This window comes from Amblyomma mixtum, chromosome 1 (assembly GCF_055824585.1).
Source record: "Amblyomma mixtum isolate Tamu chromosome 1, ASM5582458v1, whole genome shotgun sequence".
Taxonomy (NCBI): Eukaryota; Metazoa; Arthropoda; class Arachnida; order Ixodida; family Ixodidae; genus Amblyomma; species Amblyomma mixtum.
This window is the reverse complement of record NC_143012.1, coordinates 32,379,241-32,523,419: the sequence shown is the minus strand read 5'-3', so window position 1 is coordinate 32,523,419 and position 144,179 is coordinate 32,379,241. Positions and strand designations below refer to the sequence as shown.

The following is a 144,179-nucleotide window of genomic DNA, read 5'->3' as shown; positions in this document are numbered from 1 at the left end:
GACAGTAAAAACATTAATTAGAAAAAAAAAGTGAGATTACCGCCTTGTGACCTGCGGATATATTGATTGTTTTTGTGAAATCTTACATTGCATGAAAAAAGTGTTCATAAACGATTTCCCGTTCAAAAATACGTTTCTCCAGAGTTTTTCGGTAGTGGACGGGGTCAGGCTGATGACGATGATGACCGGCTGTTTTCAGAAACTTCTCTTCTAAACGCATTAGGAGAGAACCAACTACTTTCTAAGTATACAGACAGTTTTCTGCAGCTCGACTGATTTTCCTAACAGTATTCAATTACTTAGACATAACATTCGGTTTACAACACAAGTGGCTTAAGCACAATTAGCACTTCTTGCATATTCCAAGACGGACATCGTTGGGGGTTTCCTTGTGCTTTGCGTGTGCGTGCTAAGTATAGGTGGGGGTTGGAGTTTTCGGCGTTAACCGAAAAAAAAAAAAGATGCCGACAAACGTACGCCTAATTCATTGTTTGAAATTCAGTTTTAACCGAAAGGGGTCAGTATGCTTAAGATGTCTACCACGGCTTGCTGTCTATCGGTTTCAGACGGTATCGAGAGAGGATTAAGAAAGTACGAAAGCCAGGAGTGTGACCAGACAGAGAGATTGTTGAATTAAGATGTGCGGGAACGCGTTCTAAGGCATTGTTCTGCTACTTGAAGACAAATGCGGGGCGCTGACAGAGACACCCTGCCTCGTCAAGCTTCGTCTACTAGCGTAGCACTTACTGCTGACAGACTATCGTCACCTTATCAGAGCCGTTAGTCGGTTAAGGAGTTTTCACACGGCATGTAAGCATACTAACAGCGTTTGCAACCGGGACAAGCCACTGTCAACTAGAAACCATTCACAAGCGTGGCAAAAAAAGTGTCATGTTCTAGCTTCTGCGGCGGCTCAGCCTCACTTTCATCGCTATCGCCATCACACGGACACCACGTGATCCGAGGCGCACTGGCTCGTCCGGGACATTTAACTCTGTCACTTTTTTGTTTCTTTCTAATCCGAAACTTTGTTCTTATGAAGCGTTTGCTGCTTTCACAGCTCGATGCGTGGCTGTAGAAGTGAGCAATGTGTCGTAACAACAAATGCCCATGCATTTACGCCGACCAAATAAAGCTATTCCGGCAGGATGGCGACTAGAAAGAAGGGGCCTGGGTGCACTTGGCTAAGCGTGGCCAGTGCACGTATAAGTATGGTGCTTTTTTGTTGATTTTGCCTTTTTTTTCGTTTTGGGGTTTTTTGCACTGCGCTGCTTTTAGAAAATTTTTATTTATATTGGTATTGTGCTGCCCAGTTACTTAAGTAACTGCTATTAACGCTATTATTATTTTTTTTCGCCGATGCTATTCATGTAGCGATCTCTTAGTCTAAATAAGAGCATTTGTGGGTCAATTACTTGTACGTAAACTACTATAGCTAACAAGTAAGCCAGAATGAGAATGAACAGTACAGTCGCGATAAAAAGTAACTAACATGCCCCCCCCACCTCCCCCCCCCCCTTCCTCTCTAAGTTCTGTACACCGCTGGTCCCGACACCAAGAGTACATCGTTACGTGGCTCCCGCATGCAGTGCGTCACCGTTCGGAACTTAGAGGGTGGTCAGAGACTTCTGACCCCGACTGTACATGACTTTTGATGGTATAAGAGTGCGACATATATCACCGAGAAAAAATAAACGGTAATTTTTTCTTAGGAAATAATATTCGCCGAAAAAAACAACGAAAATTGCGTTGTGAAATAAACGCCGAAAGAAGTCCGCTTAATCTAAAACCGAAACGGCCAACATATAAGTAGAGGATACCCGTGCCTGTAGTTTTTTAAGGCATTTTTTTTAAGAAGTTTTTTAAGAAGCGCCTTTTGCGTGTAGATACGGTGGCCGCAACTGGCGGAGGACAGGGTTAATTGGAGAGACATGGGAGAGGCCTTTGCCCTGCAGTGGGCGTAGTCAGGCTGATGATGATGCATGTATGTATGTGGACTGGCATGCCACTACTGGCCTCACTCAATGAGCGTAACAGGGATTAAGTTACTTTTTTTTTTTGCTATAAATGATATATCAACCTTCGGCCCTCGATCTACAGTGGAAGAAGAAATTAACATGGGTGCGGCATCTGGTACGGATAACAAGCGACCGATGGCACCTTAGTATATAATGGGGTAGGTTCCTATTGGCGGTAATCGTAGCAGAGGCCGGCAGAGAATAAGGCAGGAGAATGAAGTTTGAAAGTTTCCGGGAACACTGGGAATTGGAGGTCATTGGTAGAGGCATTTGTACTACAGTGGATGTAAGTGGGCTGACGATAAAGGTTGTGATTATGACCATGAGTAATGCGAGTAATCACTTCTACTCGACTCAGTTATTTCTGTCATAAGCTACTCAACCTTTATTTCATAAGAATATAAAAAAATTGCTGGTAATTACTTTAGCTACATATCCATCGTGAGAAGTTCACGATGTTCTTAAACGCTGAAAAAAGTCATAGCGTATGAAACAGGGGACCCATCCGGCATCTAGTGTGAGGTAAATATGCTTATTATTTCAAAGTTAACGAATACTTACGTAATCAAGGCAATACTAAGATGTATCTTAACCACGCATTCAAAAACTAAACCTTCGGCAGTGGCGAGTGGTCATTTAATGCATTGGGAAACGAAGCTCCTCTATTCAGATCGGCGTTTCTTAAAATCTCGCTTTGGGCCTTAGGTATGCTAGCTTTTTTTTCCCACTTGCTATCAGTCGAACGGGAAATATCGCAGAGCTTCGGGCACACGTTGCTTCTCATACTGGGCCTTAGGCTCGCCGCGGCTTCCGGTAGGTGCTCGCCAGAGTTCTCCGAGAATGAAAGTTAAAGTAATTTCAAGCTTCAAACAAAAGGGGGTGGGGGCGGAAGGGGGGGGGGGGGTGTAAAAAATTTTCTACAATTTCAATTTCGCGTGTCGGCAGCTTCTGCGTCCTTGAAGTGACCTAGACTTGTATAGTATCTAGGCCGCGCACTTTCCGTAGTTCATTTCTGATAAATCCCGGTGGGTGTTTTTCGGCATTTATTTACGTATTTCTAAGATATCGGTGCTTTTCGGTTTTAACCGATTCCATAATTTTTTTACTGGCGGATGTTTTTCGATGTTTCTCGGCTAAAACCTGAAAGTATAGGGTCCAATTGTAACTAAGAAAAAAACTCAAGTTTTCGAACAGTACCTCAAAGGGACAGCCGTCCAAACGTTGCACAACGTGTACAATACACTTACCTCATTTCTGCGCATAGCTGGCCACACTTTGATTTTGCTTTTTTCTCAACCCTGAAGAACCTCGCCCATTGACGCAACTTTGCCGTCGCCGTTGTTGTTCTTGTTGCTACTTTTTCTTCTTTTTCCTCCTTTCTCTATTCTCCCCTCTCCTCTTCGCTCACGCACACTCGACGCCCGTCCAGCCCGGTTCCATCGTCGACGTCGTCAACAAGCGCGAAGTCAACCATCCGCACTCCCCCCCCACCCCTCAGCATTGTCTTAACCCCCGATCACGCCGCGCGCGCGCCGACCGATCGACGCCGCGAGCCAGACCGGAAGGAAACGTCTAGCCTGCCCTGTGTATCTGGTCATCGGAGTTGTCTTGCTTCTTAATGGCAGACCACGTTCCTTTAGAGAGCGCCCCCGAGCGCCCACGTTCAATACGACGACGCCGAGACGGGAAGGGGTCAGAGGTCACCGCCGCAGCAGCCTAGTCGGGTTACCTTTGCGGCGCGCCGCCCTTATAGGCCTGCGCGCGCGCGGGCAGTCCGTACCAGTCACTTGGACGCCAGCGCCGCTATGTCTCGGCCGCGGAGAACGGGGCAACCAAATTGCAATGCCGGCCACGGGGCCTGACTAAAGGATGCGAGCAGCAACTCCGACCATCTGTATGTGCTTTTTCCGCTTCCTTCCTCCCACTGGATAATCTTTATTACTTTTTTTTTCGTCGATGCCATTAGGGATACCCGCTGTGTTGGAGGTCTCTGGAACAGCCTAGTTTTTTTTTTTTTTTTCAGGCACCCAAATATACACGGGTTCTGTGCATGCATACAAGGCACCCCGCGGCTGTGCGTCCTGTTGGCGCCCGATTATACCGTTCTCACGAAAATTCCCCGTGGTCATCCGTTAGTGCGGATTAATAGATGTTGAAATAATGTTTGCATGTCGCACCGGGGTTAAGGAAATGTGTGGGAAGGGGTTTGCCCGGCCAGCGACGCTGGCCGTTTATTATCTTGCGAACCTGTAATACTTGCTCGGACTGCAGAGCACGCTTTTTTATTGCGGTCAGTGCGGGGTCCTATGGGGGAGTTAAACACAGAGCTGCCCGCCCACTCGAGTACGTTGATGTGAAATAGCTACACGTTTCCGCTTTGTTATCAGCCAAGCAGAAGCGAAGTAGGAGTTTTTGCCTATTTTTAAGATATACCGAGTTGTGCCTGCCAAGTTGCATAATGCCCCAGGTACTCTAAATTAACCCGAGCCCCTTACAGCAACGACCACAGGGACATTCAACACCCAATATTATACCACACCATACCGTACCATACCACTCCCCACCACACCACACCACACCACACCACACCAAACCAAACCACACCAAACCCCACCAAACCACACCAAACCACACCAAACCAAACCAAACCAAACCAAACCACACCACACCACACCACACCACACCACACCACACCACACCACACCAAACCAAACCAAACCAAACCAAACCAAACCAAACCAAACCAAACCACACCACACCACACCACACCACACCAGCTTGCCTGAAGAAAGCTAAAGACGCGTTAAAATCGTACAGTGTTATGCATTATTTCTATTAATGCAGCAGCATTTAGGCTGTCGTCTCACCAAAAAGATCCGGCTACATCATTCGTGGAATTCCGCCATTGGTCGAGAGAGGTCGCGTGATCTTGTGACGTCAACACAACCTGTCCACCATGGCAGGTGGGCAGCTGCCAACTGTGGCACGCAGCAATGAAATTAATTCAAAGGCATTTGCCACCTGCCCATCATTGGGCTGCGCATGAGCCTTACGGGAGTTCGGGAACAGCAGCCTTGGTTTAACAAAACCGTATACTGGCGGCTGTACTTGCAACAGCCACCTGCTGGTGGTGTGGCGCATCGCTTAACCGTCGTACCACTGCTCAAATCGTGGTGTGAGGACTCCCAGCGATTTATGAATATGATCTAAAGGGCTTTGACGTCATCAGTACACCCCGGGATTGTCATCAACACAATCTGATGACCTCCAAAGTTTAGGAGGTAGCCCCACCCCAGTAAATGGATTCATGTGAATTAGTGGGGTTAGTGGGTATATTATGGTACAGTGGTGGGTCAGATTAGCATAACCTCATATAATAATCATGATAATAAGATTATAACTCTTAACAAGGTGACAAGGTGATGATTAGTGCATATCATATAAGGGAAATGAAACCTGTTCCAACGGGAGTTTTGACGGGAAATTCGGAAGAACATTAGAAATTCATCGCAGATACCACAGCAGGCAACCTAAATTCTATCGCATTTTCTTTTTTAAAATCGCGGTTAAATGGCCCTCAAGTCTTTTTTTCTTTTTTTTTTTGTTACTTCAGACCGAGTGATACGCTGTGCGGCCACACAGAGCGACTCGGTTCCGATGGTGTAACGAACAAGGACACCAGTTTCTATTATTTATTTTCTCTCTCTCTCTAACGAGTCGCGATTGCGGTGGCTCAGTGGATTTGGCGTTTGCCGGCTGATTCCAAGGTCGCGGGTTCGATCCCGGCAGCAGCGGTCGTGTTTCGATGGAGGTTATACAGTAAAACTCACGCATGCTGTCCGATATCTGCGCATGTTAAAGATGGTCTAAAAAGGTGGTCTTCTGGTGGTCGAAATTAATCCTGAGCCCTCTACTATACGGCGTCCCTCATTGCACATGCGTCGCTTCGGCACGTTAAACACCGCAATTTCAATTTATAAATATTCTGATTTACAGTTCTTGCTAGTCTTTGCCCTCCTATTTCCACAGTTTGGGTACCCACGGTTAACGGTCAGTCAGCAGGAGCAGCACATATGCCTGCAATGAACTGTACAGTCTGCGCCATCCTTGTATACAGCGCTTGTGGACTGTGCCCAAGGAATAAAAAATTGCCGACGATTACGTTACTTCCTAATGCGAAATTTGAGCGCAGCTCATCAGCTGTTTCAGCTTTTCGATAGATTGAGGCAAAGAATTCGAGCAAGACATGCAAAATTATAGACAACTTGTTATTTTTCACATGTTTTCCTTATTCAAGAAACACTCCACAAACAGTTCTTGATCGTCATGAAGGAAGCTTTGTGGTTGGAGAAATAGATGGATATATGCTCGACTTGCTGCACCAATGCCTGGTTCTCAAAGACGAGGTCTATGCAAGTATTTCGCGTGGTTGTCACAGCTGTGGCAGGCGTTACGAGCAAGAGGAACGGGATGTTCTCACGCATAAGTGGTAAGAAATTCCTGTTTGTCTTTATATGTATATTAAAGTCCCCACCCACCCTGCCACCCTGGCAGGTGGCAGTTAATGGTTGATCGCGAGAGTTCGCTCACCGTTGTCAGCGCTAACGCATGCAACCCACATCTCTCTCTCTCTCTCATCACCCCACGTACTTAAAAGCGCGATTCAGGTGTCCACTGACCCTGAGAGCCAGTTATGCGCAACTTCCTTTCCTTAAAATGTTAAATGTCAACGCCAACGCCAATGAACACAATGAACACAGACGGCCTATGGCTTCAGCGCCGCGTTTCTGGCACAACGTTGTCAAAAGGAGCCGAGGGCTTCCTGACAAAGTCTTCGTTCCAACCTTGTTTACAGATATATGTAGCTCAACTCCTGCGCAACCATATCTAAAGTCTAGAAGATACGGCGATGTGTCAAGTTTATGCAAGAAAGTGCACCACTCGAGCTCTCTACACAGAAGGTAGGCGCAGACTGCACCAGGGAGGAATGGCCCGCATCATACTGAAACACTTGTTGCTCCTTGCTTTGCCCGTTCTAGACGGGTTCACGACCTATCAGTTCTTGCATCACTGTCTATGCACCACAGAAGTCACGGAAGCCCGCATGTTCTTACCTGTACACCAAACCTCAAACAAGCGCAGGCGCCGCTGAACGATCAACCAACCCTATTAGGGCACCTATCTCGGTCTCGAAATCAACCAACCGCGCCGGGCGAATCGGAGAACGGGTTACATAATCGCCCTCTAATCGACCGGATGTAGAGTCGTCCTACGTTTCAACGGTAGCGGCTCAGGCGTCGAAGCTCAGGCATCAAAAATGACGCAGGTACACATCATTCGTGGCCACCGAATAGCCCCTGTTCGGAACGGAGCAGCTAATTGTTTCCAGCACGTCAGCTGGCTGGCGGATGGAAGCCGCTACACCGCAACGTCGCTGAGCGAACGAGAGGGAGACTAACCTAGCACAGGAAGGTGCTTGATCTCGGGGTGTCTTCGAGAAGCAGCAACGCGGTCTCCGAGACAAGCCTTGTCGTGCGCAGGTTGATGACACCGAAGAAAGTGCTTGCGCCGGCGTATACACGGCTAGAGACACGAGAGGTCCGAGGAGGGTGAAGCAGCTCACTGCCTACACCCCAGAGAGCAAGATGGGGGCGGCGACAAAGGAGAGCTCGTTTACAAGCCTCGCCTGGCTTCGTCCATACAGGTCGCTGATTTCTCTTTCTTCTGACTGCGCAGAAAGCAACGACTTCTCCGCTACCGGTGCTCGCGCATGCCAGCTTGTCTGCCAGCTTGCCTCTTTTGGAGAAAGGAACGTCTCACGTTCTTCTCCGCGCACTGTTCTTCAGCGAGGAGCATCGGCCATCACTCTGCGCTGACTCCCGACAAAAGCGGCGGGCAAACGTTGCATGGCTTGAGACGGAAGAGTGACGACGCGGCTATGGTCTTCTACCTTCTTCACTCTCTTTTTTTCTTTTTCCTGTCTTCCGTCTTTCCTTTGATTCTGTTCTTTTTCTTCTTTTCGTCTCTCTCTCTTTCTTTGGCTATCTGCGGACTATCTGCGCAGAGCGAGGCGCTTTACTTTCGCTCCTGTTGTCCGGCCGTGCGGAGAGTCTTCCGTGCTAAGCCTAATGGTGTCCGCGCGACGAGACCGGACAGTATTGCGCCCTCAGGCGAAGGCAGTCCTGCGCTGGCCGAGCTAATGGCCCGCCGGTTACTCCGAGTGCGCTTCTGTTTGCGTGCAGCCAGCCCGTATAGGAGCAGGAAGGGAGAACGGTCACTCGACTGATGAACGGTCACTCCACTTTTCTTTATTTCCTCTTCCTTCACTCGTTCCCGCTCGTAGTGCAGGCACCCCAAAAAAAAAGAAGTAAAGAGAGAAGGGGTGAGGCTTCCAGTAACGATGTTTTCGCCTAGCCAAGAGGCGTGCCTTTGACTAGCTCGGGCGTGCAATGAGTTATGGCTCGAGAGGTATGATGTGCCGTTGAAAGGTTTGGGTGGGCCTCTACTCGGGGCGCTATACGGCTGACCACCCCGGAAAGCTGGGGTTCGCGGTTGTTGGTTCGGCGCATGACTGATGGAAAGCGACAGTGTTTCTACAGGGATCACGAAGCAGTATCGGGCCCTGCATCGCCTCACGTATGCTCTGTTTGACTCGATACATTCCTGCGCCTCTGTTCGATCAAGCCCTATCGGGGCATCATGTCCGGAGGGATACTCCGCGATTCTGACGCTAGTCCGATGCAGTAAGATTGAAGGAGCATTGCAAGCTCGTGGTTCTCAATTACCGGCCTCGAAGGTTTCGTATGTGCTTTGGCAACATTCCAGTGTTATATTTATTTCCAGGTCACGATTCTTGATAACCTGGAACTGGTTTAAACCTGCTCCTCACATCCCTTTCGTTTGCCTCTGAGCGTGTACAGCAGCATGAAATTATGCGTTCTTGAAGTTACAAGACCAACTAGAACCACCTACACTGATTGGGATGGCCAGCCAGGATTTCTATCTTAAATGCTTATAGTTTACTACCACGCGCTAACTAATTTTCATCTGTCGACGTCCACTGCCTTTGAGGAGAAAAGGCTTCGAATTGCACCGCTCACTTCCGGCAGAAGGGCGTACGGACAGGCCGATTGATCTCGGACAGCCTATCTTACCCAGGCAATCTATCATCAAGCCCCGTTTCCAACGCCTTATAGTTAGTTCCGAGCATGTATACAGGCGACCGCCAGAATATTCATAAGCCTGAGGAGCTAACTATAACGTGTTGGAAAAAGCGGCTGCCTATGATCGATCGGCCGGGTACTGGAAAGGCTTCCCGAAATAGTTAGCTTCGGAGGCACTTGAGCTGGCGAACCGCCACACCTACGTACCTAAATGCTCGCGCAAGAATTACCGCCGCCACTACAGCGGCAACAACAGTAATAAACAACGAAAAAGAAAGCGCTAAGTGAAGGGCGCGCAGGTTTTTCATTGGCGCATCTCGAACACCCTTCGGGCCCAGGAGAACGCGCACGCTCGCTCAAATACATGGGGCGCCAACTCTTCCGTAAGATGCCACGAAGCTTCCTGTACGCACACACCGTAGCACGCGAGCGAAAGAGCGGACGGACCGGCACGCAATCGAAACGCGTCTGGCCGCCGCCGCGCTACTGTTCGTGATTCATCGAACTTCGTGTAGGACGCCATTGCTGATTAGCGCACTTCCAACTGACTCCCCCTGTTCCCTTCCCCTTATATACCCTTCCTTAACCACGTAGACCCAGACATCGAAAACAACAACAATAGCGAAAAGAAGCCCCCGCGCTAACGGGCTAGGCGCAGAGTGTGCCCGTGCATATACATATGTACAGGGTGTGCGTATGTATATGTGCCGCCGGTTGTACTAAGGTACTGGGGCTTCCCGCTGTCGTTGCCGCCGCTACTGCGAGAGCGTTGCTGGCGCGCGCGGGACGTGTTTGACCGATCAGACGCCCCCCTCCTTCCGCATTCTCATCGAAGCCGGCACAAGCGCGGCGTGGTCTGGCGTGGTGTCAATGCGACCAATCTGACGCTACTTGGTGGAGGAGAGGCGAGTGGGGAGGGGAGCGTGGGGGAGAGTAGCCTCCGAGACCGGCACACAAAGGCCAGGGCACAGCGGAAGAATGGCTTCTTGTGCGAAGGCATGTTTCGCACGACCTCCGGGCGGAGGAGGGGACACCCACTGACGTAACAGCGCGCACCGGTCACCACATGGTGTGTGGTAGTGCCTGGTTGTTGATGGTTTTATTTCTACCAGCGCGTTCCGCAGTTGCCTGGGTCGCGGCCTCACGCGGTTACACGGTTGCTTCCCCAGGATAGATAACAATGATCTCACCTCACTTGAATGGACTGTCTGTTATCACAGCGGCGGTCCGCCTGTTTAAGAAACCGGCACAAACGACTGAGCGCGGTTCGCCGAGTACTTCGTACTACAGCTTGACTGGTGCCTCATTTGTTCAGTGTGAGGGCCGCAATTAGCAGTGTTTGCTCGCGGCTGCCCTGATTCTTCATTTTTGTTCTTTTTTGATATCTATCACAAAAGAGATCAGTTCTATTTTTAAGTTCAAGCGCAAACCATATTATTCGCATCTCTGTTACGCACTGCAGCGTAATAAAGATAGTGCACAGCGGCAAGCTTGTTTCCGCGCTTCAAAACTGCCGAATTGTCCTCCTACAAAGGCTGAGAAAAGTGGAAAAGAAAAACCATTGGAAAGGAATTTTTAGCTCTGTGGGTTCTCACATCGCCCGTTCCGGTAGTATTGCAGATTAACATATATACCTCTCTTTCGATACTCAACGGGCACTCGAACTCCCTTGAACGTCCTGTGGACGTCCTCAGGATGTCCGTAGGAGTTTAATATCCGCTGGGTATGAACAGCGCAACTGACAAGACGGAGTAAGGAGGACACTGCACAGCGCTGTGTCTACGTCGCGTCATTTCCGCTGTTGCTGTCAAATACAGGGACCAACTAGCCCAAGAAGTTGTCTCGGCATGACCTCTTGTTTAGGAAGGCACTGTTCACCGATAAACTTACCGGTGAGTTGTAGCGTAACGTTCGCAGAGAGGTTCTCAACTAGTTCACCAGCCTCGTGGTAGTTTCCGACGTTCGTTCAATGCGTAATCGCTTGAGCTATTAGTCCAAAGACTTCCTGACTTGCAGTTCATACAGGTGGACTTGCCGAGGGGCGAGCGCACTTATTCGAGAAGCTCCACTCAAACAAGGTAGAGCACTGGCACTGCTTCACTGCACTGCCTTTGTTGAAACATAATTGCATTCCTAAACGAGAAAGGTCCTCACAGTGACTGCCCCGCTGAATGGTTCAACCCGTTCCGCCACCTCCGCTGACCTGTCTGTGCTGTGTTGGTCTCCTATAAAAGGGCATTCTTCCCGACTACCAACAATAGGGCGCTTACACAGCGGCCGTTTACACCAACGGTCGCCGTCATAACCACCGCCGACCCAGTTTAAACAAGCAACGCCCGTTGTGCGCGCTCTGGAAATCGTTCCGAGCGCCATCTATGAGGCGCGCCGCCACCTCTCCGTAATGACTCGAGAGCAATCTCGTGCGTATGCCGACCTACCGCTGAAGAAGTGGCTCGCACCGACGCCACGACGTTGCTGGATTGCGATTCTCAATTAAAGGACAAGCACGTCTGCAGGAATGGCATAGCTGCCGGCGGTGAAAAGAAAATGAGTAAAGACCAAACGGGGGTTGAGAGAAAAAGAGGGTGGGGGGGTGGGGGGTGGGGGGGGGGGGGGGGCAGACGCAGACAGAGCGACCTAACGGGACCCGCTACATAGCGGGTCGCCCTGACAGCGTACACAAGGTGCAGAACACCGGAACCAATCTATCTGCCGGCGCCGCCGTCGATCCTGTTGCTGCTGCCTCTGGCGCTATGCAGCAGACGTATGGAAGTCCGCTGCTGCTCCGAAAATGAGTCCCAAAGCAAAAGAGGAAGTCGAGAAGGATTGCGAAGAAGGCTGGGTGTGTTCGCGTGTATACGCCGCGACGCGGCGAGGGGGAAGTAACACGTGCCGACTTTCCAACGCCAGGCATCCTCCCTCCCCCCTCGCTTTCCAATCTAACCCGCATTGGTGCTTCTGCTGACGCTTATATTCCTTCCCTTCCCCTCGTATAAGCCAGTCCCCCTTCTCCGCCCGCCAGCCATCCTTCTCCCTCTTGCCAGCGCTGGGTGCGTGGTCAACCGTGCATGGCCACGGCTGTGGAGCGCGACTTCGGCCTCCTTGTTTAAACACGACGGGGATGCTTTCTGGCCTCGGGGCCGGGCGCATACGCGTGCATACGCTTTGGTCGCTCTCGCGTTCTTTTCACTCAGTCGTCGTGGCCCCTGGCGATCGTTTCGCTGCGCATAGCCCGCTGCGCATCGGAGTGGAGGAAGAGAGAGAGACGGACGAAAATTAGCTTCCGCGCGGCACGCTTCAAGCCAAATGAAAACGCCCGTCGGGAGTTGCAGCGTGTATTATTATACAGTGCAGCGTTATGGCTGCTACATATGGCGCCTGCGCTAATCAAGGTCCCGGTTTTCAACGATTATCGACGCTTGAGGACTGTCTCTCCTCTGAGTCACGCCCTCCTGGATATCACGTCTCTGAGTAAGGTTTGCACTAGTGCGTGTTAATTCATTTACCGCGCTCTCAAGCACGAACATATTTCCGAACTTGCGTCCCTATTAGCACAGACCAGCTACGTAGCTTCCTCAACGATGCATACCTTTACCGAGGCAGCGCAAACGCGGAAGCAAGAGGAGATGATGACGTAGCACAGTTGGCTACCACGGCGTGCTCTATCTGAATTTGTGACGCACAAATAAATACAACCGAAAAGAAAAAAAAAGAAGCGAGCGAGCACACGTGGCCTTTTGATGGAGTGCGGAAAGAACTGCTGATGAAGTGAACCTTTATAGCTGAGAGTCGGGAAAGTTTCGACATATGCCTCGCCTCACGCATTCCAGTCCTCCACTCCCGCTATTCCTCCATCTCTTCTCCCATCATCTCTATAACGCTGAGTCGTCACTGTTTCAGTTTAGATGTTCAGAACGAGCTTCGCTTCTTTCAACGGCGCACATGTAGATCCGTCAAGAGTTTGGCAGCGTTACATACGTTCAACGAGAAGAGCGTGAAGTTGGAAGCGGCTCTTCCAAGTGCTGGTATAGCTGTATACTCTCCCTTCAGCCGCTTTGCTCTTCCTACAGATCGTGACTGCAGCTATAAAGCCGTACTTGAGGCTTCCCGCTACGCCGCTGCAGTGGACGTGCTCAGGGTCCCGTTCAGAGAAGGCTTGTGCCGAAGGAAACCGGCGTTGACTGCGATCGGGATGTAGAATAGTCTGTGAACCGTTCCAGTGGGTCTAAGAGCCGAACAGCGAAAAGCTTTGAAGATGTACCTTTCTTCCTGCCTAACTCTTTCTTTGTTCATCTGTATTGTGAAGATGCGAACAGTGGGTCACAACGAATGCGAAACACGTATCTCTACGTGTTCAAAACATAAATGCGTGTTGCGAGTTGTCGCGTTTATACAGGTTGTTTTTTTATGCTGTTAAGGACATGTACGCAAAGACAACGTTAAAAAAACTCGAGGACAACCTACTCCCGCGGCTCCTTAACTATTATCAGCCGGTCAGTTAGCGCCCCACTCAGTTGTCTGCTGGGTGGGTAACAACTATGCCGAGTGAGCTACACAGAACTTTCAGAAGGCCAGGCGTTAACGACTCTTGAGTTCGACTAGGCGTTAATATTAAAACTTCCTGATTCCCCTGCTGCGTATCTGCGATTACAAGCGTGGGAAAGGCGATATCGTCCGCCGGTTGACCATCTTAACGCGGTGTTTTAATATTCACCTATCGTTTCCCATGCTATTACTGGTTCGCCTTTTGCTAGTTCTATGGGAGCGGCAGCGTCGTTGGCTCTCACAGAGCTCCTTCCAGGGCAAAGACGTCGCCAAGGGTGTGGGATGTCCGCCGCAACTTCGTGACGATCCACTGTGCCGTTCACACAAGTTCTCCCTTCGAATTCGCACAGGTTGAAGTTTGTGCTACCTGTATGCCAAGTGGGCCCCTATAAATAGTCTGTACCTGTTTACTGCGCGTTTCTGAAGAACCACTGCACCGGGCGCAGGGGCAAGCCCGTACCAATAACTGAAACGTTTACACATTCACTTAAGGCGCTGGGGTCGCCACCAAAGAAAGCTTTTTGACTTAAGGCGCTGGGGTCGCCACCAAAGAAAGCTTTTTGATGATATCCATATTGTGAAACCCCGTATGGGATTCACGTGAGGTAATCAGGCTCATTGATTTGTACGGAATTGAAAATTAGGGAGACTGTGGCGCCATTTGCGGCATTCAGATGAACTAATCAGCTTTGCTCAAGATGTTGATGCGTTTGACAAAAATTCTGTAGACCATCACTTTAATAGTTGGCTATCTAGATATAGTACGTGGCGCTGCTCTCTGATAAATAAAGAGAGGGAGAAAGGGAAAATAGAACCTCGTGGCGCCCGCCACCACTCCACTTTAAAGGGACGTCTTTAGCATTCGTCCATCCTTCCATACTCGAAGAGCTGGCTACAGGTTATGCCTGGATATTGATTCCTATAGTTTCGCAATATGTGGGAAGAAATAATTCTTGGTTCCACATCAACAGCCACTATAGTAGGGACCGGTTCTCTTTTCCTTCAAACAATGATTGAAATCAGTCTAAATTGATACCTTACTTTCAGCTAGTTTCAAATGTGTTGATATCACTAAAAACAGAGCTTTAAAAAAAAAAAGAATTGCGTTAATGACAGGGACCCGTGGCGGCTCAACCTGCACTTTTGGGAACTAAGGCCTATCACGTTTTTCTCGCCAGCAAGCTGATCAACTACGCCTTCTCATTTTTTTTTTTCTGAAAAAGAAACAACATTCAGGGCTTGGAAAAGCAAGGTATACTGTACGGTTCCTTCCACCGAGGTGGCTTAGCTGCTATGGTGTTCGGCTGAGCTTACACCAAAGTCGTAGGACCAAATTCCGCTTTCGGGCACCGCATTTCTCTACATGAAAAATGAAAAAAATTCCAGTGTACGCGCCACGGCATATCAGCGCAGGTTAAACGTTTAAACCCCAGCGTCGCGAACTCATGCCATACCGTTTGCATGCCATGTACTCATTTCTATTTGGAGCTTGCGTATGAAATTTGAGGTCAACATGTTCTCAGTAACCAGCGATTTCCGCTGAAGGAGTTTGGCGTCACTGTTAGCAAACTTCGGGAAGAAAAAGATGGCGTGAATGCGCAACTTCCACACAGCGTCCAACAATTTCTCGTGCCTCATGTCCTGACGGCTGTTTCAGCAGCTATGGCAATACATTTGTACTGTACTGTAGCTATAGTAAAAAACTGCGTACTGTATCCTGCCCTTCCAGCTGGTTCGAGGCCTTTAGTTTCATCTTTTACACAACTCGGACTAGCTAAGAAAATGGACTAATATAATCGTTGCTAACTGGCGACCTAGTGAATTCTTTTAGAGGAACTACACAATTTCCGATATCGGCTCCTGAACGTGGGTACATATCAAGTATAATCTTGAGGTAATGATATTTATCTTCGATTCCTTCATAATTCGGGAATTGCTATCTGCGGCATTAGCTATGCCGCCGGTAAATAGCCTGGTGTTTTTAGTTTTCCAGCGGTATAGACCAATATGTCTATTTGTTGACCAATCGTTCACTCCGTACTGCGCACATCACGCCTATTTACAGCGCTCCAAGGTTAAGCATCAATGCGTTTGATTTTTGCACTGAAGCCACCCATCTTCACTGGTTCTTTAGCGTTGCAGGACACACCGGGACTTTCCACTACCTACAGGAATATCTTGAGGAACCCAACATACAGCCGATTCTGCGTTAAAAATAAAAAAAAATGCTCACTCCACGGCTTACAGTCGCGGGAAAAGTAAGAATGAACAAATGTTTTTCACAAAACTTCGAGATTCTTGGTTCTTTCGCTACTCAAGTTTGAGAGTAACATTTCTGTAGTATACTCGAGGAGGAAAACTAGTTTGAAAATAGATAAAACTGTGTCATACATAGTTTCGGAGACAGCCAATGAACGCTGGAACTGCTCCCTCTCATAGTTTTCGCGACTGTACCTTCTGAAGCCAGTAGCCTTGCATGGATGAGCTTCACCTTTTTTCTCCTCTTGACTGTTCAGCAGTCTGCACTGTACTGTCCATATGCGAAATCGCACAATTCAGTCTGGTCTACAGTCTATACAGAAAGAAGTAAAAAGGTAGCAAGCTCTCCTTTAATGCACTCCCTTTTATAAAAGGCAGTGCGCAAGAGAACAGCTTACTCCTTTTTTTACTCCCATATAGGCGTATTCAAGATTAGCGCGTAGGCCAGCATGCTGGCTGCTGCCTTTTTTCTATTTTTTTTTTCGTTTGACCCCGTGACGACCGGTGCCTGCTCCGGAATCACTGGGAAAGCGACTCACCTAACCGAAACCCTTTAATTCTCAGCGCTTACAAAGGAAGAAAAATAAGTGACCGCGAAGAGAAGCATAGAGGTCTCTTTAATATTCCTCCCGTCTCATATTTCGCGTATTCCTCGTTAAGACCACATACGCTGTCAACCACAGAATGCATTTCGTTACCAAAAGCCATACTCCATCCGGCTTATGCGAAACTTTGTTACGTATAAAGAAAACGAAAAGAGTGGAAATGAGCTACAGGGGAGTCGCTAACGTTTCGCTGTCTAGCCGAGCTCCCACCTTTCCCCACCGCTGCGCCTTCTTCTCGCCGGGAGGCTTTTGTGAGTTCGCCAGCGGCGCCGCGCGAAGGATCGCGGGCGCGCGTTGAGTTGACGGAGCGTGTGTTGGAGTGGCCGGCGTGCCCGCCGCGGTGTCTCTGAAAGAGCAGTGCTCGTCTCCGTCTTGGGCACTGCAGACTTCCGCGTGTCTGCAGCCGTGGATTGCTCGCTCGCAGTGCCAGAGCTTGCGAGGTCCGTTCTCTGGCATCGCTCTAAGGGGGGTGAAGGAGTAATAGAAAGGAATGGCGCCGAAAATATGGCGCCGAAAATGTGGCGCCGAAAATGTGGCGCCGAAAATGTGGCGCCGAAAATGTGGCGCCAAAAATGTGGCGCCAGAAATGAGGCGCCAGAAATGAGGCGCCAGAAATGAGGCGCCAAAAATGAAGCGCCAAAAATGTGGCGCCAAAAATGTGGCGCCAGAAATGAGGCGCCAGAAATGAGGCGCCAAAAATGAAGCGCCAAAAATGTGGCGCCAAAAATGTGGCGCCAAAAATGTGGCGCCAAAAATGTGGCGCCAAAAATGTTGCGCCAAATATGTGGCGCCAAATATGTGGCGCCAAAAATGTGGCGCCAAAAATGTGGCGCCAAAAATGTGGCGTGAAAGATGTGGCGCCAAAGGCAGCAAAAGTGGCAGCAAGAATGTAAGTTGCGGAACGCCGCTGCGGACGCTTTCAGACAGCCCGGATTACGAGAAGATTGCTTTGAAGGCAAGTCGAACCGTGTGATGACTGACCCTACACTTGTTTCGTGTTATGCAGAGTTGTGGAAGGCTCCACGAGATGCTTTAGGCAGTGGTTATGCGGCCAGAGAGGTGGGGTTGGAGAACAGGTTTGACGTCTATAGAAGTCTAAATGAGTAGCGAGGTTTTTTTTAACTTGTCGTTGATTGCTTGGGTCGTTAGAGATGCACGGCTTCGTCGACGGAGGAATATTGGTTGTTTTTGGTGTATAGTAGAGTTAAATGGTGTCTTCCGGATTCTGATTTGTTAATTGATCGGTTCCCAAAACATTAGAGCTGCTGTGGACAGCTTAAGAATTTAATTTACAGAAAAACCAGAACATATTTGTAAGTCTGATCACCGAGGATAACTGATTTTCTTTACATTCTCTCTCGTTATAAAGACAACTTCAAGACTGCAGGGAATATTTCAGTTCTGTCAGCCTACTTCAGGCTATCGTGATTAACCAATATCTAAATGTAAATTTAACATATGTGCGCCCAGTTATTTACCGACAGTGAACAGCGAAATCCATTTGACAGGCTTCTTCATATTTTTGGCATACCACCATGACGAATAATGCGCTACTTATGTTGTGGTTTAGGAACATATTTTCATTTCTCTTCTTTCGTGTTTCCGGTTGTAAGCCCACAAATAAGAATATAAAAAAACATTCCCGTATGGTCCTTCGTTACGTTGACTGCTGGCGTTTGCTATATGTATAATATATATAAAACGCGTCCGGTGCTTCGTTGGTCATGGGTTCGGTTCCCACCGGTGGCATGTGGCTGTTTTTTCTTTTGCTTTTCTAATCAATTATCTTTAAGCGGTAACATTTTCAGAAATATTCTTCGTTGATCAACAACACAAAATAAATAAATATAAATTTAAAAAACATTGTGTTTTTTGGTTTCTGTGGCTTCTCTCATATGTATAACGAGCCCCTCATTCCCCTTTCCTTGTATATATATATACAGAGGACAAAGGAAAGAGTGCACTAGAGTTTATCAGACGAAAAGACGAAAGTCTCAAACACCTATAGCAGACCCAAAAACTAAATAAAAACGCGCGCTCCCCTCGCAGTACGAGTGGATGCCCGGGACGTTTCGGCTACGTTACATTCGTTCCTGCAAAAGAGCTGAAATATTCCACTCTTCACGAAGCAGCACAGATGCTTATGGGGCGCTTTTCATTCAGCAGTGCAATCGTCTTGACCCCGCTTAGTCGCTCCTCAAGAATTCGGATGCACGTGATGAGGAAGACAACAGGCACGGAATAAAAAAAAGCCCGACACCGCATTTCCTTCGAAGTTGTGCGTATGTCGCGCTTTTGTTCTACAAAAGTTGTCTTGTCGTGCTTGAGAGCTTGCACGGAGCATCGTATTCCGAAGTCCGAAGTGGTACCAGCGGAGACGCTAGTGGTCATGTCTCTCTCGTCCGAAGTGGTATCAGCGGGTACGCTAGTGGTCATGTCTCTCTCGTCCGAAGTGGTACCAGCGGGGACGCTAGTGATCATGTCTCTCTCGTCCGAAGTGGTACCAGCGGGGATGCTACTAGTCACAGGGACTACTGCGCGCTGAAACAGAACGGACATTGAATTATGGATGGAGTTAAGTTCAAAAACTTTTCAGAAATCTTGCATAGCTGTCGTCATCGAGATGAATTGACGAGCAGATCCCCGCGTAAGATTATGGCACAGGCTACGCGGTATGCGGTAATTGAAAGTCACGATACACATTTCATTAAGACGCTATATGTACTCAAACAGATGACTAAAGAGCACAATAGTATGATTCTGTTGAAGCGTATTGGGAAGCACTGAATATATTATAGCAGCAGGGGATATGTCCCGTACTTATAACACGTTTCACAGCCAAATGATCTTCTAAACCTTTGATACTGGCTCCTAAAGTTTCAAGCATAGTAGCGCTGAGTGCAGGCACGACGGGGAGGCGTTACTTTAAACATTACCGTTGGCCGGGAATAAACAAAGTGTGCATTCCTGTCAGTATCTAACTTCGGGGAGCATGATCTCTGACTGCTCACATCCGTCGTCTCGACCGGGGGAGCAGGTTGTGAAGAAGAGAAAGGCTCAGTAAATCTGTCAGTCTCCGTGGACACCTGATCCACCTATGTCGACAGCCATGGCTCTCTCGAGTGCCTAGAGCACCGCGCCGTACAAAGACAACCACAAAAAGGCGCTTCTCCACATGTAGCAACAGCGTCAAACGAAACACGGACAAAATAACTCAAGCGCAAACACACACACACACACACACACACACACACACACACACACACACACACACACACACACACACACACACACACACACACACACACACACACACACACACACACACACACACACACACGCACACACGCACGCACACGCACACGCACACGAAAGCACAAACTTTCGAGAGGAGATACTGGCAGATTCCATTCACACATCCGAAGAGTTGTTTTATCGTCTTAGCAGTGACAGTCAACTGATTTAGAAGTCTGTCTCATTCTACTAAACCATTCTCATTTCGCTATTCCTGATTGATCTATTCGCATTTCATTTCATACTGATACTATACATGGAGCGCGGCGTGGACTATAAGGCATAAATAACACGACACCATGTTCACAACAGGCAGCACGAGCCGACGCCTTCCCTGCATAAACCGCGGAAGCGACCCTCACAGACACGCTACCCGCGGCCGAGCGCATCGGCGAACTAACCTTCCGCCCGGGGCGAAAGTTGTGTCGACGCGCACATCGAATCTCCCTCCTGTGGAACGGCCACGGCTGATGCTGCCGCTTCTCTCGAGATCAAAGCCCCTCGTGCATCGGCGGCGAGTGAGCGGGACTTTGCGGTTCCCCGTTGGCCGCGGACTCGCGAGCACGTTCCTTGAGGCGGCGCGTCTCCAAGATTGGCTCCATCACTCTTCCGCCAACGCCTCGGGACGAAGCCCCGCAGCTGGCGTGGATAATCCACGGAGAAAGAGGCGAGAGTGAAGAGAGAACCGTTCGTATGTCGAGAGTATGCCTCGCTCGTGCTGTTCGGGGATGCCCGATTTGCAATGGTTCCGGGGCTGTGCGCCCCGACGAGGTTTCACTTCGTGGACGCCGAGGTGCCTTCGCATATTTGTGTGTTACTTCCTCTAGCTGTTGTACCGGGAGGCTATTCTGTTCCGTTGGGTTTGACTGCCTCAGCTGCGGCTGCCCGAGGGCAGTTTTCAGTTTCTGCTGGCAACATCTACCTACCTATCTTAGGTAGTTAACTTTCTCTTTTTCCTTCGCAAGACCGGCCTGCATGATGTACAGTCTTTGTCAAAAGTAACCAGGCTGCACGTTTTTCTTCTCAGTCTTATATTACAGCTATTATGGGAGCCCTCAAGCTATAAATCTCTGTATGGGAAAGGAGAACCCCTGTTCTCACCTTCAAAGAACTTTTTGATCTTTAGGGAAGCCGTGAGGGCTCTGTTACGCGAATGAGAAGCAAACCATGGAGCCTGGTTACTTATGACAAAGACTGTACTGCGATGTACGTGTTTACATGGCTAGGCTATAGTATGCGGGCGGAACACAGTATCCACGAACGATTTCGCCCTTGTACCAAACCGAGACCGACCAGCCGATCTGACGTGTCACGCTGGTGAACGGCGAACAGCCCGCATACTTCACATGGGCGACGATGCTGTTTGTAGCTGAGCTTAACTTAAAACACTGGGTATATTAACCAATGTGCGCTAAATTTCGTGCACTTTTGTTCGTCTGATATCGATTAAAAATGATAAAAAGGAATCGAAACAAGAATCGACAGCTGTCTAGAATTCAAAACAAAAAAAGACAGATTTGAATGCAAGAAGCTCAAAAACCAACTGAGGGGAAATAAAAGTGGAGCTAGGGCAGGCCTCCCTCACCTAGACCCCCCCCCCCCCCCCCCAATCCCCGCACACACGCACACTCTCTCACACACACACACACGCAAAAGCAGACAGATGTGACGTGAAAAGCCGCTGAGCTCAGGCATTGTTCGGAGCAAATAAAGGTAAACCTGGCACCTGATTCAAACCTTCGACTCGTATTTCGTCACCCTCATCATCAGCCTAGTAACGCTCACTTCAGGACACCGGCCCTTGATTTCATCTTAACCCTGCACATACAGGCCACTAAATTATCCCAGATAAATGAACTGCTATTATTCCCTTGGCGTCAGCCGGAGTTCACTAAACGTCTTCTTCTAAAATTTATTTGAGACTGTGACCTGTATTCCAGCCGGTGACAGTTGCAGTTGATGACTGTTCTGGAGATGAATTGTGCTCAGGTCGACGCAGATCTATCAGGTCACAGATCTGTGCCGAAAATTTTACTTAACGCCTAAAGGCCGCTACGAGCTTGTAATTGCCTGCAGAACATTTGCAAACCTCATTCCACCAGTAGCTAACAACAACCTCCAACAAAACCTTCACTAAGCAACTTGTTGCAGGCTGTGACTGAGGAGGCTTCTCATCATGCATCACATCTGCAACTGCTTCTGTTCAGCAGTGTAATTAGCACACTAATTAAGATATCCACAGCAGTTTCACCCTGGCCATCTTTCGGTGCTTTAATTTTTTGTGTACCCTGATATTTCATGATTAGTAAACTCGAATCACCACAAGCCAGCAAGGAGAACTTCGACAAAGGAACGTCTTTGTATGTGAAAGCGCTGAGGCTGAGAGGGGAGCAAAGAATAGATAGCGCAGAACAGAATGAATAAAAAACGTACTTCAAAGCAGCCACTGAACAGAGAGGAAAACATTCAGGAGGTGTGGTTCTGCTGGCCGGGCCTGTGGAAATAACGACCGAGTCAAACAAGGGAGCCAGGAAGAAGAATACGCCCTGAATACATGTTCCATTCGCTTTCCATTTCTAAGCATCTAATAACAGACATGGATCCTTTTCAGTGCGTCTTACTCACTCGTCCGAAATTGGCTGGCTGAGTTTTTTTAGGCGGATGCGGTTACAGGCCAACAAATAAAACCATGCCATCTGATTGTTGTCTTCATGGACTTCATCCGTTTTTCCTTGTGTGTGTTTTAAGTCCGCCCTAGTAAATGAACGGGAAGAGATGGAAAGCCGAAGTCCGGCCGCATTTTCGGCGTTTAGGCTTCACGCTCTATTAAACCCGATCTCCTTTGATCCTTATTTGAAAAAGAAGAAATGGGCACAGCCTCTGCGTCTGCTCTCTGTACCCGTTCGAAGAATAAGCCGGATATCGAAGTGGTTGGCTTACGAGTATCCACAGTACCGAAATGCTGAGCCTACTAGTATGTCGATAAGGGCTACGTGTGTTGTGCTCTGTTGGGTCTTATGGAGCATACGTGGCCATGGCTGTCTTGCCTGAAATACTATATTAAATATAAATCTTACTGTCCTCGTATGCGCTGAAATTATTAATAGGTTTGGTTTGGTTTATGGGGTTTAACGTCCCAAAGCGACTAAGGCTATGAGAGACGCCGTAGTGGAGGGCTCCGGAAATTTCGACCACCTGGGGTTCTTTAACGTGCACTGACATCGCACAGTACACGGGCCTCTAGAATTTCTCCTCCAAAGAAATTCAACCGCCGCGGCCGGGATCGAACCCGCGTCTTTCGGGTCAGCAGCCGAGCACCATAACCACTGAACCACCACGGCAGGTCAAGGTGACCTATGCATCAATAACCTATATTGTTATAAATTATTCTTAATAATTTGCCGCCGCGGTGGCTCAGTGGTTATGGTGCTCGGCTGCTGACCCGAAAGACGCGGGTTCGATCCCGGCCGCGATGGCTGAATTTCGATGGAGGCGAAGTTCTAGAGGCTCGTGCACTGTGCGATGTCAGTGCATGTTAAAGAACCCCAGGCGGTCGAAATTTCCGGAGCCCTTCACTACGGCGTCTCTCATAGCCTGAGTCGCTTTGGGACGTTAAACCCCATAAACCAAACCAAACCATAGGTTACCTTGGATATATCCTCCCCGAATGGAATGCTTTAACACCAGGGTTGCGTGAATATTCGGAATTTCTTAATAGCGAATCGAATATGCTTATGATAATGAGGATGATGAGTTTTTATGGCTCAAGGCCATCTGTGGCCAAAGAGTATCATGGCACTAGGTGTTTTCGTCTACTGAAAGATGGGGTCAAAGACCGATTTCACCGGCAATTCATCCTAAAGAAGTGGGGCACCAGGACAGGGGAAAGCTTGTACCCATTGTATCACCGGTGGGTATCCGGTGGCACTGGGGATCGAACCCCACACCTCTCGCATGCGAGGCGGATGCTCAAACCACTAGGCCACCGCTGTGGTGTCGTACCGAATGTTTTAGTATTCGATTTAATAAGGGACACCACACAGCGCTGTGTGGTGTCCCTTCTTCATCTCTGTCCTGTCGTTTGCGCTGTAGTTATGGATCATTGAGTGAGCGAGTGGAGTGAGTGAGTGAGCGAGTGGAGTAAGTGAGTGAGCGAGTGGAGTGAGTGAGTGAGTGGAGTGAGTCAGCGAGTGAGTAAGTGAGTGAGTGAGTAAGTGAGCGAGTGGAGTGAGTAAGTGGAGTGAGTAAGTGGAGTGAGTCAGTGAGTGAGTCAGTGAGTGAGTCAGTGAGTGAGTAACTGAGTGAATGAGTGAGTAACTGAGTGAGTGAGTGTGAGTGAGTGTGAGTGAGTGTGAGTGAGGGAGTGAGTGAGGGAGTGAGTGAGTGAGTGAGTGGGTGAGTGAGTGAGTGAGTGGGTGAGTGAGTGAGTGAGTGAGTGAGTGAGTGAGTGAGTGAGTGAGTGAGTGAGTGAGTGAGTGAGTGAGTGAGTGAGTGAGTGAGTGAGTGAGTGAGTGAGTGAGTGAGTGAGTGAGTGAGTGAGTGAGTGAGTGAGTGAGTGAGTGAGTGAGTGAGTGAGTGAGTGAGTGAGTGAGTGAGTGAGTGAGTGAGTGAGTGAGCGAGCGAGCGAGCGAGCGGTGTGAGTCGATTTTATTATGCGACAGAAAAGGCCTCTTCCCTGCCCCAGGCCCTGCCCCCTAGAGAAGGAGCGCCTTAGGGCAGGTGGGAATCCGGATCCCTCCACTACGGCACCTCTTTCTCTCTTTCTTCTTACACTCTACCTTCCTCCCTTCCCTTACGACGCGATTCGGGTGTCCGCCGAGATATGCGAGACAGATACTGCGCCACTTCATTTCCTCAAAAACCAATTTACCATTTTATATTCAAGAATCAAGCAATGCACGTTATAAGTGACTCAAAACAAATGGACTATGCCTTCACCTGCTAGAACAGTTTTCGAATAATTGGCCGGAAAGTTAGAATAGTTTAGTTTACTTTATGGGGTTTAACGTCCCAAAGCAACTAAGGCTATGAGAGACGCTGTAGTGGAGGGCTCCGGAAATTTCGACCACCTGGGGTTCTTTAACGTGCACTGGCATCGCACAGTACACGGGCCTCTAGAATTTCTCCTCCAAAGAAATTCAACCGCCGCGGCCGGGATCGAACCCGCGTCTTTCGGGTCACCAGCCGAGCACCATAACCACTGAGCCACCGCGGTGGCGGAAAGTCAGAATAAAGCACGCCATAGATTTCTTCGACGATAAGGTTGCGCGCACTTCGAAACAAATGGCTGTACTTGCACCTCGCGAAACTGGGTTGCAGACACTGACGTCAGGAATCAGTATCAGTATCAGCGACAGTGATACACGCATGCCTTTGTGCCCTCATCTTATCGCCGTTCTCGCCATTTATGCCTTGTGCCATCTTTTGAACACAATGATTCACTCACTCGCGCATTTACATATTTTGTTTATTTATTGTCTCCGATGACTACAGTCATTACAGACAGGGTTGGTTGCGGCGTGAAACATAGACATGAGAAAAATTAAATCATACGTTATGCAAGGTCAAATGTTTTTAGGGGAATCCCCCAAGGTGGAGTAGATTTGTATTAAGGGAGTAATTACTCATTGGCATCCACCCGAGCGCAGCCATACGGCTACAAAGGAAAGCTATACAGCTTTCTCAGAAACTTCGTAGTTAAAGAAAAATTCGTCCTGGTCCGGGGTTCCGCTTCACCGGAGCAGTCGCTCTACCAATTGAGCTAACCAGGACGGCAAGCTTATGGTAGGGCGAGAGCGAATTGATCAATAACTCGAAGTGGGAACTGTGTTTGGTCAAATGTTTTAGGGGAATCCCCCAAGGTGGAGTAGATTTGTAAGATACCTTATGCAAGCAGGAAGTTTTTCCTGATTTCATAAAATTATCTGTAGATACCAGAATAAGTTAAGTTCGTTCCAGGCGCAGTTGTGACATAAATGTTATTTTATTCAAGAGAGGTCGAGAGAACAAATTACTTGGAAAAAGCTTTCGTGTGTGTCAGAGAGAGAAAAACTTTATTGTAAGAGGAATGCGGGGCACGTCCAGGGGCTCCGCACGACCCGTGTGTGCCGTTGCCCTGTTTTGCTATGAATTCCACCTGACCAACTCGCCCACCAGTTCATGCTGTATATTTTGCGAATGTGATGAGCGCCATGGTAAACGATAAGAGAGTCGAATAATTCGTTTTGTCCTGCACTGCAAGTTGGCGAAAAAGTTGATAATTTTGCGAATGTGATCAGCGCCATGGTAAACGATCAGAGAATCGGAATAATTCGTTTTGTCCTGCGCGGCAGGTTCGCGAAAAAGTTGATAAAATCTGACCCCGTATTCCTCCCCCGACAAAAAAAAGAATACACAGCAGAAAAAGACAGATGACCGGCTGGCTTAGCTACTTCAAGAGATTACACACTTTTAAGGTCGTGTTCTTCGACTTTATAATGCGCTTTTATTCGACGTGGGTAGACACGAAATCCGTGGAAGCCATCGCGGAAATGGCTTCCGTGTGGGCAAGAGCAAGCAACACAGGAGCGCATCCCTAACAAGAGAGGCCTCCCCGCATCATCTTTCTGCCCAACATGTCAGTAAAGGAGGCGGCGTGAGCTTAAGGCAGCAGGTAAGGACGTGTACCGTTTAGGGGAGGGCGCCTGATCGACAGCGTATAGTCGCCGGCAATTACCGGCAATTTTCGCGCTTCAGTTCTCAGCCCGCTTTTGTAACGGAGAAAAGAGGGGCGGGCATCACGATGCATTAATGAGGCCGACGTCGTTGTGAAACATGACGAACAAGCCAGCGCGCCAGGCCTTCCTCATTCGCGGGGTCTTGTTTTTGTGATATTGGCATTATAAAAAAAAATCACGTCGCTCCCGCTTCGACGAGTCTACAATGGATGCTCACTACGATGTTAGGCCCACCGGGAGGCGTTTTCCAGTTTGCACAATGTTGTGTGACGAACTTGATAAGAGAGCTCCCGCCAAATCATTTTCATACGTCGCGCTTTTTATTATTACCTTGAAAGTAAGAATTCTTACGAAATGAGACTCCGGTACGATCATCTCGTCGTTTATTTAACTCCTTAAGCATACAGCGTTTGCACGGCTCCACCAATTATTTCAATAAATCTTTCCTTCCCAGCGCGATAGAAAGCTGGAATAACCTCCCCGAACACATTGTCATTGAGACTAATCCTTCCAGATTCAGACAGCTCCTAATCGACCATCTCAACGACAAATAATTTTTTCCTGCACCCTATGCCAGCTTCCAAGCCCTGCAAACTGACCAGCCTGTTCTACTTCCAAAGTTGTAATTTTTTTTGTTTATATTTCTGCTACACTCTGTCGTTACGTGATTATTTGAATTTGTTACTTCTGTCTTTTTTCGTCTTGTTCTACTTTTTTTTCTATTCTATATTTCATATTTTCTATATTTTTCTGTATTTCTATATTCCTTCTATATTTATATATTCATGTATGACTGCTGAACGCCCCTGTACCACCTCCCCCCCCCCCTTATGTAATGTCCCTCACGGGACCCTTAAGGGTTAATAAATGATGATGATGATGATGATAATCAGGAACACCATTTTACCGATATGCTGAAACTATACTCGGATACAACTCAAGAATAAAGCAGCTATTAATCGTCAAAGGAACCCCTTTCCAGCCAATAGCGTCGGCCGATTCTCGTGAACCTGCTAGAGTGATAATGCAAGGAGAGGCGTCACAATGCAAGGAGGGGACTAACCACGACCATGGAAGGAAGGAGGGGATTACCCCCTTTCATCAGCCACTCCCTGCATCGTTGCGCTAGCAGGCTCATGAGAATCGGCCGACGCCATTGGCTGGAAGGGGACTCCTTTGACGGGGAAAAGCCGCTTCGTTCTTGAGTTGTATGTGACTATACTAAATCGTTTGGGATAAATGTTTGATGTTAAGAAAAATGCTAGGAATGAAGCTAACAACAACACAGAGAGCGAAGGTAAGAAAAATAACAGGTGTAAGATTAAGAGAGAAATAATTCGGCGTTTTTGGGAGAGAAAGCGAGAGTTGCCATTATTTTAGCTGAAGTAGAAAGATATCAACATGATGGGACACATAGTACACAGAATTGACAACCGGTGATTTTTTAGACTATGAGCTATGATGCCAAAAAAAACGAAAATAATCCCAGATGCCCGAGAGTCACATTGAGACAGATACTGAGATAACCTGAGCTTGCCTTGGGTTAACCAGGAGTAATTGGGGATATTCATATTAGGATGATGATGATGACGACGGCACCAAAGACGCCAGCTTTTCTGCTTCATGGCACCCTTAACGCTATTCCGTTAAGAAATACATAGCGAGGTCTCAGTACTTCGATCTTGATATGCAAAGAACATGCGGGCAGCTTACGAAGAGAGGTATTTTGCTACGTCTCTCGTCGGTATTGGACATAAAATAAAGTGATACTGTGTCTTAATCGATACCGTGAAGGTATTGTAATCAGACGTCGAAGGTTCAGCTGCCTTCTCGGACACCACGGTGCCTAGATTTTAGTCGCTTTATTGCCCGATGACCGCGATGACGCATCGCTTTCACGGGACAGGGCGAAACATCGGCTGAAAAGGGGCCACCGACACTCTGAACACAAAGGATTAAAAAAAGAGTAAGGTGTCCTATAGCGCACACCCTTTCATAAAAGGGTGTGCTATAGGTGTATATATAGGTGCGCTAGGTGTGCATATAGGTATATATAGGTGTGCATACAGGTATATATAGGTGTGCATATAGGTGTATTGGTGTTTACAGTTTAGAAGCATCTGCTCCTCAGAAAGATGCACTCCTTCCCACATATCTCAACTTTACCTTCATACCTGCGAGCGTCGTGAATGACAGAACAAGGAAGTCACCGCTAAGGTCCATTAGGGGTTGTTTCGTTTTGCAAGCCGACCCCTCCTTAAAGCAACGGTCAGCGGAGCTGTTCTTGAGCTACGTGCCTCTAGCGACTATACACACGGCATCCCAAGGCCTCGGCCAGCATCGATCAAGCGGCCGACACGACAGGAACAGCTTTGGGACGGCTCTCCCTTTTGTCGGCCCTTAAACGCCGGTGGTTCTCTGGCTTGCGAGAGCGAGATTAGGCCTCGACTTTTTGCTTCTCCGACTCGAAGCAGCCCTCATGGCCAGAAGTGGACACGGCAGGCACAGACACACATTCATCCCCCTCTCTCCAGCCACCGACTCTTAACACCTCGCCCGGCCGGTCATCCTTTAGAAAAGACCTGCAATTACCACGACATGTATGTGCTTCTTTCTTGCACAGCTGTAGTACCCTCTCTCCTATCTGGCGCTCACTTGACTCTCCCTATGGCAATCTTGTTCGACGCGTTTCTATTGCCCTGGCCTAAGGAACGTACTCGACTTGTGCTTCCGGAAAGACTGCCGAGAGTCCGCGCGACGCCAGCGCGCGAAGGCACGCGTGACGTAGGGCTTATGTAGTCTCCTCCAAAGAACCGGAGAAGAGCCCGTTATATACGTCGGTCGATATAAGAAGGGACGCGTTCCAATGGCATGCCCATTGTTGAATGCTTCGATCCTGTAAGAGCCATCATCTGGAGAGTGGGACCCGAGATGAACGGTTCGAGAGGCACTTGAGAAGGCGGCACTTGACATCGGCGTCTTCCAGAAGGTCGCATGTGTAAATGTGCGCCATTCATTGCGATCATCATTGAGGGATAAAAAAAAGAACACGAAATATTGACCATTGAATGTCTCCAGCTTCATTCGCTTGTATGTTCTAACATTTCACGCATAAATAAAGTCTTCAAAAGTAGTTTGTAATACCACATTATTGTGAAGATAATCGAACGACCCTTAGCCTTCTGTTGATCATTGCGTGTCGAAAAAAAAAAGAAGGGTCTTGGTTATAATGAGCGCCATGTCTGTTTATTCTCTGACTCCCTCCTTCACGATGTTTGCTAGAATCATTATTATAATACGGTTCAAGTCATGCTACTGCGATGCTATGTAATGTTTTTTTTTTTCTCGACAGTGTCCTTAAGTTATCGCCGCAAGCTCGCACGCAGAGTTATCATTTTTGGTTCGTCATGTGAGGCGAGTTATCCTGTGTACGCCGAGCAGGCGCTTCTTGATTGTTTGCCAATTGTCACGGTCAAGCGCTGGCAGCTGGCGTAGATGCATACATCCGTTACCAAGAAGTTGTTTTCATATACGAAGCTGATTACAATGAATTCCGGCGGTGCAAGTCTCTGTCGCCAGCAAGGAATTCCTTTCCTTCTTTCCAGGGCACAAGTTCGCCCAGTAAACAGTTTAGTTGGGAAGATGTCTTCCGCCTGTCTCTGCCTCTATTGCTTGCCTCCAGTGCTACGTGTCACAATTCACATCACTCCACCTTCCTACAAGGCCTCCTTCTCTACGAGCTTTTAAGCCATCCTCAATGATGTTTTTCAGTGAGCGAGTTGGAACGTCTTCTTACACGCAAGCAGTATGGAAGACAGGACGACACAATAATCAAAGCAAGACCCGATACAAGTTGTCAATGATTGAAGCTCGTCTTGCGTCAACATGTGTATTTCAACGACATTTTTGCGAAATATCGGGCATAAAGCTGTTAAGTTGAGTAAATTCAGCCAGCTGAAGCCAATACAGCGTTAAGCTGGCTATTTTAGAGCGCTGGCAGTTCTTATCTCGTTACTCATAAATGTAGCGTCGGTGGCATCATCCGCATGTCCCTCTGGGCAGTTTCCGGACCCGGAGGAAGCACCCCTCGGGGCAACAACCGGTACAAAAAAAAAAAACACTTTGGCAACTTAAGTGTTGAGAGGCGAAAGCCGAGGACACCATGCCGGGACGACTTCCGGTGGATGTGACCTCACACCGTTCCCGTGGCTATATCGACGTCCACGCTATTTCGACGCAATTTCGACATTTTTTGCCCATAATTAATTAATTAGCCTACAGTCACCAAATTTGGCTTCTAGGTTAATTTTTTTTCCCGATCTGAAGCAACCATTTGTTCTCTTCTATCTTTTTTTAGTTCCCGAGTTAACGCGTGCGACACGCTTTGTTAACCGACGACAATATGTGCCATAAAAGGCTGTCACTTTAAAATACATTCCCCCCCTACACTCCCACCTCCAAGCCCAGCACCTATCACCCAGCACCTCCAGAATGCAAGGCGAGTGCTCTGACCACAAGACCACAATGCCACCACTGCGTTGGAGTACTGGTTATACTGCTACCCTAATATATCACCGCTTTAATGTCCCATTTCTTCGCCATCTAACGCCGGATCCTTCCAGCTAACGCCGGATCCTTCGCGTTAAAACCTCGTAGCCGTGCTGTGATTTCTTCACTATACAGCGTGCAATTTAATTCGAAAAAATATTAGTGAGCAATATTATCTCAAACAGTATGTCTGCCTTCTGACAAGACCACTCAAAGGCGCTTATGAGAGGTCCTATTCCTCTTTTTTTTGTTTCCTGTAAATAGACATGCCCAAATTCGCAATGAATTTTTGGTTCAGAGCGCACTCCGACTGCAATACGAGAATTATGTTTCAATTCCATTTCATTCATTCGACACAGGGTGGACCGGTCCGCAACCTCATTGCATGACTCTCCTCTTCCTTTTCCTCTCGCATTTCCGCACTGGCATCGACATCGCTGAATGCCTCGCAAGCCTGAGTGTGCGCACTGAGCAAATGCACACCGAGACAGGCAAACCGCTGTCGATCGTCAGAGCTTCACTGCGAACCTCGCATTTACTTCCTTTCAGTGGAGCGCCAGCCTGCTACAACGTAGAGCAGGCACTAGGATGTAGAATACGCGTGATGCTATTCTCTAACGAAACGAGCCTGCACACAAAAGGCCTACCATATAGAACGGAAGTGTACACGAAGACTGCGATGGTCATTCTGGCATGGCAGAATCAGACGCCCTGCGACAAAATTAATTAGAAAATGTTGATCATGGGACGGTGCGTGTTTGTGGTTCTCTTGCACCAAAAGAATTCGAAACGATGTGTTTTGTCAAGTGCGCGACCCTAGACTAATAGCGGGAGATTAACCATCAGCTCGCGTTCGCAGGAGCCGTGATGAAAAATCTCATCGCTGAGCCCTACAGAGAGAGGTAACAGCGCACGGGGCCGACTTGAATGTACACTTTTCTTCATTTGAGGAGAGCGCGGAGTAAAACACGACGGGAGAAAAACACATTGAATTACTCAGCGCCCCCTAACTTTTAAGTGTTCAGTGATGACGCCTGTATATCTAGCTGACATGAGAAACCACATATATGTCTCGTGCAACAACTTCGTCCACTGATTGTTATCGGCCAAAATTTAAAAAAAGGTTCTTTGGCTCTTTCTGGCTACGTCGACTTATGTCCGGCAGGAAAAGGAGCCTTTACCTGCGAGATAATTGGATTTAGAATTCTCCCTTCCATTCCATTCGAGCTCGTGACGTGTTTACCGTAAAGGACGGGTTGCTGTCCACTGCTTTGAAGGGAATGGCGGTGTAGCGTAGCCTCCGGGATCCGCGAATAAATCGGTATTGACGTGCGCATTTTACTTGTAAAATTTGCCGGTGATGGCGCAACCTGTATTTCGTTTTTTTTTTTTTTTAATCTTCTCTAGCTTATAAAAGATGCGCATTCAGGAAGATTGCTCCCTTTGCGATTGGAACAACGTATCCGATCGATAGCTGCCATTTTTTTTTTGTCCCCACTGTCCTTACAGGCTGACGAGATTTTCTTTGCAGAGACAAAAAAAAAATTGCAGGATGAGCCTTGCTGAACAAGAAAGCGGTCGGAAAGGAGCGAAATTCTGCGCGCCACGTTTTAGAACGCAGCTCTTAGGCGCCGGTTCCTGCGTTCCGCGTCTGGTCGTCGTAGTCGTCGGCGTTTTTGGCGTAACCGGCTGTCCAAGTAGCAGAGCGCAGCGCCACCTGGAAGGTAGCTGCCACGCGAAGATCGCGGAGAGCGGCTAGCAGCGTAACACGCCACCTGTTAAGGGTGGCAGGGGGCGTGTTAAGAGCTGCGCTCTAATTGCGCATTACGGACTACCGTAATCGTCTGTCATTTTTTTTTTTGTGCAGCCTAGCCGAACAAGCGTCCTGTGTACAAGTGTTTCCTTATTAGAATTGGTTATTGACGTTATCGCATGCAAAGAACCTCGTGTTCTTACGAGGTAATTATTTTGCTGAACAGATGGGCATAACGCGACAATTAGGTGTTCTCTATAAGGCGCAATATAAAGATAATCGTTTTCTTCGTTGCTCCAACACTCTCACTGCACAAAAGGAAGGCGCTGATTCCTGAAAAGTCCAACATTCTTGTAAACAAATTTTGACTTCTGAGTATTGTAAGGTACTGTTATCGGAAAATAGAAGGTAATGGATCATTCTTCTGATATTAGCAAAATCTTTTAAATTTTTTTTCCATCGCTCGCATCGTGCAGTTAAGACTACCATAGAAAACCAATGGGGAACGTTTTTTGACGATAGCAAGAACGTTAATAGTAAAAAAAAAAGGCAACTTTCCCGAGGGGAGATCTATGGATATATCGATTGTTACAGTGGTATCTTACAGTATATGAAAGAATTGCGTTCATAAGCTCTTTCCCGTTGAAAAAAAATGGCTGGAGTTCAATGCGTATTCAACCTAGTTATACGAGCGTAAGCTTTGTTAAGCATGGTCTCCACTGTCTCAAATCTAATGTCAAGGTCAAGGGTGAAGGTCAGGTACCCTATGCTCATAGTCATATGATCACGTGGCCATACTACCATAGCTTGGGCCTTAACACCACGCAGTTAAGTTCGGTTTGACCTTGTGAGGCATTGAAGATCACTGTCGATGTAGTGCCCACTGTCTCAGATCAAACGCCAGGGGTCAAGGCCAAAGGTCAAAGTGAAGCGTCAAGGTCAGGTACCCAATGGTCACAGTCATGATCACGTGGTCGCACTACCACAGATTGAGCAATACCACCACGCAGTTAAGTTCGGTTAGACCTTGTGAGGCACAGGAGGTAAATGTCTCATTCACATCGAAATCGGAAGTTGTACCCCGAAGTGTAGAGTTATTATTTATTTCTGACGCTGAGTGTGCCGCGCGGCATAGGAAGTGGTGTTAGTCACGAAGGGTAGAATAAGTTACAGAAATGCATGAAGCCCGGTTGCGTGTAAAAAGTCACATAAGCTTCGGGCGTAAATGTTTTTAGCTACCCACACGTTCAAACTAGAGTCATTGTTTGCAGACAGTCCTGCCTCTTGAAGAACTCGAGCGCGCACCAGTGAAGTTCCGGGACATGTCCACAGTAGGTGGTGGACATTGGTGTCGGAAGCGGGTGCCTCGCAGTGAGGGCATTTTTGCGGCGCAGGAATCTTGTCACTTTTCCACTGGTTGCGAACAGCAGGCGTAAGGGCCACTCCGACACGCAGCCGCCTCAGAGAGACCTCCTCCACCCGTGATAGGTTGGGGGAAGGGGGTAGGTACACGGGGGAATAAGAGCACGTGTACGCTGCCTGAGGGAGGCTGAAGATGTTAGATGTGTCAGAAGTGGATCTGGTGGCAAAGAGGCAGGTGGAGTTTTTGGAGTGTCAGTGTCACGAGATATGTCAGGTGCGATGCTGTGGACATCTGTGCGAGCTGGAACCCACTGAATGCGTATAGGCACCGGGTAAGATTTACAAGCAGCATGTATGGCCTGGGAAACCCGAAGGGTACCGCGGACTTTCTTTAGATGCTTCACGGCTTCTTGGGAATGGGTACATAGGTGCACCTGGTTATAAGGAGGGTCGTCAGGTAAAGCTGCTATGGCATTTAATATTGCTTGCAGCTCCAAAGAAAGAAATGATGAAGTGTCAGTAGAGTAGGTTTGTCGGCCGTAGAGTTGAGGGTGTGTCGGGCTTATAAAAGCAGTTGATCCTCCTGTTGGGGTTATGGCGACCTCTGTGTAAAGAGTGCAGCTGTCATGTTGCGTAGAAAAACCTTGTGGTAACGGCGGTGAGAACTCCGACTTCTTATGACGGGCAGGCTTGTTTAACGTGATGTGACAGTAGTCCCGTGGAGGTGATTGAGGCGCGAACATCGGACGAAGAGAAACTTTCCGTGCTCTATTTGTTTGTCTCTGGGTGATTAAATCTTCCAGTGTGTTGAGCTGCGCATAGTCCTGCAGCAGACAAATAGGAGTTGCTCGAGGAAGGCCAGTAATGACTCGCATGGCTTCGTGGTTGAGTTTTTCAAGTGTGGACCACTGTCGTTTAGTAAGTTGTTGGAACTGAGCCTGGTATAGGAGCCGAGGTTGAAAGACAGTACGAACAAGTCGACGAGCTGTATCTGAACGGGCACCTCCAGAGCGATTGGCTATCCTGCGGATGAGGCCAAGTGTGTTTATAGCACTCTTGCGCATGGCTGACAACCAAGTCGTGCCCTTGCCTGAAGAATGAACGTGCAGGCCTAAAACATTGGTATGTTCCACCTCAGGAAGTGGGGCATTGTCAATAGTGAGCACGAACGGAGTGGATTTGAAAGTACGACGGCCAGCTTTATTGCCCACATGGACATAGCAAGACTTGGAGAGGTTGAGAGAGAGGCCAGTGTCGGCAAGAAAGTTGTGGAGGATATTGAGGGCATTTTGCAGGGAGTCTTGCTGCACCTGAGCTGAGCGATTTGTGGACCAGAGAGTGATATCGTCTGCATATGCCAGAACCTGAACATTAGGAAGGGTGGAGAGACTGTGTACCAGAGGAATGAATGCGATGTTAAATAGAACTGGGGCTAAAACTGAGCCCTGCGGTACACCCCGATTAGAAATGAAGTGGCCTGTGGGTTTACCATTGACGCGGATAGCAAATGTTCTTTGCGAAAGAAAGGCATGAGTTGCTCGGCAAAGCTGCAAGGGCATGCCAAGTGATGCCATAGTGTTGAGGATGGCTGCGTGGAGAATGTTATCGTAGGCCTTTGTGATGTCTGTTGCCAGGACTGTGCGAACGAGACGGCTGTGAGGTGAGCGACGTATCACATCGTTGGCAAAGCGGTCAAGACCATCCTCAGCGCCGTATCCTGGTCGGAAACCGATTTGAGCAGACGAATATTTCTGATGATGGTCGAGCCACCAAGAGATTCGAGTGGCAAGCAGTTTTTCATAGAGTTTACAAATTGTTGGGGTTAGAGAAATCGGTCGTAGGGCTCCAAGAGTTGTGGGTGGTTTTCCGGGCTTTGGTATCGGAACAACCACTGAATGTTTCCAATCGGATGGCATTTCACTGGATGTCCAGATTTGGTTAAAAATTTTGAGAAGTGCAGTCAATGCTTCACCTTCCAGGTTCCGGAATAAGGCATAAGGTACACCGTCATGACCAGGTGCAGTGTTAGGGCGGATGTCTTCAATGGCAGCTATAAGCTCAGCCATGGTGAACGGGCAGGTGATCTCATCCTCTGCCTCATGTTTGGGACTCACTGGAACAGGCGCAGGTGAGCAATCATAATTTGGAAAGAACTGAAGGGCAGCTTGCGAAGCGAATTCGTCTGGAGAAAGACGAAGGGCAAGGCGAATACTCTCGGCATAGTCTTTGACGGACGGAAGTGTAGAGTTCTCGCTCTAAAATGCTTTTGTCTAGAATTGTTGGGTATGAAACATTGGTATCAGGTTAAACTTCTCGCGTTTAACTCACTAATCAGGCCTAAGCTCGAATATGCATGCGTGGTGTGGGATCCTTATACTAATACTAATATTAAGAAAATTGAAAGAATCCAAAGAAAAGCCATAAGATTTATTTATTCTAAATTTTCACCTTTTGATTCTCCGTCTGAGCTAATGAAATCTAACCGTATCCAACCTCTTGAGGTAAGAAGAAAAAATATTCGACGAGAATTTCTTTCCTTGCTCATAAATAACAAACTGGCTCTTGATCCTGCACCCTATTTATCGTTTTTAGCTACACGCATCACACGTGACCATCATTCCGGTTCACTTACCCCGTACTTTGCTAGAACTGACACTTTTAAATTTTCCTTTTTCCCGCGTACCATCAGTGAGTGGAATTCTCTGACATGATAAAATGTAAGCGCATAGTCATCCTGCATGCCTTTTTTTATTTTTATTTTTAGTTTTTCTTTCTATTTTACTTGTTATTTCTTTTTAGTTTACTTGTTACCCGTGTATCTGTGTTATCTTGTTCTGCTTGGATCTGTAAGATGATCTGCAGTATGAAATAAATAATAAAAAATAATAAAGAAAGCATTGGAGAGCATCAAGTAACAAGGGCGCCACCAAGCATTTTGGTCCTCTAAAGATGACCAGCACAGAACAGTAAAGTGAGTGAGAGAATATGAGGGAAAGGAAATGCGCAAACTTTCTTTAGAGCCCGTGTATGCACTATTTTTTTCCCAGCGAGCAAGGACGGCTACTCGTATAGCACGTTGGCAAGAGAACAAGTTCGGTTCTGTCTGACCTACAATCACGCGTCCAAAAGGCCGTATTCAGGTTCTGCGAATTCAGCCAAATTGTCCGCATCGTCTCTGTCAAAAGTAACCAATCAACGGGGTTTGCTTCTTAGCTGTGTAGCGGGGAACTTATGCAAGCCCTAAAGCTCTAAATCTATGTAAGGTAAGGAGAACCCTTGTCCTGACCTTTCGGGACATTTTGTTCCGTAGGAGATGCGTAAGGGATACACAATACATTGTAAACAGAAATGAGTAAAACGTGACTAAGCTGTCGTCGTCATACGCGAGTGCGAAAGAGAAACAACCGAGGCACTAAAACAGAACAAGGCTGGGAAGAAGGCAGGAAAGTGAAGAGAGTCGTGCAGCAGCCGGTCTACACGCAAGCCTTCCTGTCTAGTTTGCGGAGGGTAATGGAGAAAAAAGAGTGCTGAGTTCTGTCTGAATGCAGCGTTTGTCTTGCCGACGTTGTCGTAAAGATTGTGTTGGATACCCGTGGAGTCAACTTTGGGTGAATTCATAACTTCGTAGCATCTTCGTTTTGGAAGAATGCCTCTCTTTGCCCCAACCCCTGGGGGGAAATGCGACATTTCGGGCTTTTCAATATCAAACAAAGCGTTGATTTGGAAATATCTGTTGTAGTTTGCCTCACTGTCCCCTAAGTTAGCAAAATTTAAGTATTTCGATTCTGAACTTCATTTCATTACCAGCAATATTTCTATACCCATGAACTGATGATGGAAGCGAGATAAGTTAGAAAATCGGGCAGAAGAAATGGTTTGCCTTCCTTCAGGTTCTTTGACCCATGAGCAAACGCAGTGTCGTGCCGGAACATGTGATCGCATCCATGGGTTTCAAACGTTGGTTTGCCCCTGTTTGTACTGGACGCACTCAATGCTAGAGCGTAAGCTTCCCGTTATACTGTTCATTTCCGAATCGCGTCAGTCCGTACCAAATAAGTTGAACAGTATTGCATGACCAATTAAGGCGCTCTGCTAACAATATAGATAAGTTTTCTAGGCTCCATCACGGAGACAGGCGCTTCCAGTGCGTGTCCGATAGATTGTATGTTTGCGATGGCAGAATTGATTAATTTTTTACTGATATATTGACGCAGTGTGAATGACAATGTAAATTATTCCTTCTCCGTTCAGCTTAATTAACAGTTATTTTATGTGCGATACCATAGCTTCAGCACTCCACTAGCAGCATCAAAGAAGTTTGCTCAGGATGTCAATACAAGTTTTATTGGGCAAATGGGAAAGTGGTGTGTTCATTCTTATGGATTCTACTCTGAATGACGTTGCTTAACGTTCTGGTAACTCAAAAAGCTGCGAAATCTCGTGCCTGTCGATACTGGCGGCGAACTTTAGCGACTCGCAATTACTGTAGCCTTCACATTCGACTATTAACAAAGGAACCTAGGACTGTGGTAATCCTGAAAGGGTGCGACAGTCTTGTCTGTTAGAGAATACCATGGCCTATCTTGAGTAGAATTCTATATACGGAACAGTTCAGCTGTCAACCTGGTCGTTCTAACTCTGAGTGACGTCCTTTTAACTATCTTCTTAGTTTTGGATCATCCTGTCACCTGGCACAAGCTCCAGTAAGAAGCTTAACGACGTCCTGGTCGTAATCGCGCTATACCCTCGTCGTAACTCGTGAAAGCCTGCTGTCATAGACTCAACTCGCCATGAAAAAAAAAAGCTGCTAACCGTCCTGTCTACCGCCGCCGCCATGATCCGCGTAGAACACGTGGACCACCGCGCAGCAGGACATGTACTAGGTGCTGTTACCCAGTCGAGGAACAAGGGCACTACGCCGCCGAGACGCCCCGCAGGGAGAACCAACCACGACAACGACATCGCACCGCTATAGCCAACCTGACGTACAAAACCAGCCCGACTTTTGTTGTCTTGTTACCGTTGGCTCGTCCCGAGAAGACGTGTTGTCACTAACGACGTCCCCACGTGGACAGGTCGGCGCGCGATTCAAGGGCGGACCGACTCCGCACGACGAACCAAAGCGTCTGCCCGCACGCCCGTGTCTTACCGGCCCTGCCCGCACGCCCTGCGACCCACCCCTTTTTTCTCCCTGGACCCCTACAGCCCGCTTCCCACCTGCGAGAAAAAAAAGAGCACTATAGCCGACACGAGTACGGCGGCGGGGTCCTGTCTGGCCATCACACGGCTGTCGGAAGCCGCGCGTGCTCGCCTTGATCCTTCCCGGCGACTTTTTGTTGCGTCACAGCTTGTTGTTTCCTTCCCAGGCCGTCGGAACGAAGTCGGTTTCTATTTCGTCTTCCGCTTTCTTGGTTTTTCTGAAAGTTCCTCTTCCCTTCTTAAGGAGGTGGGGGGCGTCGTTGTTGTGGCGAGGGTGGGACGATGACCCGACTGACTGCGGGCGAGCAGGGGAAGACCTCTCTGCTTTGGAGCCAAGTGCCACCCAGCCAGCCAGCCGGCCAGCCATCGCGAGGAAGAGAACCGCTCCGCTCTTGGCCGGCGCCCTGCAGGTTTTGGGAACAAGGCCCGCCGGCGACGGCGGAACTTGGCCCACCTTTCCACTTGTCCTTCTCCTCTTCTTCCGGTCCCCTCTCCTCCGGACGCTGTGCATCCAAAAACCGAAACCGACCGAAGAGAGGGGGTCACGTGGCTCATCTTCCCCCCTCCCTCTCCACTCTCCGTACCGACGTAACGCCGGGCACCCCCCCCCTGCTCCTCCTCTCCAGGCGCTGAATCAAGTTCAGGGTTGCGGCCGGAGCAGCAGACGATCTCTACCAGCTACCGCTACCAGGAGCGGCCAGTTCGTCGAGCACACTCGTAGCGGCGTGTGCGGCTGTGGTGGTGTTAGGCGGTGCGTCATCGAGCACGGGAGCAAGACCGTACTACGGCTCCGTCGGCCCGCTTCCTGTTGTGTCCCGCCGCGGCGTGACCGTTGAGGCCACGTTCCGTTCGCCAGGCCGTGTGAGCGCGCTGTTTGTTTTGCCGCGCCTCAGCGGGACGTCTTGTCGCTTGTCTTGTCGTCAACTCGTCGCTCCGCTGTCCGGAAGAAGAGTCCCGCTGCCCTCGTTCGCTCCCCTGATTGGGACGAGGAAGAGAAGATAGAGTAGGATCCACCCGCCGGCCAGTTGGTTCCGTCGCGAGCTTGCGCGTTGATAAGGAGGGGACACGTTCTCATCGCTGCCCCGTCAAGGAAGGAATGAGCCGGAGGTTATGAAAAGTTGAGCCGAGCTTTTGCAAGGCCTCCCGTCCAGTGCTGCTGCTTGAAGAATCTCAGTCATTAGGAAGAAGACCCTCGGGACTCTGCAGTTCACGTACTCCCAAGAACAACATGTGTGCCATTGTGCAAGTCACCAAAACCACTGCCAGTCGGTTACGGCTGGTTGGCATCGGACTGGTGCTCGTGTTTCTCTCCTGTGCACCACCTTCGGCTGCTCAACAAGAAAGTGAGTACGGCAATATGCTTGTGTAAAGTTTTCGATTCTTATCGTGCTGATCTTAAACAGCGGCTTTTGTAGGACTAAAAAGTCGCAGGCAATGTCTGAGGAGTCAAGTCGTAAGACGCTCACTGAGTTCTTCTCTAAGAACCATAGACTAATCGGTCTGTGCGTTTTGAGCCGAGAGGCTGCGTAATTTGCGACAATGCGAGTGAACCAGAGCGGCGCTCGATCTGGGCGCTAAGTAGAACTTGACAGCACAATGCAAGATCCTCGCTTGTGGGTACAATGTGTAGACAAAACTTGTCCCACTACTCCTGGTGCTCATCATTAGCGTCAACAAGGAGGTCGTCGGGACAATGGGAAACTTGCCAGATCCTTTTATGTGGTGCGTTATTTTGCTAGTGAAGAACCGTACTTTGGAGCAGGTACTCATCTTATTGAAGGAGACAATGCTCAATACAGAGTTTCAACCCCACTCCCATAGCACACAAAGCCCTAGAGCAGTTTAACATCTTATTTGAAGAGGCAGTGCTCAACAAAGAGCTTTAACCTCAGTCCCATAGTACAAGAAGGCAGAGAGCAGCTTAACATCTTATTTGAAGAGACAGTACTCATAACAGAGTTTTGACCACAGATCAATGGCATAAGAAGGCGCAGGGGCAACACGTTATTTGGGAAGACAATGGTAAACGCAGAGTTCTAACCACTGTTCAAGAGCACAGGAAGGCCTGCCAACACGTATTTGCGCTTTTTATTCCTTGGGCTATTTTGGGATGTACCGTTAACAGGCCATTGACGGAAGCAAGAGAAAACTCGAACTATAAGCTTAAAGCATCGACACGTTGCACTAACCAGCTGTCGTGCGACTGTTAGACTGGCTAAGGCAGGAGTGACGCTGACAGCGTACACGTGGTAGTTAGGTTGAACGGCTGTCACTGAGGAAAGAAGGAGGGCCTTAAACTTGACCGAACAAGGTCACGCATTACGACAGCTCCAAAATAAAACGCGCATCGCCAAGTCTGGCCCTGACCTCCTGGGCAGCGACGCAGAGCGCACGTCGCCGTTTCGAAAGTACGCCATGTGGAACAAGGGCTTTCCGTTCTTCGCGCAATGTTTGTTGCCGCCGCGTCCCTGATCTTGATCTTGCTCCCCCTCCTCACTTCTCTCTATCTCCTTTCACATTTGCGCGCGCCCCGAATCCCAGCCCTTTGTTGGCGCGTGCGAGTCCCCTTGTCTTGTCGCGAGATCCGCCAGTGCTTTGCGCCCGCATGTACTGTAGTACCGCCTTCTTGACCGCTTGCATTGGCGCGCGCGCGCCGCACAATGCAACATCCAGTAGCCTCCTTCATCCCCCCCCCCCCCCCCCCGCCCTCCACCCATTGTGCTCGCGTCTAATTTGCTCCGCACCGTCTGCCCTTTCTGGGGAGATGGGGCGGCCATTAGCGCATGGAGCCGCGGCGAGAATTCGGCCAGCGCTTCGCGCGCGACGATGTACGCAAACATACACACACAAACACGAAGCGCGCGAGCTTAGTGAAGTCTATAGAGCGCGCAATCTAGGTCGCGAGCTTTATCTACTCACAGTTTTTTTTTTTGTTAGCTTGTTTTTTTAGATGGCTTAGCCGGCTTGTGCGGCAAAGGGCGCCTTCTGTTTAAGCGAAGTCCCGTGCATTCCACTTACTCCCTCATTTGGAGCTGGGAGGCCGCCTATTAGGATCGCCCTGTCTTCGGGGAAAACAAAAGGGCCGTCATCAACTGTCCCGAACGAGGTTGTCTGAAGCGCTGTTGCTACCACGCGCTTTCCATGGCTCGTGTAGAACTGAGAAGTGGACGACGCAAGAACCGGATAAAGAAAACAAAAATACACAGAAGCTTCGTCTGGACGCTCGAACAGTGAGCGCTTGTATGCCGGTCAATCCGAACTGTAGGCGTGTCTATGGACGTTTGCTTTTGACTTGTGCGCGCATGTGTCACAATCAGGAGAGGTTAAATTATTTGCATTCAACACTGTTACAAGCTCAGCGTGATCTATTGAAAGTGATGATAGTGATTTGAGTAGCGATGATGATAGCGGTTTGAATAATAATGATACTTATCATCGAGATATTTCGACTGTACAACAGGCTGTCATTCCAGATTATTTCAAGTCCACACGACTATAGCTTGCCCCTCAATTGTTGTAGTTCAGTGATGAGATCGAAGGAAAATAAAAGCGAACGCATTACTAGCGCTCAGTGTATGATTACTGCCGAAGTACAAATTGCTAACACAGTTCTTTTTTCTTTAAGTATATTTCCACGAGTCACATCGCCCTTGGAATTCCTCGAATGCAAAAGAAAAAGTAAATGAGCTTTCCTTTCGTTTGGCTCGCATATGTACGAGTCAGAACTTCTCTCTGTAAGATATCCCGTGTGGTCGTATAAACTCATGGGATTATAGATGCGGTCACTTTCCAACATTTCACATCTAATGTTCAGAGAGTGTCGCATATTATTAGATGTCCCGTTTCAGAGCAATCTTAACGATGTGTGAATAGACTTTTTTGAATACAGTGATGTTGCAGCGCCAGAACAGTCAATGGGACGAGTGACTTAACATCCCTGTAAAATCTTATTACAGGTCATTTGGCATGCTTCAATACCTCAACACTTCACCAGGCACTGTGCGGCTTCTGCTCTTTGCGCTTTGATTCCTCTACTTCGGGCTATAGGCGCGTTTTCAAATTATAGAAGGAGGGACATCCGCTGTAGTAGCTCGAACTTGAGCTGGTATATCCAAGCTGTAATAAACGGGAGGTGTTTGATGTGTACAGGGTATGGAATGACCAGAACGGATAACCGTTAGTCTCTTAGCCTAACAGAATGGATGCCGCGGAAGAGAAACTTAACCGAAGGTGGTAAACAGTAAGGTGGGAAGATGAGGTCGGGAAATTCGTGAGAATAATGTAGTCGCGGCGTATGCAGGGAAGTGCTGATCAGAGATTATCAGGATAGATCCTTATCCGGCGACAGCTCTAAGCAGTCTCTATAGACAGTGTCCGAGCAAACATATAATGGTATGAGTGGTAGTTTACCAAGATCTCTCAAGATAAAAGTATACAACCGCTGTATCTTACCGGTACTCACTAATGGGCCAGAAACGTGGAGGCTAACGGAAGAGGGTTCAGCGTAAGTTAAGGACAACGCAGCGAGCTATGGAAAGAAAAATGATAGGTGTAACGTTAAATGATCGCAAGCGGGAGGAGTGGGTGGGAGAACAAACGCGGGTTAATGACATCCTAGTCGAAATCAAGAGGAAGAAATGGGCTCGGGAAGGGCATGTAATGCGAAGGCAAGATAACCGCTGGTCCTTAAGGGTAACGGAGTGGATTCCAAGAGAAGGCAAGCGCAGCAGGGGGCGGCAGAAAGTTAGGTGGGCGGATGAGATTAAGAAGTTTGCGGGGATACGGTGGCCGCAACTGGCAAAAAGGGTTAATTGGAGATACATTGGAGAGGCCTTTGCACCTCAGTGGGAGTAGTTTGGCTGATGATGATGATAATGGCACGCATGTCTCGCAGAGCGTAGCAGCGTTGCTGCACTGATGCTGTGGGCATTTTTGGAAGGAGTAAAAATCAAGGATGGGGAATACACGATCCGCCGCTTTCCGCACGAAAAACAACGAAAGAGCCGAAATACTGCCCTCCTTTTCAGAGACAAGGGCACAGCACAACCTGCATGCGAGAACACACCGTAGGAAACAAAAACACAAACAAGCAGAGCAAAGGGGGGAACGGGGGGGGGGGGGGGGGGGGGGTTGGAGCAAGGCAGTGGCTATAGGTTACGGGGTAAGTAAAGGGCCGGCGGGACCGATGAACACGAGAGCACACGGTCACACCGCGACGCATCGGCACGCTGTGACCCCGATTCCGCCGCACTGAGGTGCTCCCCCGCCGAATCCCCCAACACTGCACGCAGTAAAGAAACCGCGGGGATCGCGCGCGCGTGGTTCGGTTCTGCCACGATCCGTCCAAAACTGGTTCCTTACGGTTGTCGGCGGCGCGGTTTAGCACGCTCCTCGGTTGTTCTTGTTTTTATTTGCTTTTTGTTGCTCCCCCCCCCCCCCCCCCCCCTCCCGCCGTCGCGCACAAATCCGGCGAAGAGCAGCGATCGGAATGCCCAGTTCCGCGAAGAAAGAACCCTTCGCGTCGAAAACTGCTCCATTCAGAGGTGAGCGACGAGGGCTCGCGAGGAATAACGTCGGTCTTTTGTGCGGTCCAGCCAATCGTTCCCCCGCGTCCCTTTTTTTTTTCTTTTTGTATATGTGTATGTTTCTGTGCGTGCTGCTCGGTACTCTTGCCCTGGGCACGTATTGCTTGGCCTCTCTGTGTATGGCGGTCCGGGCGGCGTCGACATCACCGAGGTCCGTTTCGTGTCTGGGGGCGCGCCGTCAGTGGAATACGTTGGTCACGACTTCTGGAGCGTGAGACGCAAGACGAAGCCGAGCGCGTGTGTTTACGCTGTCTTCGCGTGTTGTAACTCAGACTGCAGTCTCGCTGGCCTGAGGTGATGGCGTGCTTCCTCTGCAATATCCTGTCATCGGATTTCCCGCGCGATCAGGTTAAAGCCGGACACGTGACAGACATGTCCCATGACTAAACGTAGGCTGTGTAGTCATTGCACATCCAAGCTTCTTTGCGACATCGCGTACAAAGACAGAGTTAAGGAAACAAAACAAAATAATGAAGGCATTCTGCAACGAAGCACGGGATAATTAGAAGCAGCGCGACCAGAGGAAATTCCAGAAGTCAGCACCTGCTGGAAAGTGGAGAAAAATTGCCCCTGTTTAAAAGTGAAGCAAATTCCTCCGAGCCACCAAGCATTCGACGCCCGAACTGCTGCCCTGGCAATCGGGGTTCCCCTTGCTCCATATAATACACAAAAGGAAGACGTTTATAAAGCGCCAAGGAAAGCTGAAGGAATCCTATTCTGTGGGGTTTTTTGTTTTTTTTTTTTTTTTCGTCCCTGTTTCCTTCATTCGTGCTTGTGGTATGTGCTGTTCCCGGAGCCGTGTACGGTGGCTCGTGTAAGGCAGTGTCAAGAAAGTAAATAACGAAACAAAAAAACACGTAACCATATAAAAGTAAAGCACGCGCGGGTGGCCTTGAACCTCTCTTCTCCAACATAGGAGCCCGCGCGCCGTCTCGGGTCGTAAATTCTGACCGACCACGCCCCCTCCCCGGCGGACTCGCGCTCGCCGTTGCAGCGCCGTCTGAATTCGCCTGTTGTGCCTCGCCTCCTTCGCCTTATATTACGTACTTTCCCCTGTTCAAGCCGAACCATCAGCCAAGCCAGAGCGCTGTGCGTTGCCGTAGCCGTAGCCAGTTGCACCGGAGTGTTTGTACGCGAAAAAAGAACAAAAAAGTGTTCGAAACGTCCACTTGTAGAAGCGCTTTATGGCTGAGAGAAGACGTTCGTCGCTGGTCTCAATGACCATGGGTGCAACGTCGTTTCGAAAAGCACAGTGTGTACGGCCACGCATGCGCCTAGCAGTCTCTGGTCCAGAAAAAGGGATGATCCAGTGAGGACGACACTTTAAAGCAAATTACGCTTCTCGTTTGTCGGCTTCTTTTCTTTCTTTCATTCTATCCCATACACGCGCCTCCTTTCGCTTGCTCCTCAGCGAACAGCCGTTGTCGTTATCGTCGTCATTTCCTTATCATTCTCCACAGGACCCCTGCACTACTTGACATTTGTGCAAGCAGCACTGCGCTCTCCAGGTCCTTACTCTTTATTGCGACGAAATACGAGGAATTGCAAGGCCTCCGAGATTCATGGCTTTTCAAGGTATAAAGACAATGCGGCGTCTATGAGATAGCCAGGACAGGGTTGTTGTACTGTAGCGTACTCGAAGATACTGAATACAGGCTGGACGTTACACCCTCCGTGTATTACAACGCATGGATCAAAACAGATCAAGAAAGTTCGTAAACAAGGCGCTAAGAATCGCGTCCCAGGCGTCTGCACTGACTGCCGGATATGCCCGCTTAGATGATATTAGCGAGAACTTATAGCAGTACAATCACTGCCATCATCGGCCACGGCGAGAACAAACGGTGGCATGGGCCAGCTCTGTATCCTCAGAAGCACCGCTCATGCTTGGGGCGTTTTGTTCGACAACGGCGTTCTGTTCGGGCAATGTCTGCCCTTGCCGCCTCACAGCTTTTCTTAGTTACAGTACAGCCTGTTTACTGTGGACATGAGTTCCTGATTAACTTATCGCGCACGCGACACCTCACGTCTACAAATTGGTGACCCCAAACTCTGGTAGCCATGGCGACGAGTTGCGAGACAAGGACTGATGTCCAATGTTTAAGGGAATCCCCCAAGGTGGAGTAGGTTTGTAAAAAGGGACTAATTACTAAACAACATCCACCGAGGCGCAGCCGTAGGGCTACAAAAGAAAGCTATACTGCTTTCACAGAAACACCGTAGTTGAAGAAAAATTCTTCCTGGTCCGGGGTTCGAACCCGGGACCGCCGCCTCACCGGGGCAGTCGCTCTACGAACTGAGCTAACCGGAACGGCTAGCAGCATTTTGGCACCTTGGCAATTTGTCCTAGGGACCACTTTCATGCAGAGCTTTTCAAACGTAACAGGTCGAAGCCACTGTGCGACGTTTCCTTACGTAGAATAGAAGGAACACATTGAGTGCCTGCGTGTTTCCACTGCTGCAAACATGCCTCACATTTAGGCAGAGGTTCAGCCAAATATCCTTAGCAGAGTCCCCATCAATTTCTTTAATCAGCAGTGTCACCGTCATCGCTTGAAGGCGGAGTTCGCAGAAGGCGAATGTTTTCTGCTGTTTCATTGGCCATCCAGGCGTGTAAGGCTAGCCCAAGAAAAAAGAAAAAAAGTGGAGAATGGTGTTATCTGGGACGCATTAACCGGAAAGATAAGATAAAACGTCGGCAAGTTTCCCGGCAAAAACAAAATATGAAGTTCGGGACACTTCGCGGTCTGGGGCTCCCACCGACGCCGGACAAACCGAGTTGTCGACGTGGCACGAAGTGCTAATGCTTCTCCTAACGACCCCAAAATGACACGCAGGGCAGTACCCGGTTATTCTTTTTTTGTGAGTCAACTCCCTTCTGGGTTATTGTGCCGACACCGTCGCCCGTCCTGCTGGCGCCGTATTCTGCAGGTGTTGATGAAGCACCGCTCAACTATTGTACTTCTTGTTTTTCGTCCCCTACTTTTGGTTTGCGGCGAACACGGACGTTGGGAACTCTCTCTGTTTCTTTTTTTTTTTGCGTGAGTCGACGGTTGCTGGTATGCTCTTAGTGGGGCACGAAGTCAACGTTATCACGAATTCTTTCTTGCCATCTTTCTTTTTTCTGGTTTCCCTTTCTCTTCACTTTCGCTTCTGTCTGCCTCAGCACGTTGCACCCGGACACATGGGTGTGTTCTTCTTATGGTCCGAATAGTCATTTTCTGCGTGCGGCCGAAAATTCTTGGTACGCTTACGCTTGGGGCATTCCAGCTACCCGCGGGTTATTCACTTCTGACGCGAGCTCGTCGTTGATTCGTTTTACTTGTTTTCGTTTCTCTTTTTTTGCCTGATGTCCTTCGCATGGTTTCGTAGTTTGAACGTGTGAATTCGCACGTGAGTACCAGAGAGCTGCGCCCAACGCAGACGCATTAACCTGGAGACACCATTGCGCCGCAGACAGAGAAAGTGAGGCGACATATTCTATGCGTGTCTGTAGCCTGTATTTGTTGGCGCGAAGATGCTATTTTATTGCTCGTTTCTGATCTCGCGGTCGAATACCATTCTTTTTTTTTTCCTTCTTATTTATTTCTTTGCCGACGACTCGCTTCTCTGTCTTCGTACTATGTTGCTTTTTCTGTACGTCCACCCTAAACGCACCGCTCAACCTAATAGTCTGATACAGCTCCAGAACTAAGTGGCAAATGCCCTTTAAAGAAGACCGTCCAAACGATGGCGTTGACCTACTCTCATGACGTCATGGTCAACCACTTTGCGCCTGTTGGCTGCCTGCGATGCAAGGTGCAAGACCGGTGGTTGGCCAGAGTAACCGCTAAGTCAACGCATTTGCTTTATGCGGCCTCCTTTGTCAGTGATCTGCAGCTTCGGTCTTCAGTTACATCGGATTATAATAGCAGGATAGCATTATATACACGAAGCATATAACATATAACCTACGCAGGACATCCATTCCTATATCCGGCTTGTGCCCATCCTATACTGTGGCACTGAGCAGTGCCGAAAGTTACTACTGCTATATAATACTGTCCACGAAGGACAAACTTACTACCACCTTCTTATGAACACTCCGTAGTCTAATACAACCACTCTGGGCATAGCGTCAGTAAATGATGGAACATTGTTTAACTATATTTACCGACGTCAGCGGCGAAAGCAGGTAGTTTAGTTTTCTCTGGTAGGGTTGAATAGTCTAAGCTTTCCTGGGGATAAACTTCCACAGATAACTACAAAATTTACTCTGAGCTTCTCTTAGGTAGGTTGGCGGCTCGTACTAGTTACCCACCGCAACGGCTGAATGGCTTTGTCGTTTTGCTAGTTTGAGCAGACGGTCGCCTTCCGATGGAGGCGGCACGCCAAAGCGCTCGTGCAGCAAGCTTTAAGTTAAGAAACTCCATAGGGGGTGGGAGAGAGGGGGGGGGGGGTAATTAATTTGGCGGTCTGCGCTACAGCGTGCGCCATAACAGTTCCTTCGGCATTGGATCATGTAAAACCTGCTAATTATTGCTTAGGCGAATTGGTTTGGTTTATTAGGGTTTAACGTCCCAAAGCGACTCAGGCTATGAGGTACGTGAACTAACTATCTTCTTCTAGCTGTGTTCTCCTCTTTGTTTCGGGGTGCAACTTTTAAATGGCCCCTCTTTGTGTTGTTGGTATAAAATATGGTCGTTGTGTTCTGGCTAGCTCAACACCCTCCGATCATGACGCCGACATCATTCCCGCATTATCTAGGGGATGGTGAGTCCTGCTTTAATGAAATACAATACCCCGTTCTAGAACTCGGCAACGATTGTATCTGGGAAGCGAAGGCTTCTGTTCGTAGCATATACAGGGTGTTTCATCTAAGATAAACTCATTTTAAAATAGGCTTTTTGACTTAGAGCACTTTTTTTGGCATAGCATTGTCAGCGGGGTAGTTCACCAAAAGCAGCTAAAAAGTGCTAACTAGCAGGTTGGTTGACCAATACTGAATCGTAAAATTTTTAACTATTACTGCTCGGATCCTTAATTACTGAGAGGCTTGTAGCCCATCGTAACCAATATCTACATCAGCTTTAACGCGGTTATCATAGGCTCTGTGGCCCAACGAATTTTGTCTATTTCGACGAGTTACGTAAACTGAAGACCATGGTAGAGAAAGGGTGTGGTAGATGGTCCTTGGCGATCACAAAATGAACAAGGGAGGGGAAAACCTCAGGTTGCTTGAGCCAACGTTTCGACAAGGGGACTTGTCTTCGTCTGGACAAAGCGTTCATCATTGGCAGGGATTAAATAGGGCCTTCGCTCCGAGGAGGAAGGCCCCGGGGGTGGGGAAGGAAAGTGGTGTGAGAGGGGATGCGTGTCAGGAAGGGGAGGGAGGTGAATCTTGATTCGTTAAGCTGCAATAGTGGAAAAACTTATATCCGGGGGGTGTGTAATGAACAAAGGCTTTGAAGGGGCTGCGATGGGGGGGAGGCGCTGTGTGGACCTGAAAAACTCAGATAAGAGGATTAGTCAGCGTGGTACAGGGAAATGAGAACAACTGAAGAGGTTGCTTTGCCTGCGAGCTTCTATAAAGCTCATGTATTTTGGCTCGATGTAGACATAATTTGCAAGGCCACAGCGCTGAGAACGACCGCGTTCTTGAAATTAAAAAAAGAAACTGATATGGATATTGGTTACGGTGGGCTTGGTGTCTCCCAGTAATTAAGGATCCGAACAGTAATAGTTAGAAAGATAACGATTCATTATTGGTTAACCAGTCTGCTTGTTAGCACGCCTTAGCTCTACTCCGATGTACTACACCGCTCTTGTAGCTCAAAAAGCCTATTTTTTTTTAAATTGTGTGAAGTCTTTGGTCCAACACCCTGTATATTGTCCCAGTTGGTACCTGGTCGCATGCGCTCTTTCAATAGGCTTCAAAAGTCGCATAAGCAGGCATCTAACCCTTTTGCAATTTTAACTTATTGCGCACTTTTTGAGCCAATTCGTGCAACAGTAAAACACGTTGTTGGGCTAGTTGGTGCATAACGTTGATGAAAAAAAAAAACAGCCAAAAAAATTACCGACGATTACGTTACTTCCTAATGCGAAATTTGAGCGCAGCAAATAAGCTGTTTCACCTTTTCGATAGATTGAGGCAAAGAAATCGAGCAACACATGTATGCGCTATCACAGAATTTTTTTTTATTTTTCACACGTATTCCTTTAAAAAGACTCCACTAACAGTTCTTGACAGTCATGAAGGAAGCTTTGTGGTCGGAGAAATAGACTGATATATGTTCGACTTGGTACATCAATGCTTGATTCTCAAAGACGAGATCTATACAAGTGCCTCGCGAGGTTGTCACAGCCGTGGGACGCGTTACGAGCGAGAGGAACGGGATGTTCTCCCGCATAAGTGTTAGGAAATTGCTGTTTGTCTTTATGTCAACATTAAAGTCCCCCACTACTAACATCGGTGTGGATCGATGGACGGTTAATGCGAGTTGCAGGAAGTGCACGACATCTTTCGTGAGTGCGGTAGGGGCGAAGTAGGCAGCTACTACCAGCAAGCCGTTGGGCAACTTTGCGGCGCACAGTTCGCCAACTTCATGTGACGTGCCAAACATTTCGACTGGTATTGCAGAGAGACCTGTGCGCAAGTAGATAGCGACTCCCACCGCTCTGTTGTGGTCTCTGCGAGCACCACAGCAGTATAGGAAATCTATGATTTCGAGAGGCTCTTCGGGATCCACCCAGGTTTCAGCAAAGCAAAGTGCAGAGGAATGGCGCAGAATGTGATCGTGGTGTACGTCCTTGGCATGTGCGGCAAGGGAGCGTACGTTAAGAATGTGGTTGTTAATGATGAATCAAGTGCTGCCAGCGAATGACGCGTCCATTGGCTGTCTGCGTGTGTTACTGATGTGTGGTTAACATGTTAAGCTTCGCCCGTAAGAGTGGAACGCGACAGCGTCTTGCAACGCTGCCAGGGAGTCCACAGAACGCCATCGCCAATTCGGCTGTACGCCTTGCTGGACGGTAAATTTATTTTTTGAGGAAAGGAAATGTATCTCTCTCGCATATCTGGGTGGACACCTGCACCTCGCCGTAAGGGAAAGGGGGAAGATGGGAGTGAACGAAGACGCCGTATTAGCTAGACGCGCCTTTGTTCATTCTAAACCATTCAGCTGGCATTACGGAGTGGCTAGCGTGCTCGTATCGCACTCCGGAGACCCTGGTTCGATTCCCCAACTCGACCAATTTCGTTCTCGGTTTTATTGATTTATGCGGTCTAACTAGAAAGGTTAATTAGGCTATTTCATATTTATATTCTTGTATTTCTATCCATCGTGTTCTGTCATTAACCTGTCAATTGTTGGAACTGTCTAGGATGTTCGACACAACGTATATGAAACGAGCAACGTCTTACTGAGTGGGGAAGTGCGTGGTGGTGGAGGGAACGCGGCTTTGTACTTATCTGTTTTTTTTTCAGCAGCGTCTCTTTCCGCGGACGCTGTTGCCGCTGCGGCGCGCGTCTTTCTTTTCTTTTCTTCTGACCTCTTCATTCTCCTTATATTAATTAGGCTAATTGATTAATTAAGCAATTAACTAAACTCAGTCCAACTTAGTTGCAGCATCACTATACGATCCCTTTGATTGGTTGCATGGTTACTAGCCAAAGTACAATTGGCCCCATTTGAAATTCGCGCACTGTGACGTCACGAGCATTTCGACCAATTGAAAAGCGTAACATTGGGGGCGGAGCTGGTTACGAGGCCGACGCCGACGCCGACGACGACGCGAAACCCAGGAACGGACGCCAAAGAGCTGCGCTCTAAAACAGACGAACACAGGAAAACGAGAAGAAGTTAGGAAAGAGACTGGAGAAATCGTGCAACAGAGACGGGAAAACGTGCATGGTCACGTATTGTAGGCAACGCGTAAAGGGAAGCTGTTCAGTTAATTACCGACCATGAAAAAAGAAAATAAAGGTGCAGACGGGGTTATGCAAGGTTCTCTGCGTCCTGCATAACGCCGGTAGCACAGTTATGCTGTAAATATAAGCGCACGTGTCTACTTGAGTAATTAGCCTATTACACGGCTAGCCCTTAACAGATGATGAAGAGGTTCGAAGAGGCAATTAGCACAGCAACCCTGTGAGGCATGGTCATACGTGAAGAGGGAAAGTTTATTCAGAGAACTAGAACTGCACGGCTTACTTTCAGCAGCTTTTTTTTTTTTTATGTTAGCAACACGTCGCTTCTTGCATACGTTGCTTAAACTCCACTAACCTTTCGAGTAGGTATGCGCTTGCGTAAAAGAACACCTACGCTCAGACGTCGGAGGAGCTGTTGAATTTTTTGCGCTTGAATGATGTGCGAGTAAAATACCTGTCAGATCACGTTGCCTTCTGTTTTTCGCTGAGAATAAAGAAACTGGGTTATATTTATTTGTTTACCTCTTTGCCGAGTATACCAGTTTTAAAGCAGAATTCTTACATTTGCTTCTGTCGACACGCGCAATAAAATATGACAGTGATTGTCATCGATGCTGTTTGCATGCTTCTTTTTTAATCTCATAATGTTGAGGGATGGAAATTTATAAACGATTCCAACTTGTTCAAAGCAAAAAGGAGTTCATTACTGCTGCGCTACATTCTCCTTTTCCAGGGGCTTCAAATGCGAATAATGAACAGTTGTTCTTTGAGATGCACTCTGAGAATTCTCAACATTGAGGTATGGTCGTTCTCAGTCGAGCAAAGCTCCAGCCCGGGCTGTTGTCAGAAATGCGGGACTTGACACTCGGACCAGGTTGCAACCTGATATGCCGTGGTCACGTGCATTACAGGCAACTGCACGACGCTACATTACAGTCGAATGACAAAGTAATGTGGGCAAAATAAAAAGAAATAAATATAACAATGCTGACAGCCCAAATTGAAGGCTTTGACGTGTTCTGTCCACTCATCTTAAGAGCAAGACTGTGCCTATAGGGAGGTCATAAAGCTTATGTCGCGATAGCGAGTGATCCTATAGCCATTCTTGCGAGATGGCTTCCGCCAAACTCTTCATCTACACCGAACTTAACTTCGACTCGTACTAATTCAACCCTACATCTCTTTCTTCAATCGCGTAGTGTCTTGCTAGAGTCCGTTCATCCTCTTCAGCAGCAGAGTGGTACTAATTCAACCCTACATCTCTTTCTTCAATCGCGCAGTGTCTTGCTAGAGTCCGTTCATCCTCTTCAGCAGCAGAGTAGTACTAATTCAACCCTACATCTCTTTCTTCAATCGCGCAGTGTCTTGCTAGAGTCCGTTCATCCTCTTCAGCAGCAGAGTAGTACTAATTCAACCCTACATCTCTTTCTTCAATCGCGCACTGTCTTGCTAGAGTCCGTTCATCCTCTTCAGCAGCAGAGTTAAGGCCTCTCCCAGTAACGCTGAGTTTTTCCGGTTCGGTGCAGGCCGCGTCGTTCCAGTGAACTTTTAACTCTCACAAGGTGGTCACTCCGCCCAGCCGTCCTTGATCGCGGCTCTCTTCCCTTGCTATGTATATTCCGACACTCTGGTTAGATCCCCTATGGTCAGTTTCGCTCATTACGTGTTCTTGCCACATCCATTTCTTGTTTTCTAATCTCACCTAAAATATTCACATCTCGGAGTCACTCTCTGTTCCTCTCCGCTCTCTATCTATATCTCTTAATGTTACACATCATTTTTCTTTCAGCAGCTTCTAGCCAAAGCTTTACGTCTTGCTTAACCAACGAATTTCGCTTCGACCGCAGTACTCGCCTCTGCCCGCTAGACAGGCGAGATGAGATATAATAATCTCCGCAAAATGGCACAAACGTCTTAATTGATTATGGTCAGCTGGAAGGGCCGCAAAAGAACTTCCCTGGATATGTACCGCTGGGGAAGGGGAAAGGGGGGGGGAGCACTAGAACAACTCCTCAAGAATGCTCGCTACGCCGCCTCGATCGAAGATCATTGGCTGCGTCCTCGGCGCAGTAGGCAAGACATATCTCCTGCGGCGAAAAGGGCAACAAACGATGCCCGTGTCTGAGTCGAAAGAAGTGAAAGGAGTTACCGACCGCCGTCCCGCCTACCCCTTCCCCCTCTGCCCCCTACCTCGCTATGCACAAATAAATTGCGCGAAAACCCACGTCGTATATTTCACTGGCGGCGACCGGCTGCGCGCCCTTTCGCTGCGTGTGTGCTACAAAACCGCATTAACTCTTTGCTGCCAGCCTCTCACTCTCTCCCCACGCATCCCCCTCACCCAGTCACCGAGTCCCCTCAGCCCGCCCCCCTTGTATGCCCCCCTTCCTCTCGGATCAATGACTCCTGCGGTGGTACAGAGACCCACGAACTCAGTCAGACGCCATGCGTTTTTTCTTTGTTTTTAGTTTTCCTTCCTGCATTTCGCCGTTCAGTCTCTATCTCTCTCCCTCTTCGTTGTTTCACCCGAATCGTGAAAAATGCTTTGCTTTCGCGGCCAGACCCCACGCGAGCACACGATCTGCGAGTTAGCTGCAATCTCTGCCGGGCAGCACCAGCAGGTCGTCAGTCCCGAGCGAGGATTCCGTTTTTCTTTTGTGTGCGCGCTTATTTGTTCTGTCTTACGATGAACGCCCAAAAAGCCTACTCTCCGGGTCTCTCTTCAGGCTTGTATTCTTTTGTTCTGAGCTCGCTCTTTCTCTCCTTCATTGTGCGAGGTACCACGCGACTGCGAATTGCGAAAGAAACGCTTAAGGGGTGAACTTGGCCAAGCAAATGAGACTTTGAAGAAGAGTGCCTAGACGGGGCCGACGGTGGCGGCGATGGGCTGAGTTGGGATTCTCTGACGACGTAGGCGTTCGCGAATCCTTTTCCTCTGTTTCCTTTTTTTTTTTTGCTTTTGTTCTTCCAGCCTTTGTCAGCTATTTTGGACTACGCTGAGGGCGAAGTGAAAGTTGCCGGTGGGTGTGGAGGCAGAAGTAGGGGGGGGGGGGGGGGGGGGGTCTTTGTGAACCAGGATACGAGGCTAGGGCGGCTACTCTCTTCTTTTGATATCACTCTTGTTACTCTTTCGCAGAGGAAGTAAAAAGGAAATTCGACCAAAAAAAATGCCGCCGGAAAGGAGTATAATTCGCGAGACAGCAAGGGGTGGAGGAGCGAGTCTGTAGGTAATATGGAGGGTTCGCGTTTCCAAGTAACAGGCGGAGCGGGCAAAAACAGGATGCGGTGTTGTAGCTGCGATTTTTCGGATATCTCAGTCGGGGTTAAAGCTAGAAGACTAGGGCGAGTAGAACTGGAAGAAAAAAACTAACCTCCGAAACTGCGAGAGAGCCAGACATATTACAGCGACGATTTAGTCCAAACCTTATAGGCAGAAAATCATTATTCAGAAACTTCATTAACAGTAGTAAGCCAAAAAAATGAATAAAAAAGAAATCCGGTTTGTGCTAACCTAGCCCCAGGTTTTTTGCGCTGTAACAGGAGACAAACAGTTAAATGCAAGCACTGCATGCTTTCCTTTACCTAACTACAATGGCAGGCTATTGACAGCAACACCGTATCAATAACCAAACCAGCTATCATGTTATCAGTAACCATTCTAGCCAGTCGGGGATTGGTCCATCGTTATTGACCAAGCAGCGCTTCGGATATTGAAGCGCGAAGAACTAGAGAACTTTCAAAGCAACAGTCGGATACAACTCAAGAAAGAAGCGGCTTTTCCCCGTCAAAGGATCCCCTTCCAGCCAATGGCGTCCGCCGATTCTCATGACCCTGCTAGAGTGACAATGCAGGGAGCGGCTCGACAATACAGGGAAGGGACTATCCACTACAATGGAGGCATCTACCACTCCCTGCATTGCCACGCTAGCAGGTTCATGAGAGTCGGCCAACGCCATTGGCTGGAACGGGGTCCTCTGACGGGGAGTAGCCGCTTCATTCTTGAGTGGTATCCTACTATAGCCTTCATGAATATATGGCAGGTAACGACCTCAAATGAACGGGTGTGTAGTTGAAGGAAGGACATTTATAGTTCACCAATAATTTTAAACCGGCTCGCGAATCCACCATTTCGAGACTCCGCCACAGAACAAGGAGGCCAAATTTCCGCCAAATTTCAAAAGCAACCTATAGGGCGGTTCCGTCAAAGGAAACACGAGCTGGCACGCATAATAATAACGGTGTCGTGACGCGCACTACATCTTCCGTTTCCTTCTAATGTAAACGCGCGAACTTCGTTCATTTTCGAACGCCCTCTATAGCTCTGTTCGCCGCGTTTCCTCGATTCGCTGGAAGGTCACTCATCGCTCGAGTATTCCTCCGTTCAGGCACACCCTCGCGCGTGCGTACACAACGAGTCGAAAAAGATTCAGATCGAAATGCATCATTTCGCCGAATTGCTGGGCGACCCTCCTGTCGCTCCATTATCCTGTTTTCTTTTTTTTTGTTTTGCTAACATTTTTGTTTGCTTGTCTTCTTTTAGTTTCGCGCGCTTGGGCTTCACAATTTTGCGCCCATCGAAATATTTTCGAGAAAAGCAAAAACAGTCACAGAACAGCGTTTGACGATGACTGCCGCGCGCGGCGACCGTGACGGAAGCCGTGCCGCATCGCTCGTTTCCGCTGCTGTCAGAGGCCAGCGTCACCGAAGGCTTGAAAGCACCGGCGTCGGTCTTTTCAGCTCGCTCCAACATTGAGACAGGAAGAAATGCCGTAAAAATGTTTTCTCTCTCTCTCTCTCTCTCTCCTACTCCCTCGCCTTCCTCTACAGCGGAAGTGTATATATGCGCGCTTCGTGGGTATTTTTTTTTTTCATCAAAGCCAGTCGTGCGACACGCGCCTCCATCTTCCCCCTCACCCTCAACAACCCTGTCCCCTTCTGCATGCATGGCTTGTGTTTGTAGTAATTCTTTTTCGTTCTAACCTCTCTCCCTCTCCCTTTCTCCTCCCCCCCCCTCTTCTACCGTGGGTAACACGGCGTAACATTACCCAATACAAAGTGCAAGTGTCTAACGCGAGCAGGTAGTGAATCTGTTAGGTAAGCTGTCACCAGGGAGCCGTATAGATATGGGTTATTAAGTCGGCTCTAAGGGAGACCTCCCGTCATCTCCTACCTCGTAACTAGGGCCGTGGTTTGAGTTTAGTTCTTGTTTCTTAACTCCTTCCCTGTTTGTCTTGTAAGTGATGCGCCTCTGTCTAATACAAAGTGTAAATGTCGAACTCGCGCAAGAAGCGAATTTGTTTGACTGTAGCTCGCAGCAGCCGCAAAGATATGCGTTATTAAGTCAGCGAGAAGTGAGGCAGTCCGCGCACGCGTGGACGAACGAACCGCCGAAAGGATGCACGCGTTTTGAGGAGTTAATTATATGGTTTGCGGAGCGCCAGTGGGGCGTATACAAAAAAATTGAAATTAGCTTTGGTTTTCTGCTTCGCCGTATGTGCGCAGTTAGGCCTAATGGCTTCTCCAGCGGCGATGACGCGGAAAGAAGATCCTAATGTGTAATGCCACTATAAACTTTGTGACAAGGAAGAAGGAGTAATGTCGACCACTGAAATATATTGACGGGCATGAGGAGCTCACGTCGCTGAAGTTCTTAAAATCTTGCCCTCTCCGAAACGCACATACCGCTGCCAGTTAATGAACGTTTCATTTCTTTAAAAACAAACGGCCCTCGCTGTACAGCCAATGCCGTAGAAGTAAATATTGGCCAGTGAGTGAATAATAAGCTGTACAAAAAATTGTGCTCCTTTTTTACCGCAATTTTTGAGTAAATAACATCTTTTGTACACAGCTGCATGTATCACTGCACCAGCTGTTTATCGCCAACCAAAACACTTTTATTACCTTCGCGCAATGGAGAAGAGACGATTATATTCATTCGTGGCCAGTAGAGGTGGCTGCTAGTTGGGGTGACGTCACTGACAGGCGTGGGATTGGTGACCTCGGTGACCTCCAGTACAATGTAACATGCTGCATCGCATCGTTGAAGAGTCATTAGTTTTTATTTTTGCTCTCCCCTTGTAAAAACTGGTTTATAGACAGTCTGTAGACTTCGTATAAACTCCATTGCCTTCCTATAGGCATTTGCTTTTGTCTATTAATAGTCTATACATTCTTTGTAGACAAAAGTCTTCTATAAGTACGGCCATAAATCTATAGATTGTCTACAGACTGTCTATTGGATTCGTATTGCCTATAGACTGGTTTAGGTTTATGGGGTTTAACGTCCCAAAGCGACTGAGGCTGTGAGAGACGCCGTAGTGGAGGGCTCCGGAAATTTCGACCACCTGGGGTTCTTTAACGTGCACTGACATCACACAGTACACGGGCCTCGAATTTCTCCTCCAAAGAAATTCAACCGCCGCGGCCGGGATCGAACCCACGTCTTTCGGGCCAGCAGCCGAGCACCATAGCCACTGAGCCGTTCTGTAGGATTTGTCTACAGACAGTCTATAGACCTTATAGTGAAAACTCTATGGATAGTCAATAGACTATGCAAAGAAATTTTTGCAAGGGCCCGCCGGCGCCGAAAACCGCGCAAAATACCTTCCTGATGAAACTTACTTTAGATACAAGAAAAATCCCATTCTGCGTTTCATCGCGGCCACTGCAACCGATCAGCAATGCATACAATATGAAGTTTCATCGTGAACGTGCGATTCGTCGGTCTTCGGAATTCCGCAATCGTCAGATCCCGTTTTTATCAACTCCGTATTCGTCAGTCGCGTATTTGTTCCATTCCCTGTACATCAACCCGACATCCATCAGTCGCTCTAGCGTTGCCATGTTTCCTCTTTTCTGCTTATCAACCAGAGTGCATCAGATTAAACGTAGGCTCCCAAAAGGCAAAGTGAAGCCATTACTTGCAACAGCTTTATTTGAGCTCTTGTCTCTTTTCCAAGTGACTGCCTTCGTTTGCACATCAGCTCATCAGCACGGCAAACCAGCTCGCCCAAAGTTTCACTTAATTCCTGTTTAAGTAAAATTCATTATTTTACCACATTTTCTTCAAAGCTGCTTCTTCGAACCTTAGTGTTAATCATAAGCGACAATGGACTTCGCGTTTGGCCCACTGTGCCCTCAGCTGCCGCAGCGACATCCACCACAACAACCCAGTGGTTGCCCGAGGTTCCCCCAACTCCTTGCTACCATCTCGTCCCTGACACGTGCCTTACAAGTGGGCGCCACTTTCCAAGAGCACGCCCTGACACCCACGAGCGAGAGCCGAACACAATGTCTAGCACGGCGCGGACAGGTCAACGCCACAGAGCCCATTAGGCTACCGAACAAGTGAGTGGGACGATGCCTATCTCCGGGATCCAGCCGTCGTCTAGCAGGCATCTTACGTGCATGCACCTGGCTAAGTGAAATGAAGAGTTAGTGTCTCAACCCTTCGGTCACGAGTCGTGTTCGCCCAAGCGTGCGCGTTCCTGCAGCAGCGACGCGAGCTCACGGGAGTCCAAGCGGAAGCCCCTTTTGGGAGGGGCGTTGTACCAGACCATCACGCCATAGCCATAAACGAAAGGCTTCCTCTGCTCCCTGAGCGTCAGCCGTCTGAACGTTATAGCGCCCGCGTGCACGGGCGAACTCGGTGGGAATTCCCGGTAGCGACGACAGAACGCATCGTGCGTCGAGACAGTGAAGGGAGGAGCTGTGGACGACGGTAGCAACACGCCGAGACCGTTTTCGGGCGCTTTGGAGGGCCGCTCGCCGTGTACCTCGCTGTTTTTCACTTGCCCTTCTCTGACTCTCTCTCTCTCACTTTCCCCGCCCATTCCGACACCCGGCTTCCAACACCATCTCTGCTTTTGTAGTTGCTGTCGATGAATTTCACTATAAAAGGTATCGGAGCACAGCCTTACCGCTACTGTTCTGCGATCGGTCGTTGGGCGAACGGTCAATGTCCAGGAATCGAAGTCCGGAGAGGAGATACCATCGGGAGATGCTGTATTGCCGTAGGTGTCCTTATTGCTTTTGCAGCTTTGCCTCATGCGTGAAATGTTTCCCGCGTGACCGATGCCAGTGAATAGAAAGCCTTCGTGGCGCGATCTATTGTGCAGAACCGCTTTTCACTGGCCTTACCTTTTTGCCAGTTGCTTTCGCGCGCTGACTGTGGACGTGGGAAGTTAGGGACCGTGGCACCTCCACATGAAGCGATGCCCCGTTTCAGAATGCAGGCGGCATGTTTAGTAAGGATTCTCTCCGAATCCCTTGAGACTCCTCGACATCTGCCGATTTCGCCTGTGATGTCATGGTAGCAAGAGTTATTCGCTGCCTGTGGTGCCATAAGCAGGCTCTGTCACCTCAACAGAAAGCGGAAAGGGGATCGGGCCGCCGCGGTGGCTCAGCGGCTATGGTGCTCGGCTGCTGACCCAAAAGACGCGGGTTCGATCCCGGCCGCGGCGGCTAGAATTTCTTTGGAGGAGAAATTCTAGAGGCCCGTGTACTGTGCGATGTCAGTGCACGTTAAAGAACCCCAGGTGGTCGAAATTTCCGGAGCCCTACACTACGGCGTCTCTCATAGCCTTAGTCGCTTTGGGACGTTAAACCCCATGAACCAAACCAAACCAGCGGAAAGGGGATCGGGGTTCGCAATCGCTTCCCGTATTTTGTTTGTTGTTGTTGTCCTCTAGACGAATGGCACATGCCCACAGTGTAGGATGATAACGCCGAATTTTAACTAAAGATGTTCTTCTTCTAAACGCTGGTATAATCATCCCTCTTTCTTGTTAGCCACAGCTAGTTCCCTGTGTAACGATACGTACAATTCTAGCGGCTCGGCGAACGTGGCTAATCCGCACACATGTTCTTACAAATGTCTTATTTTTGTCTTCTAAGCTTATATTGGTTTGGTTTGGTTTAGTTTATGGGGTTTAACGTCCCAAAGCGACTAAGGCTATGAGAGACGCCGTAGTGGAGGGCTCCGGAAATTTCGACCACCTGGGGTTCTTTAACGTGCACTGACATCGCACAGTACACGGGACTCTAGAATTTCTCCTCCAAAGAAATTCCAGCCGCCGCGGCCGGGATCGAACCCGCGTCTTTTGGGTCAGCAGCCGAGCACTATAACCGCTGAGCCACCGCGGCGGCTAAGCTTATATTGAAATAACTAGCGAAAGAATCTTGGCGGAAGTCTTTTCGTGGCCTATAAATGTTGGGCTGAAGAAGCTAGAATGTAAAGTGTCGCTCTAATTCTCAATCCCTTGAAAGTGTGAACGATGAAAAGACCTGCTTTTTAATATATCTACTTCCACGCATAGAAGGCGTCTTGTGTTGTTGTTGTCGTTGTTGTATCCAACGCATTTCACTCTATGCGTTCTCCGTTTCTGACGTTCGTGTCTCGTTATCACAGCGTCGGGATGTCCCAACGGCCGGCTGACGTTCGAGCTGGTCACGGGCTACGTGTACAGTGCCCCGTCGGACACGATCGAGCTGAAGCCCGGGACACTGCAGCTGACCGACTGCCTGGAACACTGCCGCCGAAACGCCTCCTGCCAGTCGGTCAACTTCGAGACGGGCCTCTGCGTCCTCTTCACTTCGAGTGCCACCGAGCGGCCCGCGTCGCTCGCAGTCTCCCAGTTCCCCGTGTTCACGCTCTACGCGCAGAAGATCTGCCTCTTTGGTGAGTCCCAATCAATCAATCAATCAATCAATCAATCAATCAATCAATCAATCAATCAATTAGGTTTGGTTTATGGGGTTGAACGTCCCAAAGCGACTGAGGCTATGAGGGACGCCGTAATGGAGGGCTCCGGAAATTTTGACCACCTGAGGTTCTTTAACGTGCACTAACATCAAACAGTACACGGGAATCAATCAATATCATCAACTGTGTTGAAATGAATACCTCAACCAACTAACTAGGCCCACTTCAATGGCGCGCTCTGACTCAACTAAAGCAACTCGCCGATCGAAACAGTGTTTTCGAAGTTACATAGCGTGCGCAGAGAGCCTGTGTTCATTGTAATTCGAAATCAAGAGGAAATTCGCACATTCGTCGATGGTTTGAAAGAAAAGCGCAGGGCTGCTCTAATAAGACTCCAATAAGACTGGCCTCTTCTCCCTTACCTTTTTTTTTTTTTTTGAGGTTCTACAAAAGTGCGCGAGTGACCTACACTGTACAAAACACATTGTAATCAGGGAGTAATTACTCTATGGAATCCAGTCGATTACCTCAAGCACATTGGATTAGAACACGTTTATCGAATCGGCCCAAACATCGGCTGTAGCCAGCCATGGCATAGAAAGCGAAATCCCTTAGTAAAGAAGAGTTGCTGCTGTTTTTGCGGTCCAACATGTCTCATTTAGAGGTCTTCGGGCGTTGAGGGGTTTCGCGACTGGCAGTTTAACTTCGTCGAAGCAAACACTGTAACGTAATCCACTTTGTCGTCAGAGTGCACATGCCAGGAATTATGAGTTTCCGGACTTTGTGTCGGCCGCACCTGAGGCAATTTAATGCAGGCGAAATGCTCAGCAGCACAAGACATTGGCCCAATATTGGAAGCGTGTTGACAAAATTGGGCCCTAAAGACAACCAGGGATGCCATTTTCTTCTGCTTTTCTAATCAATTAGCTTTAAGCGATAACATATTGAGTAATATTCTAAATCGAACAACAGCACAAAATAAATAAATTAATTAATTAAAAATCCCTCGTGTCCCTTGGTTTCTGTGGCTGTTGGCTTCTCTCATTGTTTGTTATTGTATGTTGTGTTTCACAATCCGAATGAGCGTTTATTAAGCTAGGGCAGTAGATTTTTAGAAATAATATGCCGAAGGAGGATCGTTAGTCGGTGGTGAAGATATAATTTTATTCAATAAATATTCTGTGCAAAAATAATTAAATAGTCGTCAACTGCTTTGAAAGTCATGTTATATGAATAGTCGAAAGCCTTGTTTAAGCTCGTTCAGAAAATATTAAAAGGTTTATTACCTAACATGCTCTACCAAACTTCACAACATCTTACCTTAAAGTCAAAATGACGTTTCCTAAAATGGCACACCCTGTACATGGCGAGCACAGCTAAAGAAACACTGCGCGATTTTCGCGTTTTCTTTCTTTTTTGTTTGTCATCGCTACCATGTCTGTTAAGTATTCTGCGATAGCGTGTAACATTACCTGAGAAGTTTTCGCAGAAACCATTGCACTTTTTGTGTTACGGCATGGGAAAATCCATCTTTATCACAGAAAGTAGTTATGTGGGGACACAAATGTTCGACGTCACGTCGGTTGCCTTCGCAGCCTTACAAATACTTCCTATATGTACAGTCACGCCAGAATCAAACGCAAACATGCGTATGCCGCACTTTTCTATTCTGCAGCGAGATATTCCGTTACAACTGGTTTGTGAATGTGTACTATCGGTATACCTTTTACTCAGAGACAAGGATCAGGTCGGTTGGGCACTAAAGTTGAAAGTACATAGATAAGATATTTTGTTTTCACAGGCGCTGTTCGCGTTTCGTCCTGGTCTGACGGCACATTCTTGCACTAGCTCTTGCAACCTCCAAGATTATCTCCATGGCTGAAAAAACAAACAAACAAGGTTTTCCATTTTGGGCGCATATTTTCGGCGCACGCTATAATACCAATAAAACGAAAAAGCAGACTGCTTTATTGGCAAAGCGTGTCCGCAAAGTTGTAGAGATATATACCTCCAGCACTAGCAGCCTCTCAGCTCTCCAAAGTTTGCCGCGTGACGCAAACTTCAGCCAAAAACGGCACAGCTGAACGCCCTACCCAGTAGCGGCCGCTGCTTTAGCTATTTTCAACCTCCCACGGCAATGGCGTCTATATGGTCGCCTACCGCTCTTGATAGAAAGCGAGCGTCTATGCAGCCTCCGCCGCCTCCTAGTGCTACGCCCTCTCAGGCCTCCAATTTTCGTTCTCTGCTTCGCCAGTGCACATTGAAAAGTTGGCCAACCATGGCTCGCTAAGTTCCCAAAATGCAGGGCCCTTCAGTAGCGGCGGTGTTGAAGCTACCGGCGCTCCTGTCACGTACAGAGACTTTCGTCACCGTCTCGCCTGAAGGCTCACGATATAGAAAGAGGGCGTTCTCCGTCTCTCCCCTGATAGCAGGTGTGAATGGCTTTTGTAAGCGGGAAGACCCCAGAGCGAAGCGTATCCGAATAGCAGGCCGGCAATCTTCTAGGCTTTTCAGGGAGCCGGTGAAAGAACCGAGTGGTTAAAGAGAAAGTATAATCGCTCGGTGAATCGTTGAGCCTGACTAGTGGGAAATTTAGAGGAGTCTCTCGCACTATAGAGGGACGGGTTAGTGGATCATTGAAACTGCTACGGTCTGTTTATATAGCTTTTTTTTATTGCTTCGCCCGAACTTGTGGAGAGGTCGCGAGAGCCATTCTGGCGACCGAGTGTTTAAACTTTCACTCAAGGAGGTTTTTAATAATGAAGTAGATTTCAGTGATGTACACAGGGGATTTTTTTTTTTTTTAGGTACACTCCACCATTTTACCTCCATCCTTTCGTGACAGTTCTGCAAGCAGAGTCTGTGCGCAGTTGTGTTGGTAATATGGTGTTCCCCACACCCTACGTTTTTAGTTGTCACTCGCAGAAAGGGCGAAGTTCACACAGACAAAAAGTTCGCATAAAGGCCGCGTACACGGCGAGCCACGCATTCAGCAAAGTGTCTAGTAACCACGAAAATGACGAGCTTTTATATCGCGTAAGAACAGCACGGTAAAGTAAGTGGCTTTTAAGAGATAGACCGCATATACTCCGGCCGGCTCTAAGTCCAGCTTTCTTTTACATTACTATTAATTGTGAGGCAATTGTGGAACATTATAGCTTAATGTTATCAACATAATGATGAGAATCGCCTAATTAATCTTCCAATGCAAAGCAAAATCTAGCTTCTAAAGTTTGTCCTACGTTCGCACTGGGCAGTTATAACTTCCGTACAAAATCAACGGTGTGAATTTCCAACAGTAGCAGAGAACTACAAACGTACCGGGGGGGGGGGGGGGGGGGGGGGGGGGGCGTTCTGAGGGCATATTTATTGATATGGTGCAATGGTACGGTATGCGAAAAAATTGCGTTCATAAACAACTTCCCGTTTAAAAATTGCGCTTCTCCAAAATTTCTAGATATAAAACAAAGGGACAGCTACGCGGCGAGCACAAACCGAATGGAAGTGGGGCAAAAAATTCACCCGGTCTCCTAGATCTACAGCGCGGGCTTTGTTTGGATATGTTAAGAAAATACTACACGCTCCTCTGTGCATTTCTTTCTGTCGTTACGTTACTTTGCGCTTGCTATTTGACAAGTAGAAGTCTGATAGCTCTTTTTACCGCAGCGGTGGCCTAGTGGCTTGACCATCCGCCTCGCATGCGGGAGGTATGGGGTTCGATCCCCAGCGCCGCTGGGTACCCGCATGTGATACAATGGGCACAAGCTTTCCCCTGGCCTGGTGCTCGGGTTCTTCAGGGTAACACTCTTGGGAAATGGGTCATTGACCCCATCTTGAGGACTTAACCCAAATCGGTCCAATATTTGAAGTGAATGGTGTCACTGAGGTCATTTCCAGGACCCGCTTTTGCCAATACATTTTCAATATCGGACCGATATTGGACCGATATTGGATCGATATTGAGTCGATATTGGGAGACGAAAGCCCCTTGTGCCATGGCTCTCTTTGGGCCCAGATGTCATTATGCCATACTTATGCATTATTTCCTCGATTCTCACACCATGCTGTTCTCCTTTCCCCGCAGGCAAGCGCCGCTGCAAGCGTGACTGGGCCTTCGAGCGGGTTACGGGATACGCGCTGCGCGACCTTGCGCGAAAGCGGCTCCATGCGGTGGCGCGCGAGGAGTGCATGGACCTGTGCCTGGACGAGACCGAGTTCCAGTGCCGCTCGGCCAACTTCGACCCGTCGACGGGAGAGTGCGCCATCAGCGACATGGACCGACACTCGGTGGTCGGCGACCGATACTTCGTGCCGGCCGGAGAGGGCAGCGAGTACCTGGAGAGCAACTGCGTCGACGGTGAGCCCTGCAAAGTTGTACTTTCTGTTTCGAGCTCTACTCACGTGGTTGCTATACTCTCGTTGACGCTGTACTTGGATTAGCACTGTGGGAACGTTGACGCTGTAATATACTATGCAATAACGTTCGGGTCCTGTTGACGTTGTATTAAGTCGTAGCAGCTTTCCGGCCAAGTCGATGCTATACTCACACTAGCGTTGTGAGCACGTTGAAGCTACGCTTGCACTAATGTTATGGGAACCAACTGTACCTAGTAGCAAAAGCGTTGCGGACAAGTTGACGCTATACTCGCATTAGCTTTGTGAGCACGTTGAAGCTATACTCACACTAACGTTGTGAGAACGTTGACGTTGTACCCAGTCACAGAAGTATTGCGGCTGAGTTGACGCTATCTGACACTAGCATTGTTAGCACGTTGAAGCTACGCTACCACTAACGTTGTGAGAACGTTGACGCTGTACATAGTCACACATGCGCTGCGGTCAAGTTGACCCTATACTCACACGAACTTTGTGGGCACGTTGAAGACATGCTCACACTAAAGTTGTGGGAACGTTGACGCTATGCTTACAGTAGCGTTGTGGTCACGTTGATGGTATACGCTCATACTAGCGTTGGGGTCACGTTGGCGCTATACTCAGAGTAGCGTTGAGCTCGCATTAACGCCATGCTCACACTGGCGTTGTGGGCACATTGAAGGTATACGCTCGCACTAACGTTGTGAGAACGTTGACGTTGAACTCACACTAAAGTTGTGTTCACGTTGACGCTGTAGCTCATTTACGCTATACTCACGTTGTCTTTATGCCGTCGTTGACGCTAAATGCAGTTTTCGACGCTATACTTACGTTGACGCTTAGAGCACGTTGATGTCATGCTCACGTTTGCGCTGTTGAGCGTTGCTGGCGCCCGATGTTCTCGACAAAATAGTTTATCATCGAGAGAGGCCTTTGTCGTTCGTTAAGCTCTGTTCGGTCGATGATTGTGATTAAAAACACATCGCAGTGGACAGACATATTTATTTTCTTAGTTTCCGGGCCCGGATACGCTAATAAAAAGAATGGCGTTACAGTCATCTCAAAATGTGCAAAAAACAAAATTATAAAAACGCTCACTTTACAACGGGTCTTAATTTAACAGCAGTCAGTGAGAACGCCGATGTTGTTCAAGTCAGTGCTTCGTATGCTCGTGTTTCGGGGGTAAGGCGTTCTATGGACGGTCCGCAGGCGGTCGCGAAGGCTTCAGAACGTAGCAGATCTGATGAGAAAAAAGACTGAATCTCGCCGCAGCTAGTGAATGCAGCGAGGATACTAATAATAATTAAAAAAAGGAAAGAACGACGCCGTGTGCCCAGCTACCCACTTTTCTTCTCGGTTACACAAATCTTATACCAGCTATGAGAAAGTGCAGATTTTCCTTTCCGGTACCCATGTTTCGGAAGCATATAAGCCGCCATATCTACGTCCGGTGTCTCGCATATGAAATCCGCTGGCTGCGTGAGTGGGTTGTTAAGGCGGCATCCGAACGCGTACGGCATACTAGCACAGTAGCATAAGCGCTCTACAGCCACTTACATAGGATAAAGGATTCATAATGTCCCCTTTCCCATTTTCTTTCACCGTTCGCGCTCCAGCATGTTGTTGTTTATCTCCTCTAGCATCACCAACACGCGACCGACACTCGGCACTTCATTAGAGAGCGACTTAAATCCTCATTCTATGGTATCGTTACAGAATCTTCTACGAGCCGATGACCCTTTCGTTACACACTAGGAGCCATATAGGCTGACGCACACAAAAACGGACGCCTGGATCGAAGCCGCGGCAGCGCCGCAGCACGTCCGACCTAGGTGGCGCTGCCTGACACGCCTACTAATTAGCTTCGCCACCACCAGGCAGCGCTCATTGCATGACAAAACAGCGGGGTAACTGCAGTGTTCATTTCCTTTGCAATACCCCTCGGTGTTTGATGTTGGCTTCCGTTTCTCACGCTTCCATGGGCGCGGAATCGTTGCCGAACATCTCCGTTCAGTGACTCCATCGGGTCCGCCGCTGCAACCGGAAAAGTGTCGCCGTCCGAAGTGCGATCGCGTGTGGCTGCGGCGTTCGTAAATTAAGCCCGACAGGAGCGTCGAAACCCGTCCCCGCCGGATCTGAGCGTCGGATCGCACCTTTAGAGCCTTTATATTTCTGTCTTCTTTTTTACTGTTTAGTGTATCGGAATCTCAAGGTATGTAGCTCGATCCGTGTGCCGAAGATTTCGTTAGTGACACGCGCTGTTATATACGCGGTAATGAGATCGAAAGGGCCTCTTTCTCTCTCTCTCTCTTTCGAAGTAAAACCGACATGCTGCACTTCGCTTTCAATGCATGCCAGCAAAGAGACCGCTGTGAGTGCAACCCCGCTGAATCCGGTTAGACCGTTGCCAGCGAAAAACGCACTCGCTATCTGAACCGCGCCGCTTTCTCTGGCAGTTTTATTGCCGACTTTCGCCGGGCGTCTAACGGACAGGGGACGACATTATCCAGGGAAAAGACAGCACCACGTGGAGGAGAAGTCACCGCGGCATAACGGCGGCGGCTAAGACGAAGGGCGCTAGAGATAAGGGCGCGGAGAGGGAAATAAAGAAGCGATATGCATGACGTACACGTAACTTCCGCGCCTCCTGAATTGGGCGCTGCTCTGTCTTTCCGCGCTTGCGCGGGTTCTTCGACCCGTTGCGGCTTTTCGCCGTAATAAAGTATAGCGAGCGAGGCGAAAAGCAAGAAGTGAAACTATGCAGTGCTTCCTGTAGTTGAAGCCGTTGCGATAACGGAGAAGCTCTGGGTGCCGACGAATCCTGGTGTCGTCGTTGCCACTCTTGATTCGTTTTGCTTCTTTTTTCTTTCTTCATTTTCTTTTCTTTTTCGAGTGCAGCGCGGTCACTTATCGGACAAGACGCGGGTGAAAGTTCTGAAACGCCCTCGTGCGCCGGACTGACTACCTCCGCGTCACCTAGGGGTCCCTGGTTCGGACGTAATCTCGAGGGCAGTTCACTCAACTTTCTCCCCTACGTAGACGAGTTGAGGAAGTCGGAAACTGAGCGGTCAACCTCTGCTTTTCGTGCTTTCTGTCTTTCTTCTCTCTCCCTCTCCTTTCACTTAGACGAGAGTCGCAGGAACGTACTTTCCCTCGACCAACGTACACGGCTTCTGATACGAAGGACGTCGTTATTTTATGTCTCTCATTATTTGAACAAGATTAAATGCCCTCACGCTTCGGTCCCGAGAGCCCGTTTTTCGGGCGGACGTGCGTTGCACCACCGGCATTTTTTTTATTTTTTTTTTTGCAGAAAAGCGGAAATACTTGCTGTCCTTATCAGTGCTTGCACATTTCTTTTCCCGCGCAAACGGTCTTCCCTCCTATTCTAACGTTCACCGCCGTTTAGGTTCCTTCTCTGCTCTGTTTCTAAAATGCATCTGCGTATTCAGTGAATGCATCTGCAATGCGTCTACAGTGCATCTGCAGTGCATCTGCGATGGCTACGGCGACGAGAACCGTTGTGGCCTATCTCAGTAGATGCCGTTCGTTTCGCTTGGGGAAAAGAAGGAAAAAAAGAAACTTAAGACACGGAGGAACGACAGCGAGAAAGTTTCTTGCACGTGCGTTATCGCCGAGTTCTACGGGCACGCAACATTGAAGTTTCCAGAATAAATGGACACACCTCTGCACGCAGTGTTTCCGAGCGTAGATTTAGAGTTTCAGTTTCTCTTCCTGTTATCTCCTCGCCGTTTATTCAGAGCTGTCTCTTGTTTTTTTCTTATCTTTTTTTGTTTTGCGGGGCAGGAATCGTGGTGTATCTGTTTTCGAGCTGCTTGCTGCCGGAAACGCGTGTGTGCAGGTTGTTGTCAGGGTTATTTTGTGGAGGAATGTTTCGGTGAAAAGTAACCGACCGGACGATATCTTCATCCTAACTGGAATTTAGAGATCGTAATACCAAAGGGCGCTTAAACCACCTGCTAGAATCCGTTATGCAGAAAGAAACCCTATATTGTATTGAAGTTCAGAATGGCGCAAAAGACACACACACAGAAAAAAAGGGGATGACGCAAAGAGCGCCTTGTAACATTAAATGGTGAAAGGCACAGTCCGACAAATGGGCTAACAAAGTTCACTGCGTGAGGAATGCATGAGAGTAACATGACTCCACTCTTCAATAAGCGTGCAGTTGCCCACATACCTGGCTACAGAGCTTGAAAGGGGCTCACAGGAGAGTGCACGTCTGTCATTTATAAGTGACCTAAGGCTCTAAGCCTAACGTCATCGTACATTAACATTCTCGTGGATTGTGTTTGTTTACTTCCTCGTGTGTAATCGAGTCCGGCTGGCAGCGGCACTTCTCAAAAATACACAAGAGAGCGCGCCACTCGAACAAGTCTGTGGACGACTGTGCGATTAGCCCAGAAGCGAATACATTAATGAGAAGAAATACACGCGAAAAAGAAAATAGCCCCTAGAAACTGCTGTATAGCATATAATATAAAACATGGAACATATAGCGCGAGCGGCCGACAGTTCTTAGACGCCACGAAATCAACCTGATCTGTTTGTCACAGCGCTCGTTACAATCTCTCTCGGGGCTGTACATGACAATCATTTTTCTGCTCTGTTTCGTTCGGACGCAAATTTTTCAATGTTTCAGACAGGGCTTCATGTTCGGCCCCGGGTTCACCGAGGTTTCCGTAGTTTGTTGGTCTTAGTTTGTCGACAATGGGAGTTAAAAGCATATCTTGTTTAAGGAACGTGTATGAACGCGCTCAGTTATTTTTGTTTATTTATTTTCTATTTATTTATAGCACTCGCCATGCGGCATAACATGCTGCTCTCAGTATACTATATAGAAGCATGCGGCGGCTATTGAGAGCTGAAAGCGTTCAGTTCCGTGCTCTTAAACTTGGTACCCTATGTCTATTATTTCTTTTTTATTTCTGCACTGTCAAAACAAAGCTGAAACACACACAAATGCGGCAAAACTATCAGGCGCGAGCGTCAACCGCAGTAGGCCGCGAACTACATAACACAAAGCTGGCGTTTGATACTCGCCCCCTTCATACCTCTCTGCCTTGCGCAACCCATTATGGGCTATCGCGGGCAGCTTACCGGTTCCGTGGCTTCCGCGTCAACGCAGCGCCAAAGCGTTCCCAAAGTAAGAACAGTGATAAGAGCAATGGGAATAGGAGAAAGAAACGCCAAGCAGCTACGGAGCGAATCTGGGACTGCACGATGTTCGATTGCACGCCGTGTCACTCAAGCTCTCGTCGCGCACCGCTGAAGATGGCGCGTAAGTGGTGTGGCCGTCTTGGCAGCGCCACCCATATAACGGGTGGTTGTCTAGGTGTTGTTGCTCGTGGGTGATCCGAGACCAACACCCATGCACGATGGGTGCTCTCTGGACACAGAATTCACGCTCTGCGGGCCAATGTTGATCCGCGCGACGCGCAAATGCTGCCTCCGCCGCTGTGCTATACATATACATATACATATACATATACATATACATATACATATACATATACATATACATATACATATACATATACATATACATATACATATACAATGCTCAACATTTGTGCCACAGCGGGGCGTAATCGATGCCCGGCCGACCGTTTTGTGCGTGAACTAGAAAATCGCTGGTGGCCTTGCTGGGTCACGTGACCTGGTACAAATCGCGCACGTGTGCCTTAAGCCTAATATTTACTTGTCGTTCTGCGCTTGTCCTTCCGATCTGGGACGCGTCAGCTGACCTGCACGATATTCGGCGCGCTTGAAATTGTGTGCGCACTGTTGTTGTATTTGGAGCTCGAAAGGGTGTCATTCCCTGCTATCCGTCTTTCCGCTTGTCGGACGCGCCCACACTTGGTCATAGCCGTTGTGGAAACCGGCATTGACACAAGAGATTTCCGCACTGGGAAGGGTTTATGGGGCGTTTAAAGTCCCAAAGCGACTCAGGCTATAATGGACGCCGTAGTGCAGGGCTCCGGAAATATCGACCACCTGGGATTCTTAAACGCGCACTGGCATCATCGAAATTCGACCGCCGCTGCCGGGATCGAACCCGCGTATTTCGGGTCAGCAGCCGAGCGCCATAACAACTGAGCCACCGCGGCGGCTTTTTCCGCATTGAAAATACTATGAACATTTAAAGAGTACAATTAGACCTGGACACACAAGTACAGGCCGTGACAAGAGCCCAAGAGCTCGCCGCCAGTTTCCACTGACAGCCACCTAGCGAGATCATCTAATCCACTTGTTACTCAAGCCGATAATAAACATTTTCCAATCCAATCCAATGGGCGGTACCATTCAACCTTTGTCATTTTCGCCCTTTTACACAACTATTACATTTCCGTCTAAATAGTGCATGCGTTCCTCAAGAAAGACAAGTATCCTCGTTTGCAACGGACAGAATCAACGCTAAATGTTTTGCGGGCATGTACAAAATTCGTTACCTGTCTTTTTGGGTAACAGTGCGAGTTGCAAGGAGGGGGAGAACCCCCCTCATAAAAATGTTCTGTAGACAGTCTGTAGACTTCTTATTGGCTGTACTGACTTCCTATAGATATTGCTTTCTGTCTATTCATAGTCTATAGACTGTCTATAGACAAAAGTCTACTAAAAGTGTATGACCATAAATATATAGACATTTGTATCGCTTATAGACTGTTCTCTAGGATTTGTCTATAGACAGTCTAAAGACTTTTTAGACAGAAGTCTATAGGCACTCTATAGACTGTCTAAAATTTTTTTCGTAAGTGCCATGTTCTGCAGTTAACTGTAGCCTGTAGGATGATGGTGATGATGGTAGTGATTCTCATATTGGTGATGACGGTGACGATTGCTTTTTTTTTTTTAACTTCCCTTCCGTTCTTGCTTTCTCTCGGACGCAGAGTCTGTGAGGCTGTGCGAGTTCCGCACGGTGAGCGGCAAGATCTTGAAGACGGTGGACGCCGTGTTCCAGAACGTGACGACGCTCGAGGACTGCCGCCGCGTGTGCCTGAGCGTGCCGTACCGGTGCCACTCGTTCGACATGGGCGACCCGGACAACAGCGTGTGCCGCATCAGCCACCACGCGAGGGCGTCGCTGTCGCACATCGAGAACCCCTACCTGGAGATCCCCGGCGCCGCGACCAACGAGCTGGCCGCCTGCTACAACGGTCCGTGCTTGTAAAGCTTTGGTCCTGCGCGCTTTGTTGCGGGTGTATATCCCTTATGGAAATGGCATATAGAGAGTCTATAGATCTCTTATAGACTCTATTGCCTTCCTATAGATATTTCTTTTTGTCTATTCATTGTCTATAAACTGTCTATCGACAGAAGTCTACTAAAAGTGTACGGCCATAATCCTATAGATTGTCTATAGAGTGTTTATAGCATTTGTATTGCCTATGGACTGTTCTCTAGGATTTATCTATAGAGAGTCTATAGGCTTTATAGAGAGAAGTCTATGGACAGTCTATAGAGTCTATAGAGTCTATAATTTATAAACTGTTTTAAAAAATTGTAAGGCTAGCATTGTGTGACTGCGCTCTGCACTGTACTAACAGAAATATAAACTAGGAATTTTATCTTTAAGGCGAACAGAAATTAACGCCCTAAAATTCAACAATTAGGGTTGCGCTCTAACCTATGATTTTGGTGGAAAGGCTGATACTGATGGAAATACTCATACTAGGGCTAATACACTTATAAAATAAAACGGCTAATAGTCCATTTTTGTGGGATAAAAATATTAGCGATAAAAATTGAATAATCACGCCACACGATTGCGTTAGTTTGTATTTTTGACCGTGTTGCTTGCGATCAGCTGTCGATACCTTTAATTACGGGCCTCTGCTAGCAGCATGGTACTTTACGAACAGTGTGTCTGACGTATTGTTCATTGATTTCAAGCGGCAAGCGGAAAAGAACTGAGCTTAATTGAACACATTCTTTACTTCCGAAATGGGTGACATAAGAGGTCGTTTATAACGTGGCGAAACACGGGTGTGCTAAAAACTGTGTGGACAACAAACTGGGCTCGTATAAATGCCAGTGATCGATCACCTGACTGCCTTCACGCCTTGTGGTAGTAGCGCGGAGGATTGTGACGTGAGAAATTAGATATTCTGGAACCAGTGTTGTCAAAGTACAGTTAGAAAATTCGCCGCATGAGAGTCGAAGTCCGCTGGAATGCTGTTGCCGTAATTACGGTTGGTACAACTGTATTTGGTCGTTGCGGAATCGCGTGTACTGATAACATGTAAGGCTGTGCTGAAACTTCAGATTCGGTTGTTTTCCTTTTTGCGCTTTCAACGTCTGCTCTCCTATATTTTATAAAAAGGTTCACCAACTCATATTAAAGCAAGAGCTGAACGTGAATTTATGTTTATTATGACTTAGCGCACAGGTGACTTGCTGCAATAAACAGCCAGGTTATGGTTAAGTTCGAACGTGTGTTCTTGGTTTATATAATTTTTCTGGCAATCTATGTGAAGAAACCATTCAGTGCCCCAAGCCTCTTCTTTTGAGTGTGGTAAGCATGGGGATATCGCGGTTCTCGAACTGTAGTGCAAATAAAATGGAGGAAACTCCACATCATAATGGACAGATGATAGCACAGCGGAAGGTGCCGCCTGGTACTCGGTATGTAGTTATGACAGGGCTCTTAGTGAAAAGCTCAGTGCAAGAAAGCAGAAGAAAAGAGAATTCCGTACGTTTTGTCGCAACGCTGCGCTAAATTAATTTTAATATTTGTATGCTGATCTTACATCCTTTGTCAAAAGTAAAGATTTCAGAGGCTCTGCTTCTGAACTATTCTGCATGTCTTGTTATGCATCCCCAGCATCCTAAACCTCTTGAAGGTTAGATGCCCCCTCCAAAAAGTTGGACTTCCAAGGGTGCTTAAAGGGGCTCACAACGCGGCTTACAAACAAAGCCTCTGGGCTCTTTAATATTAACAAGGACTGTTTCAACAGACTGCTTTAGTGTGCTATTCCCAAACAAACGAAGTTCTGCGCCTGCTATCTAGACATACCCGGAAATTTGGGACAAGCGCATTTCTTCAACGAGAAGTTGTTTATAAGTGAAATCTTTTCGCATTTCGTGAGATATCTCCGTAACTATAAATATATCCGCTGACCCCGCTCAGCACACTTGTAGTTTTCTTCTACTGTTTGTCCGAAACGCACCCAATTGGTTTTGTGTGACTGTCTTAACTACTGGATGCGAGCGCAGAACAAACTCTAAGCTCAGTATTTTGCTACGCATCGGAAAGGTTAGACCGTCTAGTATCTCACAATATTCCACATTTGCCTCACAATTAAAAGTGTCGTCCAAGAAAGCTGTAGTTCAGAAGCCCAGAGACACTGGACCAGAGCGATACGCAGTGGATGGCGTACGTAAATGCACCCGGAATTCCAGACAAGTCGACGTCCGGTTTCGTCAACCCTGAAGTCGGGTTCAGTTCGCCCGCGGCGCGCTGCTAATGGCGGCCCGAGCGAATAAATCACCCACGCTACCCCTTGCCAGAGAAAAAAGATTGGTCACTTTGTTTCTCACCGCTTCAATCGCGCCGACTCCTCGGCGGTTTCCGCTTTAAAACTTGGTTAACGCGAACACAGAGCAAGAAAGAACAAGACGAAGGAGTCGAACCATCAATTCAAAACCGCACCCCCCTTTGGTACGAGAGAACGCCGTCTTGGTCTCGGTCACAGTTTTTGTGATAAACGAGGACCCCGTGCGACCCCCCTTGCTCCATAACTCGGTTAGTGGAGGAGTCCACCCTGCGTCGGTCGGGTTCGCATGGAAATTGGATGTTGCGTTGCTGAGATTGGCATCGACTCGCCGACCCGCGCATGGCACGAGGTCGATAAGAGAGCCAATGGCGGCAATTTATTCAACTTGGACGGCCAAGGAAGCGACAGTTCGCAAGGGATTCTGGCGTGGTCGGCTTCTTATTTCGTCCGTGACAGAACGTATTGAGGTCAACGCCCCGGTGACGGGCGCGTCGGGCAACGTCTTTTGTTCTTGGCGTCGCTTCAGACGCTGTTCCCTGGCGCCCGACGGAGTAAAGCGTGAGTTTGTATGCAAAAATATTCGTGGAGGGAGTTATGTTCGGCCTGAGTCGCTAAGACCATGTTCAAGTGTTTTTAATACCTTGTATTGCCTTTGGGATCATCGCAAGCGCGCGTAAAATGAAAAAGAAGACAAAATGTTCTGTACTACGTTGCTTTTGAGAAACCCAAGGCTTGATCTCTGCCACTCATTAAGCGGCATCGCAAACGCGACGCATAATTGCATCGCTGGCTTTCCTCATTTGCCTTGACTCGCCTTCAAACCTGTACTGCACCCTGTACTGCAATCTGTGTGAATTTGAGTTTCATGTGACGCTCTGTAAAACAAACTCATGTATTAAGAGAAGGAACGCCGACCAAAGGTTGTTGTTAATACGAAGACGAAGACGTTTCGGCTTTCATACGAAAACCTTGATCTCTTAATACATGAATCACTTAATACATGAATAACTTAATGCATGAATCTTCTACCCAACCAGACCAGTTTTCGTCAAACGTTATATTTCAAATCAAATCAAATCAAATCAAATCAAATCAAATCAAATCAAATCAAATCAAATCAAATCTTTATTTCAGCACCGCAAAAATGCTGAGGGTCGTGGACAAAAAGCCTCCTTATGGGCTTGACTAGGCCCACGGCCCTTTTCTACATGGCAGCATGGCATACAGCAAGAGAAAATTGTTCTAAGTTAATTGTACACAGCTCTCAGAAAAAAGAGAAAAAAGAAAAAAAAGAAAGAAAACGAACACAAATGGAAGTTCACAGAAGGTAAGCGACTTGGTACAGTTGTTAGGAATATAAATAAATATAAATACAGGCATGTATGAAACAAATCTACTATGAAGGCAGTTCTTAATAGCATAGAAATATTGCATGAAATGTCAACAAGAGAATGACTGCAATAAAAACTAAACAATGACTAAAGAAATATAAAATTCGTAACAAAAAGAAAACCGAAAAAAAAAGGAAACTTCTACCTACATTTGTTTAAGTATGAGGGAAGGAGATGACGCAACATTTGAAGTCCATAATTTGTTCGTGAGTATGGAATTTCCCAGGTTTCAGCTTGTCGTGTAGTACGAATACTAGTTTTTAGCTTTAGGTTTGCAATCTTAACTAATGCGGTATTATTCTTTTTTATGCCAGCTTCATAGCGCCTGAACAAGTTAGCATCGTACATGTCCGGGATAGGAAGTAAGTTTAATTCAGTAAAAAGTGGTTGTGTGTGACTGTCAAATGGAGTGTTCATGATGGCGCGAATGGCTTTCTTTTGAGGAATGTAGAGTTTATTTTTATTTGAAACAGTAGTAGTGCCCCATACCAGGTGACAGTAGTTTAGACTTGATAGAAATAATGAATTATATATTAGAAGTTTAATTTCTGGAAAACAAATTGTGGCTCTTAACTGTTAATTGGTGTATTGTTTTTGTGCTGCCTGCAAGACTTTGTGTCCTAAAATAGAACAGCATGGTTTCCCGGCACTGTACCATTTGCCAAAGCTGAATTTCCTCCAGCATTTCTTTCTTTCTTTCTTTCTTTCTTTCTTTCTTTCTTTCTTTCTTTCTTTCTTTCTTTCTTTCTTTCTTTCTTTCTTTCTTTCTTTCTTTCTTTCTTTCTTTCTTTCTTTCCTTCTTTCTTTTTCTTTCTTTCTTTCTTTTTCTTCCTTTCTTTCTTCCTTTCTCTCTTTCTTTCTTCTTTCTTTCTTTCTCTCTCTCTCTCTTTCTTTCTCTCTTTCTTTCTTTCCTTCTTTCCTTCTTCCTTTCTTTCTTTCTTCCTTTCTTTCTTTCTTTCCTTCTCTCTCTCTCTTTCTTTCTTTCCTTCTTTTTTTCTTTCTTCCTTTCTTTCTCTTTCTTTCTTTCTTTCTTTCTTCCTTTCTTTCTTTCCTTTCTCTTTCTTTCTTCCATTCTTTCTTTGTTTGATATTCTTTCCTTAAGGTGTGTTCAGACGAGTGCACCGGATCACGGATGATTCGCGCGGGCCGCCTACCACGTGACGCAAACGTCACTCCTCTGAGTGACATTGATCGTTCTAGGCCCTATCAGACTTGGTGCAGGGCACTCACGACGTTTGCGCCACTCGGTAGGCGGTCGGCTCCGACCATTCGTGATTCGGTCGACTCGTTTAAACCCACCTTTAGACACAGCCTAAGAGGCGGCCGAGGCTAAAAGCGACCGAGGACCTGTCAAGGTCACCGACCCCCTTCAAGAATTAATTTTTCGCCAACGACAACATGACTGCATGCTATATGTGCATTTGTCCGCGACCAAACAAGCACCTTCGATGAAATGAAAAGAAAAAAAAAACTGCGTTTGGTGTGAGCTCAGTTTCGTGTCACGCGAAAAGTCCATTGCCTAAGCGAACACGTGTGTCACCCCGGCATCGTCTTGCCTCTTTCCCCCCCTCTCCCTCGGCCTCCACCCACCGCAGTGACCATCCAGTGCAAGGCCCGCGAGATGGTGGCCATGGTGAAGACGAGCAAGATCTTCAACGGCAAGGTGTACGCCAAGGCCAGGCCCAACTCGTGCGTCACGGACGTGGTCAACAGCCTCGACTTCCAGATACGCATGGCCTACCACGAGCTCGACTGCGACGTCAAGCAGGAGGTCAGTGCGGCCGCGTAATTCCTTCCTCTTCCGCCTTTCCGGCACATAAAATGGCGCCCTTGACCACTAACAGAAGCTGAAGGGCGAGGGCCTAATAGTGTTGAACGATTGCCTGGTAACGGTTAACTATATTTGCTTTTCCCTTAGCCACGAATGGGTATGAAGTACATGATTGCCACCGGCATCATTCAGCCCGCTTCATGAATTTTAATGCAAAGAACGCCGACCAAAGGTTGTTGTTAATACGAAGACGTTTCGGCTTCCATACGGAAGCCTTGATCACTGGGCGGAAAGCCCAAAGCACAAAGCTCTCCCGGCGGAGCTCTGTGCTTTGGGCTTTCCGCCCAGTTGTTGTTGTTGTTGTTGTTGTAGCCTACGACAGAATAGCACATACCCACTCTGGGGGATCGGCCAAGAATCGGGTGGTAAAGGTTGGTATTCACCTGTACGTAGTAAAGGCAAAAGGAAAGCACACGGGAGAGAGTGATCAAGGCTTTCGTATTGAAGCCGAAACGTCTTCGTCTTCGTATTAACAATAACCTTTGGTCAGCGTTCCTTCCAGAGAAATTCATGAATCTTCTACCCGATTTGACGAATTTTCGTCGAAAGTTAGATTTCAGCCCGCTTCAATTACTAATTTCATTTTATTTCATTTCATTTTATTCCAACATCAACATTACAGGTGTCGAGGACCGTGAACTAAGAGCCTTTAACAGGACAAAAAGTACCTAAGCATGGCATTGGCTTCAAACGAGGATACAAAAACAACGTGTAAACATGGAAGGATCTTGGGAAAAATCGAGACATAGGCAGGGATAATAATAAGATAAACAAAGAGTTTAGTGAAGTACACAGGGTGAGGTGAAATGCAGAAAAGAAAGCATAAAAGTGCAGGTATTATGGCTACGATACATTTTGCCTAAACAGCATTGTGGCTATGAAGCATTTCCCTTGTTTAGAAGCGATGGCAGCATAATGCGTAACACCCGGCAGCCATAGTTAGTGCGTGCTCGCGGTATTTCCCAGAGTTCAGGGAGTATTACAAGCGTTCGTTTTGCTATGTCACCTAAAATGTTTTTATGCCGCTTAATACCATAGTATATCGCTTAATGAGCACTGTTTTATGTGCGATAATGTTCATTTCCTTGAACGGGGCCCAGTGTGGCTATCGTATGCAGCGTTTGTAGCTGTACGAATTGCCTTTTTTATATGATGCAACGTTTAGTAATATTTGACAAAATAGTCACTGCTGAGCTAGCAACGACTAAACTGACTCGTCCGCTAAAGGTTAGAATCGCAGCTATGCAAACAAAACAGAAAGTGGTAAAAAAAAAGGACTTGTGACATGAAGGGTATTTCGAAACGGACGTCCGGAACACGGACAGGAGCTCAGCACGCAGTTGAAAGCCTGGCGTGGTCTCTCAAAGACGTCCCGCCTATTTCTTTGCTGGGCCCTCTACGGGCGCTTACGAGGGCGTTAATCAGTACTCTCATCATGAGAGGAGCAAATTGTTTCCATCCATCATGCCAGGCGATCCCATTTAATCCGACAGTTCGGCAGCACCCCCCCTCTTTGTGTTGTTGAGTCTGTGATTGCGAAAGGACCCTTGTCTGCGAGTCTTCGACGCGTGAACTCTACGGGGCCTCATTACCTTTTCATTACGGCCGGCCCGCGAATCACTTAGACTTTCGGTGTAGGGGCGTCCGTGCCAGCTTTTAATTGCCAGTTCCTGCCGGTATAGTTGTTCGCGTGTGTTTGCGCGTTTGGGTGAATAGACGAAAGCGTGGTTCCTTGCCGGCTCGCCTGCCTGATTTGTGGCCGTGAGAGTTCTCAATGAAAACGAAGCACCACACGGAACCGAAAACGCGCGTCTTAGCGTTATTGCATTTTAACAGCATGCCTATTTATCTAAAAGAGAATACGGCGTGCTTTCTTGCGGCTGCAGTCACTTCCTACCTCTCTTTGGCAGGCTTACTCAGAGCAAACTTTTGGCGTTCAGCGCAGGGACGCTCGGCAGCTCATGCTTGCCCATCCAATATCTTCTCGTAATCGGGCAGGGTTATGAACAGCTCATTCCCCGACGTGAGTCATAGGCTTTATATAGTTACCTTATTGAGCAAGTGGGCGCGGATACGATCCCATCCGTTTCTCTCAGTTTTTTGATAAAAACGAAACTATGCAAAAAGCGGCCATGTACTAAGGTTTAGGCGCGGTTTAAATAACCTAAGCACGTGATAGAAATCAGTTCGGATTCATCAGCGTCTGCCATTGCTTGCAGGTTTAGCTACGGCGGACCCCATGGCCGCTCCATGAGCTTGGTTGGGGAAAACTGGACTAATTATTTTATAGTCAGCAGTGGAAGGCTGCTAAACATAATTAGCACAGAACCACGCCTCAGAATAATTCCTTAGATTATGAGCTGAATAGTGTCCGTTTAACAGAAGCAAAACCATGCAGTTCGGTACATAAACCGGCACTTGAAAGGAAGACGTAGTATGTTCTCGTTTTGAACAATTCCTAAGAGAATCTTCACAGTACAAATAAATATGAGAGAGATGATAGTAGAAACAGTAATTTAAACACTTTGAATGGATGACGTCCAGCCCTGACTATCAACAGGGGTCCTCCTGTAATTTTCGTTTTCGCCTTTTCCTGGGAGATTAGCTGCTTTCCTAGCCTCTCTGAAGGCACCGGGCATGTCCGAATGATTCCGGACTACCAGCAGTGTAGCGGGTAGTGTTTTCGCCCAAGACCTCCCGCGGTTCACCTTGGCGCTACAGATCACAGTAGCCCAAAGCTAATAAAAGCGAGCAACTGATTTTCTTTTCTACTAATTGTAATGTTTAGCGTCGAGTGTTTTGTAACATTGAGAACTAGTTTCCGACAAAATAACGAATAAAACTTACATTCTAGGTTTTTTTATTCTCCTATTTTCCGGCTAACTTTATTTAATATGTTTGTGTAATTTTGTGGGAGTCTCTAAAATTTTGTCTCTCAAAGACTTCTTTGTAAGCAATACATATCCTGTTTTTTTTCTTTATGTCGTTAAAAAGAAAGCTCTATTAGGAACACCATCACACGCTGCAATAAAGCAGAATTGTTAAATTTATGGGTGAATAGATATTTTTGTCAAAAGTTTATTTGAATCCGCGAAGGAGGACTAGATTTGTAATAAGCGAGTAATTACTCATTGTAGCCGCATGGATGCGCTTGGGTGTGGACGCCAATGAGTAATTACTCCCTTATCATAATAACTTTTTTATGCACACCATCCTGAAGTTTCCTGTCTATCCGCGGTAAGAAAAAGAGTTAAGGGAAATGAAGAATAGGAAAGGAAAACGGAAGAGTATAAATATTATCGTGTATCCCTCAGCAGCTCCCTTCTTTACGCGTTCTTCGGCTTAACTGAAAAACAGAGAAAGAAACGACGATGCGCGGGCAGTTTCTCAAGCCGTGTTGCCAGCCTTGCTGCCCCCCCCCCCCCCCCCCCCTCCCGCGCCGTACCATGCAAGTGCAGCAGAGCGCGACGAAAGTTTACATAACGGCCGAGCGCGTCTCCTGAATTCCTAAAAATCTCCTCGGTTCATGGCGGAAGAGGAAGAAGAGACGCGACGCAGCGTCACCCGAGACGGCCGGCGCTGCGCCTGACGCAACGGTTTTGCGATGCTGCCGGTCCTCCTTCTTCCTCGACTGCCTGCACGCACACACTTGATGATGCTCGCTTTCTAGAGCTCTTGAGTCAACATATAACCCGCGCGCCAGGGGCTACTTTAGCGTGGAAAAGAAACCTCCGAATTGTTTATATTACATCTAACAACCTGCTCCTCCTTCGCCTGAGGATGGCGAGGCTCAGGAGCAGTGTGGGAGCCAGAGAGCAGCGATGTTTTTAAAGCGGAGTCGTCGCTGGGCGTACTGTATACACGCGAATTTAAGCATACTCTTTGTCTCTCTTGTTTTCTTGCTTTTTAAAGACGCTTATCCTAGAGTGCGGTGATTCACTTCGATAGAAAGGTTCCTTTCTATCCTTTTTGGAGACCCCCCGAAAACCTCCCTCCCCTGCAAGCGGTTAAAGAAACACTGTGGACAACTTCATGCAATTATTGTGTCGAGCAAAAACTGATTCTCGGGCATTTCCAGGCTGTGTTGGTGTTTGTCCGCTACCGAATTACGCATTTATCGGCCCGAAAGTTGGATTTAAAAATCTTCCCGCCAGTCGATTCAAACTTGTGACGTCATTACAGAAAAGGACGGGTTGGCACCGTTTTAACGTCATTGGCGGTGTAGAATATCCTCCGGGATTCTGGCTAGAAAATCAGTGTCGACGCACGCATTTTACTTACGAAATAGGCCGGTGATAGAGACACCTGTATTTTGTTGTTTCTTTTTCTTTTCTAGCTTATAATAGCTCCGTTTACGGTGAGAATAGAGAGGTTTAGCATACCGAAGACGTACTGGCGGAGACGTACACCGGTTTTACGTGCGAGAGGTGCGCATGAGCGGTGGCATGCATGCAGCCGTGTAGGACCACGGCGCGTGCGCAGCAGGCGTACGTAAAACCGGTATACGTCTCCGCTAGTAGGTTTCCAGTGTGCGGAATGTTCCTTATAGCACCTGTGATTTGAACGGGGTGCGCTATCGTCCCTTTAAGACATTTCTCTGGGCTCTGAACGAAAGAATCGGATGATTTAAACGACAAATTCAAAGATTTCTTCAAGGGCTACTGTTACAATCAACATAAACTGTTTTCGACAATTTATTTCATGCCTAAATTGCGAACCTGTAGCCCTATCGTTTTCTCTTTGTATACGTGTTCGGAGATCAAACATCAAGAAGGCAAGGTGGTTTCTTTAAAATCCGGGGGTGCTTAAATTCGCCGTAATACGGTACATATATACGTAGACGCCTGTTTCGTCATACTCGGCTTGGCCTCGCGTGAGCGTGCGTATCGCAACGTATACTCCTCGCCCGCATCCGCCGACGCAAGACTGCAGAGGGAGCTTATGGAGCCGAATCACGCGAGTCGTGGTCAAGCGCGATGCATTGTGTGAACTTTCGTGTCGCCGTCTCTGTCTCGGTCCATGTCCGGGGGCATCGTCCACGAGCTGCAGAGATTTAGTGTCGGTATGCTGTGTGTGTTCGGGTCGCTCGATGCCCATGTACCGATAGCAGATACGCGTTTTGTGGCAGGACGGGGGCCGGGAAATCTCGGATATGCGTTCGGAATTCTAGCACGGCAATATCTTAGGACCCTCCCTTCCCCACCCTCTCCCCTGCCCATGTTCCCCCTCCTGTGGTCGAATAAGGGATCGAAAGCTAAAAAATCCCAGAAGTTCAGTTTCGGACAGTTTGAAGAATTGATAAAGGTTCGAGTGAGACGCTTTTCTGTTTCTGCAAGCGTTTTTGCTATACATGTTCAAAATATTCAGAGAAAGAAATGAACTTTCGTATTGCTGCGAAAGCACTCATACGATCGTCAAAGACCGAGCAAAAATCTTGCCTGTGCATGTCGAATCTTGCTTGTGCATCGTGCTCGCGCATCGTTTGTTGTCTTAGCAACTGTGACGCCAAGCACCAAGAATTTGGCCCAGGCCGCCAGTCGAAATTTGACCTTAGAGGATTTGGACCAATATCGGTGTACAGTCATAATTGATTGTGCCCGATACAATGGCGAGCTTCAAATTTGGCTCGGGTAATTTCCAAAATTTGGCCGGAGCCACCCCCGAAATTTGACCTTGGCCGATTTGGACCAAATCGATGTCCAACCATAACTGAGTCTGCCAGAGACGATGGCGACCTCCAAATTTGGTCCGGTTCATTTGCAGAAATTTGGTCCTTGCCACCCCCGAAAAAAAATACAAGTTCACAGCTTTGAGATTTGCGCCATCTCGTTGCTATGGTGTCTCTTGTGGTGTCACCGTTTACGTCACCGCGCTTTCGCACCGTCACTTATCTGTTTCGGTGAGGTTAACTTCGGTAATCTTTTTTATTGTCGGATTCTACTCAAGAACTAAGCGGCTTTTTCCCGTGAAAAAGACTCCATTCCAGCCAATGGCGTCGGCCGTTTCTCATGAACCTGCTAGCGCGACAATGCACGGAGTCACGGATGAAAGGGGATAGTTCTCTTCTTCCTTGCTAGGAGATAGTCTTCTCTGCATTTCCACACCATTCCTTGCGTTATCACGCTAGCAGGTTCATGAGAATCAGCCGTCGCCATTGGCTGGAAGGGGATCCTTTGACAGGGAAAAGTCACTTCTATCTTGAGTTGTATCCGACTGTAGTGGCTCAGGCTTAGGCATGGCGTTGGTATGTTGACCTGGGTGGGACAGTTGCTTGAATTGTTTTTGTGTGGTAATGTTTTTTTTTTATTTTCCCCCTGTAAAAAACCTGCTACTCCTTCTCAGCTCGCTTCGAGCTGCACCAGCATTGTCATACCAATATTTTAATATTGATAGTTTACTCACTTTGGTACTAGCATTTCTATCTACCTAATCGAGACTGATGGCGGCATACGCCGACATTTCAAGAACGTATGCAAATTCATACACTCTAACAAGACCTGTTTCTGGGCTGGTTGGCTGATTCACTGAAGCTTACCTGCATCGTCTCATTTTTGTAGCTAAACAGCATAAAACGAGAGCAGGTTCAAGAAAGCACCTTTATTTTTTTTGTTAGCTTCGCATGACTAGATGAAAAACTCATAAATGGCTTTTTTTTCTTATGCTCCGAAAATACCACCGATGAAATTGGTCTGTCTGAAATGCTCATTTAATATCGAGAACTTGTAGCTTGTTTTTTCTATCAGCTTAGTAGCATAAAGAGGTCCTCATTACGCCCCCAGAACATCTTCAAGACGTTCATGACTCTGAACTTCTAGCCTCCAAGGGCTGAATCATCATCAAAGAATAAGATAAAGACTACGCAGTTGTCAACGTCCTAGAGCTTTTCAGTATTAACTATCGGTTAAGCAAAGTCATATTTACGGGTAGTTGGTAGTTATTCCACTCAAGATATATATTGGTGTCTGTTCAGTCATCCTGAGACAATGATGAATGGAGTCGTTTTTTTTTTTTTGTTACTTCTGTCCACACTTCTTATTCCTGCGTTAAGAGGCCTCTAATTACCTTGCGTGAATCGCCTGCCCGCCGCAGTGCTTCGTGTTCACATGACCAATGTGCTTTGTATTAGTTGTTGAAGTCTCGAGGAAATGGTAGGAACTCTTTGGAACAAGAACCCTGATAAAAGAGGGCCGATCATGCCAGCGCCGTGCTTTCCATACTATTCTTATGCGTTCGAAGAATTCGCGTTATTAAGTCTCTTTAATTGAATACGCATGTGGAACCTTCGTCATTCGCGTGACGTGCCTCCCTGTGTATACGGGGCCGTGTGAGCTGGTTCGGCGGCATTCATCAGCCGGCTAAGGGCAGGCCATTCTCACAGCCGGCGGCTCACACACGGTCTCGTTTCATTCACCCGTTCTTTCCGCGTGAGGAGTGAGTGACAGCGTGAGAAAGGACATGGCTCATCGACCGCCGAGTGCGAGAACCGACGACGGGAAGATTTTGCGGGGCTTTCTTGTCTCATCCTGCTGAAATAACTCAAACGAGCCGCCGCTTTTGGCAGTCGCCGTCTCCTTCGTCCGTTCACTGTGTTTATTTGTAATGCGAGAGCATTACAACCATCGTCGGGAAGAAAATGTGTCGTCAGAAGCGAAATTCGCTGATTGGCTGGAAGAACGTGACGTCACCAGACCGGAGCAATATAATTGGCTGGATCCTGTCGATATAGGCCAGCCTTTATTTGTACTGAAGTGTCCCTTTAAGCCCGAGGTACAAGGTGCAATGCGGCCACGCCACAACGACTATTACTCATCTCATTAACAGGACAGAGACAAAGCCCAGGCAATCAGTTAGGCGTTTACAGATTTCTTAGAACCAGGCAGGAACAGGCAGAAAATGTTCCACGATTGCTGACAGGAGCGTGTGTTAACCAGAGGGCGTTCAAGAAATTTTGCGAGTACAATTTCCTCAAAGGGAACAATCACTCAAGCGTACGCACATCAAGAATACGCAGCCAACAATATACGTAGAAAGAAATAATCTCCCCTTAAATCTTTGCTGTGGTGTTTAGCTTTCAGACCTCCTCCTGGATACGTATCTTTGAACAGCAAAATAATGTTGCCATCAACAATAGCTTTGAAACTTTGAGTGGCTTGCGCAGTAACGCGAAGACGCCAGTATATTACGCAATCAAGACGCGGCCTCGCTGACTGAGTTCCAGACACCTCAGTGTTCTGGTGTGGTTTCGTGTGTCAGGCGTGTGTAATATGCAGTGAAACACTCAAGGATGTAGTCAGACGCTGCAAGATGAAGGGGCTGTAAGATTCTGCAGCATGCTGTACGATGCGGTAACATGCAGTTACATGTACGATCCAGTAAGGTGCAATAAGGTGCTATAACATAATGATGCGCTCCTCCTGTGTTCATAGCGAAGATCTTCACAGCATTTCAAAAAATGAAACAACCGCACTGACAACTTCTTCCGGAGCCCTTCACTACGGCGTCTCTCACAGCCTGAGTCACTTTGGGACGTTAAAACCCACAAGCCGAGCCAAACCAACATCTTGCGCTAAAAAGAAATGATACAGAAAGATGCGGTAAGATGCAGCAAGATCCGGTGAGATAACTGAACACCCACTGCGTCTAGCTATGCGACTAAAGTAGTGATTGAGTTCGCGAACTATAGGGTACATGAATGTCCACCTAGGTCTTCTGATACTGAACGACTGTCGCCAACCTTCCCTCTCCCTATGTAGCCAAGCTGGCATTGCCTGCTTAATTTTCCCGTTTTTCATTTTTTATTTCCTCTCTCTCCACGAGTTGATTGAAACATCGGTTGTGTTAAAGCGTTATCCCAGTGTCGTTCTTTGCTTGTATGCGCGTTCCGTTCATGTTAGTTTTCTCTGTCTCCAATTGCGAATTAACCTAATTAACTGGCTCATCAAGCTATACTTCTTTAATCGTGCTCGAAATTGTCCGGACCCCTTCACTACGGCGCCCCTCAGAGCCTGCAGCGCTTTGGGACGTTAAACCCCAATAAACCGTAACACTGTCTACTTCGATACCATATCGCCGGCGCTCGAAAGCAGCAGCTGGCAGCTTTCGGAAGAACTTCCGGTCCCCGTGACGTAAGAGAAGTGAGGACAGCACCCTCTCGAGACACACGCACCCTCGTCCACGGCGCGGCGGCGTTTCCAAGGCGCGCTCGAAATTTGAATGTCACGGTCATGGGAGCGAGTCTGAATGCGGGTTTCCTTCTCCTTTTACCTCTCGAGCCGCATTGTGTGTGTTTGGGAAAAAGGCGTGCTTGAGGCGGCGTGCGAAGCACGGGTTTCGCCGGCCACTGCCCGGCACCCTCGGCTGATTTCGGTTTCGTGAGTCGGCTCCCCCCCGTGGATGCTCCGACGGAAGGCGGCAATCCGCCCGCGGTTGCTCGTGTATGCGAGAAGCCAAACAAGCCAGCGTCGGCGACGGCTGCGGGCGAAAAGGAAGTTCCTTGGTGGTCCGCTCGAGGGCGTGCGCTGCGAAGCTGAGAAGAGCGTAATTGCCGGCGAAAGCTCTGGCACATAACTGCCAGCTTTGTGGCATTTGTTTGTTTGTTTTGTTTATTTGCTTAGTCATTCCCGTATCTCCGTGGTCCAGGGAACGTTAGAGAAGCGCGTCTGCGTTCTTTTAGAGCGGCCCCACCAGATGACGATGACGAAAACCAAGTGAATATTTTAAGCGAAAGAAAAGAGATTAAACCCTATCATAAGCAGCACTCTTAAATACCTAAATACCAAGCTTAAAAGGTGCTGTGGAAGCCATAGCGACTGTAGAGGTGGTGCTTGCATTCGTTTCTGGTCTTTGGAATGAAATTATTAGATAACAGATCAGGGTAACAGTGTGGTGTTGGTGAGTGGGAGATGGCGCGTGTGCGGGGCGATTAAGCAGCGCATCATTTGGGTAATTATTACGAGGGTTGACTTCATGCAGTATCATCCTCCAGCGTTTTAAAAGGCGAGTGAGGTTAAGTGTGGACGTTATTAATTAAACCGCGGCAATCATCAATAATATCAGCAGTGTCCAGGTTCTTGTAAGGGGCGTGATACTTTCTACAAATTCGTGCATCTGGTATAATCACGTCAGTTATCCGGTATAGCCACTCCGGCAGACTGGAAACCGTTCGGTCAGGTGTCACCTAGCCCTGTATTCAGAAGCTGAAAGCCCCAATAATAGCTCCACTATTTATGTTGCATTAGGAGCTGAAGGTTTAGGATCAGGCTGAACACAGCACGATATTGGAGAGAGGTGACATGACGTGGAACGAGGGGTCTCGACAGTGACAAGTTTATGTGTCATCGTTTTTCACGTTTTATTGTTTTTGATGTCTTCTTATTACGCCACCCTCACCTCACATTTTCACTCTCCTAGTCTCTGTATTTTCCCCTTTACAAGTGTGCGCTAGGAGGCCAGAAACAAAACTTCGGCAAACAAAACTCGGCAAAACTTCGTTTTTATTTTTTTTTTCTTAACGTAGCGACATTGCCAGGTCAGTGACGCGTGTTTGTTTTAGAGCTCACTAGTCTGAATCTTCTCGGTACGCACCCAACTTCTTTCGGTCTAGTCAGCTTCTCATGCGGGCGCACATAACTCCAAATGCCTGCCAGTTTGTCTCGTCCACTCCTGGGACCTTGTTAAGGTGTTAAGGTCAGAGACTTCTTCTGGAGGTTACTAGTCGCCGCTTTTTCTTCTTTTTTTTTTGCGCCAAGCGTTATATCTATCCAACCTTGTCGGTGTGAAACGCTCGTACGACGGCAAAACTCAAATAGACTGATCACTTTCTCTTTTTAGTGACTTAGCGCAGGTCAGTGTCGTAGCTCTGTTTTAGAGGTTACTGGTCTCAGACTCACCCGCTGAGAACACATAACTCAGAACAATCAGGCCCGCGACAACATGCGGGTCCGGCTAACCAGAATTACTCACCGCGTTAGCCCCGCCTATTTCATTTATTTATTTGTTTGTTTTCTCACTTGTTTCTTCCTGTGTGTCCGCGTCAGCAGCAATAAATTCTCGATTCGTTCTCGTGCGCAGAACCTGGGCCAGTTCTCGACCGACATCGTGATTCAGCACCACGACATGATCGTGACCAACCAGGACCTGGGCCTGTCGGTCCACTGCCAGTACGACCTCGCCAACCGGAGCGTCTCGAACGGGGTGCAGCTGGAAGTCGACGGGTGAGCCCCGGAGTCGTTTGTCACCCACTCTAACGCACTCTTCCTCTCCGCCTCCTGGGAGAAGAGAGAGAGATAGCTTCTTCGCTCATACGTTCACGATGGCTCCCGGGCAGTCGCGCACTTCGTCTTTTTTGGCCCCCTACGCCGAAGACGCCGCGGTTGCCAGACTGTCGGACCAGGCACGGGACGTGTGTGCGGGACGTGAAGCTACGAGTCTGTGCGCTACGAGCTATGCGGGCAGTTGCTGACGACGTAAATTATCGATCACGTACTGCTTTCCCTTTCTTCCGTTCAAACACAGCTGAAGGGCTGCTGGCTTGCTTGCTTGCTTCTTCCTTCCTTTCTTCCTTTCTTTCTTCCTTTCTTTCTTTCTTTCTTTCTTTCTTTCCTTCTTTCTTTCTTTCTTTCTTTCTTTCTTTCTTTCTTTCTTTCTTTCTTTCTTTCTTTCTTTCTTTCTTTCTTCCTTTCTTTCTTTCTTTCTTTCTTTCTTTCTTTCTGTCCTTCTTTCTTTTTTCTTCTTTTCTTCCTTACTTCCTTCCTTCCCTTCTTTCTTCCTTTCTTTCTCTCTTTCTTTCCTTCTTTCTTTCCTTTTTTATTTATTTATTTATTATCAATACCTCAAATGCCCCAGGAATGGGGTATTACATGAGGGATGGGCTGAATGTTTCACTAATGAGAGATTGGATGGCAGCCTTGAAGTGCAGTGGATCGGAGTGGTGCACGGAGTCGATTGGCAGGCTGTTCCAGTCTCGAGCAGTTTGCTCGAGAAGGACTTTCTGTCCTTCTTCCTTTCCTTCTTTCTTTCTTCCTATCTTTCTTTCCATCTTTATTTTTTCTGTATAGACTATTACAACGCTAAACGCGCATCGTAAAATGCTTCCCTCGGTTAAATCGCGCTGAAATTTGGCGCAGAGATGGCATACGACAGTCTTGCTTTTTCAATACCACGTTTGGATGACGTACACTCCCCGTCAAAAGTATAGAACCCAAGGGGTTTTCTTGCAAGGCCTTCAGCGTGCCTGGATATGCCTACTCAGCGACCGTAATTTCTCGAACGATAAATAGCTTCGTGTCCTGAATCCTCCCATGCTTTGGATTGCCAGTTGTTCTAGGCAGCCCCGCTAAACAGCTTAGAAGCGAACCCCTTGGGCTGTATAATTTTTACGGGGGCTGCACTTACCTGATTTGACGAGAATTAGTTATAAATCCGCGTGGTCTGCGGCCTTGGTGACCCCCATAACAAGCAGCTTTCGCAAGGTGCGTGTTTAGCGTTGCAACAGTCTGTACATAAGAGCGATGCGAGTCAGGTCATCGAGTCGTTGAGGCAGCAACTCTCTGGTAGTGTGCACGTGCTGTATTGCCGCTACGAATAGACACTACAAAGATTCGCGGCAATATATACGGTCGCACTCTGAGGCGCGGCGGGGTGGCAATCCTTGAGAACCGGTGTAGAAAATCGGAGAAGTGCTTTGTTTTGCACCCTGAGATTCATTTGTTTCGGCTTGAGGAGGGCCTCCGGAGACAAAAGAAACTTAAGCGAGGCACTGAAGTCAGTCCGGAGCGTGAAAGGGAGAACGCCACCACGCGAGAGGGGGAACCGGACACGTTTTTTTTCTCTGATATTTTTCGAGTTGTCGTGATTTTAATTCGTTTAGTCAACATAGAAGTACAGTCGGGGACAAAAGTCTCCGGACCACGTGTTCCTCTAACGAAGCCGATAGCTCTGCTATTAGTCGGCGGCTGGGGACCACACTTGTGGAGGTAAAAGTTAATTTTTTGTTCTTTCATCTCCCCACGTGCGGTCTCCAGCCGCTGTCTCATAGTAGAGCTATAAGCTTCGTTTGAGGAACACGTGGTCCGGAGACTTTTGTCCCTGTCTGTACATTTGATTGCAGGAAGGCCGACAGGTTCATAGTGCTTTGCGAGAGGCAGGATGTATAAGCCGTGGGAACTTGCAAACAGTGGTGTCTACAGAGGAAAAAAAAAGCACTAAATGAAAAAAAAATAATGGAGGGTAGGAGCGAAGGCAAAGCATTCCTGTGCACGTCGCAAAACATCCGGCCTTTTTTTTGTTTGTTTGTTTGAAGAGAAAGAGGAATGGAGAAGGGCGGTGCGGACTAATTCGCAATGCACGTTCAGCCGTGGGAACGTGTCGGCTGCTGTATAAGAGCGATGTGCGTAAAGCCTCGTCGAAGAGCAGATCGCTGAAAACTAATGCATAACTAGGCGTGCCTCGATATGAGACTTGTTGACCCCAGAGCGCAGTGAAACACATGTCGTGGGCCAATGAGATGCGTCCTCGTGATTCTGGTATGCCAGTTTAGGCTGGTATGTACCGTGTTGCCTATAGACTGGGGTCGATATACTGTCGAACCTCGTTATAACGAAACGGTTGCTCACTGAAGTTTGGTTTGTCTCCGGTTCCCCTTGGAAGCGTGGTTAACACGGGCTATAACGAAGCTTCGGCTATATCGAAGTAATCGCTGGACCTCGTCAACTTCTTTATAACAAGGTGTGTTTTCATTTTAAGGCCGCCTTATATCACGTAATGCGGACAGAACCATAACACGGCTAGGCGACCGGTCTCTTCACAGTTTACTTCGCGGGATGCGGTACTGTTTAGTGGAGAAGAGGGGAAGATTGAAATATTCGTTGAGAAAGTGTAGAGGTCTGCTCAACCAGTGGAAAACGGTTGCGCCATCACCTTCGTGCTGGCACATCAGTGAAACAACTTTTAAATAAATTGACCGAGCCGAGCGTAGTAGCAAATCGTAGCATCAGATATCGTGCAACAAAAAGTAGACTTCTCTGCACTACAACTATGTTGTAAGGTTCCAGTACCCCCCAACCCAGTAGTCGATTCTTTTGTCGCTCAACGAGCAGTCGATAGCAGACGAGCAGCGTCGATAGTGTATATCGAGCTCAGTGGCAAATGAACGACTAAAAAAACCTCTATACGTCTTCTTGAATTCATGGTCAGCACTGCGTGGCCGATGTACATAATCAAAGCGACGGAAAACGGGACACGGAACGCAGGAGGCGACGGCAGATAGCTCCAATACAGGAGGGCTAGAAGCAATCGCAAGCTTATTTAATTCAGACGCATTGAATCCAGTTTAGTCAATCAATCAATAATTGATTGGTTTTATGGGGTTTAACGTCCCAAAGCGACTCAGGCTATGAGAGACGCCGTAGTGAAGGGCCCGGGAAATTTCGACCACCTGGGGTTCTTTAACATGCACTGACATCGCACAGTACACGGGCCTCTATAATCTCTCCTCCAAAGAAATTCGACCGCTGCGGCCAAGATCGAACCCGCGTCTTTTGGGTCAGCAGCCGAGCACCATAACCACTGTGCCACGGCGGCGGCCAACCAATAATTGAATCAAGAAATTGTTCAGACATTTTAAACGTGTGTCAATGGACCCGGTAATTATATTTTTCTCCCTTTTCTTTCGTTATGTGCGCTTTACTGCAATAGCGCATGCAGTTCGTGAGGGGTTGTCTCATTGTCGCGTTTGTGGAGAAAGAGCAAGGGGTTACACAGCGAACGAGGAAAGGTGGCAGCGACCAAGACGCTAAAAGGCAGGCAGAGAGAGAGGGGTGGGGGAGGGGGGGGGGGGGGGAGAGGTCGTCATGCCAGCAACGACGATGAAGCCCCTCGAGGCGTGGCGCCCGGCACGCCGCGACGGCATGCCTCGTCTCGGGAGAGGTCCCGCTGGCGCGAGCGGTCGGGTCGTGCGTCACAGGCTCCTGCACCCACGCCGCCTGCGGCGAGAGGGAAAGGGCGAAAGAAAGCAACGCGAAACAAAACGGAAAACGAAACTATAAACTCTTCCGCCGCGCAGCTGCGGGCAAGGGGAGGGACAGAGAAGGGGGCGACCGCTCAGAACTGTGCGGGCCGTGACCACGTGACCTTGCGTGCGGCACGCCCCCCCCCATACCAATCCCCCAGGTTTTCACGCGGCAAGAGATATCTCTCGCGCATCAAGCCAGTTCGGTGTATGAGGGACAGTGCCAGGCGTCGGGCTTCGCTGACTTGGTTCATCGGGTCTTTCTGAAGAACAGACAACATCGAATGAGTTGGATATCTCCCACTCGTCGCTGCTGCTTTGAAGGTCCATAAACTTCACTTTGTACATTTTTAAGAGCCGGTTTAACCATTTCCCGTGTTCCCTTTAAGTATATCACGTACTGTACATTGCATGCAGCCTCCTGGGATGGTATTCGATTTGCAGTCCGTTTTCATGCGATGGTGGTAAAGTCACCACACATAAAGAGAGCAACGTGGCTTACAGAACATCCCCGAGCTGACATAATGCAGCCGAAATTAAAAAGGAGGCATGTATATGTACTATGCAACGTAGAAGACTTGTTGGGTTGAGTAGCCGCTGGAGGTAGAAAGGTGGAGCGGTTAGGAGGCTTGTGAATATAGGATAGCTGCGGTGGCCTCGAGGCAGAGGTAAATGGAGCGAGATTTTAGAAGCCTTAGCTCAAAATCGGACTTGCGCATCGGCCGCAGTTTCTACGGCTCAGCTTCGGATCTTCGGCCCAGCTTCGGATCTTCGGCCCAGCTTCGGCCCAGCTTCGGATCGGATTCGCAAACCAATCCGATAGCTCTATTGTTAGCCCCTGGTTGGTGACTGCACTTTTGGAGGTGCAAATCGAAATCCACTTCTCTCATATCCACAAGTGTGGACTCCAGCCGGCGACTAATAATAGAGCTATCAGTTTGATTTGCGAATCACGCGGCCCAGAGACTTCTGGCCCCGACTCTACATCCAAAGACAAAAAATGGTAGGGTTTTAGCGTAGTTAAAGCTTGTAGATGTGCGAAAGGATGTGTTAGCCTGGTTCGCTCATGATTTCGCTTTGCTGGGTCGTCGGCATGTCTCACGACGATATTAGTTCGATGGTAGTATTAGTTTATGAAGACGCCGGCATGGTATGCACAGCGCGAGACTGTGTATATTAGTTGTGTAGTAGTATTAATTGATAAAGACGAAGATGTGCAATGCACAGCTAGAAAGTGCGTTGCAGTTTAGCACGAAGCGTGATCGGCTGCGGTGATAGCATAGTCAACAGACAATGAAGGAAAAAGAAAGCGGCGATAGCATAGTGGTCTCGTGCAGCAGCCAGCGAAGCTGATCGGGTCACGTCGTCGCGGGTTCGAATTCGCGTCGCAGCAATACTTATTTTATTTATTTATGGTTTGCCCAAGGTCATCTCAAGGTTAAGCATCGCATAAACCAGCTCTACCTCATACTTCCTTACACTGCCTCATAAAGCACTACCTCATGCTGTAGCGCTTTACCACTAAAAAAAAACTTCGTTCATTCAGCAAAATAAAATCAACCCCCAGCCCTCGCTCGACTACACTGCACTGGACGGCGTCTCCCGAGGTCCCGCCGGCCGCAAGCGGTGGGGTCGTGCGTCACAGGCGCGTGCGCCCACGCAACCGCTGCTCTTACGTCGCCAAAAAAATATACAAAAAAGAAGCGAAAGAAGGCAGAGAACCTGTCGCCACAACAATGCGCGGAAAAGACGAAGCAGGCGCACAGCGCTGTGGCGGCGGCAGTGGCCCGGACAACCAGCGGGCCTTCTCCTTTCGCGCGTTTAGCCGCCAGGAAAAACGCCGGGGATAATAGAAAGCGTGGAGGGTGCGTGCGTTCCTGCTCTCCTGTGTTCGTGCGTGCGTGCGTGCGTGCGTGCGTGCGTGCGTGCGTGCGTGCGTGCGATGCGACCCGACGAACGCGGCGTCGTCGGAAGGCGCTGGTATAGGAACGGCGGCAGCAGTGCGGCTGCTAGCTCCGCAGCAGGAAGCGCTGCTAGAGTTGGGGTGTGAATGGTAGAGTCACACGGAGGGCAGAAAGTATATATATATATATATATATATATATAATAAAGCGGCAGACAGGCCGTCACCCGTAGTGGCTGTGAATGACGGCGTGCACTGCAAGGCGAGCAGAAATTGAAAAAAAAATAAATAAGAAAGACAGAAGGGGATTGGACGAACTCTCAAAATGAAACTGTCGAGCGAGACTGACGAGTTCGTCACGAAACAGTGTGTCTGTGAAATTTTTAAAAAAGAATAAAGAAGGAAGGAGCGAAGGTAAAGGAGATGGAAAAAGCAGCGAGTAGACAGCGAATGATTGCGTCGTTCCGTCGACACCCCGAGGACGTGTACGTAGCACCGAGAAAAAGGTGACGTCTTGTACCAAAGAGCGAAACATGGTGCATGACAACGATCGTAAGCTGGAAATCTGTCGGGTTAGAAATAAAATAGATCTGAAAAAGTGAACTTCGACTCCTGGGAGATCTTACGCGAAAATGGCAGGAGGAATTTCGGGGTGATTTCGTTTCGAGGACGATCGAAAGAAAGAGAGTAATTGAAGGAGAAGTGTCGTACAAGAACACGAACACGTCCGAATAGTACGATTTAGGACTTTACGAAATTATCGTTTAATAAGGAATTACTCGCGCAATATTTTGAGGGCTATTTTCTAAAGGTTGTGGCGCATCCCGTACAGCGAGGGGCGTAACGTAAAATTAAGGCCGGAAAATCGTGAGTTTGTTGTACCTCCCCAAAATAGGTAAGAAAAAATAAAACCCGCAATAAACCACTGATTTAAGCTTATGCTGAGACATTCCAGTTGAAGGCGTAATAATGCAACTATAACAAAATATAACAACCAAGCTAGCCAGTGGCTGGTTTGTGGTTTTAGCCAGTGTTGTGGCGAATTATCTGCCTCCAGTTGACACTAGGTGTCATGAAAACTGGGTCTGGAAAGGGCAGAAATAACCTTTGGTGCATGGAGTTGTACGAAATTATGATGTATGCCGGTAACAAAAGAAGAAGACCAGGGAAAAAAAGTTAAATTGATAACAGTGTGCAGAGAGTTATACGAAGGAGAACACTTGAGACTCAGACTCGCGTTAATGATGTCCAGGCGAAAACAAGGAGCGGAAAATTAACTTGTACAGTGCTTGCAATGCTAGGAACAAATAGTCACTATTCCCATGGGTAGTTTGGTTTATTCCAAGATAGAGCAGGTGTTGCAGAAGTCGGCAATCAGTCAGGCGGAGAGATGAGATGACGAGAGCTGCTGGGGATAAAATAACAACGGTGATCGCCAAAGAGAGATAACCCGAGGTCCATTGGAGAGACCTTTTTCTACAGTGGGCGTAATCAGGCTGACGACGATGATTACGGCGGTGATCGAATAGTAGCAGATGGGGCGCGTCCGTGAACGATTCGAAACTTTTTGTTTCACGTTATCGCAACGACGACTTTTCGGAGTTGGATTTAAAGCTGCATGATGGCGTAATGTCAAAAGCTGTTCCATAACGCTTGGATCAAAAGGAGCAACACTTTGTTAAACCGTGCCGCAGACAAACGTTTGGAACTCCCCCATTAGCTTTCACATTCGCTCAACGTTTCAAAAAGTCTACATTGCAACAATTAATTCCTTCTAGCTTTCTTCACGTCCTGTTCCTTGTTACGCAGTTCCCGGTTACTTTAGCTCCCTGCCGACTGTTTTCATACGCAATTACTGTCAACGTTAATTAATAATTTTGGCTCTCCTTTCGTTACGCACCGCTCTAGCGACTTCATTTTCGTCTTTCAGAACGACGACAGAAACCCGGAGAATGTTTATGTCTGAGAACGTAATGCGTGTTGCCTTGATACTTTTCTCGGTGTACACGTGAAAAATGAAGATCTAGAGTGTCTTCACGTTCCTCATATTCACAGCAATCCAGTATATGGAAGAGAACAGAAAATAGGAAGACGGAGAGTCAGCCATTGTCTTTCTTGTATGCGGTGTTATCTTAGAACGGTTTCATAGCATCTTTCGCAGTACACTGGTAGCCAGGTGCTGAAATATGGTACCAACACGCGAAATAAAAAAAAAAAACGTTCACAGTGCTTCCGCATTGCGCACCGTCTGGCAATGGACGCAGAAGGAACAAAATCTGTGCAAATACAATCATCTTTCCCTTGCTGACCATTCCTTCGCATGGATAACAGACTAACAGCATGCATAGACTCATCGTGAGGGCTGCTAATTTTGCACTCTCTCTCTCTCATTGCTTCTCTCTCTACAACGACGAAAAGAATCTGGTTTGGTTTGGTTTGGTTTGGTTTGGTTTTATGGGGTTTAACGTCCCAAAGCGACTAAGGCTATGAGAGACGCCGTGGTGAAGGGCTCCGAAAATTTCGACCACCTGGGGTTCTTTAACGTGCACTGACATCGCACAGTACATGGGCCTCCAGAATTTCTCCTTCAAAGAAATTCAACCGGTGCGGCCGGGATCGAACCCGCGTATTTCGGGTCAGCAGCCGAGCGCCCTAACCACTGAGCCACCGCGGCGGGGCACGAAAATAATCTAGGAAATCAGAAGTTTCTGCATACTGGCCATCTTTTCTGATGCGAAAAATACGACACAGCCGGTCTAAAAAAATACGACAAAATTTTTTGTCGTCATGTCGTTACGACAGATTTTTCTGTGGTACTGCGGAGTTGTCTGTTGTCGCGACATAACGGGCTGCGTCGTTACGACAGGAGACTGCACAGTACTACAGAAAATCCTGCTGTTCCGACAAAGATTTCTGTCGTCAGGTTCCAAAATACTACACAAAAATCTGCTGTGAAAACAAAAAAAAAATCTGTTGTGTTCTGTTAGTTCAATAGAGGTACTAGTACAAAGCGATAAGAATTAAGATTATATGAACCATCTCATCAACGTCGCCATTGGCCTCTTATCCTTCAAGCGTAACGGGGCCAAAACGTTCACTTATATAACGTTCAATCAACGGCCCTAACCAAAACCACAGCATAGCAGCAGACGATGCGATGGAATATCATTCACTGCGACTTCATTTTGCGCCGTTTTTATTTCATATTAGTAACACTCACCACGTAGGTCAAGAACGTGCGATGAACCCAAGATTCATCGCCACGTACTGACGACAGGGTGCTCGCATTAGCACTGCTCTGCAGTGTAGCGCAGATAGCATCCACTCAGAAGGCGCATTGCTCATTCCGGTCCCGACGCGAGAAAAATAAATGTGGCAGGATGTCTTTCTCTTCGCCACCTCACCGGCTTTTCCGCCTCTTTCCCCTTTTCACCACGAGAGAGAGAGAGAGAGATGTGCAGTGTAAAACAGCGTGTAGTATCACGCCTGAAGGCGTCATTGCCTCGCGTGCCTGTTACGAGGCGCGCTGGCCGTGACTGCAGCGGTCAGCCGCGGGGATTCCGGGTTGTCCCCTTGTCTGACTGCTGCTGCCCTCGCGCGCTCTTCTATTCAACGCTCCCACCCCCCTCTTAACCTTCTATGCCTGCTTGGTCACGCTCTCGTCGGCGGTCATTTAGGTGGGCTGGACGGAAAAGAAGCAACGTAACCACTCACGGGCAACACTATTCAACGTCAGCAGATGCGCTTTCGTGGCGCTGGCTTTTTTGTAGCGGGTTCACGCCTATGAGGTGGTTCTTCCACACACTAGGGGGCGTATGTGTCTTTTGGAAACACCGTTTTCTGGTTGGCAATGTGCGACCACACGCAAGCATCTTGACCTCAGTTCTTTTGCGGTTTTGCACAGCAATGTGGAGGTTTGGGCAGTGTTGTGAGAAATTTCACAGGCGGAACAATTTCTAGGACCTTGAGTGGGAATACGTTAAGAAGTCAAATGAAGCAAGGTCAACGATATTTTGATGGTTAACACATTTCCGCTGTGCTGTTCGAAACATTACGATGTTTATGCTAAAACTGAACGTTTGCATTGTGCAGGTTGAAGAGCGTATGGTATTCAGGTCAACCCGAAGACATGTTGCTGGGCTAGGCGCCAAATAGCCTGTGAGACAGTTTCAGTGAATGAAATTTCAAGCTATTCATTAGCCATGAGTACTTGTCAGCCAGCAAAGACCAATGAATATGTGTTCCCTTGTACAGCTATTATTTTTTTGTGCTCTAGGGCTCGATTCATATCTTTTTTTTTTCATTCTCGCATTAATATACGACATCCGTGATACGGCATCATGCGCGCGTCTTATTTAGGCGTTAGCAAGATATGAAGGTCTACTCGTGTGGAATATTTCTTTTATTTGGTTTTTCGATCCTGCGTCAAGTTTATTGCCAGTGTTTTTTTTTTCTGTATTCGGCTTTTTTATCTACTGATAGAATTAGCGAATTGTTTATCATTGGCTTGTGGTTCAAAGGATATTAAAAGAGAATGGGTAGTAGGCAGACCATGAAATGCAGCCTACAAGAGATGAGATGAGGTCTACAAGAGATGAGGTCTATAAGAGATGAGGTCTCTTGGACCTCATCTTACATCGTGCCACTTGAATAGACATGTACAAACTGGCCTTACTCAAACGATAAGCATCGATAAGCGCATTCGCTCCTCACGGCATAGTGGTTCTACAGGAGGCAGAAGCGGGCATTCAAGTGATAATCCAAACAAGTATTTGATAAAGCAAAAATGCCAATAAGTACGCAGGAACAATCCCACTTCCACTGCACTGTAAAGGCTGCACTGCAAACACAGCAGCCTCACAGCCAAGGCATGGGGTCTCTAGTCACGTGATTCTCTGTATGCCGTGCGAAGGAGTTGCTTCCGGTGGCTGAAGCTCTTGTACGCTCGAGGCAACTTTCGTGGTTCCCACGAGTCGGCTCTGTTGGGCGAGATGAGCGATCGGAGATTGGAGAGTTTTAGTTGCTAGTAGCTTCCGCCTTAATTAGCGCCGTGCACGCTGATAAGCATCTATAGCCCGCTGTGACTTAGGAACTAGTACGATTCGCCAGAGGACATGTTAATGAGACGCTACACTGTTGAAATGAAATTTACTCTCTCGGTATTGGAGCGCTAGAGTTAGAGATTCGGTACCTTGAGCCGGCTACTCGGAAGAAGCGAGATAGCAAAGCGTGTGAACAGTCTTCACAGCGGAAAGAAAGCGCAGTTTATAGTATACATTAGTAAGATAGGTAGCACAGGGTTGATAACAGTGCTGAAGTTAGAAATGGAATTGCGTCTACTGCTATTTTGCCTCGTTGCACACCCAGTGACGCACTCGTATCTTCCTTCTAAGCGTCGTCATCGAATTAAGGCTGGACGTTGGTTATAGCCGAGGGTCATCTCACCGTTATTAGAACATTGAACTTCGGCAGCCCCTTTGAACAAGCAGGTGGCGTCCATAACATCCGGTCAGTAACGGCCCCCAGCAGCCGAGACGGAAGCTGTATAAGTGCTGGCGATCGGCGACGGCCTAAGCGGACGTAATGTGCTGTATGCCTCGACTGGCGGAGCGTTTGCAGCGTTGCATTACTGGCAACAGTGCGCCAAAGCTGGGCCGCCATCGAGGCAGCAATTGACGTAACTGCGTCGTATTCAAATGCATGCAAACAAGACTGCGGGGACCACCGTCGTAGACGACCGCGTAGTCGATGCCCGGCAACCATGCCGGCCTACGCCTATCGCTCGAAAAAAAAAGGGATAAAAAAAAAAGGTGAGAAGGCACAGCGCACTGAGCTCGAAAAGATGATCTCCTGTGCTGCCAAGGCTTGTCAGGCCGTCTTAACAATTTGCTCTCCATGTGAGCAGCTCGGGTGTTGGCACCGAACCGGAACTGTAATAAGCCTTCCTAATGCTGCGATCGATATGTACGGGATCATCGGATCTAGTGAGGAGTAATTGCCGCCGTCGGTTCCAAAGCTAGAACCGCCAGCAGCTAGCGAGTGTACCATTTGACCACTGATGCTGCTGCTTAAGGCAAAACTAAATATTGCTACACTTTTAGAGTAATAGTCAGAAAGTTGCGCAGAGATTTCTCAAAGTGGTTTGTACTGCAAGTGAACACGGTTTCCGCCGAATAAAATCAGCGTCTCCGACAAGCCGACCTCCCTCACATCGTCATTCCTCGGGCGGCGGAAAGCAAACCAATCCTTCCATGGGCTCCCTCCCTCCCTGTGCAATATCCTTCCCATTCCTCCAGCTGTTCCTTCTAAAGCACACTTTCAAAGAACTTCGATCTCTTCCTTTTCGATTTCTTTTCCTTCGCTCTCATTTTTCACGAACGCCCTTTCTCCGTGCTTCTCAAAGAAGGCGGATGGTGGCTGTAGCTGGAAGGGGGGGTAGGGGAGGCACTTGTCGAGGTCAATGACGTACCCGGCTCAGCCGCCGACTGTGTGCCTGTGTGCCGTCCTCACCGCGCCAGCAACGGCACGAGCCGTGTTTGAAGAATCCCTTCGGTAAACACGCCGTCTTTTCCGGTCTGGCTGCTTTGACCGCGCACCCTCTTGCCGCTCCTGCTGGCAGCACCAGCTTCGAGCTCGCTATAGGAGCCTCAGGCCTAACAAGCGGCGGCGCTTTCCACCAGCTTGCTTCGCTGACAAGGGATGTGGGACCATCGACGATCTGTCCTGAAGCAGCCTTCCGTTCCTCTCCCTCTCTCTCTTTGTTCCCTCTTCCACCGCACACACATCACTCGACGTTTTGACGTCACGTTCGTCACACCACAGCGGGCGTCTCTGGCCGAGAGGTGTGACTATTGGAAAGCAATTAGGCGTCCGCTCGCTTGGGGAGGAAATTGACTGTGTCGTCGCGGCGGAGCCGTTTTGCGAGACAATGGACCTCGCCACGTCTTTCCCCGAGAAGCAGTCGTCGCTTTGTTTCGCTAGGGCATGGTCCCGGGCATGGTCCTGGGGGCTGGCAGCACGTCGCCAGGGTGTTGAACTCGACAACACCATTGAGTTTTGTGACATGTGTCGTGCAGTTTGTTTGTTTTTTCTATTTCTCAAAAGCAGTTACCAAAATGATGACCTTGCTCAAAAGTGTTATGAACAGTATATTAAGCTGGACGCATTCTTTGTTTCTTTTCCTTATCTGCGTCACATCTATTGTATCTTCCGACCGCTGACGTTTGTTGTGCGCGGTTTTCATCTGAAGCTCAGGCGTTCTATTAACTATGCTATGTCTCAGCATGACTACACGAAACCCTCTTCAGAGCTCTCTGCTCTCGGCTTGTCTGTTTTGCATCACAAGCTGTATTAGTCAAATTACCGCGGTTTTCCTTCGGTGGTGTCGTCGTCATTATCATGGCCACATGCCCCACCCATTAAGCGGAGAAAAAAGATCGTTCTCAAACTGGCCACTGTACCCTGACGTCCACCTTCCGGCGGAGATCAACTTGGGCGACCGCATTCGATATAGCGGCCTTAACTCTGAACGGGATGCACAATGTACAGCCTTTGTCAAAAGTAACCAGGCTGCACGTTTTTCTTCTAAATCGTATATTAAAGCTATTATTCCAGCCCTCAAGCTCTAAATCTCTGTATGGCAAGAATAACTCTTGTACTCACCTTCAAAGAACTTTTTGATGTTTAAGAAAGCCGTGAGGGCTCTGTTATACGAATGAGAAGCAAACCATGGAGCCTGGTTACTTTTTACAAAGACTGTACTTCCTCTCAGCCACGAATCTTCCTAGTCGTTCATACGCTGCTGCAGCCATTTCTGTTCGTTCAGCGGCAGTTCAGTCGCAGCCATGTGTGACGTTATCACTGTGTAGATCCGTTCGCGAACCAGCTAACGCTGATACTTGTCGTGTCCTGCGGGCAAAATGGCTGTAATTTTCTGCAAGAATGTGGCAGAGTTTTCTCGCTTTTGATTCATAACTTTAAGAGGTCGTCATGTACCGTTTTTGCCGTTCAACTACCCACAAGACATCTCATGCAGCCGCTCTAAGGCGTTCTGTGCAGTACCGCGTCCTTGTGCTGGCTCAAGGCAGTGTTTATGACTAGGCTGCGAACAGCAAAATTGCCTCACAACTTCGTTAGGTACACATGGATGCGTTGCTTAACATGTTTAACTGCAGCAATGACGACACTCTGGTATTAGTAGCCCATGTCGTTTTCACTGAGGTCGCTCGATTGCCCCGAAACTAATATGATTTCTACACAAATGATCAGCGGTGGATACGCCCTCAGAAGAGCAGAAACCAGAAAAAGCATCGACCCAGCACTCACTTAAGTTGTCCTTGGCGTTATCCATAGTAGACACACTGAGTGTCAAGAATCCTGGCAAGTGCCTTTCACATCGCTTGAGCGAACAGGAACTAATTAAGCGCGCTATATCATGCTCTTCTAGCAAGAGCCAAAAGTGACGTAGTTCCTTTATTCACGACGGTGTCCCTAGTGTTGCCGTTCATGTGTCCATGCACATTCATGCATGAAGTATATGAAGACACATACACGAATGCCCATTCGTACATGCGTTCTCCATAGCTGCCATCTTCCCCTAGGCAACGTGTGAGGGGAGTTCTGTTACCATTTGTATTTCTCTATGCGAGTGCGCAATTGCATACGTCTGTCCGCATGCAAACGACGTGGAGCTGATGTTTGTGCCCTGCACTGCCCCCTGCAGGCGGGAGGTGGAGGCCTCGCAGAGCCAGCTGGCAACAGTGAGCTCGCCCAATGTCACCATGCGCATCACGGACCGCAACGGCGACGACGTGTTCACGGCACAAGTGGGAGATGCCCTGGCGCTACGCTTCGAGATCGTCGACAGCCACAGTGAGTATCCTCACCGCGCCCAGTGTTGCTAAGCTATTATGACGACTCATTGTGCGGATATAATACGTGCTTTCTCAGGGGAGGATGAGGAGAGTGGAAGGGGGCTGTACAAGCGTCTAACTTTGTATTGGTTACGGGCTCATTCTAAAGGTGCCACTCAGTGAAACTCCAGATGTTTATTGGTTTATTGAGGTTTAACGTCCCGAAGCAACTCAGGCTATGTGGGATGCCGTAGTGAAGGGCTCCGGAAATTTGGACCACCTGGGGTCCTTTAATGCGCACTGACATCGCACAGCACACGGGCCTCTAGAATTTCGCCTTCATCGAAATTCAGCCGCCGCGGCCCGGATCGAACCCGCGTCTTTCAGGTCAGCAGCCGAGCGCCGTAACCACTGCGCCACCGCGGCGGGGCGAAACCCCAGATGCGGATAGATAGATTTAATTTGATTTATTGGGGTTTAACGTCCCGAAGCAACTCAGGCTATGAGGGATGCCGTAGTGAAGGACTCCGGAAATTTCGACCACCTGAGGTTCTTTAACGTGCACTGACATCGCACGGTACACGGACCTCTAGAATTTCGCCTTCATCGAAATTCAGCCGCCGCGGCCGGGATCGAACCCGCGTCTTTCGGGTCAGCAGCCGAGCGCCGTAACCACTGAGCCGCCGCGGCGGATAGATAGATATAATGAGTAAGTGAACGCAGGCTTATTCGGTGGGAAGGCTCTTAGGCCTAGATGGATAGAGATGTAGAGAATCAAAGGCGGGGAGGTCAACCAGGCATATGCCTTATTGGCTACGCTTAGCGTGAGTAGAATAAATGGTGTGAAAAAGAAGTGACAAATAAAGAAAGTTGAGTTTGTCATTTTCAGTAATAAAATATGCAGATGATTTAGCAAGCAGCTTCCAGCTTCATAACATTAAGCGTTGCGCGGGGCAGTGCGTCTTCTTCAGCAGGTAGTACATTTAACGAGCTTAATAAAGTGCATGTATGAAAAAAAAACTATCAGAATTTGAAATTCTTCCTTCGCTTGCAACTACATTTCTCTTGGCTGATATGAACGTGCGACAAAAGGCTGTGCAGATGCGATCTCGTTTAAAAAGATAACCAGGCTTGCGCGCAAACTCATCAAAGCCTCTCTATTCTCGAAGTGTACTGCGAGGATTCCCAAAATAAATATCAGTTTCCTGTCATGCAACACGTAATACAGGTGTATTGAAAATTCTGAAATCCTTCCTTTCGAAATGTTTTCTCCGGAGCGCCCTGTAAATAAAATTAAGGCAAAGTTAGCCACCGTCGTTCAGTCCTCGTCATTTTGGAACTTTGTTAAAGCTTTTGCTGCCAAGTCAGGTACACAGAATAGCAACAGCAGAAGGGAGCAAAAGCTGACGATCGCCCTTGCTACAAGAATGTAGTGGGTTCCATGTGAACTCAAAGTTAGTTTCTTCTACCCTTGCTGCTTCCGTCAGGTGCATGGCACATCCCCACTGAGCGTGTAGAACGGGCACCATTATAAAAGTTCATCAGAGTGCTATCTTTAGCGTCGTTACAAAACCTACAAAACCTGTGCTAATGGGTTTTTGATAACGCTTAAGCTTCGGATCAGTTATGTCGGACGCAGTGCAAGCTTGAGCGGTTCGCTCGCTTTTCAGGCGCTGAGAAAAAAAGAGAAAAATTTTCCGGTGTCATCAAGATCAGATCAAGCGATGCCTGAGATGGATGCGCAGCGCCCTCTCCAGAACGAAAACGAGAAATGCTATTACTTCAATAGCGCCGCCCAGTCGATCACCCGATGGAGCGTAGAAAACAATAAGGAAGCATATTAGTTTACAAGCAACAGCACCAGCGATTCAACATGTGGGCAAGAATGATAGCCCGTGAACACCTCAACCTTCCCTGATCACCCCGGCATGCACGCAAACGTGCTATACGCCACTGATCGCTCATGTTGCTGTAACCGTCTCACGACGGTTGAGCACCGGGATGGGAGCTGGAGCCTTTGTGTGTTTATTTTCGGCACGCTGAGTAAACGCATAACGACGACCCTAACCTCGTGGGCGGCGACCATAGGCTGGTTCTGTACAATGGACAGCGTACATTGATCATCATTAGGATGGCCGATGCCCCTGGTAGTTTCGTTTGTTTTATTTTCCCCCCTTTCGTTTAATGCGGAGTAATCGAGCGCAATCGGAAGCAAATTGCAGGGCGCGTTCACGTAAATGCGTTTAATACACGTATAAGCGCAGCCTTGTTCAATACCGTCCTATGCCCGGTGTCCCGGCGGCAAGCTAGTATGGGACAGTTCTGGCGATGTGCAGTGTCGTTTGTTTGCAGCACAAATGTTTCCATGTTATTCGCAAGCAAATGGGCGAGGTATCAAGCAAGGTCTCCATTGTTGCATTCCTCAAAACAGAAGCGGTAAATATGCAGGATAGCACTTTTCTGTGTGCTTTATTGTTTAGTCGAGGTGTGTAGTGGCGTTAGGTTCTAACGTCGTTAAGCTGCCCATGTGCTATAGGGCATGCCATAGTGGATTGCTCCGGATTGATTTCGCACGGCCCACTGCCGGTTTTTGAATTTCGCCACCACCGAAATGCTGCCACCATCATCGGGACTCAATCACGCGGCCTTCAAATAGGAGTCCTGCCTAATGAGCACTGAGTTTTGTCTAGAGTCCGCTGCAGTTTCCGGAGATGAACGAATACCAACTCGCCCAGTCGTCAACGCTGTTGAACTCTGCCAGGACGTGAAGCACCTGCAGCACCGGCGGTTATTTTTTGTTTTGTTTGCTTATTCAGTAGTGTAAGAATGAAATAGAGGAGTTGGTTATTGCAACGAGAACCAAGAAAACAGATTGAACCTGGTGGATTCTGTTGTAGTAGTAGTAAACGTGAGAGCGTAGGACCTGCGCATTAGTGTCGGTGTTCTGTGACGTAGGCGCATGCGCCACAAAATAATGGATACGTCATTGCTGATGACGAAGAAGGGCGTGGCGTGAAATTTGGAACAATTCCCAGACTCACGTATCTGGCTTTGAACCCCGTGGTGAATATACTGAGTATACAGCGTCAGGTTGTGAACTGTACAAAAAATGCGCTGCAATCGATGCAAACATAGATTACCCGTTTTCCAGTTTTTCTTTTGCCATAGTGCAACTTAAATAATAAGAAAATTGGTAGGGTTTTAGCGTAGTGTAACCGAGTAGACGTGCGGAAGAATGTGTTCATTCTTCAATACTTCTTTCTGGTGTCTACGTATGCACGCACCCACATTTCACGCTCTTCATCTTCGCACCCTCTCTCCACTCGGCGGCAGCTGACGCGACGCCCTCCTCCCATTGGCTGCACCTGGCGCGACGCTTTTCCGAACTTTCCCGAGCTTCCTCCTATTGGCTGCAGCTTGCGCGACGCTCCTTCGACCAAACCCGAGATTACCCGAATTACTCCGATGATTCACACAAGACAAGACAACATTCTTGCTCGGTGTTGGCACGTCTGGAATATTACTTTCGCGATAAAATGCTGGCATGAGTATAAAATCTGCCTGAAGGCTTTCCTTTTTTTGCTGAATTCATTTTTTTTTTGTGAGACTGCATCAGCCCAATATAACAATCGACAGTGTGTATATATGTATATAGATCAATATGTTAGTACGCATCTGCAAGAACTCGTGCCGAATACTGTCAGCAGCAGTTCAAAGAGCACATTTGGCCACTAGGTTCCATTAGCCATGTTATCAATCACTCCGTGAAACGTTCGTGGTGACAACTTTATTGTAATGATTTGTGTCCGTTGTCAGTTTCATCTGCATTTTTCTCTCTAACATTTCAACAGTCGTGCAGAGCGGGGTGCTTAATTTCAGGCTGCCATACAGCAGGCACGCTTTCTTCGAATTCGCATGATGTATGTTATAGCGTACGCGAACCGCCGGTCATTAATCATAAAATATTGTAAATAAATGCAAAAAATACACCAAATATAAAACATCCTTGAATTTGTAGGTTACAATAGCGACGTCACGAAGCAGCCATTTCGAATTTCTTATGTGCCAGCAGTTACTTTTGGCGCACCAGAGCCGGTGTACAATCACAGGCGACCAAACGAAGCCCATGTTCCAAAGCTGCAATCACACGCGTTTCTGGCTTGCTGGATACGCTCTTAATACCAGGGTTTCCGAGGCGGCTACTAAGCCATGGAGTCAAGCCGAGGCAGACCGTAATCCGTTAGGGTGATGCCTCGATGCGCGGTTCGGGCCACACGCTTTGAGCTCCGCCATAAGTTCATTAATACACAACCGTGTACTTAAATCGCTCCCAGCGGGATCCCCACCGTATCCGAGCTTAGAAATAGCGCCAGCTATCAAACCGCTTCTCCCAAGAAAAAAAACAAAAACGAAACAAACAAACACATAGCTAACCTGTACGCCGTAGATTGTATCAGAATTCCCTGCCGCCTGGTGCATTAAATAAACAGGAAAACGGAGATCTGCGGCGCCGTCTGTGGGCTAGGGGTACGTTCGAAAACCGGTCACGCGAAGATTTATCTCCGCGTCGGCGTTTTGTTTATTTTCTTCTCCGCCCACCGTGTTGTGCGCGCTATAGGAAGCGCAACGTATGATCTCATTTGCCAGGTGGCTATTACAAGAGAAAAAGCGGGTGATAGATGCGTCATTAATCCGGGCTCTGCGAGGGACATAATGGAGCGGTGCTCCCTTGATGCTCATTTGAGCTAATGCGAACCGCAGCGCGGTGTTGGGTATAGGCGCGGGCCTTATACACTGCGCGCTGGAGTCGCGAAATGTTTGCTCGTGTGTTCGTGTGCGGCCTCGGTGGTGTGAGAGCGTGCTGAGCGTGAAGTGATGTGAATCCTCCGCGCGTGAGCTCTTTCACTTTCGCTTATCGCCGGCAAGTGACAATCAAAGCCTCAGGAGCGTTGCCTTGTCTTGTTATGGGTTTACACCACGCTTCGGTCAGCCTTTCTTCTTCTTCTCTCTCTCTCTCTCTGCGGCGCACACGGACGTATATCCCACGTGCACGCACACATATGTACGCACACACACACACGCACACACACACGCACGCACACATGTCTGCGCACACAAATGCACACTTATACACATACACATGCACGCATACATCCACAGGTACATGCACACTCTCAGTTACACACACGCAAGCACATACGCATGCACATACACACACACGCACACGCGCACACATATGTATGTGCACACACACATGCAGACTTATTACACACACACATGCACACATGCATCCACAGACACATGCACACGCTCAGTTACATACACGCAAGCACATACACATGCACACACATAGATGCACACACAAATGCCCACATACGTTCGCAGACGCACACAGAGATGTACACACACAAATGCACACATACGTCCACACACACTCACAGATACACACACACACACACAGATACACACACAGATGCACATACACATATGCACGCACACACATGCACACAATCACATGCATACGCACAGATGCACACTACATGTCCAGACATACACTTGAACGCACACGTGCACACACGCATGCAAACGTGTGCCCGGATGCTAGCACATGCACCCAAAAACACATCGAGATATTCGACGCAATAAACAACTTTCTGCCTCTTTATTAAACGTAATGGTTTTGCCTCGTGTAATTACTCAATCACTCAACGCGTAACATCACTGTTAATTTCTTTGGAGGAGAAATTCCAGAGGCCCGTGTACTGTGCGATGTCAGTGCACGTTAAAGAACCCCAGGTGGTCGAAATTTCCGGAGCCCTCCACTGCGTCGTCCCTCATAGCCTGAGTCGCTTTGGGACGTTAAACCCCATAAACCAAACGAAACCAAACAGTGCGCTGTATCGGACTTAGTTTACCGAAGCTGTGTGGGTTGTAAAAACGCCTTAGTTGGGGGTTTTGGGTTAGTTTTAGCCACATGGGGTTCTTTAACGTGCACTGTTTTCGCACAACACAACACACGGGCCTCGGGCATCTCCTGCATTTTGCTTTCAGCGAAACGCGGCAGCCAGACCAGGATTAGATCCCCTGACGTCGTGCTGAGCAGCAGGCCATCACTATGGCGTCTCTCATAGCCGGAGTCGCTTTAGGACGTTAAACTAACCAAACCAAACCAATTACTTAGCGGTGTGTTTGCTAGCAGCTGGGATGATGATGAATTAATAACCAACAGTTCCTGACATATTTGCTCCCATGCACCGCAGCCGGCTCTATCATAAGGCGTTACGCAACAATTTTATATTGACTCCTTCCCGAAATAATTCTGTTTCCAGACGATTAGTCGGCCCTGCCTTCGATGGAGCAACCTGCTTATGACATCGCTTACTTAGGTGTGAGCCGTGACATCAAAAGTAAAACTCTCAAAGTTAGAAGGATGCAGTGAGAACGAAAGCCAGTGAAACTTGGCTTAGCGGGTCTAAGTGGTTGCCGCTTCTGCTGTGGTCCTGGGCAAATGGTTCCACTTCCGACCAAAGCAACACCCTTCGAACCAAATAAGATTTCTCCTCTATCGCGCAGTTGTGATCATATACACACTCTTAGAAAAAAAGGTAGTGAAAACGTAGTAATGGCTGCTGTTACAACCTTTTTTTAACCCTTACTACCTATGTACTATGTTGCTGCGACCTTGTTACTACCTCGAAAGAAAATTAAGTAGTAACAAGGTAGTAACGTCTGCTGTTACTACGTTTTTCGGCAGTTACTATACTTGTACTACCTCATTATAACCCTGGTAGTATCCATTACTACCTTGATCTGGAAATGGATGATTGGAATATGCACATGTATGTATACTAACATTCCCGGTGACATTGCTACTCAATGTCCCATGTTTTTTATAATGAAAAGGGTTTCCTAAATGGCAGGAAATCTAACAAAATTGCCAGTGCTGTTTTTTGTTTTCAATACAATTTATACGCAGCACGTAAGTGTTCCATTATTCAGTTTGATTTCTTAATTGCACTTTTTCACCAACCCCAAGCTATTGTGCCTAACTTATGCTCATTTTTCCTTCTGGTTTACTACAAGATGCATCCATGTTCAATGTTTTCTCTCCAGAGGTAGTAAATGTTACTACCTTGCAGTTACTACGTACAGTTACTACCTAGGTAGTCATATATGTGACAGTTGTTGCTACCCCAAAATGTAGTAACCTCAACTACCTTTTTTTTAGAGTGCAGGGTGGTAATATTCGGTTGTAGCATAGAAGGGCGAACAAAGTCGCTCATACGAAATTCGGCGCAAAAATATATCTGCGTATTACACCCTGCCAGAGCACCAGACAATGGCGAACTGATACTGTAGTCGTTGGATGGGAGGCGGCAGAGTACGGCTCTCACCGCCGTGGGCGTAGTATATAGCCCAGGTTGATCGTGTCCGTTTGTGTGAAGGGTTGCCCGCTCAGCTTATAAAGCGATGGGTGGCGCAGCAAAGCGTGTGAAGGGTTGCAGCCTCGTGAGCCGGAGGCCAGCACCGGGTCATCCACTAATCAGGCAGAGAGGAGAAGTCTTCTATCCCTCGCCACTCTCCCGAGAGTGACTGTTCTCGATAGTGTGATGTACTCGCATAAACGGTGGCTCGCGGATGGAGCCCATAGATCAGGAGTCCCCGTGGTACGAGGCTTTCCTCAACTCTGACTAAGGTAGTTGTCAGGCCACGTGGGAGACTACGCCATATTTTTGTTCGCTTTATTAGTTACATTCGCCCTCTGCTCTGGCTTGTCGTTTTTCCCATCATTCATATTTTATTTCGCCACGTATCATTGTTGTGTCCGTTCGTTCGCGCAAGGCCGCAGGAAAGGGGTGTTATCATTTGTGTTCGTGACGCGAGAAGCGACCGGACTAATCTCGATTGATCACAGTCATGGAGAGCTGCATCTACGTGTTTCCAGATTACTCTAGATGATCTCGACCTGTTATCTCGAAGTTTCCTTGCCGGCTTTAAATTGAACGATGCCGCGAACAGCGGGCATTCGTAGTTCGACGACTGACGACCACGTTTGTTGCTTACGCCGCCGCCGAGTGATTCAGTTCTTTTGCGGGCGCAAGTCAGCCCAAATATAGAGCTTCGTTAGCAAGCCTTGTTGCTGTATTCTTCACCGCTGGACTGCCGTCACAACAACGTGACAATATCAAGCTCCTTGCGGCAACTAGCAAACTAAACACGAAGAGATTTATTACCGCCCATCCCAGCACTTATGTGACTCAGACCGGACAGGCACATGCAAGGTGACGTCACAAGCGCCTTTGCCTACTGACCGTGTGGTCTGTTAGCATCTAAATTTATCGCGTGTGCGCACGAGAGAGCCGAGTGACGTACTTTGCTAAGCATACGTACAGAAATGTATCCCTCTTCTTGCATATCTAATTTTCTTTCACTTCCTTTCTTCAAGGTCCGTACGAAATCTTCGTGCGCGAGCTGGTAGCCATGGATGGCGTCGACAGCAGCGAGATACTGTTAGTGGACAGCCACGGGTAAGTCTGGGGAATCTCTTTCTCTCTTGTTGTTTTTCCTCAGTGTTACCAGCATTTGTCGCCTGTATGCCTGGCATAGCCAATCACGGCGGAAGTTTCCTACAACCTGAGAGCAGTGTGAAACCAAATGGTTCTCGAGCAAAAAAATAAACATGTAGATGAACATGGCCATAACCCTAAAAACCGTGTGCGCATATGCGCCACTGAGCGGAAGCATTCATCTTAATAAGTACTTTCTCGTGTGAAGCTTAATCTGGCAAGATTGATTCGAACCATAAGCATTCTGGCATGTTTCTTTAGAGTTTACTGAGTGTTCTGTTCTACTCAAGAGACAGAGCGCTAGCGCAAACGAACACTGACAAAGCAATAACAAATGACTGCGTGGCGACAAAAATAAATGGCGTTATGTCTTTTGAGGAGAACCAACTTTCCTAGCTTGTCACCTTTACAGCTCGATTCTAAGCCGCAACACGATTAAACGAAGTGACATCGCCAGCATCAGTGGATTAGAGGCAAGAGCACAGAATGTAGTCGTCATCATCATCATTTTGACTACATCCACTGCAGGACGAAGGCCTCTCCCATATCTCTCCAGTTAACCCGGTCCTGTGACAGCTGTGGTCACCTTATTCCCGCACAGAATATAATTCTGCCTTCGTAGGACGATGTGTCCCTTGACTAGGATATAGAACTATTTATGGTCTTTCAAGCAGCAGCTCCCAGAGAGCTGACCTGCTTCTTGAGGCATCAAAAACCGAAGGCGAGTCAGCAAGCAGTGTAACGAACACCTCGCGGGCAGCTGGAACCGCATCGCGGACAGCTGACCTGCTTCTCGTGGCATCGAGACTCGGATGCAAAATAGCAAGGAGTGTAAGGAACAACCTTTTCTTCTTGGCACCTGTAGTCACAGCAAGCTGAAACAACGCATGCGTTGTAAACTAGCAGGAGTCGCGATGGCCACTTTATGCACGACCGCAACTCCCTTTCCCTGCACGACTGTAGACGACGTGACATTCTTGGCGCGAACTTGTCGGCGCGACGACGACAGAACATGACATCACGACACAGTCAAGCTTAGCATAGGAGGTACCGTGTTGCTGACAGGACTGTGACACTCAAAGCAAAATCGACGCGAGGATGGGACAGCGAACAAGACTTGTCGCCCGTCCTGTGAACGACAGGACACGAACAGACACGACCACGGCACGCTCGGTCGTGCTTTTAGATGTGTGTTGAGGAGTTGTTTGCGTCCTTGTTTAGATCTGAGCAGGCCGCTCCCTCTCTCGTTATTGAATCAAGCCGCAGCCTACACACACATAAAAGGTAATGTACCGAAAGCAATGCAAGTCCTGTCCCGTCCAGTTCTGCACAGTCTCCGTGCGCAGAAGACATGTACAAAACGCTTTCTCCCATATTTCGTTCTCTTTACCCTTCTGGGATACCAATATGCCCATATCAGTAAGCCTGCTCATCCAACCACAATGAATGTTAGTGCCCGTACTGAACTCTGTAATTGGCAACGCCTTGAACAGGATAGTTCGCTCACTTCGCTATTACATTGAATGCCTACCGACAGGTTAAATGAATGGTACCAGTGAGCACTAAAACTTCCTTGGATGTCCTGCAAACGTCCTAAAAACGTCCGTAGGATGTCCAAGGTAGTTTCTGTGCCCACTGGGATTCAAACAATCTTATTCATGCGCAATGAAATGTCGGTGCTGTTCGTAATAATTGTATGGGAATTGAATCTGAGCTTGACATCGTTTCTGAGGTGAGAACACAACAGAGATGAACTGATTCGCAGTCAGGCCGCGGAGAACCATATCTACGTCCTCCATTTCATGCCGTCATTTCAGGCACTCTTTTGCTATTTCGCCTTTCCAGTCTTCCTTTTTTCTCCTGTAGTTACAAACACAGCTGAGCGGCCACGATGTAATTAGCATTGATCTCCTTATGTGTGTATATACCTATCAGCGATGATAGTTATAATACTGCACGCGCTTAGGTGTATGGGTGAAAGAAGAAAGATCGAAGTTTCTTGCATCGTAAGCACAACAGTGACACCCGCATAAACATAACAAAACCTCCCAATAGCTAACGCGTGAGACAAGCTAGATCACTGCACCGTGCACCGAACCTGCAGTACATCATCCGTTGACAACAACGTAAACAAAACCCTCAAGCGTCGGACTAAAATTATTCACCCAAAAAAAGAAGCAGCTGTCTACGCGGGCTGCAGTTCGTTAACCGCCATCCGACGTGCGGACAGCGCTAAAAAGACAGCAGGCGTGGACGCCAGCACTGAAAACAAAAAAAAAATTGAAATACAGAGAAAACAAACGAGACTTGAGTGGTCTCTCGCTTCCTCCTTTGCGCTGGGTTCTTGGCCGATTATACCTGAGCAACACGCGCGCGCTTTCCGCTTTCCGTATTACTTCTTTTTTTTTACTTTTTGTTTCTTTAAAGAAACCTTCCCCTCGACTCTGCCGCATTCCGGGATAGCTTAATCGCTGGTCCCGACGAGAGAGGGCGCTCGGCGCGTCTCTGTCTTTGCCGCTGGTGCCCCGGTATTATCTCCGGACGAGGCTACTCTTTTGCCGTCATTAAGGCGAGGGGGACGCCAACTATGTTACTGCCGTGGCAGCGTTGGAAGCCGCATCACATGCTAGCTCCAGATCCGAGCTGTTGCGTGGCAGGCAGGCTGGCAGGCCAGAGGAGGAGCGGCCGTTCTATCCGACATTTCGCCGATCCGGGCCACTCCGCCGAGTCTTCTTCTCCTCTTGGCCGAAAAGTACACTGGCCTTTTGAGACAGTTCCTCGCGTCGTCTACCTCGTCAGATGTTGCGAGGGGACGTTGGTGTGAGGTGTTTTGTTCGTTTGGCGCGCGCGCCTTTCTCGCTCTTCTGTACTCTTCTTTCTCCGTGTGCTTCGAGAAAGCAGGAGGTCGTCGCACCCAGAGGTTTGTCTGAGACGCCCCCCGGCGGCGAGGGTTTGTCTTCACGATCACCCCCCCCCCCCCCCCCCCCCCGCCTTTGTTTCGACTCTGTCTCCGGGTTCCGGTAGCGCCTGTCTGAAATGATTTGAGGCTTCGAGCGGTTCCATCACCTCTGCACGCTTTCGACTTTCTCCGTTTCAGGTTTTACTTATTTTTTACTTTTCTTTATGTTTTGTCGGCTTGACTCAGTAGACGCTGCAACAGAGTAGTATAATTCACATCCCACTGAAGCGGTCGGTATGCTTTGCTCGCCTTTTGTTGAGGACGGTGTCGTTTTGAAATTTTAAGGACTGCAGTTCAGCGTTCTTTCAGTTAAACGTTGATAAAAGTTTGGTAGCGTAACAGTATGAGCCGAAACAATGCTCGGTGGAAGAAAGCAATCTTCATCGACTCCCTCAAACAAAACTTTCGCTTTTTGTTTTTATTTTTGGTAGTCAAGTCGTTCTCCAGAAGCCCACTTAACTTCTTTCTGTAGCGAGTAATGGAAATCAACTACTTGTTTGGTTCTTCAATGAGAAATTACAAGCTCTCTAAATGTTCATTCACTGCAGTTATTCATTGCAAAACCTAATTTCTGCATCGAAACACAGTAGTGAAGAAACGAGCTTTTCTAATAATATACAGGTCCGTCCTATGTGAAAGGGAACAAACAGTTTGTACAAAAAGAGGAAATTTTTGGTTATATAACTACTGATGTTCCAAATGACGTTTGGATTTTATACGCCAAGATGAAAATTAGTTAAAGAACAGAAAAAAAATGTGCTTGTTGCTTATAATTATGGAGTAACCAGGAACTGAATGCTAATGATATGTTCCCTTTCATATTGAAGCTACCTGTACGCTGCCTCGTTAGAATACATCCGAAAACACTATTGAAATTAGGATACTGGCAGTCAGTGCAGTCATGAGTAGTAAGAAGCATATAGATATCCATAATTACACGTAAGATTTTACGAACGTCAGTGCCAAACTTCAAATCAATACAGCATAAGTAAGCGACGTTAGTCTCGCAGCACAAGATGCAGTACCTCAACCCACAAATTCAACACCGCACGAAAGCGTATCGCCAGTCTATTATTAGGAACCAGAACCGCTCTTTTGTAACCTTCAGCTGTTATTAGCTGAAATTTATCGAGCATAGGGCGCAGAAACGAGTTCGTTATTTATAATTCTACTTCGTTTGGGTAAATGCGGCTTGAGTTGTTCGCTCTTGCTTATTACTATTGCCGAATGCTGCAAAATTATTACTCACGTCTGTCATTATGCACGTAAGTATTTATTGTTTGAATGGTTTAGGGTAATGGCACTAGAGCGCTTGTCACACAGTTATGTGCAGCGTTTGAACACAACCATCACCTGTGTTAAGTTCTGATGATCAAGATAGTTATAACTAGCCATGCTTCCTCATTTTGTTTCCCCCCTTTTTGTTGCGAGCGGAGGTCAAATGGTTACCGCTAGTTTACCTAGCACTGTTTACGATGCTCGGAAATTCCAAATTGACGCAAACGATCGCAAATGGAAGCGAAAATGTAATCGGTGCCTCAAGGCTTTTGTCATAGCTAACGCAATGAGACAGGCATAGCTTTGTTCAAACCACCGCTATTGATTATACATCTCTCAGGCAAGGGGACCTTATACTCTTTAGAGACCTCTCAAACGACCCGGTTAAGTATATGTCCAGTTAGCTGGTACTGTCAACAACAAATGAAACGCGATCGAGAGAACTTAACCATGAACACAGGCCCGTGTACTGTGCGATGTCAGTGCACGTTAAAGAACCTCAGGTGGTCGAAATTTCCGGAGCCGTTCGCTACGGCGTCCCTCATAGCCTGAGCCGCTTTGGGACGTTAAACCTCATAAAACCAACCAAACCGAAATAACAAACTCTTAGACGGAGGTAGCACAATAATAGCGGAGAGCAATTTCAAGGCACGAAGACTGGATCCCTTTAGAAGTGTTAAACAAGCTTGCATGCGTTTACTCTCCAGGAGCTGATACGTGTGTGTGTGTGTGTGTGCGTGTGCGTGCGTGCGTGCGTGCGTGCGTGTGTGTGTGTGTGTGTGTGTGTGTGTGTGTGTGTGTGTGTGTGTGTGTGTGTGTGTGTGTGTGTGTGTGTGTGTGTGTGTGTGTGTGTGTGTGTGTGTGTGTGTTTTGTTGGTACTTCAGTTCTCTTGTTCTCGTTTCATTAGTTGCTGATGATGTAATGTAGAAAAAATATGGACTCAACAGCTCTGCCATACAGTATTGAGCTGTTCCATCTAAACTCGTGATGAAGATACAGCCGGCATCGCCAAACGTATAAGCTATCTTCTCGGGATTTGGTATACACCATAAGCGTGTTTCTTCGAGGAGCAGTCTTCCATGAAGTCCTGGTGGTCCACGTGCGAAAATTTGAGGCGCGCTTGTATCACCTCAGACGCCTGAAGGTCGCTGTGCCGAAGAAGTGAATTGCTATGTGGTTCTCACGTTACGAACTCGGTAATGCTTACCGCTGCGCCCATTATCCAGTGGCCATAGCCAATGGGAGGTGCTTATGCTAATATAAGAGCGGTCACCGCCCCTTTCTTTAGCGGCACTAAAAGCCAAAGCGCTGGTTAGAAGCCATTCTGGGGCCATTCTCACTGATGGTTCGGTGAAGTGAAGCACAGATCCAGCCAATGTTCGGTGCTAATGTGTCTAGACAGATAAGCTGCTGACCACAGGGTGAAGCTGGGAGGTGGTTTCCTGCACCCCCGTTAAACCACTTGCGTCGTTTATTGCACTAAGCCTGAACGCGAATTTGTCGCAGTAAAGAGAGGCAGAGCCACTCTTGAGATGCGGGCGTCTCAACGCTATTTAGCAATGGAATTACCTTTAGGGCCGTGCTCAACGGGGTAAGAGGACGTTTTGCTACCAATGGCACCCGTAGGCGCTTTGGTAGAAGCAGGGAGTTGGATCGGATAGCCTGGTTACCACGTACGCGGATTACAGAGGCCATAACATGGTGAGATAAGCCATGGCTTCTTTGGAAGGGACCGCGGTCTGTAGTTTGAGACCTGTCCTTTTCGCCGGCGCTTTAAGCCCTACCGCCCACCGCAACAAGTCGGTAAATGAATGGGTGCAGGAACGATCTAAGAAAGCCCGCAGTCTGACTATATTTCTGGCAGGCGCGCCAAAGACTGCACTATCTGCGTTTGCGCTTGTAGATGTCTGGTTTTGGGAGCACGTATGGGAAGAGAACCGCATTTCGTCCAAACTTCAACGTTTAGAGATAAAATTGTGCGAGTATTCTCTATACCCTGTCATCAACATCAGTCTGATTACGCCCACTGCAGACCATGGCCTCTCCCTCATCTCTGCAATTAAGTTGAGTTGAGTTGAGTTGAGTTGTATGCTACAGGTGGGATTAGCCTTGCTTATTCTGCCGGCAATTGCTCCATCGTAGCGTCACTTATATGTTAATAATGTCCTAAAACCGGTCAGATCTGCCCCGCTATGCGCACAGTCACTTATAATAGAACATATTCCACTCCTGCGGTCACCATCTATGCGCACATTCACTTACAGCACAACATTATCCACTCCAGAAGTCACCATCTATACACACATTCAGTCACAGTAGAACATAGTCCATTGCAGAGCCACCATCGATGCACACACTCACTCACAGAATAACATAGACCACTCCAGAAGACACCATCTACGCACACATTAAATCACAGTAGACCATAGACCGTCCCTGCTGTCACCATTTAGAGCCAAGATCAGTGTCCTGCAGGAATGTTAAAAGAAGGCGTGAAGCCTCCCTTCTGCATGTCTGGTTTCCACTCGAGTAGACAATGCCCTGAACTATACTGTGAAGGGATCCTGTCCTCTTGAAGGAAGCGAACATCCCATACCTTTCCGCATTGTACTCTGCAGTTAACTCCGTCCCATGCCAGTTGCGGCCACTGTATCCCCGCAAACTTCTTAATCTCATTCGCCCACCTAACTTTCTGCCGTCCCCTGCTACGTTTGCCTTCTCTTGGAATCCACTCCGTTACCCTTAAGGACCAGAGGTTATCTTACCTTCGCATTACGTGCCCTGCCCAAGCCCATTTATTCCTCTTGATTTTAACTAGGATGTCATTAACCCACGTTTTCTCCCTCACCCACTCTGCCGTCTTCCGACCTCTCAACGTTACACCTATCACTTTCCTTTCCATAGCTCGCTGCGTTGTCCTTAAGTTGACCGCTGTTCGTTAGTTCACTGCTTTTTCTGCTCCATAGGTGAGTGCCGGGAAGTTAAAGTTAAAGCTGTCACATACTTTTCTCTTGAGAGACACTGGTAAACCGTCATTCATGATCTGAGAGAACCTGCCATATGCGCTCCACTCCATTCTTATTCTTGTTATTTCACTCTCGTAAAATCCCAACCTGCCCACTATTTTTTTGGAGCTACCTAGTGTCTACACAGCAACCTAGGTAAATAATCAAAATAAAAGATTAAAAATGTGATATATGCAAATGTCGACACCGTCACAGCAGAGCGGATAACTGATATTGCAGCTATCGCGGTTGATGGCCCGACAATTAAAAAAAAAAAGCTAACGCGAACACGCAACGAAGTTGCAAAAGAAGCTGCGACAAATGGGAAATTAGCTTGAGAGTTCTTCAGCGACACCATTTTTTTTTTTTCGCCCATTAGGCATCACATTTTTGGCCGCTTAGTAAGGTGTATATTAACATCCTTATTTTTATCCGAAACACTTGTGAGCGTCAGAAATTTATATGTAGGACTGAAACCTTTCCTGGCGCAATATCTCCGCCATCTTTCAGGAGATCTGTTTCTATTTGAGTTGCCTCTGCTCCTATTCCCGTCTGCGATATAGGTACTCACTTTTTGCTGTAAACCAAAGTTCGATTTTTTATTTCTTCGGTGCCGCTATTTATAGGATCAGCGCCTCTATAATTTGGCTACAATTGCAGTTTAGTGCAAAATTCCCTCGCTTCCATAGTCAAAATTCCGATGACTTGGCAGTCCCTGTCCTTCTCTGCATACAGCTGATTTTTGTCTGGGCCTAGAGTGTTCCTAATTGCTTGCAGGCTGTCTGCTTGATTCAGTGTTTTCTTAATCTATTCGCTGTTGCACTTCGTAATGTCAATTATGCTTCCGTTAATTGATCAATTTTGACGGCCTTTTTAGTACTTTTTTCATCTTTCAAGCTCAAGTCTTATATTCCCAAGCCATTCGATTTCTGATTTTTGCACTGCCCCATTAACTACGCCACCTCCTATTTCGTTTACATGCGGTGACAATTTCGACCAGTTACCGTTCATGGCTTCTGGACAATGTTCGGGATCCTCTGCTTAAGAAACATATTGTTACTCAAACAAGAGTTTGAACTGCTGCACGTTATTGCCTTACTGATGGCCTTTTTCTTCATGGTAACCTTCCCTCGCACTCTTTTTGAAATCTAGACTAAATATAGACTTCAGAATTTTTCGGTCACTACAGTGGCGTTCCTAAATGTGCTGACATTCTAGGCGTTATCGAAATTGGCGCACACTACGAAACGTAAAACTATGTTCTCCAGCGCTTTAACTTCGTTGGACGTCTTGGCGACGTTTCGGACGTACTACGGACGTCCAGTCGAGTTTCAGTGTCCACTTGGTTCGATTTTTCGTCATGTTCACTCTGTCTTCTTCTGCACACAGGGAGAATGTGTTCATGAGCTCTAGATTATTTAACTCAACAAACTGCACCAATGCTTTTCTGTCCTACTATGCTTTCAGTCTATAATTTCCGCTTCCGTGTTCTCCTGATTGCTACTTCCTACTTTCGCATTAAATTCATTTATCGATATAACGTACTACCGTCTTTCTTTCTTGCTTTGGAAAGAAAAAAAAGAAAGAAAGACTCTTTCTTTCTTTCCCGCCGCGGTGGCTCAGTGGTTACGGCGCTCGGCTGTTGGCCCGAAAGACGCGGGTTCGATACCGGCCGCGGCGACTGAATTTCGATGGAGGCGAAATTCTAGAGGCCCGTGTACTGTGCGATGTCAGTGCACGTTAAAGAGCACCAGGTGGTCGAAATTTCCGGAGCCTTTCACTACGGCGTCCCTCATAGCCTGAGTCCCTTTGGGACGTTAAACCCCAATAAACCAATTTCTTTCTTTCTTTCTTTCTTTCTTCCTTTCTTTCTTTCTTTCTTTCTTTCTTTCTTTCTTTCTTTCTTTCTTTCCTTCTTTCTTTCTTTCTTTATTCCTTTCTTTCCTTCTTTCTTTCTTTCTTTCTTTCTTTCTTTCTTTCTTTTTTTTCTTTCTTCCTTTCTTTCTTCCTTCCTTTCTTTCTTCCTTTCTTTCCCTCATTCTTTCTCTCCTTCTTTCTTTCTTCGCTGTGATTAGTAATGTTCTCCTCCAATTGTTTATCCTCTAAACCTGAACACCGGGGCCATTCTTTCTTTCAGCTTCACATAAAAACCTGAGCTACGAAGAAAAACACCAATTCCTCGGCGTCGCGTTTGAAACGAGTGCGCAGTTTCCTCGAAACCTGTGCACGACACCCGTCCCGTTCGTTCGAACAACTCACAGCCGAGCTGCCTGATTTTCGAGGGATGCGCAGAAAACAACAGATGGATAGTGAGAAGACAAAAGAAAGTAGCATGCGAAAGAAAGAAAAAAGAAGCGACGAGAGAAACAAGATAATCCTCTCCGCCCGCAGCGCCGCCTCGGGAAGAAGGCGAAGCCCTCCGCGCCAAGGTGCGGTGAGCGCATCGCGGCGCTAATTATATACCCCGTCGCGGTCAGCTCGAGGCAGAGCGGAAGAAAGGTAAATTACATGGCGGCGGCGGGCACAGGGGCGAAATCTTCTTTCTCGGGCTTGCTTGCTTCGCTGTTGCCGCCGCGCGGGGTTTGTGGGCCCGACCAGAATTCGGCGGTCCTCTATGGGATAGCTCTCCGTTCCTCGGTGCGACCGTGTTCGTGTTGTTGCTAGGATAGCATGCAGCACGCCGCTTGGGTGGACCGGCCGTAGGCCTCTAGGAGCGCGGTGAGCGATTCAGAACACTGCTTCGTTAATTTCGTGCAGCGCAACAGCAGTTAGGCTCATGAGCTGGTTCGCCTAAGCGCATACATATACGTAGTACGCAGTATGGGCGGTTCTGAGTGGTCTTTGTGCCCCAGGAGATAATAAAGAGTGTGGAGTTTCGACTCGATATGTAGCATGTTATGAACATTAAGAGGGTTTCAAACTGGGCTAGTTAGCATGGCCACACATAATTGCGCTTTTGAAAAAGACTTGGGACAACACAGGGTACGTTTTTGCGTTTTTCTGAGTTTTTGGTGATTTCTGTTATGACATGTGAAGCTTATATATGTGTGCTCATCGCAATAAAACTTCAGTTGACAGTTAGCACACCACAGTGTGTGTCGTCCCTGTTTTGTCCCAAGTCTTTTTCAAAAGCGAAATTATGTGTGACCATGTAGCATGGTAGTTCGGGGACGGTACAAGAGTTTTGGTGTGTTTAATCGCGGTTGTGCAAGTGAATCTAGTCGTGTGAACCTGTTCACGTTTCCCCATACGTTTTGAAAAGTAGTCCCCCTAGTACGGGCAGTTTCAGTACCGAACGTCTTTTTCAGTACTGGGACGCAAACTTGAACAAGAAGAAGAATGGAAACCGCTGATCATTCTCGACAAAGAAACTCAAATTTCCTTAACACAAAAGTCCGGATAAGGGTCTTTTCTTCACACGAAGACAATCCCTTGCCCTCCTCGTCTTCATGTGACGACAAATCCCCTTTTGGAAGCGTTGGTCAGGACGATGAGACATGCTTCGCTCAGCTTGCAAAAATTTTATAGACAGTCTATAGACTGTCCATAGACTTCTGTCTATAAATTCTATAGACAAATCCTATAGATTAGTCTATAGAGAATACAAATCCTACAGGCAGTCTATTATAGACCATCTATAGATTTAGGGCCATACACTTTTAACAGGTTTTTTTCTATAGACTATGAATAGACAAAAGGTAATATCTATTGAAAGGCAATAGAGTCACTAACAAGTCTATAGGAAGTTTACAGAATATTTTTATAAGGGTTGTGCGTTGGCCCCAGCCACGTTTCCTTCCCGCCTCTTCTATCGTGGTTCCTCAGTCCCCGAGGAAAGTAGCCGCACGAAATACTGGAAGTCCCCGTTCCGGTGCCTCTTCTGGCTGAGCAGGTTTCTAGATAAGCAAAAAAAAAAAAAAACTGCTGAGCTAAGCGTTAATTCGGTCTTCTCTCCTTCCTGGCTGGGCCGCCCACGGTTCCAGCTCCTAACAACACTGCACGGAAAACGGCCTCTATGAGAACAGCGAGTCACTCGCGGAATGTTTGCACGGATGTTAGCGTTCCCGCGCACTCATTTTCTCATCTTCTTTATCCTTTTCCTGCAGCTGTACGCTCCCTTCGCGAGGGCTCCGTATGTCTGGCAGTGCCACGCCCTCCTCATAGAGCGAGGTGCACTTCCGGTGTGCCTATAGTGAAGTCATTTCCTGCATGGCTCCATCCCGGGAACTTTGGGTCCATATCCTAAGCAAGAGAGCGATTCTTCAGCACGCACCGAGAGTGTGTAGTGAATTCTGAAGGGCCCTCTAAGTTCTCCCTTTTATTCGATTGCTTAAGAAGCAGAGTAGGGGTTGTGTGGTACGAACACCGAAGCCGTGCAGCCCTTACAAAAAAAAAAATTAAACAGCCTATAGACAGTCCAGACTTCTTTCTATAAAGTCTATATAGACAAATCCTAGAGAACAGTTTATAGGCAATACAAATGCTATAGACAGTCTATAGACAATCTGTAGATTTATGGTCATATACTTTTAGTAGACTTCTGTCTATAGACAGTCAACAGACTATGAATAGCCAAAAAGAAATATCTATAGGAAGGCAATTGAGTCTACAAAAAGTCTATAGACCATTTTTATAAGGGAGGTGCGGACATAAGTAAACGGAGGACGCTGTTTTGTTCCATGAGTGCAATCACGCCTTACCAATTTGGAATGAAGAAACGTTATTTCTCTACGAGAAAGCGCCCAAACGTCCACTATACCTATATGCACATAGTATTGCCGGAAATTTCAATTAGACAACATGTGAAAAATATTGGAAGACCCCTGCGAGCTCCGTTTAATTTTGTCCGCACCTTTACGCCATCTTTCCCTGGCGGCAGAGTTGAATTGTTGCGAAAGCTGGTATACCGACCGAATGTTGTTCCCATGTATAATATTACCACCTGCAGAAGGCCCTAGAAATTATCAGTTTTCTTAACAGCAAATCTTGAGTTTGCTTCCAAGAGTCGGCATCTTCCTTGAGCTCGCGAGCTTTCTCATATGACGGATGTCAGCCCATTTAACACATTTGTATTGTTCTTCATGATTTTTCTCGCGCAGATCATTTGACAGCGGAAGCAGATGGGGCGACGAGATATACGCTTGACAACACGCGAAAATGTGGGCGCTACATATCGCACAAGGAGCGTTGCAGGCTATGCACTAGCACTTTGTCAAACACGGTACGACTGGCCCTTTCAAAGCAAACATGACCTCCCTCCGTATGCTGATTCTGCAGATAAGAAATAAAAAATATTTGGTGAAAAGTCAGCAACAAACCAGCTGCTCCGTTGGAGCAAGGCAGAGTAGAACCCGTAGAACGGGACCTCGAAACAGCGCTCAGGAACAAAGTATACACAGCGTATCGCAAAAGGCAGCCCAAGAAACATGAGCGCAATCTGACTGGGCAGGATGTATCATGGCCCGGCTAGACAGAGGAAGACGGAGCGGGCGTGCCACCGTCTGGTCCATACATAGAAACTGACCGAGCAAGCGAAGTGGTTGAGTCCGCTTACATAACGCAGCAGCGAGCGCGCGAACGAGCGATTCGCGCCGCCCCCTTCGCTCGCTCGCTGAGGCTAACGAGTTCCTGCTAAACAACTAGCGAAGAAACTCGCCCGATCGGTTCACTCTCGTGAAAGGGCGAGCAGGACTGCGCTTTCGGCCGCCGCTGAGCGGCGCAGCGGTCGCTACGTGCTGCCCTGCTACTCTTCGGTCGAGCCGTCCAGCCCAAAGAAGAGGCGACCTAGTCACCCAGTCGAACTGACCCCGAGCACGCGTGCGGCTTGTACGGCGCGTCTGCCTGCTCGAGAAATGAAAGAGGGCTAGAAAGAGGAGGAAAAGCTTCTCGGAAAGCAAGCAGAGAACGAGGAGGTTAGGAGGAAAGAGAGAGAGACGCAGACTGCCGCCTCCGCTGCAGCGCGTAGCCTGGCTACAGGTCATCACTGGCCCGGCCACCACCACGTGTTCAGAAGCGGTAATCTTTCGGGCCCCGCTCTTCTCTAAGCCGCCACAAGAGGGAGCTAGGTCTGACGAACAATTGCTACCCGTGTGCCCGCAGCTTGTCGTGCGATGCGTGAGGGATTCGTTGCTGTTGTCGGTTGGCCGCCGTTGTTGTTGCTATCTACGTCGTCCTTTCGGTGTTTAGAGACGCTGCGCTTCTTTGGACGCGATCGTGCGATGGAGGAGCGAGATGCGGCGAGCTACGAAACGTGCAAAGCCGAGGCGGTGAGCCGGAAAGAACGGTATTTTCGTGCTTTTGCACGCCAGTCTGCTGTGGTAGGATGGGTCGCTTCGGCGAAAGAAAAATCGTCGCGCGCGAGCCACCGCACCGAATAAGATCCCTGGCGTTTCGTAGTAACGAAATTTACGACGCGTAAGCACACTTTTCAGAGCATGGAGGGTGTTATTTTGCCAAGCGTGGCGCCTGCGTGGCGCCTTCAATACTAGTCTATATTATTTGCACGGGTACTGAGTCGCTTTGAGACGTTAAACCCCAATAAACCAAACTAAAGCTTCAGGTTAAGATTGTGCCTTGATCACCTGTGGGTTAGTCGGCAGAAAACATAGTAAACAATCAAGTCACTATGTTCCGGATCTTTACAGTTCATGAATATGCCCCATGCTGGACACTTTTTAAAACGTGGGTCGCTAAAATACAGGAACGAAATTGTCAATAAAGTCCACTTGAAATCCGAATAAAACCCCAAAATCCGCAGCACTGGAGTGGAGCAGTGCGGCGGCGAGTGGGCGGTCCCAGTACATTGCAGTTTGAAAAGAGAGAAAAAGAATAGACAAATTTCAAAATGTGTATGTGGAATGTTCTCCTCGGACATAAATTGTTTAGTATGAATAACGGTGTGGGATACTGCGAACGGGCTGTAAGTTTGCTCAGTCAATACAGGCGTCACTTCCTAATATCTATAAAAAATTCCCATTCATTCAAGTTCCGACCACATGGGCCGTTAACCGGAGCTTATTAGTGGATTAAAAATATGGACTGGAGTATAGCAGGCTGAAGCAAAACACTTTTATCCTCTATCTCTAGCCGTGATTTTGGGCATCTGGGCAGCATTTTGCAGAGCCGCCGAAACATTCGTTGAAGGCACTTCAAAAGCTATACGAACCTTACTTCCTGTAGCAATGGGAAAAGTCTCACACTTCTTATTACTTTCGGGGCTCTAACCTAACCTACCGCTTTGCTGACCCGAAACGTTCGTGTCGATGCCGAAGCCGCACAATACTCGGCAAGTCCGGCCTGGTCATGCGTGCAAAGGTTTTGCTGGGGGGGGGGGGGGGGGGGGGGGGGGCTTCTGTAGCGTGTGTGAGTGTAACTTTTAGGCGGACCGTTCGTGGTGAACAAAAAAAAAGGTAGCAGCAGCAAGCGCGCAATCTTTTTTTTTTTTTTTGTCTTCCTCGTTTATTTCTCATTCTTGTCTGGAAGTACCCGGAATCTTGGGAAATCTAGATGCGTGATGAGACCCCAACTTGAAACAATTTTCAGAGAATCGCGCAATATTTCGCGGTACAGCGGTCGTAGCATTGCTTTTATTTTTCTTCTTTCTGACTTCTACTGATTATTTTCTTTTCGCCTTTTCGTTGTATCCTTTTCTTCTCTGCGTGAAACAGGCCAGCTGCAGTAATTACATCCTGGACGTCCGTGTGCCTCTCAGCTGTTTCATATGTGCATATATTACCAGTGCCAAAATTTTTCTAGTCGAGGACGTGGTTTTGCATAATTTGAGTAAAGTTAGCGGTTCTCCTTTCTCGGTCATTGTTCGTTTTTTTTTTCCTGTCATCGTAAGCTAACTTTCTTCCGGCTAGTTCATCCATATGCATACTCTAAACCCGAATAAGCTTATATGGCAGCAAAAAGGGAATTAGCTGTCCTCTACCGCTCTCTCTTTTAGGGGCAGGGTACACTCTCCAAGTTCGGGAGTAGACTTTGGTCATTGAATACACGGAATGCTGACTCATGCCAGCGGAGGTTTATTTCCACTGGAAAGCATAGTAACTTGATGTAGTTAGCAATGCAAGGAGGCTTTTGAATGCGGCACAGAAGGTCCTGAAATTAGCAAGTAAAGGAGGTTGAAACCTCAGTTATAATCTTCGTAACTGTCAGAACTTCGCACGTTTTGAAGAGCGAATTTGGCTCCGTTCCCAACAATAAGTATTCAGTATTTTTAATGATACAAATATACCGAAGGGCTTGGGCAGCATGACCTGCCCGGAAAGAGAGGGTGCTATAGGGGAGCTTATTCCCTTTTTACTCCCTTCGTGTTTAGAGTGTACTGCTCCGTGCCGCAGATCACGCGGAGAGGAAGCCCTCGCGTTAACGTGCGTATACGCTCGTTATCGCGACAGTCGCGGCATAACGTGCGTTATGTATACATGGCAGGGACGCGTGACGACCTTGTTTCGCAAGCTGACGCGATTCTGTTATACTACACCGTCAAACTTCAATCGAAGTGAAAAGGCCGTGGCTTCTCATTACGTTGGTTTGTCTCTCCAAGTTAAGTGCTAAAGTGCGAGAGCGAAAGTTTCTTGGCTGTTATAAGTATATGTAACGTACTTTGCCAATTCACAATAAATTATCCTCACCAACTTACAAAGAACTTTACACACAACACTAAATATGGCCTGTAGTGGCAACAGTTTAGTGGTGTTATGAGCGGAAATTTTGCTGTAACATATTCAAGAATATAACTAAATCACCTATATCTATTCGCTAAAGACTAACGAACGGCTTTTTCAGCGACACTCAGTGGCAGGTACTTTGCACACTAAAAGACAACATTGGTTTCGCATATTCAGCGAGTGAATGAACAGATGCGCATGTTTGGCTCACTTGGGGAATCTGTGAGTAGCCCATGAGGAACGACCAGACATAGCGTCTCGCTTGTATTTGATTTGTTTGCGGTAACAATGCAGTAACCTGGCTGTCTTGCATGAAGCAACGCGGTTTTGCCCCACTGCTATCATTGGACCATAGCTTGTCCGTGTATTTTGAATGATTGCAGTGATGTGATAGCTGCGCCAATTGCGCCGATGTGCGCCAAAAGGCAAAACCTGCTACATCCTGCTACATTTTTGTTATTGTGCGCCAAAGCTGCGCCAAACGCGTATTTTCACTTTGATGTTACGCCTGATGTTGTCAGAGCAGTGCGAGAGGCAAGCAAAAGGTACAGAGAACGTTTGGCAGCTGAAGAAGAGCAGGCTGCCAAACGGCAGCGTGCCAATGTGCCGAAGATGACACCAAGTGATGCTGACAAAACCCTCAAGCTGGAAGTAGAAACAGCAAAGAAAATGCTGGTGAATGCAGAGCTGCTCATGAACAATGGCATAAAGATGAAGAATTTTGGTGATATGGAAAGTGGGCAGGCCATGCTTGCTGAAGGAAAAACAAGGCTTTCAGCTGCTGTTGACAAAATGTCGCCTAAGGCAGCCAACTGGGCAGTATTTTGCAGTTAAAGACTGAATGATGTTGCTCACAGAAAAAAGGCACATAATTGGTCCACTGCTTTTTGATAGGCCAAGAAGCCGAAAAGTTGTGCTGTCGTGTACATAATTATTATTCAGTTCGAAACGTTGATAGTGTTATTTCATTGTTTTTCTGTAAGCTTGTGATCTGCATTCTAGTCATTTTTAAATAAAAGTTCCAGTGAATTCCTTGTTGTCCATTTATAACTGCTGTCCTATAGGTGCTTGGCGGCTATAACACAGCGCTGATCTATACTTGGTCGCATAAAAATTTACATGACACTGAAGTTCTAAAATTAGTTATTTGGGCCAACATATGATGTTTCACAATTGCCTCTAATTTAATTAAATTATTGCCAAAACCACGATCTGATTATGAGGCACGCCGTAGTGGGGGACTCCAGAATTGGACCACCTGGGGTTCTTTAATATGCACCTAAATCTTAGTACACGGGTGTTTTTGCATTTTGCTCGCATCGAAATGCCCCTAACATCCTATTGAACAGCACCTTTTTGTTCCCTAAGGTTTCCTCCTTATTTTACTATTTTACTTCTCGCAAAGTCAATTTTTTCACTTGCAATGAGCCTTGAGCTGCTCCAAAAGCTTGTTTCCCTGCTCCAAAATTCCCATTTGGCTGCTCCAAAAAGCTGCTCCAAAATGGCTTCAGCCAATCACATCACTGTGATTGTACACTAAGTAGTGAAGAAAGTGTTCCGTTAATCATAACATTCAAAGCTTTGGCCAAAGTTCTTCAGTACACCATGTCTGCGTGATTCTAGTTGTTAAGTTTATTCCCTCTTGGGCGTGTTTTCTAATAACCATCTCTGTAGGTTTTTATTCTTTTTTTTTTGAGGAGGTCTATTGTGCTCCTATTACTGTTAGGAGAAGGTAAGTGACGCCAACCAAGTAAAATACCAAGTAAAATACAGGAAAAACACGACGTTTCGGGACCGGCTCGGCCCCTTCTTCACGGTGTGACTACGGGCGAGCGCAGCTTGGCTTTTTAAGCCCCTGTGTGGAGGACCTGCGGGTCAATGGCCGCAGCCCATGGACGTAGGATGAGGGGAGAGTCCCCAGGGAACGATTAACATTCTCTCGTGTTTGCTGTATGTGCCACGACTCGAGTAGAAGCCTCCTGCGTGGGTTAGCTTCCGTTTCCAATACAATGGTGCTGTCGAAGTCAATTGGGTGGTCACACCCTTCACAGTGTTCGGCCACGGCGCTGCGTTGACGATTCATGTGACGGACGTCCGCTTTGTGTTGGTTCATCCTTTCCGCGAAGTTCTTCGTTTCCCCTATGTACGACGCCGGGCAGACGGAACACGGAATTTTGTACACGACGCCCTGGGCCTTTTCTCTGGGCTGCCGGTTTTTTGGGCGGGGGAGAAGGCGACCGATAGTGCTGGTCGGTTTGTGCGTTGTCAGCACCCCTTCTTTTCCGAGAATGCGACCCAGCGTCTCGCTCACGCCTCTCACGTAGGGCCCCTACGTGAGAGGCGTGAGCGAGACGCTGGGTCGCATTCTCGGAAAAGAAGGGGTGCTGACAACGCACAAACCGACCAGCACTATCGGTCGCCTTCTCCCCCGCCCAAAAAACCGGCAGCCCAGAGAAAAGGCCCAGGGCGTCGTGTACAAAATTCCGTGTTCCGTCTGCCCGGCGTCGTACATAGGGGAAACGAAGAACTTCGCGGAAAGGATGAACCAACACAAAGCGGACGTCCGTCACATGAATCGTCAACGCAGCGTCGTGGCCGAACACTGTGAAGGGTGTGACCACCCAATTGACTTCGACAGCACCATTGTATTGGAAACGGAAGCTAACCCACGCAGGAGGCTTCTACTCGAGTCGTGGCACATACAGCAAACACGAGAGAATGTTAATCGTTCCCTGGGGACTCTCCCCTCATCCTACGTCCATGGGCTGCGGCCATTGACCCGCAGGTCCTCCACACAGGGGCTTAAAAAGCCAAGCTGCGCTCGCCCGTAGTCACACCGTGAAGAAGGGGCCGAGCCGGTCCCGAAACGTCGTGTTTTTCCTGTATTTTACTTGGTATTTTACTTGGTTGGCGTCACTTACCTTCTCCTAACATTAAATTTCCCAACCAGACAGACTTCTGTCGAATGTTTTCTTTTGCTCCTATTACTTACTGTTTTTCTTTTTGTGCTTTTTGTTCATAACAAAATGAATAGGTACAGCAGTGACAAACAAAGCAGTGTGAAAAAAAAACGTTAGCAATACATAATCCAAATAAGCAATCTATACGTCTGCGTGCATTAAGTGAACCCTTTCTATTTTTTTCCTGTTATCTCTCTTGAACCACAGGTGTCCCACTGACCGCACCATCATGGGCCCTCTGCACAAGGTGAACGATGACGGCAAAGTGCTTCACGCCCCATTCGACGCCTTCAAGTTCCCCACGTCCGAGATCGTGCAGTTCAAGGCACTCGTGACGCCATGCCTACCCACCTGCGAAGCGGTGAGTTGAGAAAGAACACAGGAAAACATTTCGTTACGGCGTGTCAATCAACTGAAAGCAAAGATAAGAACGCAAGAGTCACATTTAACTTTTGAATGGTTGTCTTTTTGCGTGACCTTTTTCTATAGTTGAAACGGAAGTCTATGACTGTAGGTGTCGGAAGCTACAAAATCGGCTCTGGACATCTGAAATACGATTCGGAGTATACAAAAACAATCGCGCTGTATTCGGTGGGCACAAGTTAGCCGCAGAAAAACAAACACTTAGACCATGAGCGAACGCATTAGTTCTTTGCCACGGTTTCCACTCGAACCGAACACCATGCCAGAGCTTCGATGGGGTTGCGTCTCGACTATCCTTTATTTCTCTGCGACGCATTGTGTTACCGTCCACCACAACGGTACGTGTTAACGATTTCACTTTGTCTACTTCCTTTAGAACATTTCATACGAACCCACTGGGTGCTTCAAGGCGGTCGCGAACAATAAAAATGGCCCCTGTCATGGGCGTGCCAGGAAGCCACTGGGTTTCTTTTATTACTGTTATTATTAACATTGTCTTCCGCTGTCAATCGCCTTCATTCTCTTGCAAATGGTTTGGCGGCCCTGACCTGAAGCGCGCAACGTACAAAGCGACAGCGGTCACGACGGCGGAACATTAGGACAGAACACATTGTTTCGCTCGACGATGCAGGGTCAAGTTCACCGCACAATGGAACCGCGCTGTGCTCGAAAGTTGACCATACCCTTTCAAAAGTAGGATACGGAGGGTTCCGCCGCGCGTAAGAAGGAAGAGGGGTACGCGGGTTCACCGCTAACGAACGAGGTCGCAAGGCCACATTGCGTATAGCATAAATCTACTTATATACACGCAGTGTCCTTCGCGGGTCGTCTCTTGTAGCAGCCGGCAGTGGTCGGTAAGAAGAAAAGAACGCAGCGTTGCGATCGTGTGTAGATGAGATCGCCCGATGCTACCAAGCGGAACGGGTCAGACGTACACCTCGGACAACGGACAGCTGTCCGGTCGCTCCGCCGCCGTTGGCGCTACAAGCGCTACGGGTCCGTGAGCTTGGACAGAGGACCTCCAGAAGCAGGAACGGTTCTGTTGTCCAGCGTTTTATTCGGTTTGCTGAAGCAGCTGTAGCGTGGTGGCGCCGAATATTAGCATAGCGCTGTGGGTCGAGGTCTTCTCATTGTGTACTTGTGGCGAGGCTCGTAAAAGTAACGAATTTTTCGACTGTAGTAATAAATCAGGAGGTAAATTTTGACTCTTACTACTTTGATCAGCTGTAGTAGCCGTAGTGACCTGTTTATAGATGACAGGAAATGATATTTCCTTTATACGTAAAACATACATTTTTTTTCGCAGGTTAAAAAGAAGCGCCTCAAATCGTTTCCGGGTTGCAAATGAAGGCAGTGGCTTGATACTGAGTTGTGACTATGACTTCCCAGGGACAGTTTGTCATTCGGATGTCAGGTGCCAGAACCATGCATGGCCCTCAAACTCTGGAATGCTTGAGAACGTGTTTTTGCAAGGTCTCGCCACTTCTGTTAAATAGTTTACGCTTTCCGATTGTTGCTTACGAGACTGTCGGTGTTCCCTCATCAAGCCTGCCTTTTAACCGCTGCATAAACGCAAGCTTATGTAACGATGGCACAGAAAAGCAGAGTGCTGACAAGTATAGCACTCTTTTTACCAACGATAGCGCAGCCGGGCGGGGATTTCAGATTACATTAGTAAACCTAATCATATTGAGTTAGGGTTTATGAGGTTCTCGTTTAATATGAACGATAAGGATTCACAGCTGTGTGCCAATGGGACTTTTACAGCAATGATAAATCTTGGTCTCTTTGATTTAGGCACTGAAGGCACTTGCGCGAAAATTCAAACGAGATAACGAGAATGTTCATATGAAATGGTTTGTGCGGCTTAATGTCCCGGATGTGCGGTCAGGCTAATCAGAGGCGCCACTTTGAACGTCTCCGGACTAATTTCGATCACCCGTGGTTCTTTACAGTGCGCTGACACATAGGCATTTTGCACTTCGTCGCTATCAAAATCCCGCTGCCATGCCAGGGTTCGATCCCGCGACCTCGGGATGAGCAGAGATAACGAGGTCAGAAATTCGACACCCAGGCTGTAATGAGGACCACGTAACAACAGCGACAGACTACATTAAAGAAAGCAAAGCTGTTTTAGAGCGAGAGCTGTACTCCTCAGGGTGCAACTTCCTATTTCGATGTGAATGAGACAATGACCTTCAGCGCCCGACAAGGTCAAACCGAAATTAACTGCGTGGTGGTATGATCCAAGCTATGGTAGTATGACCACGTGATCATATGCCTCTGACCCTTAGGTACCTTAACTTGACCTTGACATTTGGGGCACCACATCGGCAATGGCCTTCAGTGCCTCACAAGGTCAAAACGAAGTTAACTGCGTGGTGGTATCATCCAAGCTATGGTAGTATGACCACGTGTTCATGTGACTTTGACCATTGGGTACCTCAACTTGACCTTGACATTTGATTTGAGACAGTGGGCACCATATCGGCAATGACCTTCAGTGCCTCACAAGGTCAAAACGAAATTAACTGCGTGGTGGTATAGCCCAAGCTATGCTGGTATGACCACGCGATCATATGTCTATGACCATTGGGTACCTCACCTTGACCTTGGCATTTGATTTGAGATAGTGGGCACTACATCGGCAATGACATTCAGTGCCTCACAAGGTCAAAACGAAATTAACTGCGTGGTGGTATGGTCCAAGCTATGGTGGCATGACCACGCGATCATATGTCTATGACCATTGGGTACCTCACCTTGACCTTGGCATTTGATTTGAGATAGTGGGCACTACATCGGCAATGACATTCAGTGCCTCACAAGGTCAAAACGAAATTAACTGCGTGGTGGTATGGTCCAAGCTATGGTAGCATGACCACGCGATCATATGTCTATGACCGTTGGGTACCTGACCCTTGACATTTGATTTGAGACAGTGGAGACCATGCTTAACAGAGCTTTCACCCGTATAACTAGGTTCAAGCCACGTTGAACCCTAGCCATTTTTTACGTCTGTTGCAAGGCACCGGCAGTAATTGCTCCTCCTTCTATCGACCCCTACAGACAACGTGCGACCATCGTGTGTTACGTTTGGGGTACTAAAGATTTTATCGCGTTTAAACCCCCCAGCGAGTCTGTTCGGCACGCCTCATAAATTCCCTTCCGCCGGACTCCCTTCTGTCGTCCGCAGGCCCGCTGTTCGGAGAAAGGCCAAAGTCCGTACGGCCGGGAGGTGGACTCCTTCGGTCGTCGGCGTCGCCGATGGACCGAGGACGCCCTTCCTACGGTTGACGGGGTGTGGCGCCGCCGCTCTCGCCGTTCGTCCAACGCCGGCGCCGCCGATCAGGCTGACGAGGAGGACGACGAACTGGTGGTGGTGCAGACGATCCACATCACCGACAAGTTCGGCTTCGCCAGGTCCCAGCACAAGGACGGCGAGAACGGGCTGGACGGCTCGTCCAAGCAGGACACCAGTGAGTGGCTCCTTGCGCTGGCGGGAACGCAGGGTGCAAACTCCATCTCACTGCACCTTTCAGTCAGGTGGAAGCTACCAGCGCGAGGCTGCAGCTTTCAAAAGTATGCTGTGCAAAAGTAGACTTTTTTTTAAAAGCAAACTACACACTTCTGGAAGCCACCTCTCCAGGCTCCGAGCTTCCACTACACTGCAGGTATCAGTGAGATAGAGGGTATAATTCAACAGACACGTGTTCTTCAAGACTTTCATGGAGAGAAATTAAATAAGGAGTTAAATCTGCTCTGTTTAAAGCTGATGGGGTTGAGAAGTCTCCAACTTAACCGACTCTATGTTTGCATTATCGAGAAGTTGAAGACAAACTTCCGCCTTACGCCTAGACCAGATTGAGAGACTTTATTCAATGTACGACCAAAGGTCACACGGAGATATCAGTTGGTCACTTGTAAAAGGAGACGTTTTAAAACACCGTCACAGTAAGCAATGCAGTAACCATTGCCTGCCTTTCGTGAAGCCTTACGCTTGTAGAAGGTAAGCGTTCTTGTTCATCTTACCTTAGGCTGGGCGCGAAAGCACCACACCTTCTTCATGACTTTCACAACACGACAAATATTTAGTTAGCCAGTGAACGAGCGTCATGAACGCAAAAAGCATCATTCATGTTGCACTTGAAAGAAAGCCTCTCGAGTGTGCTTTGTAGATTCAGAAAAACGTTCATGGATCTGCCCGGTGCTGCTTAGTCATTCAGTGCTGCACTCTAAACACGAATACGACTATATGGGAGTAAAAAGAGGAGTTAGCTGCCCTCTAGCGCAGTTGCTTTTATAAAAAGAAATGCGCTAGAGAGGAGCTTTCTTTCTTTTTACTTCTTTCTGTTTATAGTTTAGTGATGCAACCATGACATTAACCCATAACTGGCTGTAGTGTTCAAAGCGTGTTTTTCAGCCGTAGTTAGTCTTCGTTCCTTTCCGATTTTGAAGAGAGTAGCCAGTGGGGAAGCTATTAAAGCTGCCTAGTTACTATCCGAGCTGCCACGATTCTGTACTCTTCTTTTCCTGAGGACGACAAGAGTGAAAAGCAAAACTAAGAGCAGGAGGAGATCATCAAGTTCGCTGCTTTGTTTTATAGCCCAATCACCGTCCAGTAATTAAGCTTTTTTTTTCCTTCTGTTCTTATACGGCCTGGCAGGAATGAGGGGGAAAAAAAGCAGCCGTATGGATAGCGTGCACGTTGCAGTCTCGCGCCTTTGAGCCCCTCCTAGGAGCCCATCTCTCGAGGAGCTACAGCGAAGCTGCTGCTCCTGCCTGCCGCTGCTGGTCAGCTGATTGATGGACGCGCAGCTTTCATTACGGGCTCCCAAAACTTGGCAAATTGCTTCCTCGAGAAGGGCTGACCTCGTGCGCGCTTGGCGGAAAATGGAGCGCTGCTTCTTTCCCGCGCCCGCCGGATAGCCATTAGACGCGCCAGTTCACCCAGCTTCTCAAGGAAAAGCCGTACACCGTCTTGCCGCGTCCGTGCAGTGTTGAAGAAGCTACCGCTGGTCTCAGCCGCTTCAAGCATATAAATTAGCGTTAAAGAAGGGTACGGATAGAAGAAAAAATGACAGGACATAGGTTAGGACAGGACGTCGACCTTCCTCCTGACAGTGACCTTTCTTTTGCTCCAGTGAACTGGGACCTACCATCTAGGCCAACAAGACTTTCTTCAGCGAGTCGCTGGTTCAATTCGTAGAGTTATTCGCTCGTATTACCGCTTTATGATTGGTTGGTCGCTTGGCTATTGTGCCTGCCCTTCATGAGCCGACCGGGACGTACAGCTAACACTGATATGAAAGGCGACAGTCTGTGCACAAGAACGAATTCTGTCATTACTTCTACACTGAAGTCGAACATATGTCCTGGGCATTAAGCGTCCAGTGTAAAACGCTTAAGATTAAAGGGAAATGTATACTTTTCAGTCATACTTACGGATTAATCACTGGTTGAATGCGGATGATGTGTTCCCTTTTATAATGGAGACACCTGTGCAAGCAGCTTTGTGAATTCGGGCACCTATCTGCTGTTTCTAGCTCCCCAGCATGTACAATACTGCACCGTTTTAGCGCAGTCGTGCGTAGTAGTTCGTCCATTCGCGCCGGGATCGTTTTCGTCGAGTGCGGAAACGCGGTGGTCCTGCCGCCTGCGCCACCGCCGTGGCGCAGGCGCCAGGATCGCCGCTGGCTGCGTGAAAAATTTACGACGCGCATAAATTTCCATGACTCGTCTCCGGACAGAACCCAAAGCGCTCTGCGAGCCATCTCCTCCCTTTGTTTCTGTTTCGTTTATCTTTATTCCTTTCTTTCTATCCCACGTTTAAGTTCGATCGAGTTATCGTGCGCTTCTCGCCGAATCCACTCTTCAGCCTCCCGGTTTTAATGCCGCCGCTTCGATCAATCTTGGTTCGATTCTGGTCAGCCTCTAAAGTTTTGAACTTTTTTTTTGCTCGTCCCGGTAAATTTGCAAATGCGCGGCGCCGCCTTGACGGGTATGCCGAACTGCTGCGCAAACTTTAAGCCACGCCGTCTGAGGGCAAAGTGAAAGGCAACCACTTTGGCGAAGACCACACAAGTTGAAGCGTGATCGAAGCGCCGTATGTATAAATGCCTCCGGAGTGCAGAAAACGCACGTTTGCGTAGCTCACCGGACTTTGCAAAGAAATAACCCAAGCTCAACGCTCTCCCTGCTCACACGTACACGCCTTTCGTTGTGGGTCGACACGATAACCGTAGATGCCACTTCCTGAACGCTATGTGCCTATGAAGGCGCACAGCAACTACTTTAAAAGGAGACAGATTAGAGTACCTTAATGGGCAATGAAAGCTCCTCTAAACTGCGCGAAGAGGCTAGATTTGCGTGCGCCCCCTAGTGCCTAAGGATACAACTGCCAACGTGGTGAAACTAGCTATGAGATGCGCAAGGTTCTACGTAAGTTGCAACCATATGTAACCATTAAGGTGCGCGACATTTTCAATACACGGGCGTTATTTTTCGTTCATCGGAATGTGCTGTACGTGGGCTGCGGCTGGCTAGCCTCTGTACGAAAGTGCTGGCTGTTGGCAACAAACAAATGAAAGAAAGGGAGCAGACATCATTTCCTACCACGGAACCAAACCCACAACCTGCACATCAATAGAGCACCCCCCCCCCCCCTCCACCTCCCCTACCCACCATGTACCAAGGGAGCTCCATCACGAGCCAAGCGCTACCTTTGGCGCGCGGCGCTCCCCACTTGCATCTATGGCATGCGGTCAGTCTAGTCGAATTGACCGACCAACCCTTTGAGGCCTCACACTGGGTCTCGCATACCGCGCCCCCGTCGTCGTGGGCTCGGTCGTGACGGGTACGGGGCCTTCGGCACCGCTTCATCTCTCGGACGCCGGAGCATCTGCATACAGATTGCCTTTTCGAGGAAGAGGGGCGGAGAGGGTAGGCTGGGGTGATATGCACGCCGTACACGACCTGTGTGTGTAGCTGTGCAGAGCGCTCAACCTCTCGCCACCTTAGCTTTTGCTTTTATTTTTGCTGCCGCTTCGACGCTGGTTTAAGTCTTTCCTTTTTGCTTTTCATTTTGTGCCTTCTATACTCTCAATCTTCAAGTCCATCTCGTACCCCTTCGTGCACTGCTCTGGGCGGTCAGTTATTGTTCCGAGTCGCTCGTGCTCGAACGCTGGCCGATGCAGTCTTTCCTGGTCAAGAGCGCTGGATTCTTTTTCCTTTGTTTTGTGGTGTTCTTGAAGTGACGATAAAGGCGTTCCGAGTTCGCACTGCTTAGCGAGTAGCAACTGTTACCTTGCATGGTACGTACAGTTATGCATGCGCAAGTGGCCGCAATAACCGGCGCATAAAAACACCTCCAAAAGGCTGCAGGCTTACAGATATTATTGCACGTCTAAGTACAGTATAGGTACTGGTAAAGCTGTCTTCATCCACTTGTAACTAGGACTACAAACACTAGCTTAAGATTTCAGTCAAACTGTATTTTCTCATCGATACTGCTTACGTAGTCAAACACGGCCATCCAAAACACGGCCCCCGTCTTTTACGCCGAATCAAGGTATATGTCTCATGACTCGCAGATATATACAGGTTTATTCACCTCAGGTGTCAGTGATAAATTTACCGAATTAACAGAGCAGTGGAGGCCTCTACCAGGAGCGGCGGCAGACGCATGTGCTGACGTTTTTATTCGCTCCTGTGTATCAGTCTTAGAGTCTGTTTTCACTCCCGCCGGTCCTGTTCGCTGTATTGTCTATTTACCAAAAACTAAAATGGTTAACCAAAAAACGAAATGTAGTCCAAATCGAAATCGAACGGGACGGAAAATTCCTTCGATCCATGGGGAGTTTGAATTAAAGGGAGCGCTCATGATATTGACAGAACCAACGTCCGTTTTTGTGAACCAACAGTTCGAATTATTCAGTGTTGTGGTTAAGGCGGGTGCTTCTATAACTCTTTATACCAACTGGACCGAAGAGTTGGTTCGAATTCACCGTAACTTCGAATTAAGCGAGTTCCAATCAGCACGCGTCCACTTACCGTCTTGCCTGTCACTGATATAATACGCCGTCCCTGTGTTCGCAGTGATGATGTCCACGGACGGCTCCGGATGCATCAACGTGGTCGGCCTCATCGTGGCGTGCTCGATGTTCCTCATGGCTCAGGTCGTCCTTCTACTCGTATGGGGCTGCGTCTGGCAGCGTCGACGCCGCAACAAGCTCGACGAATGCAACACGCCCAGCATCGACATACTTTACTCCTCCTCCAGTAAGATCTACTAACGACGTTGTGAACCGAGACTAGAGGAAGCTGTGCTTCGAAACACCCTAGTGGCTCAAGACAATGAGTGTGTGTGGTGGTGTGTGTGTCGGTGTGCCTCAGCGTAAAGACGCCCGCTGCTTTCTCCAGCATTAGAGAGGCTCTTGTAAAGCCATAAGTGCAGGCAATGATCAGGGGAACATTGACAAGCTGGCAGGTGGAGCCTAAAAGTAAAGAAAGCAGTTAAGACACTCAGCCTGATTTCTTTCACCGCACTTGGCTTCTAGGAACTTGAAGCGCTCGAACTAACTAGTCGTAACATGTGTTAAAAAGTCTACTTTCAGGAGCCATATTTCGACAGCGAAGCAGGGCGAGAGTAACAAAGGACACGTACAATATGGATGGCGCTCTGATTTCTTCCGAAGTTAGACAAGTTATAATACGTTGCCCTCTCTCTTATGTGTTCCGTGTTGTTTTCGACTTGGTGCGCTTTAAGCGTTGTTTCTACTAAGCACCTTTAACTCAAGCCTAAATACTCTTTCTTCGTGTTCTTAGTCAATAGGCGGTTCTGGAATAAACTTTCTAAGAAATCTTTGTTGAGTCTTTAAAAAATACGCTCTGTAATTTGACATTCACGAGCATCGCCGCATCAAAAACCTATTACGCGACTATATACAAAATGAACTCCCTCTAGTAATCAAGTTCTGCCAGAGGAACTATCTGTATCAGTTAGGTTGGTTTTCATCTTAACTAAATGGGTGAATCAGCAAACAATGAGCCCTTCTCTCGCATACGCAGGAGAAAGCAGCGTGCGGTATGTCAGGGACAGTTCCAGCAGTCATCACGGGACAAGCAGTGCAGCGGCATTCAACTCGATTTTCAACGGACCGTGCCGACACCTGCCGTCCCGACGCTGAGAGGGCCGCAAGATCTCTGTGCGCGAACAAGGCCCACTTGGTGCGGGCGAAAGCGCCCTCTTTCGACCACCACCACCGACTAGCTCAACACTGCCAATGCTTGACCCCAACGAGTTCGATGCGCATCGAGACGCCTCGAATCGACACGACGGATACAGAGTCTGCGCAGTGAGCGATGCGCACGTGTGCACGACCGACGTCGTCATCCCTGAAGTCAGCTAAAAGACTGTGCGACTGGTGCTGGGTGCGATGTCGTCGATACGTGCATTGCTAACGCCGTGCGTCAGAACTTTGTGCGCCCCCGTGTGTGTCGTTTAAGAAACTGCTGCTTTTCCCCCTTCCCACATTGTGGAACGTTCACATTCTGTGCTGGAACATTGCCAAGGTGAACGCCGACAATGTCTGATGACGCCACTCCATTGGCCTCACTGTGCTGGACGTTCTATACATGCGTTTAATGTGAACTTTTCTTTGGACTTACTGTGAAGTGAACGTCGCGGTATATCGTGCGCCTCGAAGTGCTCTTGAAGAGTGTGGCGCTTCAGCGGACTTAGTATAGTATAGAAGATTGGAGCCAGAGTAACACGGAAATCGACTCCCGGTGTGGAAAAATCTAGTATTAGGTGCTGGGTTCTCCATATATTTGCGCTAGAGGACCTAAAAGCCACTCATGCGCTTGAGGTCTCCCTCAGCTTCTATGCTGTTGACGTTAGCGGACAAGACGTTCACATCGAGTTTAACCTCAAGAAGCTGCATGGGATATTTATGTTGGTCGGTTCACGTGCTCTATTAAGCTTTATTTTATTTTTTTTTTCTGTGGCAGCTTAGTTTACTATCGTTCGCGCTTATCCCAATAACAGAGTTAAAAGGCAGCTATGTTTCGTGAGTGAAGATTTTGTGTAGCCTACTTCAGAAGACTTCTGAAATGCCGGTGTCTGAGATTTAGAAGTCAGCATCTCAACTTCTTTAACCGGCACAGGTGATGTCGTCTTTCTAATGCGATAGCATTAAAAGCCCCTTTGGACCAAAAACGTCGTCGGTCATAAAATTCACCCATTGGCTGGAGAGAAGTGACGTCAGCAGACTCGAAGTGACGTCCTTTCCGGTGAAAGCATCAGCAGCTTCTAATCTTATCGCATTGCCAATACATATAGTAATTAGGTGCCCCCGTGAATTTTTTGTTGTTGTGGCACCTTCCAGTGTCAGCAGCAGATCTTTAGTTTTACTCATAATACCCTAAGTTCATAGCTGCCCACGTTATTAAAACGATTATTCCGTTTTTACCTTTCGTGAGCATCACCGCTGCATTATCGTGTTGGGCAAGAGATTAAAAGCAGGTGTGAATGTTTACGCAATCGCCAAACTAATGTAATTGTTTCTTTTTTTTTAGTTTGCAAAGTGAAATCACGTTTTCTTTGAGTTTCTCACGCCTCACGAACATGTGCACGATTCGTTTTACTTACATAGAACCCGCGCACTGCGTTTGCTCAGTTCTTTTCTAGCGCCTGCGCAGGTAAGAATATTTTCTCTGAAGTTAAAGTGTAAAATGAAGTTCATTCGAATTCGATGACAGCAAAATTTTCAA

At 47.9% G+C, this 144,179-nt stretch overlaps 1 protein-coding gene across 1 annotated transcript; it reads left to right on the top strand.

The window, feature by feature from the left end:
• Positions 1-40,690: 40,690 nt before the first annotated feature.
• Positions 40,691-143,710, top strand: LOC149365963 (uncharacterized). The gene is made up of 12 exons (XM_089549101.1): positions 40,691-40,805; positions 62,369-62,638; positions 66,747-67,019; positions 73,948-74,214; positions 79,541-79,716; positions 90,847-90,989; positions 105,409-105,557; positions 113,985-114,066; positions 133,191-133,344; positions 136,603-136,885; positions 141,504-141,686; positions 142,476-143,710. Exons 1-12 carry the CDS (start codon positions 40,691-40,693, stop codon positions 142,592-142,594), a joined length of 2,214 nt encoding a protein of 737 aa, XP_089405227.1. The 3' UTR covers positions 142,595-143,710.
• The last annotated feature ends 469 nt before the right edge of the window (positions 143,711-144,179 follow it).

Bases quoted from the DNA above. Each gene is read 5' to 3' on its own strand.
- LOC149365963 (XM_089549101.1), top strand. From the start codon at position 40,691: ATGTGTGCCATTGTGCAAGTCACCAAAACCACTGCCAGTCGGTTACGG. The intron at 62,639-66,746 runs GTGAGTCCCAAT...CTTTCCCCGCAG, and splicing joins GCAGAAGATCTGCCTCTTTG to GCAAGCGCCGCTGCAAGCGT. The intron at 114,067-133,190 runs GTAAGTCTGGGG...CTTGAACCACAG, and splicing joins CTGTTAGTGGACAGCCACGG to GTGTCCCACTGACCGCACCA.